A 144,179-nucleotide genomic window follows, 5' to 3' on the forward strand; every position below is an offset into this window, starting at 1 on the left:
GTTAGAGCACCAGGCCATGAGTTACATAATGGGTAAAAGAACAGAGTTAAGTGACGAACTAAAAAAATGTAATTTTATCTCTTGGTTTGCAAGGGTATTCTCTGCGTAACACTGGACGCAAAGTAAATAAACCGCATTCCACAATACACTATGTGTTGAACAAATTCAGATATAGAGAAACCACAAAGAATTTGCCAAGAAAAGCAAAAGAAAAAATACTGAATAGGCAAGATGAATGTTATATTGTGAAACAAGTAAAACAGAATCAACAATTAAGTGCGCTTAAGATCCACGTAATGTTGGAAGGAAGTACCAAGAAGAAAATGTCAAGGTAGACAATTCGTAGAATATTGTGGAAATTGACACCGAGGTGTCGTTTTATTTCATCTTCCCCCACTAACGTTTTAGTTCTGGGCTAATCGCCATTGAAATTTGTGTCTTATAACTCTGATTGTCCTCAAACTATATTCCTTTCTTTCCCTTACTACTACAAGTTTTGTTTAATTAACAACTTCTCTGAACAGTGTGCTCATAGTCTTGGTTTGAACTTACGAAAAGAAAGTTCCTTGTTTGTGCTGCACTCTCTATGGAGAATTTGTACTGTGATGCTCCGCCCACCAACCAATAAGAGTTTTCCGTGTTGAGAGCTCATTATTACCCATCCTGCCCAGGGAGAGCGGCCATTAAGGTGTTGTGAGTTGTAGGAGATGCATCATCTGTGTACCGTGTCTCATCTGGGAGCGGATTTCGGCCTGCGTAATGGATTACGGGTAAAGAACTTTTGTGAGAGGGCTCTTTCTCTCGCCCTCAGTATGTTTGATGTGATCTACATCTTTTTCGTGGGAGCGTCCCCAGACTGTATGGATTTTTATTTTCCTTAAGATTTTATCACCATTTATGTGAGTAGTAAAATGGCGCTATGGCATCATCTCAACATTGCTGAATTAATTCTGGACCTTAGTGAACAGGAACCTCTTTCGGCTTGCATCTGGTTGGAAACCTTATGGTATAGTGTGGCGTGTTGAACTCCTTATAGCATTCCGTCTGTTTTTCTCGGCTATAAAAAAAACCGAATGTGTCTAAAGTATCATTCGTTGTAAACATAATTTCACATATTGAGGTATCCATGCTATTAATCGCGTACTGTAAGTGCACTTAAACTTGGGGTAAAGCTGACTTATTATATAAATTATATTTAAAAAATTGAAGATCATGTAATATTTTATTTTTGATCACTATCAAATCACCCCACTAGGTAAAGTTTTGAACCACTTGGGTTCTAACCAAGAGGACGGGAAAGTAATTTAATTCTCTCTGTCCTTAATTTTCTTTCTTGTTCTTTCCTTGATTTTTCACTTGTAAAATTATGTTTTTGTCCTTTGTAGTTATGGCCATTGTTACCGTTATTACTTTCGGTATGGCTTTTGTTTATGGCGTGTGTGCGTTGCCATGGCGATAGGTAATGATTGTTTTGTTGATTTTTTTTAAAGATGATGATGTTTCTGCTTTCTCGGAGACTAGCTATCTCGTGTGACGATTCTATTTAATTGGATTATTTCCCCTTGCTCTTATGGAATTTTGAGCTCGTATATGAGCCATTAATTTTTAAATATTTAGGTTCTTATTCTCTCTGTGTGAAATAGTCGTTGGGATAATTATGATCTGGACTGCCGGTAGCTGTTCCTGTTGGAGAGAACTCCGTGGTTAAGGAAGTAATATTTTAAAGAAAAATTATAAGCAAAATAATTTTTTTGTTTTGCCTATTCCTCTGGTATGTTGAGGCCTCCAAGATATTAGTTTAAGTTGTGACTAGTCCATTTTCCTTTTTTGCATGGGTCGACCACGATTTGTAATGTTAACCTTTCCTTTGGTATTTTAACTTAATTTATGATTGTTTCTCCTTTAATTTTCCTGGGTGGATGTTTTCCCTGTCACAATTTTCAGATTTAATTTAATAAATCTTGTTACATTTCTTTCAAGGAAAGACATGTTGTTGTTCTTTTTAAAAGTTAGTATTTTGTTACCAGGTACTGATATTATTTATCCACGGGTTTAACTGAGACACCTTTCCATCATTTCAGGTAAGTTTTTCTTCTTGTTTATTCTGGTGGTGTTTTGGGGGTGTCTGATTGCGCTTCCAGTTTTCCTTTATGAACTAGCTCATTTGTGTACCAGCTAGTTTGTTTTCCTTTTTTTACTGCCGTTATCGTAGTAGTTATGTGTTTGACTGCGTGACAAGTCAGAAAAATGATTATCAAGGTAGACGACCACGGAAAAGGCCTTTTATTAATACAAAAAATCGACAAGCCAGAATGAAATTTTGTAGAAAGTATGAAAACAAGAATTATATCTGGAACAAAGTTATTTGGTCAGATGAGACCAAAATATCTCTATACGGTTCAGATGGAAACAGTTATGTATGGAGAAAAGTAAATACAGCCAATAAACTTGCAAATACGCTACCCACCGTAAAACATGGAGGTGGATCAATTACGGTTTGGGGGTGCATGTCGTCTTGTGGAGCGGGAAATATTGAAATCATCAATGGCATCATGGACAGATGGGGTTATTTAAACATTTTAAAAAAACAATGTCAAAGAGAGTGCAGTAAAAATGGGGTTGGGCTCTCGCTACATCTTTCAGCAAGACAATGACCCCAAGCACACAGCTGATATTTGCAAGCAGTGGCTGATATGGAACGTACCAACACAACTACAAACTCCTGCCCAATTTCCTGACTTGAACCCCACAGAACATTCGTGTGTCGATCTTAAAAGAAGGGTTCATGTAAAGAAACTTCAATCATTTCAGCAGTTAAGAAGTATTGTTAACGAAGAATGGGGTAAAACCGACCCAGAAAGATATGAAAAACTGGTCCATTCCATGCAGCGAAGGTGCAAGGCAGTTCTGAAGGCCAGAGGATACTCATCGGGGTATTAAATCCAAGGAAACAAGTGTTTTTTGGGTGAAATTTTAGTTTTCTTCTGTAAGTGTACAATCAAGATTGTTGCACGATGAAAGGCCCGGTTTTGGTACATTGCTTCTATTTGTGTTAAATTGTAAGATCACAGATCTGTTTTCTATTATTTAAATTGTTTATTAGTGTATCTATTACGATATGGGCAATAAAAAACAATACATTAGTTGTATACAAAATTTAACCGTTATTTCGTTGCAATAAGTTGATGTACAAACAAGACTGTTATGCACTGTATCTTCTCAATCTTTCATCAAATAATAGTCTGGTTTAGTCCGATTCGATAAGTAACAGCACTTCCAACAGATTTTAAAATGTGAAAATGCGTTAAATTTCGTCACATGTTGAGCAGGTAGAACATCAACTATCAAATACATGACATATAATACGATAAGAAATAAAATATTGCCATGCAACCCAAAATAATTAATCTATTTCCTGATGAAACAAATATTTATATCAAATGGCATAGGAAAATATACATCATATTGAAATCTTTATGGAATTATATTAAATTACTAAAACGTACGTGTCAAGAGACTTAATTACGTGATGAACCAGCCCAAAGCTTAGCCTCCTTATTGGCATATTTTCTCAGCGCTAGTTCCTTACTCTTTGCATTAAAATGCCATATCCTAATAAATGTCCTGGTCCTTATGTAGAGACAATTTTTTTAAAATAATAATAATAATGTTATTTGCTTTACGTCCCACTAACAACTTTTAGGGTTTTCAGAGATGCCGAGGTGCCGGAATTTTGTCCCTCGGGAGTTCTTTAACATGCCAGTAAATCTACTGACACGAGGCTGACGTATTTGAGCACCTTCAAATACCACCGGACTGAGCCAGGAACGAACCTGCCAAGTTGGGGTCAACCGTCTGAGCCACTCAGCCTGGCAAATTATTTTTGTCATGGAATACTGGAAATTTTGACTTAATAATAGAAATAAGAGTTTTCATTATGTTTTTGCATCTGGATACAGTCTTACCGTCAAACACACCGAATGAAATTTTGAACTGGGCTATGTTTTTTAACCACTCATGACTGGGATGTCTGAGGTCCCCTTTTGAAATAACCGAGATCCAGTAACAGGTCTTTTCTCGTATGACATTTTTGTCTCTTTCTTCGTATTTACTGTATATCGGATCACGGATACTCTATTATTTCATGAGCTTTGAAATATATTCAGAAATATGAGTTACTAGCTCATAATAATGTTATTGGAATTTACATTCCACTAACTATGTATTTGAGCACCTTTCACCACCGGACTGAGACAGGATCGAACCTGCCAAGTTGGGCTAAGAAGGCCAGCGTTCTACCATTTGAGTTGCTACTCAGCCCGGCTATTAGCACATAACAATAATTATAGAAAATATGATTTTCATTCAGTCATTTATATCTGACACCTTTTTACCGTACGAGCTGTAATAATGGAGATATTCAAGAGTTTATTACAAAGTGTTTCAACAATCAAGCATTACTGACGGGGAAGCGTTGTTATGCCATCACAGTAGCAAACTAACTGGCTATGATGGTTGTTGTAATAGATAAGAAAAATGTTCCACCGATCAATACATACATACATTTATAAATGTATGTATGTATGTATGTATTTATAAATGTATTGATCGGTGGAACATTTTTCTTATCTATTACATTGAATCCAATCAATACGGAATATGAAACTTATAAATAATAATATGATGGTTGTTGTCGTTTTGTCGTTATTGTCTTTATAATACGCAAAATAATAATAATGTTATTTGTGTTACATCTCACTAACAACATTTAAGGTTTTCTGAGACTCGAGGTGCCGTAATTTTGTCCCACAGGAGTTCTTTTACATGCCAACAATTTGTAGCGCCACATACGTTTCTATAATATGTTGACTGCATTTTAATCAGTACAGTGGTTCTACTTCAGATACTGACAACACGAACACTGTTCACATAGTGAACCACTATAAAATTATTGTGTACCCATGATCCGATATACAGTAAATACGTAGAAAGAGACAAAATGTCGGTCGGTAAGTAACTTGCTTTCTTGGCTTACGCTGTGTGAACCATCAACGATAGACCCCAGGTGTAAGCGTACAAAATGTAGACCATACAAACCTCTACAACAAGAAAGTCTGTGATGGCACATACCTATTTCCAACCGGCTGCCCTCTAGAAGCGATTTTATGCCACAGTCCGCAGTAAAAAATATAACTCCTTAAAATTAAATAAATATTTCTATATTATCCTCAAGTTCCTCATGAAAAACATATCAGATGTAAGGCTTTTCAGGTGTTTGCTCTATTAACCAGCGTTTCATCTTAGGTCTGATACTAGACTCATCAGAGTGGAATATATGCAGGTGAACTTATCAGAAGCCCTTATAAGAGGCACAGTCTGATAACTGCATAAGGGGGATAAATCTCCACAATGGAATTATTGCCTGCCTAGCAATTCTGAATGGAAAATTCTAAATTCCCATGGAGGCAATTAGATATTTTTCACCAATAGAGCATGTCAAAAACATATCAGATGTAAGGCTTTTCAGGCATTTGCTCTATTAACCAGCGTTTCATCTTAGGTCTGACACTAGACTCATCAGAGTGGGATATGTCAGACCCTACCCACTGACGCTGGGGTGTATGCAGGTGAACTTATCAGAAGCCCTTATAAGAGGCACAGACTGATAACTGCATACAGGAGATAAATCTCCACAATGGAATTATTGCCCGCCTAGCAATTCCGAATGGAAAATTCTAAATTCCCATGGAGGGAATTAGATATTTTTCACCAACAGAGCATGTCAAAAACATATCAGATAGAAGGCTTTTCAGGCGTTTGCTCTATTAACCAGCGTTTCATCTTAGGTCTGACACTAGACTCATCAGAGTGGGATGTGTCAGACCCTACCCACTGATGCTGGGGTGTATGCAGGTGAACTTATCAGAAGCCCTTATAAGAGGCACAGTTTGATAACTACACACGGGAGATAAATCTCCACAATGGAGTTATTGCCCGCCTAGCAATTCCGATTGGAAAATTCTAAATTGGAAACACCTGGTTTAGGAAGAACAACAGTCAGAAGATTACAAGGTATGGTTGGGGAGACAGACGAACAAAGATCATGATTGATTATATAATTATCGAGAAGGAACACTGAACGAACCTTTTAGAAGTTACAGCCATGCCTGAAGAAGCCTTTGGTGGAGATCATAGAGTTGTGATAGGAAAATTGAAAGTGGGAAAGATTGAAAAACCCCCATTAAGAAGAGAGAAAAAAATTAAAGTATGGAAGTTGAAGGAGAAAAGCATGCAAGAAGAATTTTAAAAGGAAATAATAGCCTTGGCACCCAGGACGGAGGTTGGGAACATTGAAGATGAATGGAAAAGATTTAAGGAAGCACTGGTTGGATGTGGAGAAAAGGTCTGTGGTTGAACATCAGGAAATGTGACAAAGAGACACATTGGTGGAATGATAGGGTAAAGAGTAAAGTGAAGGAAAAGAAAATGGTATGGAAAGCATGGAAAACATCCTAATTTTCAAGAAAGGCGATAAGAAAGTATTGAAGAACTACAGGGGAATTACTCTGATATCCCATGTTGCTAAGATAATGGAGAGAATACTGGAAAGTAGGATAAGGTTGAGGGTTGAAAATCAGATACAGGAAAATCAGTTTGGTTTCAGAAGTGGAAGGTCAACAATAGAGGCCATTTTCATTGAGACAACTAATGGAGTATATGGTGATGACATTCATTGACATTGAAAAAGCATATGCCAGTGTCCTCAGGACTCAAGTCTGGGACAGTCTGGTGCAAAAAGAAATTGGACAGGGATTAATGGAAATGATCATGTCAATGTACAAGGAATGTTGTAGTTGCATGCAAATACAAGTTGGCAGGACAAGTTGGTTCAAAATCACTAGTGGGAAGTGTTCCATCACCAATCCTGGTTACAATAGTAATGGATGACATCATGAGGACAGCAAAAGCAGCATATCGAGGAAGAGAAATGAACATCATGTTATTTGCAGATGATATTGTGATTTGGGGAGAAGACGACATGAAGGTTCAAGAACAGTTGGATGTGGCGAATGGGAAGATTGAAGAATGTGGATTGAAAATAAGTGTAGAAAAGAGTAAAACTCTTGTTATGACTAGAAGGGAGAAGGAAGGGAAAAGTCCGATTAGACTTGCAGACAAGCCCCTGGAAGTAGTGGAAACGTTCAAATACCTGGGGAGTTAATTAATGGAGAATGCTCAACTGGAAGCTGAAATTAGTAATAGGATTCAAGTTGGAAGCTGTTTCTATCATAGTGTAAGAAACATGTTATGGGACAAAGATGTGCCAATGGAAGCAAAGGACACTATGTACAAGATGTATTACATACCCATAATAACTTATGGAGCAGAAACTTGGACAATGACAAAGAAGGATGGGAGTCGAATACAGGGAGCCGAAATGATGTTCTTGAGGAGTATGGTACAGAAGAGTAGAAGAGATAAAATAAGGAATGAGAAAATCTGGAAAGAAAGAGTGGAAAAAATGAATGATAAAATAGAGAATAGCCGATTAAGATGGTCTGGGCACATGAAGCGAATGAGTGATGGAAGAATGCCAAAAAAGGTGATGGGAATGCAAATGCAAGGAAGGAGAGGTTGCAGACGACCACAATTGAGATGGAAGGACACAATCCAATGCAGTTTTAGAGAAAGAAACCTGGACTAGGACAGTGTTGGAGGCAGAGTGGAGGAAGGACCAAAGAAAGTGAAGAGGAACCATATTTTCCCCTACCTGACTAGAGCTGGATAATGGGAAATGATGATGATGACAACAAATTAAGTGTATTGAACCTTCACTTTTGATTGTGATTAATTGTCAACACAGATCCAGAATGAAATTTGTCACAGGGTTTCCGTGGAACACAGAGCTGTAAGAAGGTGCGGGCGTGAATGGGTGGACAGAGAAAAGATCAAATCTTAACCCTTTCGCACTCAGCGCGCCGATCTATTGGCGCGAGAGGTTATGGCGTGAAAGCTCACAGCGCCGATACATCGGCTCTGTACTATTTAGGGATTTTCATCATTTGCGTGGCTGTTAAATCGTAACAGTTGATCGTGACGGTACCTTAAAACGTTGATTTTGCGTTTTACTCTACAGATATATCCACCAGCCCTACAAAATATTTTTATTTTCGACAAATGAAATCTGTTGACCGTGAATGTTTTATGTTGTGGTTATTTGAAGTTGTTATTGCGTGGATATGTTTTGGTTGGCTTATGAATACAACAATTTGATCTTGATATGAGTTTAGTTAAGAGTATATTTCGTTTCTTTGGTATATCGTGTATTCGCTGTACTTTGCAAACTATAATTTTACTCCACTTCATAACTCCGTTGTTGCACACGCTTGCGTCATCTTTTTATCGTAATGGCTAGGCCATATTCAAGGCCGATATCCTTGAATTTTCAGATTATTTAGACAGTAATAATGACCTCCTTTTGCCGAAAGTGATTCGCATTATGTGGGAAATGACACAGTCACAGCTGCTCACCGTGCATCAGACCACGAGGACCTAACATCGATGACCGTTACATGTACAGTGAATAACTATGTGCCATGTTTCATGAGTGAATTGCAGCACAAACATCATATTGTTATCAAATCATTCAGAATTAAATGTTCTTTCCTTCACGTCTAAGAGTAAAGAAGGAAGACGCAATAATGTCTGATTTTTCAGTCATTGAAAATAAACAATTATTTTTAAAAATTTATTTTCAAAATTAAATTTTTTTTTTTTAGGCTTTACCAATAACAATACGTCCTAGGTATATTCATTTCTGAAATGCTCATAGTTTCCTGTATGAGTGTGATTTATTTTATTTTAATGTGTGTTAAACTCTTTACGTGTTGATTTTTTGTAATTTGGTTTGGAAAATGACAGAAATTAGTCTGAGTGTCTTTGAGCAAACTCCTGCATATAGGCTGAGTCCCAAAGGGTTAATTTAAAACCCTAAAATTTGGAATTTTTATTTCTTTCCTTTTTTTTCCCCCCTTCTCTGAATTTAAGGCTTGATGACAACACCAAATAAAAATTGGATAGACCAGGTGAGCTCATAAGCTCTTGTAACAATAATAATTTACAGAGTGAGCTTGAAGCTCCAAATTTTACAAAATGTTCAAAAGAGCACCACTGCTCCATTGCATCACTTCTCTAGGAGACTGCTCTCAAAAACTTCTTACAAATAACTTTCTCCAAGACACAATTTTACACAACAGATTTACTGTCTAACGCACTTGACAGTCTAAGTTACACTTAAATGGAAATAGTTAAACTTTAACAGAGGAAATAAGTGCCCTTTCTACATGGCCTTAGTGAAAAAAAGAAAAGATTTAATATATCAGCCGTAAACTAAAATGTTACGAGGTGAACACTTGCACTTGACAATGCTTAAAACCCTGTATGGGCTTATGGCCCGAAGTTACAGAGGCTAAGCCTATACTACAGAGGTGACTAGATGAAGAGAAAGAATTAAATACCAAAAAGAAGAGATAAATTTTAAAGTTTACAAAATCATAGTCACCCCAATACCAAGTTGAATGAGAATTACAAGAGGATTAATATTTATTCCCTAAGTTAGAATGAGGTCCTTAGACTTGTTTGAAAAGTTACATTGGAAAGTTGATATATTTACACTACAAAAGAATTTTGAAACCTTCCACTCAAATCAGCTTTCTTATAAAAATATGTCTGCCATTACCTTGAGCTGGTGGGCCTTCATATGACGGGCGAGGTTTGCCCGCTTCCTCCGCTAAGAACACACTCTAAACCTCTTGACTGGAGCGATGGAAAAGACAACATGGCCAAAAAGGTCCCAGCTTTTATAGCGGAGAGGAAGGTTCCAGAACTCTCTGGGCTGCAGCCCTGTACACAGCCTTAATTTCTATTGGCTAATTTAATAAATATCCAAAATTGGTGACTGGTGGAAAATTTACATGAAGAAGGAAGAGATAGCAGTGCTAGTAACCTAAGAACACAAAAAAACAATCTATAAATGCTTCAGTATATCAAACTAATAAATACAAAATTCTCTTGAAAATTAATTGTTCATCCTCTCAGTAGGGGGCGCACCTAAGTCGACAGTAGAGACATCTCAAGATAAAGTTCAAAACTTCTTCAGGTAGACACTTCACTGATCATATTACAGAAGGCCTTCTAAAAGGCACTCAGTTTGAATGTACGGAGTGGTTGTACCTCCGGTACAAAATTTATTACTTATCGGGAGTAAACATAAATGTGAATTTTTCTTCTTCGTATTTTCTTGGATCCCGTAAAACTACTACTTTCTTCTCTTGTATTACTGGCCGATGGAAGTTGGCCACTTAAGACTTACGACCATTTTGATAAAAGCAGGTGGAGTCCTGTGACACAACGACGCAGAGAGCGCAGACTCGAGAAGTTTTATGAGATTCTTGAAATTTTGCTGCTGGCCTCAGGACTCTCGAGCGAGAATTCCCACTCCTACCAGCGGCTGGAATCTACGTTGGATGATTAGAATTTTTTTTTTAAAGTAGCAACTGTGGAGTTTATATGAAATTTGATATCATGACCACAGCCACAGGACCTCCAGAAACTCAAACCAAAGAGACATTACTTTTCATTTCTAAAATCTCACAAGCAGTGGTTGAAACATGAACCACAACCATCTTGATATTCTGCTGTTTGCCCCCTGCCACATCCTATAGTCCGTCTTAGGTAACCTCACTTGAGGCCAAGACAAAACATGACAATAGAACTTACTTTGGGAGGGGGTGATACTAAGGTACTGGTACCGTATATTAGTCAGCAGCTCTAAACACTGTGCACGATTCTTGATGTTGAAGGACATTCAAGTGGGCCTATGTAAGGCAAATATTTGAATATGCACACCCGTACAATTTTATTTATTTATTTACAGAGTTTACGCCCACATTGGAGCACTTAAATCAGACTACAACAAATTTGTCTTCCTTTTCTTCTCCCAAAAAGTCTTGAGTCTGGTTGACCTGGCTGCCCTCTCCGCATCCGTTATAACATATTGTTTCCTTTGTACAGTGGTCAGAGGAAGCCTGATGCATTTATTCTTCAAAATACTTTTCTCACCTCTGTTTTCTATGGTTTGCATGGTAATATTCAACTCCTCCAAATCACTTTGAACTTCTTTAAACCAATTGTTTTTTGATTTACTATTCCAAAAATAATTAAATAATTGTTTTAAAACTCTGTTATCACTTAGTCGAAATATATGACAAAAAAAAAAAAGGCAATTCTTCTTTTTCTCATCGTGTCTGTGATGGACTCGCTTTCCCGATAGTTAACCTCATTCGGCAACAATCTCCACTGTCCATCCACCTGATGTTTCTTGTTTATGATCGTCCTGAGTATCCTTCGATCAACTTGTTGTAAGCGTTCTACCCGTACAATTAATTGTATATAAAATATTTGTGTCCATAAAAAAGTATGTGTACGTATGTTGACATGTCTTGTGAGATATAATTTTATTCAATGTCTATCTTTCCATGTTCTTGGAATTGTTCTGACATCCGTTACTGCATGAAGTAACGTCGTCGTATTATACGATATAAACTATCATAATGTGTATGCTGATAAATGTTGTCAAAACATGCTACCTAAGTTCTGAGTTATTAATCAACCATACACAGTGTTTACAGCTGCTGACTAAATATAACTGTTACCGTGGTTTGGGTGGATCAGCGGAGGTGAAAGAAGGTGCCGGGATGAATGGGTCTAACTACCAAATCAAAGTTAATTTTAAAACTTTAACAAAGGTTATATTTTCTGAGTTCCAACAATTAATAACAACAAAAATCTAACAATTTTTGATTAGGTGAAGAAACAAGACTAGGAAGGATCCAAGATTTCATAATTTTAACACCCTTGGGCTACAAGCCCCTAGTTTTTACAAGTTTGAGCTCCTAGCTCCGCATTACCAAATACAAATTTGTTCAAAGGGCAGAAATCCCCTAAAACATGGAGCACCAACTCCGTCATTTACAATATCAGGCCTCCTGGAGGCACTTTTACAACACATAAAAGAGCTGACCTGCTCTCAGATTTTCAAGCCTATTAAAGGCCATACCAGACTTTACAATTAATTGCCATCAAGGCACAACTTACAAACATGACACGGAGGTATCTTGTACCCAACCTACTGGACCTTAGCAGAAAAAGAACAGGTTAAGAAACTGGCCCGAAAAAACCAAAAGGAATGGAGGCGAGTATTTGCACTCCTACACATGCATTCTTAAAACCTAAAAGGCACTAGGCCGATAACACAAGGGGCTATTCCCAACCTATGCAGGTGACCCATATAAGAAGGAAATTTAAACATTACGGAAGAGAAAAATTCAGTTACCAAAACGCAGTCACTTCAAACCAAAATGAAGGGGAGCTCGAAAGGGTAAATCACTCTCTATCCCCGAATTACAGTTACAAATTTAATTAAGTTTTTACATAAGCCGACAGAAAATTACATATTTAGGAAATTAGGTTACATTGTAAAGGTTTCAGACCGTTCCCACGGGTTAAACTGCTGAGCTAGCAAGAAATAAAGATGTTAAACGGCCATTACCTTACTGAAGACCTGCTGCCTGATGAAAGAGGCGCTACCCGCCTCCTGCTTTACGTCCACACTCTTAGTTAGATGTTAATCGAGTGGCCGAGAGACAAGAAAATCCGCATTTTACAAACCCTCGGGGAAAATTCGAGACCTTTCATGAATAATCAAGAGACACCCCCAGGTTTTTATTGGCTACATTAAACAGTTACACACAAAATCGAAGAAGAAATACGGCATTGGCGGAAAATTAATTACAGAAATTATTGATTGGCTAACTTCAAAACTGGTGAAAGGAAAAGCTCAATATTGCCAACCCACAAAAGAATGAACAAAATTTAGTAAAGAAAAAACTTACGAGTACAAAATTTCTTCAAAAAAGTTCCTTCACTTCACACCAGGGTGCATGATCATAGTTTTTCGGCAGTGACATCTATGAGAGAATGTCCAAACTTCTTGATAAATAGTAAACAAAAACAAGTTGAAATTCACACAGTGACATCTTCAGATGAAAGGTTTAAGTAGGTCCAGTTTCAAGTTCACTGTTTCTCCTGTAGAGGAGTACTTTAAGGCGGAAGATTTAAATGTGCGGCATAGAGGTGTACCACCTGGTACAATAACAAAAAATGTAATATAAGGTAGCAGTATCTTGGTATGATCATAAAACAAAGCATCTAAACCAAATAAATCCTATACCCCTATGTGTAAATGTTTCAGTAAAAAAAAAAAAAAAAAAAAAAAAAAAAAAAAAAAAAAAAAAAAAAAAACCTACGAACATTCGAGATTGGCTTTTTTCGCCATCACAAGGCTAATATTACGTAGGGTATTTTGCAAAGTGCATTGTTAAAGCCGTTCTTCGCTATGATGATCTCAATAATAAACTAGTGCTAGAACTGAGTGGCCTAGCCCGTCGACACGTATTTACGGAATGAAGAGGGCCCATGGTTGAATACTCGCGTACTTCGTCCACCAAGCCGTACATCTACTACACACCACTCGCCACACAATGAAGGGATAAATGCAAATGACATTCTTACAGCAAATAAACTCTGGGACAGGATTGAAGTCCGGGAATGGATATGGAATACAGCAACAACATATTTATCGAAATACATATAACTTTATTTAAATAAAATGTTTCCAGTTCAACATAAAGGAGGAATACCTTCTTTAAATTATTGCATGTATTTAACAGAAAGTAGAAAGGAAGAAAAAGAGAAAAACATCATGAAAAATTCAAGTAAGCCATTTCTATTACAGCTGTGAAGGTCAGGGCGCGGGAGGTAAATGTTTCCACTATCTGTAAAAAGCAAACAATTAAGCTTGGCTGTTGATATCGTGATCATTAGGAAGGGGAAATGAAACCACGTCTCAAGAAGAGTCGTCACGCAGTACATACTGTGATGTCTCGATCAACTTGACGAATCTGGAGACGGTTTGATCTTGTGTTCACAGTAAACAGCGTAGCCATACAAGTAAGTGCTAAGAGGTTTGATTAACCGCATACAACCCGAGGTGGATGGGAGAGAGAATCTGTCATTTCATCTGAGCTTTGAAAGATCTGTGTCCCATTAATGAATGTAATATTGTTAGCACACATTTATGGCTATGAAGACAAAGTAGCATTTCACACAAGTTATTCCAATATAATTGGTCCGTTATTGGAAATTATTCATTTCACATCTAACACATTCTTGGTTGCCAGCATTTCACCCCCCGTGTGCCAATTTGGGCTAATCAATTGGTAACTGGCACACCTACTAAGACACATGACTGGTACAGGTAGTGGAGGCTACGCCTCAGGCTGTGCCAATGCACTGTGAGAGGCCATCAATTCCTATAGTGCATTGGCATTCAGGACAAATATTTCAAGTTCCGTATGGGAATCAAAATTTATATCATTTCCTTCACAGAAGTCTCAGAAAATTTCAAACTACAGCTTTCATAAACAAACAACGGAATACGTAATTCAAAGGAATGTCGACACTTTAAAGTTATTTATTTGCAAATAATATTTCATTTCCTTTTTAAGGAGTTAAACTAGGTTTTGTTCTTTTCATTTCTTTTTGCAGATGAATAGTCCAAGTAGAAGGTTCAATATACAATACTCTGAAGGCAAGAAATTCTGAAAAGGTTCTGCACACATCTTAGGCGAGATTAACTGAAAATATGATCCTTTGAAATAATTCAAGTCCCATGCTTTGAGAAAGAAAAGTTTACAACACACTGTGATTCACAGAGAGTGCAGCACTATTCACCTTCTGTGGTTCTTGAGACTTCTCATTCTGAGCGCAAAGAATTTCCATCCCTAGCGACCAATGCGACAGGATGGCTCTGAACTATACAGATGACAAATTTAATTTCAAAAATCTCACATGCACTGGGCACTATTTGTAACGCTGGTACTAAGTGCGCAGAGTGGTTAGCTCTTTGTCCCCAGGCCATGTGTCTTTCTAGAAGTCTCGACTTTCTCACAAGGAATCTAAACCCTGTCCTCGTTAGCGAACTGCCTTGGCTACACAGCCTTCTATAGAAATTAAACTAACAATGTATAAGACATCTTTCATTTGTCTATTCACAGTTCAGAAAGCTATACAGTGGCAGTCTATAAAATACTGGCTTCTAAAAAGTCAATATGACTAGAACAGAAACAAGAGATTCAAGTAATCTTCAGTAACAGAGAAACATATCGATTCTGTTAATCTAAAACCTCGTATCTCCAGAAATCAACATTTTTTTAGGAAGGATTATTGATAGACTATAATTTCAATGAGAATTGAAAAAAAAAAAAAAACCATAATAACATGCATAGAAAACTTTATTGCGATGGAAATAATTAAAAACTGAAAATATCATGGACAATGGATATACTAAGCATTCAATATACTCAAAAATCTTAATTTAGATTGACGCTGGAGTTACGAGAGTTTGGAGTAACAGCAACGATATAATTCTTGAATCAACTGCCACTGTAAAGATAATTTATTTCAAAAATATAATAAAAAATACACAACTAAGTACATTCTGGTATACACACGCACATAGAAAACAAGATAAACAATAGGTACATATGCTTTTAAACAAAATGTCAACATAGTTGTAGGGCTCGCACTAGTAACATAGAAAAGTATCGTCTAAGCAGTAATTTTTTTACTTTTCTGTAAATGTTTTGTTAATAGAGCATAAAAATATTTCTTAGATAATATTCTGATGGAATACACATTCTGTGATGCAAATTCCTAATATGATATCTCCAGTTTACAACCTTCATAACGGATCACAGAACAACTTAAGAGGGGTGGCCTTTTACCAGGCACAAGATAGAACCACATTCAGTTCGCAGCAGCTGAAACCTCCAGAGCACAAAATGTCAGTGGACTTCAAGAACTAACCCAATAGTTCAAAGTCTTCATCAGAATCATCAAACTGACGATCGATATCTTCAAGAGCTGAAATACATAGAAAGAAACAATTTCAGTGGTCTGCAGTATATTTCCACTGTTTGATTCTTCAGTCTGTTGAAACTAATTTGATTAAATAAATTTTAGAAAGTATCTAAAAAAGAAAATATTTAACAACCAATTATAAGTGAAAAATAAACAACATTAAAATAGAATAACATGCTCAGTCTTGAAAGAACATCATACTTTAAATGAACTGATTAATATTAGTAAGAAGTGTCCGACTCGTTGGCTGAATGGTCAGCGTACTGGCCTTCGGTTCAGAGGGTCCCGGGTTCGATTCCCAGCCGGATCGGGGATTTTAACCTTCATTGGTTAATTCCAATGGCTCGGGGGGCTGGTGTTCGTGCTGTCCCCGACATCCCTGAAACTCACACACCACACACAACACTGTCCTCCACCACAATACCACGCAGTTCCCTACACATGGCAGATGCCGTCCACCCTCATTGGAGGATCTGCCTTACAAGGGCTGCACCCGGCTAGAAATAGCCACATAAAATTATTATTATTATAGTAAGAAGTATTAAAACGTTAAAATCTGTGTCCACTCTTCAAATAACTGTTAAAATGTTACATTAACCCGAGAACTGTAGACCCTCTTTCTGAGAGACGATGTCGTTTTTCCGCCGTAAATTTATAACTGGACACCAGATGGCACTAATATAGATACCAGCTGAATACTAATAATTTTTTCTTCACTTCTGAAAGTCTTTGAAAAACAAGTAACAGTCTAGAGAAGTTTATTTAGCTGTAGAAATGAAAGTACTTTCATATGTTCTTAGAATCAAGATGGCAGTCCGCTTTGTTGACGATTCTAAAATCAACGGTTGATTTTCGAAGATCTTAGTGACAGTACTGATGGTGACAGTGATTATTTTGTTAATTTTGATGAGGAAATGTTTCCTGAAAGGACAGCGAAGTACAAGGTGCCTCAGAAGTAATGGGAAATTCCGATAACCAGAATGATGTTCAAGTCGGCGTAAGTTACCTTATTACTGGCAGTACATCAATATTTGAAGAAACCAGTGAAGGGATAAGTGTGAACTGTTGATATTTTTGTAGATTGTTATAAGGACTTTGATCACAACACAGGAAAAAAAGGAATTGACCTAAGAAAATTAAAATAAGCTGTAGGTTTGAAATTTGTGAAAAAAAACCTCAAAATCCATTTTGAGAAAAAAACATGTTTTACTTAGCATTCAAAATGAAAAGTGAAGAACTGTAGGGAAATATGTAAGAACATACTTGTGGTTTTCAGAATATCATATTTTAGGAATAAATTACCTGCGAGAAATTATTTTCTTTGAGCAAAATATTTCAACAATTCCCTTCGTTCAAAAAAATTATAATTGTATTTTACGATAGAACATGCAACAATATTTTGTATTATTTTTGAATACTTCATGTAGAATAGTCCTGCAGCTTTCTATTGATGTATAACATAGACTTATTAGGATGAATATGAGATTATAGGCACGATTTTATTTTCATGGTGTATACTGAGGAAAGTAATTGCAGCAGTTCTAGGGTTAATGAAGCACTCACTCATGTGGTTCCTCTCTCCTCAATGGTCCACCTAGGAGTGCAATGTACTGTCACTGGCATTGCACTAGCTGGGTACTTTACCGTAACTTCCCATTATGTCATCGGCCTTTACATAATTGTAATAATTAAAGTCTATTAATACTGTTGTTGCTGTTATTATTATTATTATTATTATTATTATTATTATTATTTTGTGCGTATGGACCCAATGGATCACGCAAAGCTGTAACGATTCTGTTTTCTGAGTTGCCAAACAGCTCTCACCCTTTCTCCGTGGATCCTTTTTCGTCTTCTGTCCACTTTGCTCCAGTCTTCTTTTTCACTTCGTTCTCTGGTTGCACTTTCCATCCATTAATTTTTTTCCTGTAGAGGTTTCTGTCCGCGGTGTCAGTTGAGTCCATATGGGCTTTTTCCAGACCCTTCTTTACTTCCAGTACCCATGGAATATTTTTTAGATGTTCTATGTAGGTGAGTATCTTGTGTGTCAGTCTACTTGCCGGCAGTCTGCGAACGTGCCCATAAAATTTCAGACGTCTTTTGCGGATGTCTGCTGCAATGTTGGAAAGCTCTTCTGTCACTTTGCGTGACCTCAGTCTATATCCATCTTCTGTTTTTCGGGGGCCGAGAATTTTCCTCAGGATTCTTCTTTCTTCTTTTAAAATGTTTTCTAGGTCACCTTTCCCGTTTAGTGTAAGGGTCTCACTGGCATATAAGACTTCAGGCTTGATTACTGTATTATAGTGTCTGATCTTTGCATGGCGGGACAAGCACTTTTTATTGTATATGTTGTGAACCCTACCGTAGGCTTTCCGAAATTTTTGTAGGCGAGTTTTCTGGGCAGCCTTCTCGCCTCCCGTTGGTTCAAGTATTTCTCCCAAGTACTTGAAGTGTGGTACTCGGCTGATTTGCCCATATGTCGTGTTCAAATTTTGGATGTCAAGTTTTAAACAGAAGAACTTGGTCTTTTCGAAGGAAATTTGTAGACCAACCTTTCGAGCACATTCACTAAGAGTTTCAATTTGTTTAACGGCTGTGACTACATCATCTGTCAGTATGGCAAGGTCATCTGCAAGAGCGAGACATGATATCTCAATACCGTCTTTAGGTCGTCCTAGTCGTATGGGGCGCCAGTATCCCATGTCTTTCAATGCCTTCTCCCACTCGCGGATAACTTTGTCTAGAACGAGGTTGAAAAGAAGCGGAGATAAGCCGTCACGTTGTTGGACGCCAGTTTCACCATTAAAACCTCTACAGGAAAAAAATTAATGGATGGAAAGTGCAACCAGAAATCTCCCCCATGAATTTAACTTTGGAGATAGTGTCAGTGAGTGTTACCTTGATGAGGTTGAGGGTCTTGGAATCAAGCCCCAATTCCTCAAGAATAACAAAGAGAGACTGTTGTTGATGTTATTATTATTATTATTATTATTATTATTATTATTAGTATTATTATGTAACTGTACGACAGTTTGAACTCTTGATTTAGTAAATCAAACTTCACAATTTAATTAATTTTATTAATGGTGACTGTCTCAATAATATCAGGTATGGATGCAGTTGCCTTTGTGATTCCTTGGAAGGCCTACAACAAATGGTTAAGATATCAGAAGTAAGTAAAAATCAATGTGAAAGAGACAAAATTTATAGTTATTAGTAAACAAAACATTTTCCTAAATGGTACAGAAATTGAGAGACTGAATTCAGATTGGGACCAATCAGTCAAAATGAAATGTAGAATATAAAAGGCACAAAATGCCTTGGTCAAGATTAGTTCTGTTCTGAAAAGTCACTATTCGAACATCACTCATACTAAACACTGATTGGTGAAATTGGTATTCACAGTCTTGCTATATGGTGTAGAAACATGGACACTAACTGCAACCACTACAAAAAAATCAGAAGTGATTGAGATGTGGGTCTACAGGCGAAAATTAAGAATCTCCTCGACAGACGACACGACAAGTCATGAAGTACTGCGACTCAGGAAGACAGAGAGATTATTAACCTTTTCGCTGCTAATATTGTGAGCGACTATCCGAACCCTCGGTGCTGAATTATTTTTTAAAAATAAAATTCCTCAAAATACATGAAAAATATGAAAATTGTGCAAGATATTTCGCATGAACTGGCATATAATTCCAGAACGGCTTTCATTTTTAATTTTTTCACAAAAATTAACAACAGAAAAAATCAGGGTTGTCCATGTGAGCCAAAATACACTATCCTATAAAAAATTATATATTCCATTTGCACAAGTGCTAAATTCTCACCAAATTAGACAACGCTCTTTCAACAATTACGAATGTGAGACAATTTAGCTATTTTTCAAATCAGGGTTGTCCATAATAGTCAAAGTACTCCCTGGTCATCGCCTTGAATAGATCGGTTATGACTAATTATTTCATAATAAAAAGCAATCAAGGAACATTTCACTGTTACAGTAATGTAACAAAAATTAAATTTAAGTCAGGGTTGGCCAAAATAGGAAATGTAGTGAAAACACCAAGTTCTAAAATATCAACTCACCTAATTTACACCAAACTGTTTCATAATTTACAACAGACACTCCAATGTGCCCGTCTTCAAAACTTCACTAATGTGTGGTATATTTCGAAGCAGGGGTGAACACAGAGGGCCACGTCACATTTGATGCACATGTACCGGGTTTCTCGCCTCTTCTTTTCGCCAGTTGTTGTGTTGGAGCAGACATGGCAGCATCTTGTAGGAAATTTCTTCTTTGGAGTAGGCTGTACAGGGGATGGGAAATGTCTCTCCGTTAGTCTGAGTGGTTGGTCACCAGATGTAGGATGTCCTCTTTTACTGGTTTGTCTAGACACGTGGTACTTCTGGATGAGTTCCCTTATGAGCTGTAGCTGGAAATCTGCTAGTGATATGTTCTGTCCAGTTTTGACATTGAAGAGGGCATGAGAATTTAGAACAGTGATGTCCAGCTGGTGGTAAAAGAACTGTCGGTACCATTTCATTGACTTCCGCATACACTCTATAGAGTGGCCGGTCAACAGGACCCATATACTTATTATAGTCAACAATACAATGGGGTTTCTCTACAGGCAGTCTTGTCTGTCTGTCCGTCTTCCCTGTAGGTATCATTTTGTCTGTATGTCGCGTGGTCAGCATACAAACTTCCCTACGATCGAACCACCTGATGGCAATCATGTTCTCTGTTGCTTTTGATTCAGTTTGTCCTTTCTTCAATTTTGAAGTAAATTTCGGCATACCCCTAATGTTTCTCCTGACGGTACCACATGTGTTGGTTTGGTTTTTGTGTAGGTGATCGTACAGTTGTGGACTTGAATACCAGTTATCTATCCACAATGTATGTCCTTTCTGCAAGTACCTTTCAATTAGCGTCAAGACAACTGCACCTGATACCCCAAACTCACGTTCAGGAATTATTTCTGTAGTTGACCCTGCATAAACAATAAAATCCAGCACGTAACCGGTCTCTCAATCGCAGATAACAAATGTCTTTATTCCAAATCTGTGCCTCTTAGATGGGATAAACTGAATGAATGAAAGCCTGCCTTTGAAAAGCGTCAAACTTTCATCAATGCAAATGTTTTCAAACGGGGTGAACGTTTTGCTGAACTGTTTTCTGAGATGGTCAATTGCAGGCTTCATTTTATATAGCTGACTGTTGTTGTCATTGAAATGTAACAACCGCAAAAATAGGAGATGCCTGTGTCTAGACATGAAATCCGAGAACTGCGGGGTCATTATTAGAGGATCAGTTGACCAGTATTCAAGAATTGTAAGTTTCTTCATTCTTGCCATAAGCATTGTCATGGCGAAAAAGACGTACAGTTCTTCAGGTGTAGTTTCCCTCCATTTCTGTAGCCGTGAACTTGGAGACGGTGGCATTGTTTGCGCAACAAATACAAAGTACTTGTTTGTTTCAACTGCTATATGCTCCATAATTTCTCGTGAAAAGAAGCACTGAAATACATCTAAAACTGCTGGTTCATCATGAATCACACCGAATGATATATCCAATGAACTGTCATCAAAACTGTGTATTACAGGACTAAACATATTACCCATGCGCCATTGAATTAAATCAGGTTCGAAACAAATTCTTTTCCTGGTTTGTGGAGCTGGTACTTGAGGCTCAGCACTATCACTGTCATCACTGTCACTACCCAAATCACTGATATCTGAGTCCTCACCTTCCGATTCAAGGGTATTTACAGCTTCTATAAGTTCGAACTCGGAAAGAACGCGCCGTCCGCTACTTGAAGCCATTTTTACAAACCCTGGATACAGGTGCTTTGCGGAACTGCCAACCTAGGTTGCGCGCTGAGCTGAGGGCATTATTTCAGATATTTGACCGTAGATAGCGTTAAAATGCAGTCTTCGTTTTGACTGATGGCCCATTATACTGCTAAAAGATGTAGCTTGCTGCCTCTCAAGTTTGAAAAGCAAAGTAAACTCCCAAGGTATATATTTCCTGTTCAGAACTTTAGCTGTAGTTACCCACGAGATATCTCGGGCGCAGCAAGGACGTGGCGCATTACCACGCTCGAGATATCTCTGGCGTAGCAGTGTAAAGGTTAAAACTGAGAGAAAAAAAACGAAGTCAGACATCCTCAGAGGTTTGGACTTCTTCAGTTAATACTTACAGCCTGGTAAATACAAGAAAAGTTCTGGATCATTGGCGCGAGAGAGAGAGAGCACTGCGACTTGGGAAGGGGACAGCAATAATACAGCGCAGTAAAGTAACAGGATGTGCATCAATCACAGATAAAACTCATCATCATCATCATCATCATCATTTCCCAACTCCAGTTTCCCAGGTGCGGTGTACAAGCACTCGCCATCTCCTTCTGTCTCCATACATCTTCTGATCCAGTACATCCTCCCATTTGTATCCTATCTCCTCCACATCTGATCTTACAGTCTCTATCCAACGTTTTCTTGGTCTTCCCTGTGGTCTTCTTCCTACGAGATTAAGGTCAAAATATTTTCTGGCAGGTCTTTCCCTGTTCATTCTCATTATGTGCCCATACCACTGAAGTCTGCGTTTCTTTATGACACTGATAATAGGAACCTCAATACCAGCTACTTTCCTATTCACTTCATTTCTGATCTTGTCCTTTCTGGTTGTTTGGTTCATGGTTCTAATGAATCTCATTTCAGTTGCTTGGATTCTGCTGAAGTCTTTGTTTAGTAGGGTACATGTCTCTAAACCGTACGTGAGGATTGATACGAAGTAAGTGTGGTACATGATTGTTTTCGCTTTCTGTGGTATTTTGCAGTTCCAGAGGAGATTCCTGACTTGACTGTTGTAGAAGTTTGATGCTTTCTGTGTCCTGCTGAGTATTTCCTGCCTAACAGTGTTGTCTTTCGATATTGTGCTTCTGAGGTACTTGATTCTATTTTTGCTCCTTCCAGAAATATATTTGAGCTTGTTCCTTCCCTGTTGATGGTCATTTCCACTGTCTTTGTTTTGCTCATCTTCAGTCCAAAATTTTTAAATGTGTTGTTCCATTCGTTAAGTTTCTTCTGAACTTCAGCTTCTGTCTCTCCCCATAAAAGCACATCATCAGCAAATACCAGGGCGTTTGGTTCACTGTCCATTTTCTTGATAGATTTGATGACCTTGTCCATTATTATTACGAACAGGAGTGGTGACAGAGCACTTCGTTGTTGGACACCCCTCTTTGTTTCAAACCATTTTGATCGTCCGTTGCATACCTGGACACAGCTGTAGCACTTCTGGTATAGCATCTCGACTATGTCAATTAAGTACTTTGGCACCTTTAGGTCTTCCAGACATTCCCATAACAGATAAAACTATCGTACATTAAATAACAACATGGCAGCTCGAATAGCTGTAGTGACCTGCAATCATTTAAACAGATTTCCGTGAACTGCTGTGAAAGGTTATGTCACTCGCGTAGGGATTGACGTAAGACACAAGGAATGTTCACCAAATACTTCAACGAGAGAAATGTTGTTTAAGCTGTTTGCACCAATGTCACTGACACAGTAGGTTCTACTCAATGCGTAATAGGATAAAACTCATAACAGCAGGTAAATAAAACATCAAATAAATATTTTACACAAACAAACTGTAATGGTTCAATCAGTTACCCTGAATGTTAGTTTTTCTTCTGTTAACTAACTGACTAATTGATTAATTAATTAAAGAAGGGAAATGAAACCCGTAAGTATGGATCAAATATATAACAAAATACTCGTACGTCCTTACCTTTAAAAAGCCATATGTTTCAGGGTGGATTTTTTTTCTAATCGTTTAACATCCCATTAACACATCAAAGGTTTTTGCCGATGCAAGGATGGGAAAGGGTTAGGAATGGGAAGGTAGTGGCTGTGGTCTTAATTAAGTTACAGCCCCAGCATTTGCCTGGTGTGAAATGGGAAAAACAGGAATCCATTTTCAGGCCTGGGATCCTGAATGCAAGCTCAAAGCTACGCAATCCTAACCGCATGGCCAACTGGTTTGGTGGGTGGAAATGTAAATGAGAATGCTCATGAATTGGGTGACAACTGAATTGCTGTTACTGGAGTCATTTTCATCAGATCCAGTACTGCTATCTGAATTACTGTCACTTTTAGGAATTTTCAGCAATAGATGGGTCTGGAACCATTTCATGAAGTTTTGGCTATTCATCTTATCATGATAGTCCCCTGATTTTGTCTTTGACCTGAACATTAACAGTGCCCCAGGAACAAAACCTTCCATTCTGCCAGATCAAACAATAATCAACCTTCACCCCCCCCCCCTACATCGCCTGTGTTGTCTTTCTCAGGGTATAAAATTCCTGCATTCTCCGAATAATACACTTGCTCACGTCATCCGGTACAATGCGTTTCTTATTACCAGGGATTCCACTCTCCTGGGCCACTTTAAGCTCCTTCCTGAATCTATCTCTCTGTCAGTCCGTCCATCCGTCTGTTCCTTATACAAATCCATACCGTTTCACCAATCTGAACTCAACTTTGTATACACTTCACATTTTAGTACCCAGCAGGTAACCCCATCTACAAGAAATTTTAACAGCCCTCTCCATTCCATTGAGTTAGGACCTTTGGCACATTAACATGGGCTAATATAGGCAAAATATTGGATTTGTTGTACAAGGACAAGACAGAGCTCATTTCTAAGCCTCATGACGTAAAGATCAAAACTCGGTAAGGCTCTATGGGTGCCAAAAACCACGTTTTAAGGGCCTAAAAGCAACCGTTATGGAGATATTGGCATCACACTACTCTGCTATAGGAATCGGATGAAGAAATGACCAATCATCAGCTCAAGGATTCTACAGTAGAATACGGTGGAACCTTGATTGTCTGTTTTTGGAGGAACCATGGAAAGAAACATACAACACGGGAAAACGGAAAATCTGGAAACAAATGGAAACCATCAACAATTTGGCAAAAGTCACAAAAATGAAATAATTATTATCTTACAAACATTCCTAAACCAAAGTACAGGCCTAACGGGTCTTCACTTATTGAGCGATCGCTGCTCAGACACAAAGGCCTGCAGGTTACGAGGTGGCGCATGGTCAGTGTGATGAATCCTCTCGGCTGTAATTCCTGGCTCTTTAGACCAGGGTTGCTGGCATCTCACCATTAGATAGCTCCTCAATCGTAGGCTGAGTGGACCTGGAACCAGCCCTCATATCCAGGTAAAAATGCCTGTCCTAGCAGGGATTCGAACCCGAGCCCTCTGGGTGAAAGGTAGGCAAGTTAGACCGCAGGGCCAGCTTCAAACATTACCATACACAAGTTAAAAAATCTCTATACCTAACATTTAGTTTTACAAGGAGACCATGGAGCTCTTAGCTGAGTCCTGGCATTGTTTCCAATTACTTGTGTCAGGCTCCTCGTTTTGATGTATCCTATTCGACCTCCTTTGGCCAATTTTTCTTCTTTTCAGACCCCGACGGTATTAGATTTATGAGGCATTCATTGCCCTTATATTTCTTTTCAAAGCGTCAGATCCTTTCCATTTTTTCCCTCTGATTAGTGTTATATAGTGGATGGTTGCCCAGTGAAGTCCAATATATCAAGTATGACAATTTTTTTTCTGTCCCTTGAAAATTCCTGTATTAAACTGTGTATTACCTTCAGTTACAGCGAGAAACTTATCACTGATGCATTTGTCATTATGAGCTATTAAGTGTGCGTTATTTTTCCATTATGAATATTTATGCACTCCAGCGATTATACTGAATGCGATCGATCATCTTCAGTATAGTTTTCTTGCCATATGCACTAGCGAGCTCTCTCATCAACATTCAAACTTGAAGGCAGTGTCAGAGTCGATTAGTAATACTCGTTGATTGTTGTTCTGTAAACACAATTAAAAATAAATGCGTAATTAACGTTGCCAAATAAACAATCACTGAATTTTAACGCTATGTACTGAAATTAAATAAGAATGTCATAAACAGCTCAAAATATGGCGCATAGTGGTAAGGTTTTTTTTTTGTTGCTTTACGCCGCACCGACACAGATAGCTCTTATGTGACGATGGGATAGGGAAGGCCTAGGAGTTGGAAGGAAGCGGCCGTGGCCTTAATTAAGGTACAACCCCAGCATTTGCCTGGTGTGAAAATGGGAAACCACGGAAAACCATCTTGAAAGCTGCCAACAGTGGGATTCGAACCCACTATCTCCCAGATGCAAGGTCACAGCCGCACACTCCTAACCGCACGGCCAACTCGCCCGGTAGTGGTTAGTTTATTCAGTACAACCTCGCTGGGAAGTATTACCGATTACATGAAGTAAAATTATCTAACAGGGATATATGTCGTGTATGTAAGGCATAAAAATGAAATGGCGTATGGCTTTTAGTGCCGGGAGTGTCCGAAGACATGTTCGGCTCGCCAGGTGCAGGTCTTTTTATTTGACTCCCGTAGGCGACCTGTGCATCGTGATGAGGACAACACATACACCCAGCCCCAGTGCCAGCGAAATTAACCAATGATGGTTAAAATTCCCGATCCTGCTGGGAATCGAACCCAGGACCCCTGTGACCAAAGGCCAGCACGCTAACCATTTAGCTATGGAGCCGGACTGTACAGGCATAGTACAAGATATATAGGCTATCCACCCTTTCTAAAGATAACATAAGAGTATCAAAAGGCGTTAAAAAGACGAGAGAACAATACCAAAACTTCTTCCAATGCGGCTTATTAAATAACAATAGTGTTTTTAAAGTTGTGTAAAACACCAGACAGCAAATATAAAAACATCTGCATTGGGCCCATAAAAGTATCACCGCATTATTGCAGATCACACTCTTTCTAAACCAAATGTTAGCTCATCTTCATCATCATCATCATTGTACAGTTCCAGTTTCCCGGGTACTGTTAATGAGCCTCTTCCACTTTCTGTCCATATACAACTTGTCATGGAGAACATCATCCACTGTCCATCCTCTGGTAACTAGATCAACCATGATCATGCCCATCTGTTGGGTTTTAGGTCTTCCTGCAGGTCTTTTTCCCTCCACCTATCTTTTCACATTTATTCTGGCTGTTCTTGTAGGCTCCATCCTCATCACATGCCTGTACCACCGTAGCCTGGATGTGCCGATTCGGTCTAATAGGGACGTCTTTATTCCGGCTTCTTTCCTCACCCCTTAATTTCTTAACTTGTCCATCTTGGTCTTCTGGATGGTGGAACTAAGAAATTTTATCCCTGATGCTTGCAGTCTTGATGAATCTCTCTTGGAGAGGGTGCATGCTTCAATACCATAGGTCAATATTGGTACCAAATAGCTGTTAAACATAATTAGTTTGGCCGGTTTCAGAATCATGTTCTTACTTGTTGGTAGAATTCTGATCCCTTTTGCACTATGTTTGTAATTTCCTTTCTGACCAAATTAACACTGGAGATTACACTTCCAAGGTAAGGAAAACTATCCATACGCTCTAGCTGGTGGTCTCCAAGTTTTACACTTGCTGGACGCCCTTCTCTGTTGACTGCCATCACCACTGTCTTGGTCTCGCTGATGTTGAGGTTATATTCCCGAAACTGGGATTTCCATACATTGAGTCTGGTCTGTACTTCCTGTTCCGTTTCACCCCAAATCATGCGATATCATCAGCAAAGGACACTGCATTCAGTTCACCTAACTTTTCATTGACGTTCTGAAGCCTTTTATTTCGGAGCAGTGGGTTATTAAACATTATTTTCTGGTCACCTCTTAGACAATGAATTGTACGTTACACTCGACCATGTGCAACTGCAAGGAATAACTTTGGCCGCCATTTTGAATACTTGGACCGATTAATCGAGCTGAAACTCATTTGGGACAAATATTTCAGGTTTCCTATGGGAATCAACATCTACCGTATTTACGCGAATAATCCCCGCATATTAAAAAAAAAAATTTGAGGCACGAAATTGGGGTGTGGGTTTTATTTGCATCAAGGCTGCCAACACGCTCCTGGCTCACCTAGTTTTCGATGCGGAGTGTACAGTTATGCTTTGTGCAACCGTAGATGGATGAAAACTGTCCCCATATGTCATTTTTAAATGGAAAACAATATTCAGACTTTTAATTCTAAACCGACTTTACATTTTAAAAAATAGTACCGTATTTTACAGAGTAATTTAAATTCAAAATTTCTCCGTGTCACGATAGAACGCGTCTTCCGGAACATGCAGGGGTAGCTCTCCACACTTTCACTCACTTCGGTGTGTCTATAGTGTGTTTCATAGTTGAAAATAGAGTGAAATCGTAATTCTTTTGTATTCAGCGTTTTAAGGAACTCCACAATATCACGTAGCAGGCAGAACGCGGAAAAGCAGAATCCACGAAAACTGGCGAGGGATGGCATTTCTGAATTACAAGATGGCTGTTAATTCGAAATCACATAATTGGAAGTCCAATTTCTGTATTACAAAGACTTCGAATTAACAAAGTTTTACTAACAAACATCAGATTTCGCCGATGTGTCTATTTCAAGTGTTTACATTGCACGAAAAGAGTCAGCCACCACCGGTCGTGTTACTATCCAGTAAAAAGTCGCGCAGCAGCACGGCATATCGAAAAGGCAGTGGCAACACAAAGTGAGACAGCTGGAAATTGGCTTATACTGATATCAACTTTTCTTCAGCCAAGAAAGAAATGGAAAAGCTTAAGATCAAGAACTCCTAACTGGGATAGTACAGAAAACATAAGCAACTCTAATTGAATCGGTGTGTTGAAATGTGTACATATTCCAAAATCCCTACTTTTCAGGAGAAAGGAAAAACTGTTTCATAGCTAAAAGAAAGGTTTGATCAAAATAGTTTAATTAGGCATTTATACATCATATATATGCGTATTCAACTACTAAGTATGAAAATCATATTACGTACGGTCTTCAAGTTATACAATTTTTTATGTCCAGGAATATGTCCGTTTTTATACTCAAATTTGAGAAAGATCTTGGTAGAGGCAGATAATCTTATAAATAAAGTTGTTCGTGTCCGTTTGTCTGTTTGTTTGTTCCACCATCACGTCAAAACGGCTGGACAGATCTCAACCAAACTTCATATTTAGAGTATACTCACCCCGGGGAAGGTTTCGATATGCATATCATTTTAAAATCTTTGAAAAGACGGGGGTTTTATAGGAAAACCACAATGGTTTTATTTTCTCTTATACTATTATAGGCAAAATAACGAATTTGTCATATAAGGACGAGACAAAGCTCAATTTAATCCTCTTGACGCAAAGAACAAAACTCGGTAAGCCTTATGGGCCCGAAAACCATGTTTTAAGGCCCTAAAACCAACCGTTACGGAGATATTGGCACCACACTACCCCTGCTCTAGGAATCGGATAAAGAAATGAACTGCCGTAACCATGGCAACGTCAGCTCCAGGATTCTAGAGCAGTGAGATTATGTATGTACGTTTGAGCATAGCTGCCAACCAAAATTGGTACAAATAAGACTTAATATCTGGAAAAAATATACTGTTGTGTAAGGCACTCATAGGACTCCTTTAGACGGGGATGGAAAGGGGGTGAAGTACGAGTATATAAAAATATTACTATATATAGAAATGGAAGTGTGTGTATAAATGACATCTCCTCCTAAACCACTGGAGCAATTTCAACCAAACTTGGTACACGTATTACTATCGGGAGACGATCACTGTGGGGGGTAAGCCATCCCTAGCGCCCTTAAGGGAGAGGGTCAGGGGGAGGGGTAGTTACAATAATAATCGAGAATAGTGTCGAATTCATAGTTTTCGGGATCACTGAGTTGAAAAGTAATACTCTAGAATTTTTTAAAGTCCCCCTTTTAGGTGGGGAGCAAAGGGGGTTGAGATATAGAAATAATTAAAAACAGTTTCGAATCCATAGATTTCAGGGTCTCTGAGATGAATAGTATTACTCCGGATTTTTTGCGAGTCCAAGTGGGGAGCGAAGGGGGTGAGATATAAAATTAATCGAAAAACTACATATAAAAATATTATCTTCTTCTTCTTACTATATATAAAAATTGATGTATGTGGGTGTGTGGGTGTGTAAATGACACATCTCCTCCTAAACCACTGGAGCAATTTCACCAAACTTGGTACACTTATCAATTAGTATCAGGAGACAAACCGCGTGAGAGTAAGACACCCCTAGCACCCTTATGGGCAGGGGGCGAGGGGGGTGGTATAAAAATAATCTAGAATATTATCGAATCCATAGTTTTCGTGGTAGCTGAAATAATTAGTGACACCCCGATTTTTTAAAAATTCATGTTCAGTCCCCTTTGGGGTGTGGGTGAGGGAGAGCGAGATATAAAAATAATCAAAAACAGTGTCGAATCTACAGTTTTCTGGGTCAATGAGATGAATGGAGACAATCCAGATTTTATATCTCTTAGTGGTGGAGGGCAGGAGGGGGACAGTCTCATTGACAGTTGAAATCCTGTACATCGTATCTATAGTGCGACGGCTAAATACATATAGTTATCACTTATTAATTTTTGACAGGATCAAATACTTCCCAGTCGATTCGAGCTTCCATAAGGACGAAGTTTTACTCGAAAACTAAATAATCTAAAACTTCAAATCAAACACATCTAAATAATTTTAAAACTACATAATAGATCATAACATATCAATCTGCAAGTCAAAAAGGAATTCTATAAAAATTCACATCACATATAACTAACTGGTAATGCAAATCTTAAAGGTAAATATTCAGAAACTATCCGGGCAACGCCGGGTACTACAGCTAGTGTATAATAAACTCGTAATTAAGCAGTAACACATTATTACACAAAAATTCGCCCAACCATCATTTCTTTTATTGTCATTCCGTCTCTTTAAAAGTGCTTTACTTTACAAAGATGTCCAGCCTCCATAAGGTCTATGTCTTCTATGTTTAAAATATCCTGAAGATGATCAACGTTATCGTCCATTCCTTCAAAGTTGAATGGATAAGTCGAATATTTCACCACGATTATATTACTGCAGACAGTAAATACCACGAAAACAAACTGCTCACTCGTTTCTTTTTCCGCTACTCGCTGCTATACAACGCTTATACAAGGGTCCTGGTCTGTTAAAGCAATTCAATGAATAACTATAACAGATGTGTACACAGGTGGTTTATACACGGTTTATTAGTAACAAATTTCACATAAATGGACTATAAACCTTGTATAAAAGTTATACACCATTTATTAGTAAGAGGGTAAAAAGAGATCATGTGTGAGAAGTGTTTTAGACGAACACTGGAATGCGCCAGTGTATATGTTTCAAGTGTTTACATTGCACGAAAAAATTATCCACCACTAAGTAAAAACAGACAGCGTGTGAAGTGTTTTAGACATAGTGTGTGAAGAATTTTATGTAATTTAGGAGAGGATTCTAGTGATGCAAGAGACAACGAATCTTCCCATCTACAGGAAATTGAGCCTAATGCAAGTTCAGATTAATGAAATACCTGTCACGTAAGTAGGCCTACTTGCTCATTTTCATGGTGAACATATTTCATAGCAGTGATAATGTATTTTTATCATCTCACGCAAAGCAGCTATATCCATAAATTTACATGTTCATGTTTGTGTAAAGACCACGTGGACCTTGCGGAGTGATACAAAATGTTTGTTTATGCCTACGTTACTCTTTCGATGGAAGGAATTTTAGTTGATTTAATTTTTTTTCAAAATGAGCCATCCTAAAATGAGGGTGCGGGCATTATTTGACAGTGGGGATTATTCAGGTAAATACGGCCGGGCAGGCATCAATTTTTGAAAATGAGAGAAATTCTCTCATAGTGCACTGGCACGGCCGGTAGCTCCAAGTAGGCTACGCAGTGGCCTCCATGGTATGCAGTAGCCATCCATCTAAGTAGGTGTGCTATTTACTAACTGATGAGCCCAACTTAGCACACTGGGGCGAAATGCTAGCAACCAGGAATAAGTTAGCTGGAAAATTAATACAGTAGAACCTCGATAATTCGCAATCGGTTAATTCAAAACTCCACCTAATTCAAAGAAGTTCTCGTTCCCAGAAACATTAGGTACGGTTCTGCATGCTATTTAAATTGTTTAATTCGAAATACAGTTAATTCGTAATTCGAAGTACAATGTCGGTCCCATTACCGAAATTCAGACTTTTAATTTGAAACTGGCTTTACATTTTAAAACAAAAGTATGTTACAGAGAAATTTAAAATAAAAATGTATCCGCGTCATGATAAAATGCGTCTTCCAGAAAGTACAAGGGTGGCTTTCTGCACTTTCACTTCGGTGTGTTTACAGTGTGCTTCATATTTGCTAGGTTTGAGTGAAATCATACTTCTTTTGTAGTGAGCGTTTTGATGAACACAACAATATCAAGTAGCAGGAAGTGTGCAGAGAAGAATAATCCGCGAACACTGGCGATGCCGACAGTTGAGGAAAAAGCATGGCTCATATAATCAATTCGTATGCACCGAACAATATTGTCAGTGCCAATGAGACTGTAATCTTTTAATGTCGAGCCAAAACGGACTTATAGTTCTAAAAGAGAGAAGTGCCAGCTGGGAAATCGCACAAGGGTGCGGGTCATTGTACTGTGTTGCAATGCATACGGAAATGACAAACTTTGTCCCCTCGTTATATGAAAGTTTGATAAGCCACGATGTTGTAAAGGCATCGGGCACATTCCGTGCAATTACAAGGCATCTAAAAAATGAAACAGTTCAGTAATCCAAAAGTTCCGTGGTTCAAATCCCAGTCACTCCATGTGAGATTTGTGCTGGACAAAGAAGAGGCACCGGGCGAGTTGGCCGTGCGCGTAGAGGCGCGCGGCTGTGAGCTTGCATCCGGGAGATAGTAGGTTCGAATCCCACTATCGGCAGCCCTGAAGATGGTTTTCCGTGGTTTCCCATTTCCACACCAGGCAAATGCTGGGGCTGTACCTTAATTAAGGCCACGGCCGCTTCCTTCCAACTCCTAGGCCTTTCCTATCCCATCGTCGCCATAAGACCTGTCTGTGTCGGTGCGACGTAAAGCCCATAGAAAAAAAAAAAAAAAAAAAAAAAGAAGAGGCAGGACAGGTTTTTCTCTGGGTACTCCGGTTTTCCCTGTCATCTTTTATTCCAGCAACACTCTCCACTATCATTTCATCTGTCAGTCATTAATCATTGCCCCGGAGGAGTGCGACAGGCTTCGGCAGCCGGCACAATTTCTATCCTCGCCGCTAGATGGGGCTTCATTCCATTCCCGACCCGGTCGAATGACTGGAAACAGGCTGTGGATTTTCATTTTCACAGTAATCCAAAAAATGAAGCATTTGCACAGGGGAGCCAGCATAATCTGTCCTCGTCTTTGAATCGTGTGTTTTCTTTCTTTCGATGCGTGAGGTTATGTTTGTCACTGATTTATCTAAGTGCATTATTTGAACACTGTAAATGCACCTTGTTGGATACATTTCGGAAATAGTTTTTGTCCATGGCATTTGAAAGGTTTAAACTGTGAATTTTTTTTTCTATTGGCTTTACGTCGCACTGACACAGATAGGTCTTATGGCGACGATGGGACAGGAAAGGGCTAGACTGGGAAGGAAGCGGCCATGGCCTTAATTAAGGTACAGCCCCAGCATTTGCCTGGTGTGAAAATGGGAAACCACGGAAAACCATCTTCAGGGCTGCCGACAGTGGGGTTTGAACCCACTATCTCCCGAATACTGGCCACACTTAAGCGACTGCAGCTATCGAGGATGGAAGATGGAAGCTCGGTAAACTGTGAATCAAGGTGATTGCATGCGTTAATGGGTCTTAGAATACTTCGTGACGCGGCAAGGGTTGGCATTTCTGAATTAAGAGAGAAGTGCCATGGCGGGAAGTCGTACAAGGATAGAGTGATTGTACTGAGTTGTAATACAGATGGAAGCGAGAGACTTTCTCCCCTCGTCATAGGAAAGTTTGATTAGCCACAATGTTTTAAGGGCATCGGTTACTTTCCGTGCAAGTACACGCATATAAATGCATACAGTACAGTATTCCAATGAATAAAATACTTGCACAGGGGAGCCAGCATAAATTTCTCCTTGACTTCGAATCGTGCTTTTTTTTTCTTTCGTTGCGTGAGGTTATGTTTGTAAGTGAGTTATCCAAGTGCATTATTTGAATACTGTAAATACACCTTGTTGGATACATTTTGGGAACAGGTCTTATTCCATGGCATTTGAAAGGTTTGAACTGTGAAAAATGAAAACCTACAACCTGTTTTCCAGTCCTTGGCCGGGTCAGGGATGTAATGAATGAAACATATATAGGCTGTTATTACAGTGGGGTCGCCACTCCCAAGGTGATTTATTAATGACTGATAAATGCTATGAAATGATAATGGATAGTGTTGCTGGAATGAAAGATGACAGGGAAAACCGGAGTACCCGGAGAAAAACCTGTCCCGCCTCTTCTTTGTCCAGCACAAATCTTACATTTGAGTGACCGGGATTTGAACCACGGTATCCAGTGGTGAGAGGCCGACGAGCTGCCGTGTGAGCCACGGAGGCTCAACTGTGAATCAAAGTTAATTGTGTGCAGTAACGGACCTTAGAATATTTTGCAACGCGGCAGGTTTTGACACTTCTGAATTATAAGTTGACGGTTAATTCAAAATAACGTAATTCAAAGTCCGATTTTTGAGTCCCAACGACTTTGAATTAACAAGCTTTTACTGTAATGTCCAAAAAAGGGCAGCTTTCTGGACTGTGCAAACTATTGAGCAATTTGTCTTTCCAGTGTGGCCAGAAAAATATACTCTTGCATACTGGAGAGGAGGCTGAGACAAGAAGTAGAGGAAAAGTTGGAAGAAGAACAGTGTGCTTTCAGGCCAAGTCGAAAAACACACTACCATATAAACACTAAGAACCGTTATAGAGAAACAACTTAGCCAAGGGAAGGATGTTTGTCAACCTAAAGACCGCATTTGACTCGGTCCCCAGGGAACAGCTTTGGGAAGCACTTGAATACAAAAAGGTAACCAAGACTCTCTTATGCCGCATTAGGAGCATGTACAATAGAGTCCAAGGAGTGGTGAGAATAGCTGGTGAATGCTCTACGGAATTTGAAATGGCGAAGGGAGTAAAACAGGGTGAGAGCTTGAGCCCTCTTCTCTTTGTGACCTTCATGAACCACGTCATTAAGCAGTGTAAAAGAAGAACTAAAAGAATTAAGGTTGGCAACTGGAACATGAGACCAATATATGTCCAATCCTTGGTCTATGCAGAAGACATTCTGATTTTGGCTGGGAAAGAGGAGGATCTCCAACAAGCTCTTACCGAATGGGATTATGCCTTCCAGGACCATGGAATGGAAGTGAATGAGAGCAAAACCAAGGTCATGCAGTTCATCAAAGGAGAAAAAGTACAGCTTCAGATCAAGTGGAACAATGAGGATATTGAGCAAGTAGAACAAATTGAGTATCTGGGCACCATTTTCAGAGAGGATGGAAAATCAGAAGCAGAAATAAACAACAGAATTAGAAAAGCTAATCAAGTTTACTATGGTATACACAACCAATCATAGGAAAGAAAGAAATTATTAGAAACATAAAAATGCGGGTATATCATGCCGTGTACCTGCCAACTCTCCTGTATGGTGCAGAGAGTTGAACAATGCATAAAAAACTGGAGAGAGACGTTTGGTTGCTGCTGAGATGAGATATTCGTATATGGATAAGAAAGAAATTTCACCTTATCAATGCTGTTTATTGTAAATATAGACTTACATCAGTACGGGTTTCGACCCTATTAGGTCATCATTAGCTGACAAATCATGATATTACATATGATTGTGAAAACTTAACCTAAGCTTAAAACTAATATTTAAACCTCAAAACAATTTTACTTTCACGGATTTACAAATGAAATGACAACATACATCCCCATTAGACATCCGGATATGCTAATGGATGACAACATCTTTGTAGATAAGTAATACAAACCAGACGGATTGCATGGGAGGAGTACCATCTTGGGACTGATCAGAGGGTGAGGGAAGACCCTGGGTGAGGTTCAGAGAATGGCGCACGACAGAAGAAACTTTAGTAAACGACTGAAATGTCCCGACGCCTAACGGCACAAAGGGAAATAATAATAATAAGAAGAAAATTTTTGTTCTGACGTTGTTGTTGTTGTTGTTGTGTGCTTCACTGAAAACTATTCCATTTATGGTGGTGCACAGTAGTTCTGACCGGGTGGCTTACTCGTGTTGAGAGCGATTTAAATCTGATTTCGAAGCAAGCGTGCAGGACCATCAAATCTGAAGCGACTGGGTTGAGAGCGTAATGTTCAAGCACAGCAGCAAAATGGTTAAACATAAGCCCATCTTATATGGTTCTGCTGCCAGCCCCGTGGTGTGGAGGCAGCGCACCAGGCCAGGCCAGGACCTGGACCTGAGGGCTGATTCTAGTTCCACTCAGCCAACACAATTACAAATGAGGAGTTATCTGACAGTGAGATGGCGGCCCCAGTCTAGAAAGCTGAGAGGATTTGTCCTGCTGATCACACGTCACCTCAAAATCTGCAGGTCTTCGGGCTGAACAGTGGTCGTGTGGTAGGTAAAAGACCCTTCAGGGCCGATAGTGCCAAGGGATTTAATTTTTATATATGGTTCTCCTATGGTAGTAAAACATTTTCCATACATACTATGTAGTGTTAATTTTTTTTTTTTTGTCCATTTTGAAAATCTAGGATTTCTACCAGAGAAACATACAAGACTTCAATGTTACCAAATGTGAAGGAGAATTACCAAGACATGCAGTGGCTCCTTGAATCTCCTCCACACTATCCTCTGAAGGTGACCAATGATGGGGTCGCTCGTAACATATCTCAAATAAAGGCTGCTTTTCTTGCTCAATGAGGCTTTCTTGTATTTGTTGGCATAATAAATCAAAGTCGTCTTCATTTCTGCACAGGAAACACTGTAATGATATAAGAAGAAAAATGATTCAAATTTATAATTTACCCTGCATTAGTTCCACAATCTGCCCCATGCAGAATTTGTTCCGCAGAGTACTTGTTGACACCATAATTTAAACTAAATTCAAAATAAACATTCAAGGGTATGCTGAAAAAAAAATGGGGGTATGAATCAAGAAAAGTAAATTTTACAGGAGATGGGGAAAGCTTAATATTTTCAAACGCATTGTGGCTGTGAACTGATTATTTTAACCATGATGGTTCAATTTTGTTTGTATTGACTTACTTTGAATCTATGAAAACACTTTCTGCCTTGTCATTACTTAACATTTTACTATGTTACCTCCTGTACATGTTTTGAGAGCTCAACAGCGGCTCCCTTCCTCAGTGGTACAAAACATCAACAAAAATCCTTAAACTTGCTATTATAATCTATGTCTTAATTCTACCCTATAGTCTTCACTGTTCAATTTAAACATCCCTAGTATTACTAAAGTCCCGTCTTATTCTCATTTTCCAAATTTGTTCTATCTTGAGGTCACTGAACATTTGTACAATAATGTCATCAATAAGATTTATACATAATATTCTGAAATTGTTAACACATCCCTTTTCTGGGTCTAAACTGTTCAATTATTTATCCCTACTATGTCATTTAGTAAAAAACCTTACAAAATTAAAATTCACAAAAATGAATAAAATCCTATTAAATGCTAAAATATTGAAAGGCTGTCCACTCTGTTCTTGAAAATCCTGTTCCCTATTTTACACCTAAAAAGAAAAACATACTTAATTTTCTTAATCTGCATTTCAAATGTCTTATTTGTATAGTTTATTCCAAAATTGTCAATTGACTTACTGCTAAGGTTGTAAGATCTTTCATATAATACAGCAATTTCTCCTACTAATCACGTTCGACCACATGAGCCATAACGGTCAAGTTTCTTTAAAATAAACAAACATCAAAACAACTTTAGAGACATTTTAACGAAAATGACGACAACTCAGATGACTAGTGAAAATTTTATTACTTGGTCCTATATACTGTTTTCCACAAGTTTGGCACTTCAATCAATCAATCAATCAATCAATCAATCAATCAATCAATCAATCAATCAATCAATCAATCAATCAATCAATCAATCACCAGTGATCTGCATTTAGGGCAGTCGCCCAGGTGGCAGATTTCCTATCTGTTGTTTTCCTAGCCTTTTCTTAAATGATTGCAAATAAATTGGAAATTTATTGAACATCTCCCTTGGTAAGTTATTCCAATCCCTTAACTCCCCTTCCTATAAATGAAATGGTTAGTTAGCGTGCTGGCCTTTGATCACAGGGGTCCCGGGTTCGATTCCCGGCATGGTTGGGAATTTCTTACTTTACAAGTGAAAACTATTTAATATAAAAACATATTAAATATATTTTGGGGCATACAGTAGAAGTCCGCTATAGCGAGTACGGCATATAACGAGAACTCCGTTATAGCGACGGCTTTTCTCTGTCCCTTCAAAATTCCTATATTAACCTGCATATTGTCCTTCGGTTACAGCGAGAACCCTATCACTGGCGCATCCGTTATTACGAGCGATTAAGCGCGCGCGATTTTTTCCGTTACCAATATTTATGCACCCCAGCGATGGTATTGCATGTGATTGATTACCTTCGGCATCGTTTCCTCGCTATGTGCACTAGCGATTTCTCTCGTCGACATTCGAAGGCGATGTCAGTGTCGATTAGCAATATCCGTCGACATCTGTTCCGTAAAGAAAACTCGAAATGAAAGAACATATTTTCATAATAAATGCGTGAATAACGTGTCCAATAACGGTTGTTAACTCGTTAAAAATTAAGGCTGACTAAACGACCGCTTAATTTTGAGGCTAAATACTGCAATTAAGTAAGAATGGGATACACCTCGAGATATGGCAGAGTGCTTAATTGATTTCATATGTTAGTTTGTATTTTGTCGCGTCTGGTTAAATTCCAGAAAGGCTATTATGAAAATTTATAGCGAGAAAGGTATAATTTCTCTACCGGCACTTGAAGTGTGTTTTCGTCATACGTATCGTATGGTTAAGTTAGGATACGTGACGCTGTTTGAATAAGAAAACTGAAACGTTTGCAACAAAATGCGATCGATCATCTTCGGTACAGTACAGTTTTCTCACTTTGTGCATTTGCAAGCTCTCTTGTTGACATTCAAAGGTGATGTTGGAATTGATTAGTAATACCCATCGACTCCTGTTCTCTAAAGAAAATTCGAAATGAAAGAGAATAACACGTTTTCGTAATAAATACGTAAATAACATGGCCGATAGCAGTTGTTAACTCGTAAAAATAAACACTGAATAAACGATATCTTAATTTTAATGTTATATACAGAAATTACGTAAGAATGTCATATACCTCAAGACATGGCAGAGTGCATCACTGATTTCAGAGGATATTTCATATCTTCTCGCATCTAGTTACGCCTATTTACATGTAAATTTTTCACAAGGAGGTTATTTCTCCACACGCGTTTCAAATATGTTTTCATGATAGGCTACATATACGGTTAGGTTAGGTGACGCTGTTTGAAGAAGAAACCTGAGGTGTTTTCCACAGAGATCTCTGGAGTGATACCGTATTTCCCCGAATCCAAGACTTTTTTTTCCCTCAGAATCTCATGCGAAAACTCAAGGGTTGTTGCATTCGCGGCGTAACAGTAAGTTAATGGATACCTCTGGCAACTACCGCGGTAACCACGCTGCTTCTTTTCACACGCGCACAGAACTCATTGACGACCACTTCTTTACTACACATCGCTACCGGTTGTACAGCGTACAGTGTGTGTGTTTCTCAAATCTGCAGAATGGCATCAAAACATGCGACCCTTTGAATTCTTAGAAAATCCATGGCTACTCAGTGGCAGAGTCATAACGCGTCTATTGCACTTGACGCTTAGTAAAATTAAGGTTTATAGACAGGAGGAATATTTTCGTGGTGAATAGTCGTATTGTAAAGATACGTGGAAAAAGTATTGCCGGCAAATTTTCAACGGGTTCTAGTCGATATTATTATGCCAATTTTAAGTTAATGTTTATTAAACATTCGGAAATGTAGAATAATTGTGCAGCCGCAAGAAAATACGGCATAGGCCTAACTAAAGCCAATATTTGGCGTTAGCGTGACGACAAAGTGCTAAAAAAATGCGTACTGCAAAAAAAATGCATTCAGTGGTCCACAACAAGGACGCTTTAAAGAAGTCGATGATGAAATAGGTATGTGCACGAAAAACGCAAGGGCGGTTGACCATACCGCGGCGCAATAAACTTGTTCGTTGACTTTCAACGTTCGCGATTAGGCCTATACATCGCTAACCGTTGAATTTGGTCGTACCCGACATGCGAGACGTTCGTGTAGCGGTAGCCGGTTATATCTGACGCTGAGTAAAAGTAACAGTTTTATAGACAGCAAGAATAATTTCCTGATGGATCACTGTATTGTAGACACGCATGGAATAGATATTGCCGGAAAATTTTCAACGAGTTCTCTTCGGTGTTATGATGCCAATGTTAAGTTAATGGTCCCTAAACCCGCGGAAATAAAGATAATTGTTCAGCCGCAAAAAAAAAAAAAAACAAAAAACAAAACGGCGTGACGAAAGTCAGTGTTCGGTGTCTAAAAATGCGTAGGCCTGTACGATTTTACAAACTTGTTTTTGAGCCTGATTAAAATTTTTTGAAGGAAAAAGTGGGGTTCATCTTGGATTCGGAGAAATACAGAACTATATTCTTTTCAGAATGAAATTAAACACACACTTTCATGTAGTATCGGATTACGAAAAATAACAAACAACTAAGCCGTAGTGTGGATGTCATCTGCGGAAACGCAAGTTTTGAACAAACTGATTGCTGTTTAATACCGATTTCAAAGTGCATGAAGTGTTTTCCGACTTTTATACAAAAATCGGATATAACGACAATCTGTTATAGCGAGTAAATTTTTCGCTGTTATGAATTCTCGCTATAACGGACTTCTACTGTATTTCATCTCTCTCTGAGACTTCATCAGCCATAAAACCATGTGGTAGATTACAAAACTCATTGATTAGAAATTGAAAAAAATGGAGAACCCAGTGCCTTTTTAAGGACTATTTGAGATACGTAAAAGACATATTTTATTTGGGAGCATAATATTATTTGCGTTAAATTCCAATATTTCAATAATTCCAATAATTTGTAAAAGCCACCTATAATTGGAGCGTGTCTCTGTTGGTGGCACATTTATTAATTAAATTAAATTGAATTAAATTAAAGGTTCAACCGCCCAAAGCGGTTGGCCTTTCAGGTTGGTCGGGTTATTTCCCGCCGCCCAACATTCAACGTTGAGATACTAGCTGTACGGTCTACTCCATATATCATAACAGATTCTGTGGTCTAGGTAACACCGGATATGTAGTGTGAAGTTCCTATATGAATCGTGCTTTCTATGGCAATTATGTTGAATCGGACAAGATGGCTGACACTTAGGGCAAGAGACTATAGATAGATATAATAAACTGCCGTTCTATCTAGTGTTATCTATGGAATGATTGTGGGAAATCCAATATGGCTGTCACTTAGGGCGTAAAACTTTCACAAATATAACCCTAATAACAGCAAATAGAGATCGTAAAACTACTAAATAACACCAACACTAGGTCACTGCTGTAAGTAAATGATCCAAGCAAATATGTAAACAAGTTGCCATACCTATTTGTATTAACAGGAAGTCGAAAATTCAGATATGTCTTGTTATTCCAGACCTTATATTTGATGTTATCTTGGGATCTGACTGGCTAAGTTTATACTCAGCTCGGTTAGATTACAATGAGGCGATGGTATATTTAAGGTGGGGTAATGAGGATATTAAAAGTCAGGTGGGATGCCGAAGTTCAGACGAAAGTGGAGGTTTGTGACATGTGGTGTGTCAATGAGGTTTGAAAAGATAAAGAAGAAAGAGCAAATTTTAAGTTATGTGAAGTATGGTTAGAGAACCAAGATGATGCTTTGAGAGAAGCGGTAGATAGTAGCAATTTGGAAGAAGGTCAGAGGGACCAACTGTTGTATGTGTTGAGAAAACACAAGGAGGTATTTTCATTGAAACCTGGTATAACACTTGTATGAACACTCATTTTCAGTGCTGGATCAAAGTATATTCGCTGGACCGAGATATCCGATACCACATAAATATGCCAAAGCAGTAGACAATCAAATAGAAGCCATGTTAGAGGATGGTATTATTGAAGTTTTGAAAGTCAGTGTGTAGAGAAATTGAATGCAAAAAGGCCCAGGAATATAAAAGAATTGAGATCATACATTGGAGTATGTAACTTTTTTAGAAGATTTGTATTAAGATTTTCCTACTTATTAGAGCCGTTTAGAGATTTGCTGAAAGCTGGCAATAAGTGGAAGCAGGCAGAAAACTATGAGAATTTGATTAAAGCGGCTGAGAAGCGTAGCAAACAGCAGAAACGTCAGGTGTTAGACGAATTTCAGGTAGTTCTGTTCTGTTACGTGTTCCCATGCTCTCATCCAGTGAAGAGAAGGTGACGAAGAAATTCTTTTTGTTGTATCAGGGTCCATTCCAGATTCATTGTCAGGTTGGTCCTTGTGCATAAAGATTGAAAAATGGTGATCGTGTCATGTTGGGCACTTAATATTCGCTCTCTGAGACGATATATTTCTGAGAATTAACCGTAATGTCTCCAAGGTGTTGTTTTGATAACACTAAATGTACTTCAGTTAGCAAACGTGAATTCATCTATAGGTTGTGAACCTAGGCCTGACACTATTGTAGATTTTTTTTTTTTTTTTTTTTGTTTGTTAAAAATGAAGCCATGTTTTCCAGTGTTGACTTAGTTAAATGTAGCAAAGGCTTTTCAGTCTGTCAAACACATAGCAAATATAATGTAAATTAAAACACTAAGAGCATATCATAAAACACACACTAACATACAAAGAATGACATGTTTCGTTCTACAAGAACATCCTCAGATTCTATCAAATCACTTAAAATAAGCTTATATATGTACAGTATTGTTTACGTAGCGTAAACTTGTCAAAGATAGAGAGAAAAGTGATAACATGAAACAGTAATGACAAAAAATAAATTATATACAATTATAATATAGTATTTATATAATATTTATATAATATTTATTTATATTTATATAATATTTACATTATATTTGCTATGTGTTTGACAGACTGAAAAGCCTTTGCTACATTTAACTATTGTAGAAGCCATGAATAACTTGGGAATTATTTATTGTAACTGCAGAAGGAAATTAATGCAATAATTTTCTAAGTACAGTGGAACCTCAATTCTCCATTTTCCGAGGGACCACGGAAAAAAAACATACAACACGGGAAAACGGAAAATCCGGGAATGAATGAACCAACAACAACTTGGCTAAACATCACAAAAATGAAATATGTATACTTATAAACCTGCAAACACCCCTAAACCAAACCAAACTACAGCCCCAATGGGCCTTCTGCCTACCAAGCAACCGCCATCGGTCTGAAGGCCTGCAGATTACGAGGTGACACATGGTCAGTGTGACGAATCCTCTCGGCCGTTATTCCGGGCTCTCTAGACTGGGGTCGCCATCTCACCATTCAATAGCTCCTCAATTAAAGGTAATCGTAGAATGAGTAAACCTGGAACCAGCCCTCATAGCGAGGTAAAAATGCCTGACCTGGCCAGTAATTGAACCCGGGCCCTCAGGGTGAGAGGCAGGCAAGTTAGACAGCGAGGCCAGCATCAAACATTAATTACCGGTATGCGAGTTAAAAATCTCGAAACTACATTCAGTTTTACCAGAGAAACTTTGTCAGTTTCCTCTGAAAACTTCTTTCAGTTCAGCAACTTTGATCAGCCAGAGCCAAACTCTTCGAAAAATCTAATATAGTACCCATAACGGCAAGCCAAACAACAATCAACCACAAGTAGTTTTTAATTTTTTATCTCTGATCTAATAAAATAAAACACATTAGATACAAAAGCGCCCAACATGATGGCGAAATCCCCTTTTTTACCTTCCATTGTAATTTGGTCACCGGTATACTGTTCGTAGTCAGTTTATGGAAATCGTGCACCGCGTAAATTAGGCCTACATCGGCTTTTCTAGGTTATGTTGAACTCGAGAATATGGTTTCGAATGTACATATCGATTTTCAAGTTTTCAATTGCATTAAATTCAATTCTGCCCGTCACTAATTACAATGAAATTGGAAAGAGAAAAAATATCATTAACACTTCCGAAATTACGATTATTGGTGACCTTGAGCTCAGATGGAAAGTGCGCTCGCTGTACAAGTCCGGTATGAGTGCAAAATGATACAAAGCTTTAAATGAAACGTACGCAAATAAAACGACTGCGGTTTTCACAACATTTTAACACAAAAACGTGAAATTCCCAGTCTTATATTAGGACGAAAACAGTAATAGGCAATCTCTAAACCTCCCATGGCTTTATGTATGTAAGGTGCAACATCTGTTCTGGTCTCGATAACATAATTGTGTACGATAATATTAAAATACTACGGTAAATTTGTGTTACTTAACCCATATATGCCCGCAACTTTTGTTTTTGAATGAAGTGCTCATTTTCACATTTGTTGCTTCTTTTAGTGATATTAGGTTAATGGCAACACTGATTTTTTTGTTTCTATTAGTGTTACAGTCTGATTGGCCATGGGTCGAAAACGACCCTGTGGGCATATAAACTACCTTTTCCTAAATTGTTGTCATTACATATCTTACAGTTATTTACTAATACAGACAACCATTATTGTGTGAAATGTTATTGTTCTGTTTATTACAATTATACACAAATATTATTACACAGATAATTATGAGTTCAAGTACAATGGTGAATTACAACACATTCAGAAAAATATTGCAGCACTAGAAAGTTACAAGCACTGTGCATCTTACACTGAAGTCTCAGTCTTCATGAAAAGCTATGCATGAAACTTTGAGAAACATTTATCATGTAACGCGACATTGCATCTCTTGCATGCTTTCGTGGTTTTCCTTTTGCACGAAACACATCTTTTACGTTTCTGACCCACAGTAATCATATGACCATCACTTTTGCGTGCGATTTCTGGGACATTCTTTATGACATTCCTTGATCGGGTAGATGGGCCGGGTTGTGTTCGCGCAACTCCATATTTCAGAAGAAGTGTTTTAGCTAGTTCCCTACGAAATGATAGAAGATCATTGGTTCTTCCAAGGGAACGAGCGAGAAGGTAGGCATTGTTCACATAAACATCTAGCAGCCAAAATACAATTGGTGTGTACCATTTCTTTCCCCTAATTCCAACCCGGTACACAACAACATTGCTATCCATTTGATCCACTCCGCGCATATAACCATTGTACTGATGAAAACTGAATGTCTGAGGAATGGCAATTCCTTTCTTCTGTGCTGAAGAGTACCTTTGCGTGGGTCAAATAGGATGAACTCCGTACTCACTTGACAGGAGAGTAACAACGTTGTTATCATGCCACCTAATTGCATTGATACCGTGTTTCTTGTTTATCATGGTGTCAAATGCTCCTCTAGGCTCCTTGCCCATAACATCAATTCCCTTTAGTGGACAGTGTCCTGTACGGTCCTTTCTAACAGTTCCTGTTGCTTTACACCTTTTGTTTGAAGCAATGACCTTCACCAGCGGGAGGTTGTATAGCCACATCAATAGTTGAAACCTCTTGTTTGGAAGATAACCTTTCAAGTTCTTCTAAAATCTCAAAAGTTATAAGACTGTTTGGGAAACTAGGAAACATGAGAAGAAGAACTCTTAACTTTTAGTACCGAGTCTGTAATAGATTCCCGTGATAATTCCCTCTCCCCAAATATAAAAACGTTGCAATAATAACGGAAAGAAACTAAGCTATATCATTGAGCAATAATGCAATTATGATCATATTTGATGAAATGCATGAAAGGTTCCTTATATGCCCACAGGGTCGAAAACGACCCATATCAAATATCTCGTTTTATTATACGACCATATAGAAAAATTAAAAAGCTTGTGTCGTGTAGTCGTAAACTATATTCTTTACTCTAAGTAACTGCACAAGAGCCAAGCTAAAATAATAAACAGCAAAATTGTCAACTTACATTTTCTGCCGCACTGCATCAATACTATGCTGAAGGATGTAACACAGCAATCTGTTTGCAGTTACAAGGCAAACAGTACAGCTTCAAATCAATAATCACACATTCACAATAATAGCCAACATGCTGACAAATACATAATCATGATTTTAAGTCGAAAACGAATGCATGGGGATAAATGATGGCAAATGACTATTGTGGGTCGTTTTCGACCCTGTGGGCATATATGGGTTAAGAAGGAGCAGTTTCGATTCCTGCCTGAAAGCCCAGTGACTATACAGTGCCCTGAGGGAAATGCCAAAAACCTGTTCGGCAGTACACTCGAAAAAATTTAAAAAAAAATAAACATATAACCCTGGACGTAATTTAGACATTTTGCAAGTACGAACATTTGACGAAATTCGTTTCGTGTTCAAGTACAGCTGTCGAAGAAATACGCTCTGTCTCCTTCCAATTGTTGTGGGCACACACTGCTTTATGATTTCCACAGATTCTCTAAACAATGCCACCGGAAAGCGACGCAAAGATAGTCCCTTATGCAAGTTCGCTGCCGATCACTTTTTCAGTACAGTACTTCCTCAAATTACCGGGTACCGCAATGACGAGACGTTAACACCAAGATCCGTAAGTATGCTGTAGCTGTCCTTTCGCGAGATATAGTTTCTTGAAAAATGCGTGATCAAGGATTTAGCGTTGATGGGACTGAAATTTCTGGACTGTTGATCCAGGAAATTGTTTCTTCGAGGAACAGATAATATGGGATTTTTACAACGTGATTTAATTAGGATGCTCGCGGGACCACGTAATTTGAAAGAATAATACGGGAAAACGTAGTTTCCGGGAATGTATAATCGAAGTTCTACTGTAGAATTTTGTGTGTGCGATGAAAACAAGAAATTGCTTGCTGCCATCTAAGAGAAGTAAGCCACAGTGATGACGTGTGTGTGGTGTATATAATTATAATAACCTAGAACTGCAGAACACTTTGATGGTGAAGTGCAAAGATAGTGTTATTTACCTGTTGTAATGTTGTAAAATATTGTGTGTGTTGTTGACAAACTTTTGGAAGAAAATCGGCAGGAATTATTACAAGTGTTATATGGTATCATTGGAACAGACACTCTACAGTGAGATACAAGATTTGATTATGTATGTTTTTATTAAGTGTTTAGAAAGAGGCAATGATGTATGTGTCAGCCATATTTGGGTAGTGTGTTATTTTCACATATGTTATATTTGTAAATAACAGGAGGGCGTATGTAACTGTCCAGGGTTCTCCAACCATACTAATTTATTGCACAGTCCTATTACGTGATATCACTCGATATTAAGATTATCCGTCATTGGAAGTTATTCATTAACACATATTAATTTAACTTCAATCAATTGTAAATAAGGCTTTTGGAATCATATTGTATATATTAGAACATCATTTTTATTTAAATTATAGATAGGAATTCATTATGTACTGTGAATATGGTCAATATGTTGAGACAGAGTTTGTATCATTTCATCCCATACTTGTGTACACAGAAAAGTTATTCTTGAAGCAGGGAAGTAATGATGAGTCACTGGGTTTAACTCATGAGTACTGTATTATACAGCGACCCGTGTGCAAGGCTAGCAAGCTAGGAGACTACTTCGTCGCCACGCCTACTGGTTACTTGTGAAGAATGAAGAGAGGGAAGATATGATATGAGATCAATGAATCTGATGCTACGTTGTAAAGAGATTCGGCATGGAGCTGTTACCAGAGTGGGGAGAGCTCGGGTATATTATCTTATGCGGGGCAATCCTCAACACACAACTATTTAATTAATTGGGAACAGTGAGTGGTCGCTTCGAGACATAATCATTTTCAGGACAGTGAGTTGTTATCTCAAGACACAGTACGTAGCTGCTGTGATGCTATCGGGTCAGGGTGAGACGAAACAAGCATACGGCTTGTGATATATTCTATAATTATTCTGGACGAAGAACTACATTAGTTCAAGTCCAAGGTACTTGGTACAAGTCTGTATTGTATCAGTAGAATAGCTAAGTTGGTTTGAGATTTCTGATAATATGGAAAAATTCACAACACTGAATTTTCTCCTCATACGATCAATGGTGATCAGTTTTCACAAGTATAGGGCCAATGTCTAATTTAAAGACTAGGCAATTAGGGAGTGATAGTCAAGATAGCCCACACCATATCGCAGAAGGATGTCCATGGAGCCAGTCTGCAACGAGAAAAGGGGAACGAGTAACCATGGAATACAGATGACCTCAACGAAAGCTACAAATTGGTGAGCCTCAATCACAAGTAACAACTCTCATTATTATTATATAATTATCCTTGATATCTATGCCTAGAGCCTCAACCAGACAATGCAAGCAACAGTAAATTACAGTAATGTTAAATTCTTAATTCCCTCCAAGCTAAAAGGTACTTTTCTGACTCATCTCATTTTTTTTTTTTTTTGTTTAATAAATTCATTTGACCAGATATTGCGTTAATTTTCTTTCACAAAGCGATACTTAATGGTTAATTATTTAAAATCCTACCCCTGTGATTTCAGTATAAGTCTCTATGCTAGTAAGTATAAATTTTGTTGTACAGTTTTGTTTAAAACTGTAAAGCTGGCACCCAAACAACATTACATAGAGAAATGGGAAACCATGGAGTGATAACTGATTCTATTTGCGTGGCAATTTGCGGGCAAGTCACATATAGTTTATATTTATTTTCATGTGTCCCCAGCTATTAACTTTCGTCTCCTTTAGTGTGAAGTTTAGGAGAGCGAACAGTTAGAGTACACAGAAAGGATATGTTTACTCCAGTGACTATAAAAAATGATTCTTTACATTCTGGGAGTCATAAGAGGGGTGCCTATTTCAGTATGGTTTATCGAGCCTTCAATTTACCTTGATCTCATACAGAAGGAGAAAAAGAATGACGAAACATACAGAAGATAGCCATTATGAATGGGTTCAGTGTTAATACCATTAATAAAATTATTAGTAAAGTAAAAAGAAATTACAACATAAGATTAACACCAGAGAATCCCAAGAGTTCAAAATACGCAAATTTTAATTTTACAATTTTAGCCCTAGTTGTATGATTGGTATCGCCATTTAAAATGTTGTGGTGATCAACAATGGATCGCCATGTTTCCTTCAACGTCTAAAGAAAGTCTTATGTATAGACTCAAAACGAGAATATAGACACACGCAAGACGCATACATTCATTTCTATGAAATGTTTTATAGCCATTATTTCAAAGAATTTAACATGTACTGTGTATTTTAATGTGTGATTTTAACTTGTACTCTGTATTTTGAAGTGTTCAATGTATTTGTGATTTAGATTTAAGCTTAAGTTAGTTTCCACAAACATATTCTAGTCCTAAAAAGATAACTCTACACCTAAGAACCTGGACTGTTTACACAACCATTTTATACTCAACATACCCAATTTCAACACTTAGACGTGATGTTTCCCCATGGATTCTCCCTTTACAAAGGCATACTAACTAATGTTTGACACAAAGGTATTTATGTACAACTGATGATGACTGAAGTCGAAACCGGTCCTGTAAGTTAATTCTTACAATAATAAAATTGTATTGATAAGGTGGAACCTTTTCTTATCTATACATAAGTGAACTATCAATACAGAAATGAAACTAGTAAATCAAGATAAAGAAAGTCTTGCGAGAATTGAACATTCAAGAGATGGAATGGCCAGCAGTGAGTCCCGATCTTAATCCCATCGAGCATGTGTGGGATAGGCTTGACAGAAGTGTTCGTGGGCGTCCTGTTCCATCACAGACTCTAAAATCATTATAAATTATTCAAGAAACATGACTGCAGATTATGAGGTGTCGTGTAGTCAGCAGGACTAATCCTCTTGGCCGTTATTCTTGGCTTTCTAGACTGGAATGTACGAATTAATTATGAAAAATCAATTGAGGAAACACTGTTTTGACCCGCTGTAATGCCCGAGGTCGCGAACAAACTTCTGAATGCAATCTGCGACCTTTAGCCCCAGTTGTATGATTGGTATCGCCATTTAAAATGTTGTGGTGATGAACAATGGATTGCCATATTTCTTTCAACATCTAAAGAAAGTCTTGCGAGAACTGAACATTCAAGAGACGGAATGGCCAGCAGTGAGTCCCGATCTTAATCCCATCGAGCATGTGTGGGATAGGCTTGACAGAAGTGTTCGGTGGCGTCCTGTTCCATCACAGACTCTCCAAGACCTCGAACAGGCTCTCATTGAAGAATGGCACCCGATACCGCAACGTCACCTCCATCGACTTATATGGAGCATGCCACATACATTAGGTGCCAAGCTGTGATAAATGCTCGTGGAGGACATACACCATACTGACGCTCTCCAACTGTGATAAAAATCCACCCTGGAGGACTGTTATCACTTAGTTTTCGCCCCTATTTGGACATTTCTGTTTGTGTTCTGAAAATGAACGTGAATCCATCGATGTTCTTTTGTATATTTCAATGATAAAAAGTAAAGGTTTAGATTGGTAATATACCTGGCTGTGAGGTATTGTTTTGTGGGGCATGGCATATGTTCAAAAACATGTTCCCCTAATTTTTTTTAACTGTATAACTTGGAGTCAAGAAATGAAGTGGGCTTTATACTTCATAAAGATATTGATGTTTGTAGCCAGACTGAATTTGTCAGCGATAGAATAATTAAAGTGTCAGTAAATTGGAATGGAGACAAATATATAATCCAGGTCTATGCTCCACAATCAGGATGTTCAAATGAAGAAAAAGAAGCCTTCCTGTCCAACTTGGAAGAACATATGGATTGTGAAAATTTGGTAGTAATGGGAGATTTTAATGCTCAGGTTGGATCCGACAGACTGGGCTAGGAATCCTTCCAGGGTCCTCATGGAATGGGGAATAGGACGACAGAGGACGAACATTTTCTAGATCTTTGTACGAGGAAGCGTATGATTGTAAGTAACACCTGGTTCAAGAAAAGGGACACGCATAAGATCACAAGATTTAGTTGGGACAAACAATATGGAACTGTGATTGATTATATACTCGCCAATCAAGAAGTTTGGAAGATTGTAAATTCCTAGGGAAAATTTGGATGGAGATCACAGGTTGTTGGTTGCAGATATCACAAAGAGAAGACCGCCACAAGTCTACGATAAAAGAACACCAAAAGTAAAAACCTGGAGACTTTCTGAACCGAGGGTGTTTGTTTTTGATTTTGAAGTAAAGGAACTTGGTGCCTTCTATACTTTATTGCATTTGATATGTCTTAATGATGCGATATCACAACTTGATGACGGACATGACTGTTGCATGCATAACCATTTTCAACAATACAAAATCATTTGACCAATCGGAAATAGGCTTAGAAAGTGCCAACTTCAATTAATGAAATAATTTTACAAAAATGAAAAGTCTCTTCATAACATCTTGCCCCCCTTGAAAGGAGTTCTTTCAACTGAACATATGCATTAATACAAAACTCTATACATACATATTTTTATCATTAAAAGAAAATAATATTGAAATTATATCTTTGATGAAAAATAACACAAAGTTAAAGATATCACAGGAAATCTTGAATTCAGTTCTCCTTGTCATCCCCTTCAATGGGAAGAGGGCATATTTTCCACCAGCCGTCCGAACGGTGACAACCCTCACCTCACCATCTTGTCCGGGGTGAACTTGAACTATCCTACCTCTAGGCCACTCTAGAGGAGGGATGTTGTCCTCAATTAATAGCACCAAAGAATCAACATCAATACGTCGATTGGTATCATGCCACTTGACGCGTTTTTGCAATTCCTGCAAGTATTCTCGCTGCCATCTCTGCCACAACCGCTGCCGAATTTTCTGCAAGTGCTGCCAACGTGACAAGCGGTTATCGGGTTCTCTCAACAAATCCCTTTGCACGGGTTGCACAATCGAGTCACTTAGAAGAAAATGTGCTGGTGTTAAGACTTCTAAATCATTTGGATCATTTGGCAAGGGAGTAAGGGGACGTGAATTTAATACAGCCTGTATATCGCAAAGAATAGTGTAGGTTTCTTCGAAAGTTAGCACACGTCCCTGTGTTTCAGTCAGCAAATGTCTTTTCATCATCTTTACAGCTGCTTCCCACAATCCCCCAAAGTGGGGTGACCGGGGAGGAATGAAACTCCACTGTATCTGCTGCTGAGTGAGTGAGGAGGTAATGGTCGTTGACCCCTTTTCCAAAAAGGACTGGATATCTTGCAGTGCGTTGGCTGCTCCAATGAAATTCTTCCCATTATCAGAGAAAAGCTGCTTGCACAAACCTCTTCTCGCCGTAAAGCGTTGCATTGCAGCTAAGAAAGCTTCGGTCGTTAGCTCCGACACTAACTCCAAATGCACTGCCTTGGTACTGAAGCATGTAAATACAGCCACATAGCTCTTGTAAGTATGAATGCGGCCTCTTCTGTAGCTTTCTCTTACAGATATTGGACCTGCATAGTCCACTCCCTTGGCAACAAAGGGTCGAACAACTAATGTAACCCTTTCTTTTGGTAAATCTGCCATGCGTACCTCTGGAACTGTAGGATGGTAACAAAAGCACTTCAGACACCTCTTGACAATCCTTTTCGCTTCTCTTCTGCCACTGATAGGCCAATATCGTTGTCGAGTTGCATGTAGCAGTTGCTCTGGGGGACAATGCTTCAGACGACGATGTTCATTTTCCATGATCATTCTGGTGATGTGATGATTTGCTGGTAGAAATACAGGATGTCTCTGTTCTGATGTTAGCTCCAAAAAATGAAGCCTTCCTCCAACCCTAATCAATCCGTCACTATCCAGAAATGGACTGAGTGACTTTAGAGAACTCTTCTTTGGGAGGTCTTGATTATTAATTAAGCAATGTAGTACTTGAGGGAATGCTTCAAATTGTGTCCATTTGACAACCTGTTTCTCTGCTTTACAATTTTTTTGTATTTCTAGTGAACCCTTTTTCCTTTCTGGTGGTTTGAGTTTGCAATTATAAATGAATCTTTGACAATATGCTACTATACGGCATAATTTTGGAAATACGAGAATTTATTCAGTAGAATGCTGGTTGATGTTGCTGTCAATGTAACTGCTGTGACCTTCAGCTCTGGTAGTTCTGTTTCAAATTCTTCTGAATGCTCTGGTTGTTAACGTTGTGTGCGAAGCCAAGGAGGTCCACTCCACCACAGCTTTTTATCTTCGAGTTCTGCTGAAGTAATTCCACTTGAGAGAAGATCAGCTGGATTTTCAGTCGAAGGAACATGCTTCCAGGTGGTTGCATCAGTGGCTTCTTGAATCTTTGCAATCCTGTTTGCCACAAATGTCTTCAGCAGCCTTGGCTCAGTGTTGATCCATCCCAAAACAATTGTACTGTCACTCCATAATCTGATCTGACCAATTTTTTCTTTCAAAGCACTCACTGTTGTTTTGACAAGTTGTGCAAGAAGAAGGGCTGCCTCCAATTCGAGTCTTGGCAACAAAATGATTTTTAAAGGAGCTACTTTCGTCTGCGCACAAAGTAAATTGGAAATGTAGAGACCACTTTGCGTTTGACAAACTGCATAAATGCATGCTCCAAAAGCCTTCTCTGAAGCATCACTAAATCTAAACAAATCAAAAGAGCCAGAGCAATTCCCAGGATTTATGTTTCTCATAATTCTGATGTTGTTCAGCCTTTCTAATGACGCATAATACTCGTTCCAAATCTGAAGGTGCTCTCGAGACAATGGCTGATCCCATTCAAATCCATCTATCCATAAGTGTTGCATCAACATCTTCCCTTTGATCAGTACTGGACCCACGAGTCCTAGTGGATCAAAAATCTGTGCGATTTTGGAGGCGACTTCTCTTTTGGATCTTGGTGATTGCTTTGCCACCTCAACTTTAACTTAAGGCAATCTTGTGCTGAGTCCCAGAGGAGTCCAAGAGTCTTACTAGCTTCACCTTTGTCTAAAACCAGTAAAGTCCCTTCGTCGCTTTTGCTCTCCAAATCCTGCAAGATCTCTTTGCTGTTGGACCTCCGTTTCCTCAAATGCATTCCACCAATCTTGAGTATATTTTGTATTTGCCGCCGTAGCCCGATCACGTCTTCTAGAATGTCTCCTCCACTTAAGCAGTCATCCATATAAAAATCATCGCGAATAGCCTTTGCTGCTGCTGGAAATTCATTTTCATGAAGAGTAGCCAATTCATTTAGGCACCTCATGGCATGGTAAGGTGCTGATGCTGTTCCGTATGTTACTGTATTAAACTGATAAATCCTCACAGGGGCAGAAGATTCCTCTTTCCACAATATCTGCTGTAATGATCGATCTTCAGGATGGATGAGGATTTGCCGGAACATCTTTTCCACATCTGCCATCATGACATACTTATGGCTGCGAAATCTAAGTACAATGTGAAAAAGATCTCGCTGTAAATTAGGTTCTGTCATTGAGTGATGTCCCGAGTGATGTTTTTGCCGAGGCATCAAATACCACTCTGACCTTTGTGGTGTCACTATCTGGACGTACCACTGGTTGATGGGGTATAAAGTATGAATTTGGTACATCTTGATTTTGGTTTGTTTCAATCAAGCTCATATGTCCTAGTTTTTCATATTCATTCATGAAATCTGCATAAGCTGTCTTGAGTTCAGGGTGTCTGCTTAATCTCTTGACTAATGATTCTAGTCTGTTTAATGCGTGTTTTCTTGATTCTCCGAGGATGACATCTGGCTTGATAGGGAGCCTTACGATGAATCTACCTGTCGTATCTCTCGAAACGGTGTCCGTGAACTGTCTTTCACATATTCTTTCTTTTGATGTGTAATGTTGAATCTCCGGAATTGCTTCTTGTTTCCAAAATTTCTCCATCTGATCTGATAATTGTTGATTGCTAATTTTCATGCATGTTGTTGTTGATCCTTGTTTGTTCTCAAAAACTTCACCACCTATAATCCAGCCTAATCGGGTGTTTTGCAGAGCTGGTTGTCCTTCAGCTTCATTCTTGGGTGGACCTATGACTATTTTCCAATAAAGTCCTGCACCAATTAACATGTCGATGTCTCCAGGCTTGTTGAATGTTGGGTCTGCCAAGCAAATGTCCTTTGGAATAATAATCTTGTCCTTCTTGATCTCCAACTGTGGCAATCGTCCTGTTATAGTTGGCAAAACTAGAAATTCTGCTTCCACCTCAAATCCGTCATTCCTTGAAGCGAGGTGTACTCTCGTAATTCTTTTTGTTTCCACTTTGGAACAGTCTACTCCAATGATCTGTGTGTTTGTCATGACATTCGGTAAACCAAGTTTCTTATAAAGACCTTCCTTTATTAGATTCGACTGAGATCCCGGATCCAGTAAGGCTCGGCATGTCATTCTTCTTCCGTGAACATCTTTCACATCAATTAAAGCTGTTGACAAAAGTATTTGTGATGTTATTCCTTTCGCCAAGCTCACATTGAGTGAAGCAGGTGAATGCTGAGATTTGACACACAGGTTTATGGGCACTTTATTTTCTTTAACATTTTGTTTCTGTTTGTCATCTTCCTCAGCATGTAAAAGTGTGTTGTGAAGAAGTCCACATTTCTTGCATTTTGATCCTCTGCAATTTCTTGCAATATGTCCTGGTTTCAAACAGTTATGACACTGTCCTTTTTCTCGAAGCAGTTTTCTTCTGTTTTCAACTGATCGTTTAATTAATTCTTCACATGTAAAAATGGGGTGACTTCCACCACACAGATTACAGCTTGCCTGAGACGTCGTCATAACAACTTTCTTGCTAGGTTGTTTGTCCTTCGGATTTGCCTTCGTGTTCAATGCCTTGGTTTTGTTGTGATTTAACAGTCTATATGATTGGGAACGTTCAGTTAAAAATTTCAAGAAATCATCCAACGTTGGCATCTTTTCTGGAGTGTTGCCTTTCACCTTTTCCTGCCAGTCTCTTTGCAATGAAATCCAGCTGCTTCTTTGCTAGATGAATAACCAATGTATCCCAATATTGTACTGGTTGCTTCATTGCTTTTAATGAAGCCATGTGAGTTTAAATATGAAATTGTAATTGCCTGAATGATTCAGATTTGTTCTCTTTAAAAACTGTAGGAAACTTGAAAAGTTCATCTAGATGTGTCTCGATTATCATCAATTGATTATCATATGTATCTACAAGCAAGTTCCACGCACTAGTGTAGTTTTCTCCTGAAATGGTAAAACCTTAATGACTTTGCATGCCTCACTCTGCAGAAGACCGATCAGGTACTGATATTTTTTAATATTTGTTAGTTGAGTATCATTATGAATGGTTGACTCAAAACTGTTCTTAAAAAGCAACCATTTTGTGAATTCGCCATTGAATTCCGGTCATTTAACTTCTGGTAATTTATGTATTCTGTTATGACTTTGTGGAACTTCCTGTTGATGAACGGCGTTGTTTACTGCCGTGTTCATTTGAGCTAGTAAATTATTTTGAACATCTTCTGCTTAATCTATTATCGTTTGCAGTTGTGTAACTGCGCGGAAATAAATAGATTCAAAAAGCTCTCGCTCTCCCTCACATTCCTCTTGAAACTGTAGTGCAGCTGTTTCATCAGTGATCTCTGTTTCCTCAATTTTAATTTGTACTTCTTCAAAAGAATTCCATAGCTCTTCACATTTTTTAATTCTAACCTTCGCCTCTGATTTTGACATGTCAGCTGTAATTGACTTTATTATTCTTGTTAACGTGCCCTTTACTCGACCACGCGATTGTTTCAATTTCGTTAGTTGCGACATACTGAAATTAAGGTTATGCTGTGAAAGTTCGAATGGATTGCGTGAAGGTTATGTATAAGTTCAAAGGAATCGTGTTGCTGAATTGAGGTTATATGACAAAGGAATTTGGATCTTTTTTATTTATAACAACAGGAGGATCAGTGGAGTTCAATTATTATTTTCTTATTATTATTATGTTGATCAATGCATGTTTATGTTACGAAAAAGTGTGCTAAGGGAAAGAGAAAGAGGCTAGAATCTAAGAGTACCGTATGTATAGCAAGGATGGTGTATATGTCAAAGAGACTCACGCTCTCACGGAGATTCTTGCATTGAGCGGTGAGAAGAATCTAAATCTTGAAATCTTGTCTTTACTTCTTTGGATGTACGTAACATCGAATCGTACTTGCCTGATTACTGATTTATGCTGCAATCCGTTGAAGTTGTTGGCCTCAGCGGTCTGATTTTCGTTATGAACGAGAATGCAATATCCGTGAATGATTCCACGAATTCGAGATGTGTTGTATTTTTACTCAGATGCTTAACCTCAATTGCGACGCATTGTTTTCACTTCTGCATTTCACATTTCATGATCTTGCTTGTTTTGAACATCTCAGGTTATCGAGAGCCGTGCTGTTGGGCGCCAATGTTTGTTTTTGATTTTGAAGTAAAGGAACTTGGTGCCTTCTATACTTTATTGCATTTGGTATGTCTTAATGATGCGATATCACAACTTGATGACAGACATGACTGTTGCATGCATAACCATTTTCAACAATACAAAATCATTTGACCAATCGGAAATAGGCTTAGAAAGTGCCAACTTAAATTAATGAAATAATTTTACAAAAATGAAAAGTCTCTTCATAACAGAGGGTGAAGGAAATGTTTCGAGAAAATGTTTGGAAGATGTTACCAAAAGAAGATCAGAGATCTGCAAATGAGGAATGGGATAACCTGAGGAGAGTATTGATGAAGACAGCTGAGAGAGTACAGAGATGCCAACTTTCAAGAAAGGCAATTCGTAATGCAGCTGTTAGGGCATGGGGGAGGGGGTAGTCTTTTTTTCCGAGATGTTAGAAACTTACATATCATTGAAAAATCAATGAACAACACACAATTCAACCAGATATAACATATTCGAAGACTGGCATATAAAGAGTGATTCTTAGCTGCTAAAGTAACAGGTGATCTGCAGTAGATATCCGAGTGGAGGTTAAAGGATCATTTCTTTTGTTGAGTACTGTACTTGCTCCCTTAGCAGCTTGTAGTTTCTGTTTGGTAAACGTACACTGGTGACATGCTTTTTCTTTTGAAATCATGTGCATCCTCTGCACTAACAGAGCACTTCACAGTTCGGTGTTCATATTAGCATGGAATTCAGTCTTGTTCTTCCTCATCATGCGCATCTAAAAAATCGCGGCTGCACACACTACAAAACACGTGTGAATGAAATTTTGAGTATTTCTCCCTAAATTTTTGAACTATTTTTGGTTTATTACTAGGGTCACTAGTCACGGTAACGTCATCACACGTATTTTCCTGCAGAAGAAATCGCTTCATTATTTCAAACCTTTCGCAATTTTGTAACAGACGATTAGCATATATCCTAGAAGAGAAATATATGTACAAAACAAAGACTAAAGAACTTGCATGCTTGCATGGAAGTCTGATCATGTGACAAACAAAGACAACAACTCAGCAAGATATACCACTTCACAGGTGGCTATTTTTCCAGTACTGGAAGCACACACAGCGTTCGGCGCAAGAAAACTCAAAATATTCTTAAACGAGGGAGAAGATAGGGGTATAAATGATTACTGAGAAATCCGAAAATAATATTCTGAGAATTCACGCTGTAATGACATTCCCTGTGTATCCTATTGAACACTTCATACACTTAGATCATAATTTGTAGTGTGTGATCTGTAAAGGCGTAATTATGATGGGTAATGCGTAATTATTATGATTGAATTGCATTAGTTGGCATCTCTGGAGAGTATGTGGAAGGCAGAGCCAAATAAGAAAATCCAAAGAAACAGCATGGTGGAATAAGGATGTAAAAGCAGCTGTTAAAGCTAGAAATGGCGCAAGAAGAGCTTTGTACTGTGCCAGAGTGCGACGAAATCCAAGTGAAATCGAGGATAAACTATCATTTTGCAGAGAAAAAAGATTAGAGGTCAAAAGAACAGTTGATATTGAGAAACAGAAATGCAAAGAAGACCTAGCCAACAGAATTGGGCAAGACAAACACACGAAGCTCCTGTATAGCACTGTTAAAAAACAAAAGAAATTATGACAGTACTATCAACAGAGTAGAGCTTCCAAACGGAGAGGTAACTAGAAATGAAAATGAAATATTACAGGAGTTCAATAGCTATTTCAATCACTTACTGAACTGTAACACAACTGACGACACACAAGATGACCCTCTAAACACTGTAAATTATAGTGTAGAAAGTTTGACCTGGCTGGAAGTGGAGACAGCAAGTCTGCAGGATTGGATGAGTTCAGTGTGGACATGATCAAAGCACTTGGAGAACCTGGAATACAATGGTTGTACAGAGTACTAAATAAAATTTGGGAAGAACATGAAATCCCCAGAGTGGGGACAAGGAGTGATTATTCCACTATTTAAGAAAGGTGACCAAAAGAAGTGTAACAACTATAGAGGTGTAACCCTTCTATCTCATGGGTTAAAAATATATGAGACCATCGTGGAGAGAAAAATCAAAAAATTTGTTTGAACCTAAACTTGAGGATCAACGCTAGACCTAGTTTTTTCGACTAGAATGCTCTTTGAAAAATACTGGGATACGAATGAAATGATTAGTGGTATTCTTGGATGTAAGTTTGACGGACATCCAAGATGTTGCACGCTCTTCAAACAATACTCTCATTCCCATTCTTCCGCTGTGGAGTCTTGCTGATCAGGATGATAATGGTGGTGATGATTTTTTTTTGGAACAATTTTAATTTGGGCTCAGCAATGCGACGATATGAGTAAATTCAGAAGTGTGACACTCGACATATCTGGGTGGGAATGATTTTTGTTAGGCAGAGCTCGATGTATACTCAATGTGTACACCATAGAAATGTACGAAACTTACTATAACTGATATTTTTAAAACCCTGACTCGTGCCCTTTTTTGACCATATTCTTGAATCTAACCCTGGTACATAAGCACCAATGTGGAGTTTCTGGGCAGTGATGGTTCCTCCTGTTATCAGTCACTACTGATGTGCATTTGGCAGATTCCCTACCTGTTGTTTTCCTACCCTTTTCTTAAATCATTGCAAAAAAATTGGAAATTTATTAAACATCTCCCTTGGTAAGTTATTCCAATCCCTAACTTCCTATGATGGTGAACCCAGGTAAATATTCATAAACTGTCTCTTAAATTTAAGATTCATAATCTATTCTTATGCTACTCATCATTTTTATTGACAGAACCACAGTTATACTTACCTGGATGCTTAAGCAAGGCTTATTGAAGTGTAAGTGGTATAGACAGAGAATAAACATACCGCTGCCACAGAAGGATCCATGTGTAAGATGTGACTTCGACTTGCAAACTCGCAATGATATGACTCGTCAACTGTTTTCTCATGTTCGTGTTGCTTGTCTTCAACAAGACCAGCTGGCTGGGTTGTGTGTGGGTCCAAGTAGATCACTTCATCACCTGCAGGAGAAAATATCTTATACAAGCAGGCTTCATTGTGAACACCCATAGGGACATTTGAATTTCAAGAAACAACAAAACCAAAACTCACCAACTCATTAACAAACTGGTCATTAACGTTATAAGGGAGTAAATTAGGTCTTATGGCGATGATGGGATAGGAAAGGCCAAGGAGCGGGAAGGAAGCAGCTGTGGCCTTACTTAAGATACAGCCCCAGCATTTGCCAGGTGTGAAAATGGAAAACCACATTCATGGCTGCCGACAGTGGGGTTCGAAGCTACTATCTCCCCAATGCTAGCTCACAGCTACACGCCCCTAACCACATGGACAACTCACTTTCCAGCTGCATGGGTTGGGTAGTGTAGCAAGGCCCTCCAGACTGTTCATGCATTATCTTACGTACATCAACACCCTTGTCTGTACACTATTCACTGTTTCATTGGTTGACCTCTTGTTCTAGGAAATTCATTCTTAGGACTCCCTCTTTGACCATCCTCGTGGGTCTGTACCACACTACCATTCTGTCTATTCTGCATTACAATATCTCAACTCAAACATCACTTTTTAATCTCCTAGTTTTCCCAAGACAAATTCTCAGGAATTTCATCTATGATGCTTCTTCCTGTCCCAGTCGTTGCACAATGTCGGCATAAGTACTATCTCTTTCTTCTTTCCACAAAAGTGATAGAATCCTGCTACCTGTGTCTCGTGACAGCACACTTCCCAAGTGCAGTTTTCCTCTTCCCTGTGTATTTTTCCGAATCATGTTCTTCTCCACATTAATCTCATTCCAGCCTGGTTGTAGGCACTTAACCAGTCCTCAACTCTCTCCCCAGATCACTAAATCATCTGAAAACTTCAGTTTCAATTCACTTTTTGCAGCACCCCACCCTGAACTCTGCAGCTCTGTACAACCACAATCAAACCCTGAATTTCATCTTAGGAACTGGGAAGCTAACAGTGGAGTGGGAAAGAAGGCGACTGAAGCATCGCTTGTTTGACCAAAGTACCTTGAAGTCATTGTGGACCTGGCCCTAACATACAGTGCACAAATACTGGACAAAAGGTCTCAGCTTGGAACATTATCCTTCGTAAACTTTGCTCGACCAAGCAGAACGCACATCCAACAGTACTGAGGACATCTCCTTGGCTCTCAAGTTTCTGCGTGAAAGAATGCACAAGCCCTGTGTGGTTCAATTTGGCCCATACAAAGCAGGTGGATGTAGCGGAGTAGTTACAGGATGCCTGAGAAACTGTACTGCCTGGCTGGGATCGCTCTCCCTGCTATTCGGAGGGAAGTGAGGGACAAAGGCAGAGAACAACAATTTTAACCGAAAACAACCGTCACAAATTAACTGCCAATGTATAACAGTGCAGGATCTAAGAAAAAGCAAAGTGTAACACACTGTGGCCAAGCAGTGAGAACAAGATGAGGGAAAGAATACCTTGTTCTGAACATTGCACCCAGCACTTTAATAGCGCATGTTGTAGCAGCTGACTGCACCATTTTCTCCTCAGAAGCAGCTAATCAAACCCCAGGCTCACTGCTGGGAACTTGCTTTGCGAAGTGGGGCAAGGGGAGTGAATCTGCATATTTCTAATGTTTGTCAAAGGATTTCTGGCAGCTGGAAGAAACACCTTCTAACAGAAGAAATGTGCAGGAAGCATTTCTTGTGAACACAAAGTCATCATGACCATGGAATGCTGAAAGTTCTCGTCTCTGATGAGAATCACTCTGAAGTGACCTGAAGGACTGGGACTCTTAGTTCCAATAATTGCAAATATAAAGATGGGAACTTCCCACCTAATCAATACATTTATTCCTTAAGGTGTCAACACAGATAATGAAGCTAACAGATACTCTTAGTACCAGTCAATGGGATGATAAAATTGACTAGTGCTTCTGGAAAAGAGACATGTTGGTGAACTGCACAAGAGGTTTCCAAATGGTGACAGAATTTTGCAGTGAGATTAAGCTCCTTGCCATGAAATTGAAAACTGTTCTTCAGTGAGAACAATATTTGTGACTTAGAGTGGCCAGGGAACTCATGTGAGAATAAAAATACAAGGAGACTTAAAACTTGGCTGTTCTACAAAAATAGGCATAACAGAGTCTCTACTTACATTGTGGTTTAATGCTTATGAACTTAAAAATATGTGCTCAAAGCTTGTGGAATCAATGCCAAATTGTGTAAAGCAACTTACAGAACAGAAAGGAGGACATATTACGAAAGATTAAAGTTAAGTATTAGATGCAAAAAAAAAAAAAAAAAGTATATTATATTATTGTCATGTTCCAATTAATTCCACATGGGACTGTATGGTGTGGAAACTTTGGTCATCAACTTATTGGACTGTATTTCTTTGAGGGCCATTGAACAGGCACACACTACATGGCAGTTTCTACGCCATGAACTGAACAATGTTTAATGATGTGGTTTCAACACAACGGAGCACTACCACATTGGGCATTAGCCGTCCGTAACCATCTGAAAGAGAAACATACAGGGAAATGGGTAAGAAGAGGAGGACATGTCTCTTGGCCAATTAGGTCATTAGACTTTTTCCTGTGCGGGCATCTGAAACATTCAAGAGCCAGAAAAATCCCAAACGCCTTTGACAACTCATTATTGTAGATAAATGAGATAATCCACCTAATCAATATACTGTAATATCAAATTAGTACTTCAATTTATTTTAATCTTGGTATTACTTTCAGCCTATCTACAATAATTATATTGTCATCAATACAGAACATGAACTTTGATTTGACAACTCATCGCAGATCAGTAACTCCGGCTATGCTTGAGTACCCATACAGCGGTGTGCCGAGATGTGACTTTGATCACTTGCTAACTGTTAGTGTAGTTCGGTCTCCCTCATCCCACTAACTACTCCACCTTCGTCCAACTCCGATGACGTATCGGCCATACTTCGGGCCAACGTTAATTCACTGAAATGTGCGTGAATGAGGGTATTTCACAAAGGGTCATGGCCTACCCGAAGGCCTGCAGATTACAATGTGCCATGTGATCAGCTGTTTTTCTTAGCTTTCTAGACAGAGACCGCTATCTCACCGTCAGATAGCTCCTCAACTGAGTGGACCTTGTGAATGGGCAGACACACTATACTGCCCCACAGCACAAAGCATGTAGATTACAGCAACTCATGTGATAGTTTTTTGTTTTTTTACAAGTTCCTTTATGTCGTACCAACACAGATAAGTCTTATGGCGATGATGGGACAGGAAAGGGCTAAGAGTGGGAAGGAAGGAGCCGTGGCCTTAATAAAGGTACAGCCCCAGCATTTGCTTGGCGTGAAAATGGGAAACCACAGACCACCATCTTCAGGGCTGCCAACAGTGGGGTTCAAACGCACTATCTCCTGAATACTGAAAACTGGCCGCACTTAAGCGACCGCAGCTATCGAGCTGGGTCTGTAAATAATTTTAACACGGTTACGATGTCCACTCTGTGTTTCACAGGGTATTCATTAACATATCAGATCAATTAGAGAGTGCACTCATGGTTTTTATTATTTAATGATATTATGGCATAACAGCTTCCTATTTTTGTGTAGGTCGTGAATACAAAGATATCTGGTTTACTGTGCCAGATGTTTTCAAGATGTACATAAAACTGTGGTTTGCATAAAACAATATTGGTAGGGGCAGGTGATTCACCCGGTAAATAAAACTTACCATAAATATCAAAGACATTAGAATATAATCAGCAAATTAAAATTCTAAAAATAAGAAAATATGTTAATGGGTTAACATTACTCACCTACAATGCCAATGAAATATAAAGCATGATTTGGTTTCCCACCAATAACTCCCAGCGACTGCTTGAAACTGAAACATGTCTGCAAGGAAAATGATAACATTTATAACCAAGAGACAAAGTAGTATGGAAAGAGGACAATTACAGTGAAATACACAGATCAAATCAATAACAATGTTGACTGGCTGAAAAAATCTTATGCTACAGAATCCATATACCAGCTATGGAGTCTGTATTCGCAATGGAGCTGAAGCTACTGTCCATGCTATGCGTGTCTCCACATCAGTGCCCAAAAGCTTTTGTTAAATTAGATTTTTGTATTGCTTTCAACGACTTTCTGTTGGCAGTGAAGAATGAGTTTCCTTCCATCTATCCGTATGTCTATCAGTGCTACTCCTAGCCTTGTGACCTCCTTGGAGAAGAAAATTATATTGTCTCAATGTGGAGTTCAACAAGGAGACCCACTCCATCCTGCTCTTTTCGCAGTTACTCTTCAGTCGATTGTAAACTCCATTAATACTGAGCTTTTTGGATGATGGTACCATTGCTGATGAACTTGACTTCGTCCTTTCATCCCTGGACAACATTCCCACAAAAGCTTCAAACATCGGTCTACATCTTAATTTTTCGAAGTGCAAAGTGAGTTTTCTTGCCATTCATCGGGACCAAGCTGAGAAACTGTACGAGAAATTTAATGCTTCTGCCCCTGGAATTCGTCTTTTAACAACATCTCATACTTATGTACTTGGTGCAGTGCTATTCCCTGAAGCTCTGTGCGAGATATTGGCTGAAAAGACGTCGAAACTGAAGTTGTTTATTTCATGCCTTTCCATGGTTTTGGCACATTAAACCTTCTTCTTGCTTCGTGCTTCATTTTCAATCCTGCGAACGATGTACTTCCTGCGCTGTTCTCCGCCTTGGCGGGAGACCCCATTACTGGAGGAATTCCATTCATGTGTTATAAACTGGCCTTGAAACCATCCTCAATTCCTTCCTGAGAGGCAATGCCTGATAACAGGCTCTCTTCCCATTGGTTTTGGTGGCCTTGGCATTCAACATGCTGTGGAATATCTTATGTAAACGCAACCAAATTTTATTCCCAAGGTGACACTCAAAGTCCATGAACATTCCAGTGAGAACATGCACACTGGATATTACAGACTAAATAACCCAAACCAACCAATGTCATCACAAATTTTAAAGCATAACAATTATGTTTGTATCAAATGTATAGTAATTGTAAACTCACTCTTTTCTAGACAGAGCAATTGTATGCAAGTTAAATGTTTTTATATATATAGTACATGTAAACACAATTCACTAGTCATCACATCAGCCGGATGTTTCTACAGAACATATAATACAGATATAAATGTATTTCAGTTAAAATAATTCATGTCAGCTTAACCATTTTAAGTATTTTACTATTAAACAAAACCCAGGATCCTGGCTATTTTGATCTTAGGTAGTAGGAACAGCAGCTGAAGATGCCTAAAAATAGGGAAAACATGTCGCGCTTAAGACACAACAACAATGTAAAAATATATACGTAAATCACTAAAAAACATAATATATTGAAAAGGTGGACCCTCAAAAAAAACAAAAAAAACAACAACATTCTTTTAGAAAGGTATTTGAAGGCGACGTCCGAGTCTATTAGTAATAGCTGTTGACTGCTGTTCTCTACAGAAAATTTGAAAGGATAACAAGTTTTTGTAATAATACGTAAATAAAGTGACCGATAGCAGTTCTTAACTCGTTAGAAATAAAAGCTGAAGTAAACGATCGCTTAATTTTAATGTTATATATTGAAATTAAGTAAGAATAAGATACACCTCAAGACATGGCAGAGTACGTCACTGATTTCAGAGGACAGTTTGTTTTCTCACGTTCTACTAAATTTTGGAGAGGCTATTCCCATGTAAATTTTTAGTGAGGAGGTTATCGTTTCTCTACATGCACTTGAAAAATGGTTTCATGGGTTAGGTGATGCCGTTTGAAGAAGAAAACTGAAACTTTGTGACAGACGCCTCTGGAGTGATACTATAAGTTTTTCAGAATGGAATTAACCCCTTAACTGGGTACTAAATTCTCCACATGCGTAACATGTCGTGGGTACTTTTTCCCCCACTTTGTGATATTTAAATATTTCCTTCATAAATGTGTACACAATTAGTTTAATCTAATATGATAGTAATTATTATTCTTCAATAATGTGATACTAACATTATGTACATTATTTACATTGTTATGAATCCAAATGTGTTACTAACATTATTTACATTGTTCTGAATCAGGATGATTATAGGTTTTGTAGATTGTTATCTGTGTGATATAGGCGGAAACAAGGTGTTACACACAAAGCCTTTTCACAGTCGGTACACCAGTATGATGTTTCCTTTCTCTTCCCTTGGGACCAACACACAATACACCTTCGGAGAGATAGCCGATCTACTTTACGTTTGGAAGCCATGCTTCGCGACATAAATGGCTGCGCAGGAACTTCGTGCAAGGCGCCAAAATAAATGCATTTCACGATGCTGTGACAGCTCTAAAAAACAATACACAGCGTGATCTCGTGGAAAACATATCAACTAATGCGATAGATTCCATGGACACGCCGTATGCCTTCACCGTCAAGATACATACGCGATAAATTTTACGATCGACTAATGCCGTCATACCCACTGTAGAAGCCCAGCGCGAAAACGTCTTAAGACGTCATACCCACTTAAGGGGTTAAACATTACACCTTCACGTAGTACCAGATTTCAAAAGATAACAAACAAATAAGCTGTAGTGTGGACATCATCCATGAAAATGCAAGTTTTGAACAAACTGATTGCCGTTTCATACCTATTTTAATGTGTATGAGGTTTTTCCCAACTTTTAGGAAAAATCGGATATAAGGACAATCCGCTACAGCGAGTAAATTTTTCGCCATTATTAATTCCCGCTATAATGGACTTGTACTGTACATTAAAGAATTCAGTATGAAAGGATGCCAATAAAGAATGTGGAGATATTAACATTTGCATTCAATACCGAGAACAGTCTTTTACTGATGATGCTAACATGAAAAACAAAATAGATACCACATATAAATGATAAACAATATCAAAACAAACTACATGGAGATAATTCTAAAACTGATGGTGATAAAATGCAATCCTTGTCCTCACCTTCAATCCTTTAACATAGACTGGGTTGATCTCGTTTAGTCCCAACCGAAGAGGAACAACGAGAACCAGAGGCTTCCACTCATTTGGAGTCGAGTTGGTGTCTCCCCTGGACTCTGTGCTCGAAGATTCCTCTGCTGGAGTTTTGGCATGACAAAGCCTTCCTATTGATATAATCTTGTTTACATCAGTATTCTCTTACATAAAACTTCTAGAATAGATTAAGAGTACATACATATGTAAAGATCAATGTAAAAATAGCTTTAAGCTGATATTAATCAATTTCATTTTTACAGGGCACACCAACTGAACAATGAAGATTATCAAAAACATATACAGTATAAAGAGACAGAAACATGGAAAGAACCACGTAATAGCAGGGATAGTGTCATTCTGTCATGACACCACTAATGAAGGGAAACAAAGAAAAATCACGCTAATCAACGTGTACTCCCCAGTACTTTTCTAAAGCTTTCAGCCAAATCAGGTTTTCATAGTCTGGGGTGCTATTTGAGAATCCAACCAGCCTGAGCATTAAAGATATAAAAACATCTCAACATCGGATGCTGAGAAGTGCTTTTCAATGCTCAAAGGGATGGACAATTTTCTTACAAACACTAGATAGAAGAAAGGTCCGAGTGCCCTTGGGATGTTACCACATGAAGAGTCATTCGTGTGCAAAACTGACAATATTACAAAAATAATAGACTTAGGCCTATGCGCCAATAATCAGAAATTACAGATGAATTTTCAAGACTGTTCTTATTACTCCAGATGAAGGTCTTGGAATAGGTACTTGTGGCGAGAATAATGATTTTATTTTAAATGTTGGTGAATTGGTTACAGCTTTTCGTGCTTGTTAGCTCCACCAAGAGTAGCTGTTACTGCATAATGGGAGGAATATACTGAAACGTCAGTATGGGAAAATGGAGCAAAAGATAGAAAAGGACAAATACAAAAGGAGGAGGACAATCTTCAAACAGATAGGATCTAAGTTTTTAGCCCCCAACTAGCACATTCCTGCTTCCTAGGACGGACATCAATACTTATCAATTGTGTTCCTTTTTAGATTCCTATCCTTCTATATACAACTTGATTTGACAGTTGCTTCATCCTATCCATTGCCTGTTCGGATCCTTTTCTCCTTCTGAGTTTATCCTGTGTTCCCAGTATTTATCTTCATCTCTTCCATTTCATCTGTTTACTTACCTTACACTTCCTACATCAAGATCTGTATAGAAGGCCCCTCAATGAGTGTGATGAAGCTGGGGGGTGGAAATGACCTCAGCACAGTCTAAGAAATGGCTGTAGAAAAGCTAGACTGATGGCTAGTTAAAGACGTAAGATTATAAAAAACCGAACCTCATGGCGCAACAGCCCCGAAGGACCATGGCCTACAAAGTGACCGCTGCTCAGCCCGAAGGCTTACAGATTACGAGGTGTCATGCGGTCAGCACGATGGATAATCTCGGCCGTTATTCTTGGCTTTCTAGACCGGGGCCGCTATCTCACCATCAGATAGCTCCTCAATTGTAATTACATAGGCTGAGTGGACCTCGAACCAGCCCTCAGATGCAGGTAAAAATCCCTGACCTAGTCGGGAATCGAACCCGGAGTCTTCGGGTAACAGACAGGCACACTAGCCCTACACCACGGGACCAGCCACGTTTATTGACGTTCACATACAATTATCCTTGTCCTTTTTGTCCCTGAGTCCTCTTCCTATAACCTGTCATAGTGTTTATCTTAGTATGTGTCTTTTTTTTTTTCTTTTTTCAATTTCCTTTACATCGCATGACACAGATAGGTCTTATGGCGCCGATAGGATAGGAAAGGGCTAGCAGTGGGAAGGAAGTGGCCATGGCCTTAATTAAGGTATCGCAAAATTTGCCTAGTGTGAAAATGGGAAACCACAGAAAACCATCTTCAGGGCTGCCGACAGTGAGGTTCGAACCCACTATCTCCCGAATGCAACCTTACAGCTGCGTGACCCTAACCACACGGCCACTTGCTCCATGTTCCTTTCTCTTTGCGTATGACTGGACATATTAATCGTAGTTTATCTTACCCAATGGAGGGCAGGAAGATATCAACACATCTTATAATCCACTAGTTTGTTCTTGTAAAAGCAAGGGACAACACAAATGTACTCTCCTTTGTTTAATTCACAAACTAGGAATGTATTATCTCTCTTCATTGTCATGAACGGAACTGTAGAAGGTGGGAAGAAGCTCCTTACAATATACAGTCCCAGGCCATATCATTAGACGCACCTGACGTTTGTTTATTTAACAATTAATTTGTTTCTGGGGTCTGGTTATGTAAACTGGCTCACCTATCATCGTTTAATGGGTTGAACATTGTAAAAATGTAATGAGCTCTTTTGTTGTGCAGTATCATTCCTGTGAGGACTAGTTGGCTGAATGGTCAGCGTACTGGCCTTCGGTTCAGAGGGTCCCGGGTTCGATTCCCGGCCGGGTCGGGGATTTTAACCTTAATTGGTTGATTCCAATGGCCCGGGGGCTGGCCGTATGTGTTGTCTTCATCATCATCACGACGTGCAGGTCGCCTACAGGCGTCAAATAGAAAGACCTGCACCTGGCGAGCCGAACCCGTCCTGGGATTTCCCGGCACTAAAAGCCATACGACATTTCATTTTATTCCTGTGAGAGCTGATTATTGTTGAACAGGTACCAGTCTTGAGACCAGTGAGTGCATTAGTAACATCTAGGGGCCGAATTCATAGGCAGCACTTACAAGCTAGGTTTCATTTCATTCACAGAATGCTTCTGTGCACATAGAAGAGATGGAAAATGCTGCAGAAATGTATTGTGACCAGCAATTTAAAGAGGTTTTGTTTTAATAAAGTAACAGTTATGAGTATTCTTGTTCCTTTGGTTGAGAGAGTGAACATAACCGCTAGGGGACTCACTATCTCACCATTAATGAGATTTTATGCCACCTCTTACTTTGAGGGTGTTATTATTATTATTATTATTACTATTATTATTAGTATTATTTTGCTTAACACATTGGAACATGTTACAAGCTGGTAAGTTATCAAGACTGTAAGCCTAAAGAATAGTAAAGAACAATCCTGACTTATCAGAAAGATGAACGTGTTACAGTACCACAATTTTTTATAGGTGCTGATTTTATCATGTTAGTCAACCAACCATTTGTCGGATTGTATCACAAGTTCCTGAAATCATGGCATCGCATATTAAAATATAATATTTCCATTTTATTGGGGAAGTAATTACTACAATGTAAGAGCTGTGGATATATTTGTCAAATCATTAAGAGTGTTATAAGGCTAAATATTTTACATTTGGAGGAAATTTTTTATAGGTTTGACTATTTAGATAACTATAAACATATTAAGAAGAAAATTAGACTCTGTGCATTTTCGTGGTTCACATTATCCACAAGTTAACCATTCATATTCTGCTGAGAAACTGAGACGGTTCTTGCAGGTGCCGTCTCTCCAGCTCACTGTATTGTTATCCTTAAGTAATAAACAAATACAATATAGACAATCTTGTAATATAAAAAAAGGCAACAAATGTTGTGCGATGCCCTTCAATAAACAAAACACAATAGATCATCCCACCATTCAGCAGCCAGAACTATACGATCCACGAAGCATGGGCATAATATACAGTGTTGCCACATCTCCAGTTAATAATTACTGTATTAATGTGTGTGCTCTTTAAATGTGGTCTATGAAATGTAAATCCTTATAAGTGAATACTTACTGTAAGTGAACCCTTATTACTTAAGGGCTCGACTTATGTATAAGTGCTGTCTATGAATTTGGCCCTTAGTATTGTTGGTTTCCTAGATCTGTGGCCTCTAATGATAAAGTTTTCTGATTACTGAGAGATGCAATATGATACAAAAAACAATGCGTAAAGTAAGTGATTTGACTGCGAAAGATTGCACTGATTGGCACCAGTATGTATTCAAATCGGGAGATTTCTCAAAGATTGTGTATATCTGAATCATCCGTGGAGTATGTAAAGAAGAAAATTGATTTTGGTGAGGAATTACTTCCTCAAAGGAAGGACAGGTGTGGCAGAAGACCAATATTTTCAGCGCGGTCCGAGCGCTCCTTGAAGAAGAACCAGTTTGCTTCTACAAAAGAAATTAAAATGAAACTGGATCACAGTAGCATCATTGCATCTGAAAGAACTGTAAGGTGCAAACTTTCACACATGAAAGTTAAGGATCACAGGCCTGCCCAAAAGCCAAAATTAACTGCTGCTGTGATGTCAAAAAATGTCTTGCATGGGCAAGGGAGCACAAGCATCGAGTTTGGACTCCTGGAAATCGGTAAGTATTATGAAAGTATCATACTATTTGCCTACAAACAGTAGTGATAAACGTAATTTCTGAGTTCAAGGCCATTCTTAAATAAAACTTAATGGCTTTTTCATTTTGTTCCATCTTGTTCTTGTTTCACTGAACTCTTTTAAAACTTGAAGGCTTGATTTCTTATCAGTCCAGCTCCTCCACTGCCTCTAGACGAGCTCCCTCCCATACAGTCCAGAAGCCCTCCTTGTTTCAAAGCTCATGAATCTGGTAGTTAAAAGTCTTTCTTTATTCTTTCATTTGTTTCAGAAGAACATCTTTTGTCTTCAGTGATAATGCTTCCCAAGAAACGTGTTCTTTTTTTTATATTTTCCCAGGTTCTCGGGGTACTCTTGTTCACTATTAGAACCTTTGTTTTCTGAGCACTGAAAACACAAGAAAAATTTCCAACATTTTGGAAGCAGATTTACATGTTAGGCTTTACAACCTATGATTTGCAGCTGACATTGCATTGTTTGCTAATGACTTTGCACTGGAATGTCATTCAGTAGGCCTGGGCATTAACCAATCCCAAACCAAAACTTGTTTCCGACAGCCAATGTACGGATCAAAGACACACTGCTAGAAATACGTCTACCTTGCCCAGCTGACATTACATTTACATAAGCACTGAATAAAAGATTCAGTGTTTGAAAAAACAGCCACATTAAAAAAAAAAAGGGCATCTGCAGAAGCTAAACAATCACATTAAAAATGTTCCCAGTGTAATAGTGTGTGTAAAATTTATTACAGACTTTTCAGATAACATATTATTAAATTAATAGTTTGCTAAATAATTCATCATAATATTGAATATGAAGCTATACTTATTTGTGTGTTGTGATGTGTGCTGTGAGATTTTATATATTTGGCCTACGTCAGGTAATTTCTGGATCATTTAAAAAATCATATTAAATTTTTATCATAAAAATTTGTAGGACACCTGTACTGTACGTGTCGATTTTTCTGGGACCTGCACAATATACAAGCTTCGAGAAGTTTCCTAGGACAAGATAATAAGTGTCCAATTAAACATTTAAATTTGATTGGTTTAAATAAATCGAAAGATAATTCCTGTGCAATCAATGGTCATTAATTTTGCTGTCCTGCTGCACCACACAGCATGGGCTACCTTTGGGAAGCTTCATTTTCTTTCTTCGGGATCACGCAGAGCGGATGTGTTGTCGGGGAGCTCTGGGCTTCTCTCCGGGTAAGGAAATATTAAATTTCCTAAAGTAATTAAATTTATTTTATTTCAAGTTTTAATTTGTCACAGGAGTTTACCTGTCAATCTGTCTATCAGAAATCAATTGTATTTTTACATTCATCTTCATGTTGGCATGAGGCAAGCTTTTTTCTAACAGTTTTGTAATTTAAATTAAATGTTCTCACATCTGCTTCATTTTTCTATGACCTGTATTTTATTGTTTTGTGAAGGTGGTCGCTTTACATTTTCAACTTATAATTTTCTTTGAACATCAACACACTCTGCGCAGTGAACCCATTTTCGACCACATCTAAAGTTTAAAAGTATTTTGCATGAAGACTAGTATCGGCAAGATTGTAAGACTGCAATTTCATTTCATCATGGTTTGCACAGTGAAAACTCGTTAAGACGTTTTTGCAGGGGACAAGGAAAAGAAACGTGTTAAGCGAGAAAACATACTGATGTATATACGAATAAAAACTATCCAACAGCAATATGGAAACACTAGATACGATTTTTTCCGACGTGAGAGCATTTTATGTTGTGAATCCGTGGGTACAATGTAAACTATAGGCCTATCTACCATTTCTAAAGACGAAAGTATTAAAAGGTATGAAAAACACGAGAACAAATATGAAAACCTTTTCTGCTGGGGATTATAAAATAAGTACCGGTACACTGAAAAGTGTGAAAGAAATATGAACACGTGCACAGGGGCCAACAAAAATATTGAAATATTATTGCAGATCACACTCTTGAGTCACACTCTTAGACGATGAATTGAAGGTTACACTCGAGCATCTGCAACTGCGAGGAGAGAGGAATGACTTTGGCCGCCATTCTGAATCAAACAAAACTTCGACCAACTTGACTGATCGAGTTAAAACTCGAAGGTGAGAGTTTTAACATTCACTACTTCTGCGCGCTTATGCCAGTCAACTTTCTGACAGATTTTAATTTTGTCTTCATTATTAAGGAATTTTACAACATTTTCAGTATCCATAAATCGCCTATCACACAACAAATATGCACCGCACTAGCCAATTTCAGACGATTATGTTCCTAATTCAGATATGGGCTACAGTATCATGCGACAAATGTTAGCTATACACCACTGAACACAAAATACATTTCCGTCTTCTGCATGGAATGCGAAATACAAGCACAAGCATAAACAGGCTCACTCTGCTATTCTGCAATCTCACTGCTAACCGGGAAGCAAAACTGAACATTCTTGAGGTTAATGGCTTGCTCCCCAAAAGTGCAACTTATCCTTTGAAGTTGAGGGAGGCCTTTTCCCATATCACGCAACTGTGGCGAGGGCTCTTACCCGAGTTGGAAATCACGTTTCTTTTAGAAGGAATGACGAATACAGAAACATTTTTGAGGTCGAGGAAAAATGTGATCATATTAACCGGTAATAGCGAAAATTCATGACATGACAAGTGAGGTACTTTTTGTATAGATTTAATACGATGAGAATCGGGACTTCGAATTTACGACGTGCTAAACGGGAAAACCTGTTAATGAGGAACGCACTAACGAGGTTTCACTGTATTTCTATTTTGTGTTCATGCTACTGCTGGTGTTCCTCATTTCCTTTTCTTTGATGTTTTTTAAATAATAAATAGGTATTAACTAAATTATTCTTTGGTTGAAGTTTTGGCAACAAAAGTTATACGATCCATAACCTCATAGGGTTCCTTCTGCTCTCCACATCCTGCTGTTAGTTGCCGTGTATTTTACTTTGTTTAAGGTGGATGTTGCAATGTGTTTTAATGATTCTAAATTATTTTCATGTTTCAAATTTCTTTCCTGTATAACTGTTGTGTTAAGTGCTCAACAACTGCTACATGTGTTACCAACATTGTAAAATTTAATCTATCATTTTTACTTTTACTGCTGACTAACTCATTACCTATTATTACTAGCCCAAGTCAAGGCTTAGAAGTCGAGGTCTCACCAACACATGCTAGAGAGACATCCATGGTTCCTCCACATGGGTCATACGGTGGTTCAGGTGAAGTGGGGCTGGTGATTGAGGTGAAGGCTCACTGTGGGGTGCTGGAACCAACACATCACTTCGCTCTACGTACCCTAAACGAGTCGCGGGTTGGGAAAGGGGCGATCCCAACCTAGGGGGAAAGACATGGCTGTGAACTCAGTCATGATAATGCCAAGTGGAGACCACGTGCGTAGGCCTACTGAAGGGGGAACAAACCTGGCTAGGTTCGGGCCAGGGGTGGACCGCTGGATGGACGACTGAGGAGCGTGGTCTCAGCTACCGAGAGCCTGAGTTGCGGGAGGACAATGTCTGGCTGTATGCCTCACCACGGATGGAGAGAACGATGCTCAGGACCCTAGAAGGGGCAAAAACCATATGATTGATTGAAATATGGATGCTTATAAAGAACCAATTTCAAAAACTTTGACATCAAGGGAAGCCAAGGAAGCTCCAGTAGAGCAGATCCGGGAGCAAGCCCAAGATGAAAAAATGGAGACATAAGTCCCAATTGGACAGGTTGTTGCCGACTCAAAACAAGAAATGGCAACAGAAGCTCCAGTAGAGCAGACTCCTGTCAAAATCAATCAGCACAATACCAAACTTTTAACACAAGAGTGGAGAGTGCTGAATGCCACTTCAATCGACAAGACAGGAAGGACAGTCATTTTAGCCCTTGGTGAAAGAGACTTTAAAAAGCTCAAAAAGAGAAGCCTTAAAGCTAAGCTTGGACTTGAGCAGATCAAGTTTCAAGTCATCAGGGGAAAAACAAAACCCAATGATGATAAAGATGGAGCTGAAGGTCCTTCAGACCAATCTTCAGCATAAAAAAGCAGCTGTAGTCAATTTCGCCAGGAAGTTCAAGTCCAAGCCTATTGACGTGGCCCTTATTCCAGAGCCACGGGTAGTCAAGGGTAGAGTAGCAGGACTGGTGAAATCTGGACGTAAGCTGATGTACGATACAACATTGAAAATACCCAGAACATGTCTTTTTGTGAACAGGAAATTAAAACGTCTTATGTTGCAGGAACACTGTTCACGGGACTTAACCATGGCCAAGATTAAACTTGGAAATTGGGAGTGACTCAGATAAATAACCGTAGGCTCTGCATACCTCCCATATGACTCGACTAATCTGCCCCCATCAGAAGTTGAGAACCTAATTTGCAACACAAAGAGGAAAGGCAAACACTATTCCTTGGAGCACATGCAAATTCACACCACACGGCATGGGACAGCATGAACTGCAATGCAAGAGGTGAGTCTTTACTGGAGTTTATTACTGGAACTGAGTTGACGATACCAAACCTAGGAAACAAGCCTAAATTTATAAATAAAAATCGTAGGAAAGTAATAGACATTACAGTAAGCACTACGCATATTGCCTTAAAGACTGGAAGGTGCTGGAGGAACCATCATTGGCAGACCACCAGCACATCCAATTTGAAACAGATGCAAGACTATGTGGGATTGAGATGTACAGAGACTCAAAAAGAACTAAATGGGACAGATACAGAGAAGTTCTAGAGAAGGCTGTACAAAAAATTGCAACTAATGTGAGAGGACAGAAAGAATTGGATGAGGCAGTGGAACTATTAGAAGAGGTCATTACAGACTCATTCCATGACAACTGCCCTCTCAAAGAAAAGAAAAACACCAAAAAAGTAAGGGGGTGGAACAAAACAAACTAGCCAAAATGAAAAAAGAGGTTAGGATGTTGTATAGAATAGCATCTAGAAATGGTATGTGGGACGTTTATCATAGGAAAATCACTGAGTATAACCTAGAGATATGGAAAGCAAAAAGAAATCTTGGAGACTGCTCTGTGAGAAAATGGAATCACATACTGAAACAGCAAGGCTCCATAAGGTTCTGAAAGCAACCCATATAAATCAAGTGGAGACACTGGAGAAACCAGATAGGTCATTTAGTCAGGCAGGGAGGGACACGCTGGAGATACTAATGGTGTGTCACTTTCCTGAGACTGAGGAGATGACAGAAGAAGAAACGGTTGGAACAGAGACCGGAGCTCGAAGAGCAGACTGGAACTGTGCCAACAGAATAATAAAACATAACCATGTAAAATGGGCAATCGACACGTTTCATCCTATAAAGACTCCAGGGCCTCATGAGATACTTCCGATACTCCTACAAGAAGGACGGGAGATACTCGTCAATGCCCTGACGGACCATTTCAGAGCTAGTCTAGTGTTAGGGTACGTGTCGGTATCATGGTCTGAAGCTAAAGCAGTATTCATATCTAATTCTTGAAGGGCAAACTAAGCCCAAGCCAAAGCATACGTTTAACCTCCTTCATGCTGAAAGCAATGGAGAAAATTCTGGATAAATATATCACAAGAACGGTGCAACTGAACTCAACGTTACATGAAAATCAGTTTGCATTTAGACCTGGCAGATCCACTGAAGTAGCACTTCACCAGCTGGTTTGTAAACTAGAGAAAAGCCTAGAATATAAAGAAATTGCAATGGCAGCATTTCTAGATATAGAAGGAACCTTCAGGCATACAACCTATGACTCAATGATCAAAGCATTGGAAAAGAGCAAGGTGAGTAAAACTGTCATCAAATGGATTAAATCCATGTTAGATGAAAGGAAGATAAAAGCAACCCTGTTTGAAGAAATGCTGACGGTTAGGGCCACCCTAAGCTGTGCTCAGGGAGGAGTTCTTTCTCCTCTGCTGTGGAACCTCGTGGTGAACAAAATCGTAGCTATGCTCAATGAACAAGGTTTTTATACACAAGGATACGCAGATGACCTAGTGATTGTAGTATGATACCAATATAAATGGTCTGTAATTGGACATTATAAATTTTCCAGCTAACTCATTCCTGATTGCCAGCGTTTCGCCCTCATGTGCTAGGTTGGGCTCATCAGTTGGTACCTAGCACACCTACCAAAATTGTTAGCTGGTAAATTTATTATGTCCAATTATGGACCCTTGATATTGGTATTATAAATTTACTCATTCGGGACAAATATTTCAGATTCCCTATGGGAATCAACATCTATATCATTGTAGTACGAGGTAAGGTGATGAGTATTATCCAGGACCTCATGCAAAGATCACATAACCGTGTGGAGAACTGGTGTCGGGAAGAACTATCAGTCAATCCGAACAACATAACTCTGGTCCCTTTTACAAGAAGGAGAAAATTAGAGGGAAAGAGATCACTGAAGCTGTTTGGGCAAGATATATATATGGAAGAACAGACACAGCACCTAGGTGTAGTGTTAGATAAAATTCTAACCTGGAATCCACATATAGAAAGGAACATAACCCAGGCCAAGAACTTGCTGTATGCATGTAAGAGCTGTCAGGAAGACATGGGGCCTAAGACCATCACTGGTAATGTGGATATATACAATGATCGTAAGACCGTTGATGGCCTATGCTGCAATCATCTGGTGGCAGAAAGTAAGCCAAGGAAAAGTCAGTAGTAGATCGGATAGCCTACAGAGAATGGCATGCATAGCCATAATTGGGGCTATGAGAACTACGCCGACAGAAGCCTTGAATACTTTAATAGACCTCCCATCAATATGCAATTTCATAAAAGGACAGGTTAGAATGAGTTCATATACTGTATATTGGCACAATCAGAGTGCGCAAAGACCCAATCTAGGACACTAAAATTAACAGAGCAATAACAGAGGAAGTTCTACACATGCCTTCTGATCATATGATACCGAAGTACAACCGTCTGAGACCCAGATAATAAAAATAGAAGACTGGGATATCAACAAATGGAATACTGAAAAAGAAGATATAGTGTGGTGGACTGATGGCTCAAAGACTGGGGATGGCACGGGAGGAGGGATCAACGGGGAAGACCTGAGAGATCAATCCAGATGAGCCTGGGCAGACACACTACAGTCTTTCAAATGAAAGTGATAGCTATCACAACATGTCTTGAAGAAAATCTGAAGATGAACTATAGGAATAAGAACATTTTCATTTTTTCGGACAGCCAAGTGGCTTTTAAGGCACTAGAAGCAGTCCAGATAACATCCAGAATTGACTGGTATTGCCATTCACTTCTCCTGAAGTTCTCAAAGTACAACATTGTCAAAATAATATGGGTACCAGGGCATGCAGATATAGAAGGAAATGAAAAGGCAGATAAATTGGCCAGGAAAGGGGCAGAAACACATTCTGTAGGCCCAGAACTTGTATGCGGGATTTCCTATGGACAAGTCCGACACTACATAGGAAAATGGGTACAAAAGAAACAAATGGAAAACTGGAAAAATACTCCAGGATGCAGGCTTGCAAAGGAACTGATAAAAGGACCAAACAAGAAGCATACTAAAGAACTGTTGAAACTCAGCAGAGAAAATATAAGATGGGTAGTAGGACTGTTGATAGGACACTGCCATCTGAAAAACAGTGACACAGAATTGGAGTAATAAGAGACAACATATGTAGGAAATGCAATGAAGCAGAGGAATCAGCTGAACACATACTTTTCGAAGGTGAGACGCTGGGTAGAATCAGACTCTCCACTCTAGGACTACCAGGTGAAGAGAGAGAAAATCCAAGAAGACCCAATAAGAACAATCTGCAGCTTTGTGAAGGTAGCAGGTATATCTAGGTGGGAATGAAGGAAAAACACGGTAGCAAAAGATCTTAGAAGTTGACGCTAATTAGGAACTAATATTTAGAGGTCCCATGAAGAAAAGAAGAACTCATTACCTCATTCCTACTATTTTACATTATTACAGGCACTGAATAAAAGTATCAGTATTTAAAAAAACAGCTATACTTGTAGAAATCAGTTTAGTAGTGATGCACAAGTGTGAAAAGATTGGGAAACACTGCTATAACAAACTCTAACCTCTTCCTACTTCAAAATTTGGATTAATCTTCTTGCTGAGGAAAATTTCATTCTATATATATCTAGAGTGATTAAAGTAGAAACCTCAATATCTGAACTTAATCACAGTAAACTTAACTCTGTAAAAACACACAAAAAAAAAACACCTAAAGAGGCCTAACATTAATTTAATGCCTCATTTTATATCAACTATTTTTCTAAGGAAATGCTTATTAACAGAGTGTGCAAAACTTGATCTGGAAGAGTGAAGTATCAAGAAAGTGTAAAGTGGTGATGTACAAGATGTATGTATTGCCCGGAACTCTGACGAAAATACAGGCCAGTGATATGAACTATGAAAGGGCAGAGTAAGAAATGAGGATGTCAGCAATGAAACAGAACAAAGAGAAATAAACTGAGATGGTACTACTCACAGGTAATGAAATTCGCACATGTATTAGAGACCTACTGTGTTTCGCACATTGCGGTGCCATTGACAGGCAATGCAAACCTATGGTGTTCATCACCTAAGTGTACTAACCACAGGGACTCGTACTATCCCGTGGTTTCCTCATATAGTGGGTACTAATCATAGGCAAGCCAGAACCATGGGTTCCATCATCCCACGGTGTTGCTCATATAGTACTACTAATCACAGGTACTGTAAAAGCCGTCGTGCTCTCGTTTGCTACTAATCACAAACCTATTTCGTACCCAACACAGTGGTACTATGCGCAAGGAAACACGACCCATGGTATTCCACGCATGTTGGTACTAATCACAAGGAGTTTCATGGTTCTAATATAATCATCCCTTGGTCACCCCTTTTAGTCACCTCTTACGACAGGCAGGGGATACCGTGGGTGTATTCTTCGTCTGCGTCCCCTACTCACAGGGGGGTAGCTGGAAAAGGGCAACTAATTATGATGTTCTTTTTATAATAAATTAAAACTATTTTAAGCACTACGATTGTAAAAACATGAGTTGACAAGAAAGAAATATGTTCTAGTTAGTCTGACCCATGGAAAAGCATATTCAAAAACCAAAACACATCAGTGAAGAGGACACAGCATTATCATCCAGGCCTGAATATAAGACATTTTGAAATGACATCTATTATTTATTACAATTTGTTTTACGTCATACCGACACAGATAGGTCTTATGACGACGATGGGATAGGAAACGGCTAGGAGTGGCCTTAATTAGGGAACAGCCCCAGCATTTGCCTGGCATGAAAATGGGACACCACAGAAAACCATCTTCGGGGCTGCCGACAGTGGGGTTCGAACCCACTATCTCCCGAATGCAAGTTGACAGCTGCGCGACCCTAACCACACGGCCACTTGTTCGGTGACATGACATCTAAAAAATTAGGCTCCATACATTTAAACCTACGTGTAACAAAATCATCCTCTCACATTACGGTTTATAATTACAGATTTAATGCTTGTGTGGCTCTAGATTTGAAAGAAAATAACTGTTAAATATGAGAGGTGGAGGGCAATTTAAAAGGCAACAATCTTGATGTATATAATTTGGTCTGCGGTTAATAACTTTGAAACCAAAAGACATACGATGGTGGTTAAGATGTCCAAGGGTATAGCATCTGACGTCTTACATTTGCGTAATGAAGTGTGTCAAAGTGCAACAGAAGAACGCAGGAAAGAAGATGCCCAATTTCTAGTTGGATATTAGTGATTTTACTTTAAACGTAAATTCCGTCTCATGACTCTTTTGAACCCGAGACGATGGTACCTAAGATCCTTAGAAATCAAAGCGATGTGGGGTCGATAATTTCTTAATTTGCTTCATCTCAACTTCCGACTCATGATGTGTACATCACTGAATAGAGAATCTTAAGACCCAACATAACATACCACCATGGTACACTTAGGACAAGTTACATAGTGCACAAAAGTTTGAAAATTACCAAATCATTGGAAGCTCACGTTCAAGCTATGTAATTAGCTGTCCATGCCTAGCCTCTAGCGACCCCTTGTATCATATATGATACACTGGGAATTTATTTTCTCTGGCGCTTCGTATGCATGTTGGGAAGGTTGCACCCATTGTATCACATTCGTTACACTCTACGCTATTCAACCGTCGCTTGTTTTTCATTGCTCGCTGTCCCGGTAGATGGCAGGGGAGGTTGTAATCAAGTGTAGATTGAACCATAACAACAATGCTGCATAATAAACACGGTAAGTTACGTTATTGCGTACTTTATAACATAAGATTGTTTGCTAATTGTGCTCCAAGTCTGGAGATCATATTTTTATCATAGTAACAAATTTTTCAATAAAATTTCAATGTGTAACACCAAGATATATCTTATGTATCATATATGATACATTGGGTTTCTATAACTACTTTTCAAGCAGTTTTCTCGTGGGTTGTCTGCGATTTAGCATTTAGATTTTTATTCTCGGAATCGTCATCTTTTTGGCTTTAATGCAATAGAACGGTGAGGTGAATACATATCAAATATGTAAGCCCATACAGACGTATTAAAAATAAAAATAGATCAATATTTTAAGGTAATGTTTCACATGATCTTCCGATTTCTTTTGTTAGGGCTGGATAATGATGAGATTTTTGAGATGTTGGATGGCGTAGATCCAAACAATTCAGATATTGAAATTGAAGATGAGGATGTTGAGGCTGATATTCAAGCTCCAGCAGTTAGTACTGGCGTTCTGGAAGAAGGAGCTTCTGATGATGATGATGATGCTAATGATGGAATAGTTTCCAATGGTGACGTTTCTGCCAGAAGGGATCCTACTCAGCGATGGCGCCACAAAACAGAGTGAGTAATTTTGTCAACTGGTCCATTTAATAAATAATCAACCCAGATAAAAGCCAATTTCCACAGATTATCTCATTGTGTGTTGTAGTTCAAACAGTAAAAAGTATCTTGTTACTAATTTTATGGTTTGTTTTTCTTTTCAGGTTTCTGGGGCCACCTCATCATGCCCCTTTCATGGCCAAGTGAAGATGAAACAGTATGTGAAAGGAAAACCCCAACCTGTTGGGTTAAAAAACTTTGTTATGACAAGTACCAGTGGCCTTCCCTTAGATTTTACCTTGTACGAAGGAGGTTGAAGGGAAATTGTGTCGGAAAAGGTTCCTCTCCTAGAGAAAATGGACATTGGATGAAGGGTTGTACTTAAACTCTTGGACTCTCTTCCTTCTGGTTCAACCATTTTTATGGACAGATATTTATTATCTGTGATTCTCTTTGATGCATTGTTTACCCACAGGTCCATTTTAGCTTGTGGTACAATCATGCTAAACAGGATTCCAAAATCTGTGACACTGAAACGAGATGGTGATATGAGGCGCGAAGGGAGAGGTGGAAGTGACCAAGTTGTAAGAGCAGATGAAAAGATGGTTATAGTAAATTAATTTCAACAGACTACGGTGTTGCTCCCATTGAAGACTGTAGGCGTTGGTCAAAGAAAGATGATCAGTACATACGTATTCCTCGACCATTCCTAGTCAAAATGTACAACAACATCGTGGGAGGTGTTGATCTCTTGGATAGAATCCTCAGCAGGTATGCTATGAGAAACAGGACTAATAAGTGGACAATTAGAACAATCCACCATTTTTCGATTTTGTGTTGGCAGCCGCTTGGATTGAGTATCGAATGGCTGCTATGCAAAATAAGTGGCTAAGGAAAGACATTCTAACCTATTTCTCATTCAAGCTATGTATTGCAGAGCATCTCATCTACTCTCATATCACTAGGAATAGTGTAGAAAGTGAAAGTGAAGACGAAGATGACGAATTAGCAGAAGAACAAAGAAAACGAACCCCAACACAGCCACTTCCACCATTGGCAAAAAGATCAAGAAATGCCATGCATTTACCAGAAAAGATGAATCAACAGAAGTCAAGATCAAGTTGTAGAGCTCCCGGATGATCTGCACTAACATATGTCAGATGCATAGATTGTAACGTGTTTCTATGTTTCACTTCCCAAAGGAACTGCTTCCATGATTTCTATACCACAAGAGGGAGTTGCCTGTTGGATGGGTATGGAAAAGCAACCCTAAAATTCATTCTTTCAATGTCTAATAGTTCTAACAAGTAGGAAGCTATGAAAGAGCTTATTTTAACCTGTATTATCATGTAAATAAATTTTCTTACAATAAATGTTTGTTCTTGATACAGACCCACTGTATCATATATGATACATCCCCTCCTGCCACTGTGGAAACCCTGAAAAATTTTTTTAAGTGAAAGTACCATTTTCAAGCCTGAAAGAGTAAAATTAATTCAGAGAATCATATTTCACGAAACAAATTTGACCTTGGGTCTCTAGAGGCTAGCCAGATAATAAAACTGTATTGAACCGATTACCAAATGTGTCTTTCATTTCACCCAAAGTCAGTTTAGGTCAGCCAATGTCCAAAAAAATCCACAAAGACAGTTCCTCATTTGTCCAACCCCTACTCTCTTTTCTTTTTTTTTACATTAAAATATACTTTTGAAAACCATTGGTCTTATCTGCACAGCCTAGTATTGAAAAAGACATATTTCTGTGAAGGTCTATTTGTATAATTCCCCATCTTTACTAGGAGTTACCACATGCATCACAGCTGAACTAAAAAAATGAAATGGCGTATGGCTTTTCGTGCTGAATGTCCGAGGACATAAAGAAATAAATGAACTGGATTAAAGCCACTATATATATATTTATTAATAATAAAGCCAAGCTTTCAGCCAAATTGCATTGGCCTTCATCAGGGCATGTGAAGTTTTGCCTCCGACAGTGAGCAAAGAAATTCTCCCAAGGAACATGGAAGTCATGCCCGTACTATCCACGGCCTACCCGCACTAACTGGACTCAAGGATCGTGGCGCTGTGCTGTGGTGGTTGGGAGGGAAGTTACTGATGCACCGCCCTCTGTCAACAGTTTGAGTGCGTCCCGCTGTGCCATGGTGGTGTTATGCATGTATTTCTGCAGTACAGGTCTCCATGTATTTGATAACTTGAAGCCGTCTTCCCTGTTGATGTTATTTGGGCGCAGCTCTATCTCTATGGCTTCCCTCACAAGACGAGCATAGAAGTCTTTTACAGGCGCGATGACCTTCGCCTGGTCAAAGAGGATTTCATGGTTTGTACTGTAGAAATGTTCTGCTATGGCAAACTGGCTTATAGCGTTCTCCGTGGAGGATGAAAGAGCGACATTCTTTACCGATCTGATGTGCTCTTTCACCCTGGTGCTAACAAGCCTTTTTGTCATGCCAACATATGAACAACCACAACCACATGGAATTTCATATACGCCCGGTGTTTCAAGACGTGGCTTCTCTTTGCCTGGTCGAAACAGGGATTTGAACTTCCGGTCTGCGGTGAAAACTGGAATTATATTGTACTTCTTAAGAGTGCGCCCTATTCTGTCAGTTATACCTGCCACGTAAGGAAGGAATACTTTTTTCTTTTTGCTGTAGTCCTGGTTGGTGCTATTCAAGTTAAGCTCCTTGATCTTCACAGCTTGTGTTATGTCTCCAGATGTATAGCCGTTTTTCTTCATGGATGTTGTCAGTTCTCTCATTGCACTCGAGCAGTTATCATCATCTGCAACATTATTCAGCCTAGTATATAACGTTCGAAGGAGAGCTGCTTTTTGGGAAGGGTGGTGATGTGAAGACTTATGAAGGTATCTTTCAGAATGTGTAGGTTTCTTGTACATTGCATGGCCTAGTGTACCATCGTTCTTCTTGTATACTAACACATCAAGAAAAGGTAATTTGCCTTCATTTTCTACTTCCATTGTGAACTTGATCTTGCTGTTAATGGAATTTAGGTGCTCTAAAAATTCATTTAAAGTTTCCCTTCCATGTGGCCAGACCGAAAATGTATCATCCACGTAACGATAGAAGCACTTAGGTTTCAATGGCGCTGTTGTTAATGCAGTAGACTCAAAGTGTTCCATAAAATTATTAGCAGCCACTGGTGACAAAGGTGAACCCATTGCTGCTCATTCTGTCTGTTCGTAATAATCCCCTTTGTAGTAGAAGTAAGTGGATTTTAAACAAACTGCTGTCAGATTGGTCAAGTCCTCAGACAGGTATTCTCCGATGTAAGCAAGTGTTTCTTCTACAGGTATATTAGTGAAAAGTGACGTAACATCACAGCTTACCAGGATGTCACCTTCGTCCACCCGTAGTTCACGTAACTTCTGCAAGAAATGTTTCGAATCTTTAATGTGATGTTCTGTCTTCCCTGTTTCTGGCTGTAGCAGTGATGAAATATAGCGGGCTAACTCATGGGTCGCAGAACCAATGGCACTCACGACTGGTCTTAGTGGTTACATAAAATCAGCTTCATGGTCCGTATCGCACTTCAATAGATTCACAATTAAGTATTTATTTATTTTCCATTGTATCGACTAGGTGGAAAATAAATAAATACTTAATTGTGAATCTGGTCTTAGTGGCACGCCATCCTTGTGTACTTTTGGGATGCCATAAATGACTGGAGGTACCGGGTCTGAATTTAGTAAGGACTTCTGCAAGTGTTCTGGAAGTGTTGAGCTCTTCACTAGTCGAGTGACTTGTGTATTCATTTTCTTAGTGGGATTCCTAACTTTTTTATACGTTTCTTCTTCCAGTAGGTTGTTCATTTTTGTTTCGTAATCAGTTGTATTCATGATGACTGAAACATTACCTTCGTCAGCTGGAATTACAATTATACTCTTGTCTTTGCGAAACACATTAGCTTCTTTAAGTTCACCTTTGGTCAGGTTTTGACGTGGTGGCTTCGCTTTTCTAAGCACATAAGAAACATCGACGGATTTCTTCCGCTTTATTTAACGGTAAATCTCTGATGGCACACTCTATCCCACAGACAATCTTCTCTACTGGGATTCTTCTCGGCGCCACAGCGAAGTTAAAACCTTTCTTTAGCACTGATATTGAGTTCTGGTTCAGTACTTTATCAGACAGATTTACTATGACCTTGTTACAATCTAATTCCGGTGGTTTGCGTTGGACCATTTTCTGAAATTTCCTTTCTTGATTGTCTCTACTATACTCTTTTACACGTTCAGCCTGCTCATACGTTATTCTGTCTATCAAGGCCCAACGTTCAGTTTGAAAGTTAATGCTAATCTCCACGAATAAAATGTGTAAATTTATTGTACTTATCCAAATCCCTCCTAGTTTGTTGAATTTGATTTTGCAGCAAACGTCTGCTGGCTTCCGCCAGAATCTTCTTGGCTCCAGTTGTTTTCATACGATGTTTAATCTTGATCCGTGAGGGCATCATGTCACTGTCACGGCATCTCTTCAAGAAGGCTAGTCTGGTGATTGACTTAGATATTTTCTTTCTCAACTCACCGAACTTTCTAACCTTCAAGTATATATCCTCTCCATAGAGGTTACTAATTAATGAACGTAAGTTTTTGTGGCTCATTGTATTAACATAAAGAAATAAATGAACTGGATTAAAGCCACTATATATATATTTATTAATATTATTATTATATACTAGGGTGAATAATGTTGCAGACGATGATAACTGCTTGAGTGCAATGAGAGAACTGACAACATCCATGATGAAAAACGGCTATACATCTGGAGACATAACACGAGCTGTGAAGATCAAGGAGCCTAACTTGAACAGCACCAACCAGGACTACAGCAAAAAGAAAAAAGTATTCCTTCCTTACGTGGCAGGTATAACGGACAGAATAGGGCGCACTCTTAAGAAGTACAATATAATTCCAGTTTTCACCGCGGACCGGAAGCTCAAATCCCTGTTTCGACCAGGCAAAGAGAAGCCACGCCTTGAAACACTGAGCGTATATGAAATTCCATGTGGTTGTGGTTGTTCATATGTTGGCATGACAAAAAGGCTTGTTAGCACCAGGGTGAAAGAGCGCATCAGATCGGTAAAGAATGTCGCTCTTTCATCCTCCACGGAGAACGCTATAAGCCAGTCTGCCATAGCAGAACATTTCTACAGTACAAACCATGAAATCCTCTTTGACCAGGCGAAGGTCATTGCGCCTGTAAAAGACTTCTATGCTCGTCTTGTGAGGGAAGCCATAGAGATAAAGCTGCGCCCAAATAACATCAACAGGGAAGACGGCTTCAATTTATCAAATACATGGAGACCTGTACTGCAGAAATACATGCATAACACCACCATGGCACAGCGGGACGCACTCAAACTGTCGACAGAGGGCGGTGCATCAGTAACTTCCCTCCCAACCACCACAGCACAGCGCCACGATCCTTGAGTCCAGTTAGTGGGGGTAGGCCGTGGATAGTACGGGCATGACTTCCATGTTCCATGGGAGAATTTCTTTGCTCACTGTCGGAGGCAAAACTTCACATGCCCTGATGAAGGTCAATGCAATTTGGCTGAAAGCTTGGCTTTATTATAAATATATATATAGTGGCTTTAATCCAGTTCATTTATTTCTTTATGTCCGAGGACATGTTCGGCTACCAGGTGCAGGTCTTCTGATTTGACACCCGTAGGCAACCTGTGTGTCGTGATGAGGACGAAATTATGATGAAGACAACACACACACCCAGCCTGTGTGCCAGCGAAATTAACCAATGATGATTAACCCTTTCGCTTTCAAGCTCTCAGCTGATGGATGTGTGAAAACTGACAGCCATATTTAGCACACTATGCATACACTTCTTTTAAAATTGCATTGAAGGCACACCAATGAAGATATCAACATGAAAGTTGGCAAACTTATAGAATATACATCATTTAGTATCACTGCATGTAAGTCATTTCCCTAAACCGAAAGCGTTTAATGTTAAAAAATAATAAATATAGAAGCAAAGTTATAAATTTCAGATATTGAAAGTTTGGTAGTAATTCTAGGAAATAGTATTCACAATCCGAGTTTGTTATTCATGTCAGTAGGAAGGCTATATTATTATTTACTGTCATGGTAAATATCATGATTCTATGTCTATTACATCCAAGGATAGATTAAAATGTTTAAAGTGATGTAACACTGAAAAATGTCAGCCATTTTTGCATAAAACACACATTTCTTAAATCTAATATAAAAGACTCACCAATGAAGATATTACCATGCAATTCGGACTGAGAAACATCACCATCACTTGAATAATTGTCAAGATATTCAGTGATATCATCGTCAGCTAAATGAACACTCTTCGCCATGTCGCGTGCAATAAATAACTAGGCCTAACCTAAATGAACTATATCTTACACTTCACTGTCATTATGCACCTAATTACCTAAGAAAACTATTTCAATAATGAACTAACAAGTAAACTAAATATATTGCCTACGATACAGCCTAATTTCACTACATAATCACGAATGAAAATAGAGAGAAATGAAAGCAAGTTTGCCGCCAACCACGATGTAAATAAGACACGGAACTCCAGTGAGCACGTTTCAGACCTCAAGAATAACGATAAATACGGTTAGCCGGCAGTTCCCGCGGAGTATAACGTGAGATAAAACTGTACTCTTCTTATTCCGTGCAAAAAAAAATGCTATTTGGCGCGTAAATAATGAAATAATTATAATAAAGGCGGGTAACGACGGATCATTACCCTGACAGTTTTCGCAGGACCCGTGGGTACCGATAGATCGTTACCTTGAAAGCCAAAGGGTTAAAATTCCTGACCCTTCCGGGAATCGAACCCAGGACCTTTGTGATGAGAGGCCAGCACGCTAACCATTTAGCCATGGAGCCAGACACAGCTGAGCTGAAGGTCATGAATAAACCCAAACTTCTCAAGCTTTTTGTGGCTTATGATCTATTATTGCTTGGCTTTTTTGTGTTCAAAGAATTCAGTTTTGGTTACTATTTAAGTAGAGGTGGATTCTGTGGAAAGGAGAAAGTCTTCATCAATTTAGGAGAAGGAAGAATGTATGATATAATCTTCGAATTACAGGTTTTAAATGAGTTAAAATGTACTAATAATGTACAGGATGCAAAGAAGTTTGGTTTTTCTGAGTGTAACATTCAATGTTTGTTGAAAGACAAAGAAATGTTTAAAACTGCAATACATCTAGTAAAGCATTTAGAGGCCATCAGACAGAAGATTTACTGAAATTCTGCACCAGTAAATTGGTTACCTATCAATGTTATGTAATAAAACTGAGGAAAACCCTGAATTAAAATAAAATGTTTCTTCTTAACCTCAATTTAAGGCATATAAAATGACCTTAGTCAAGAGAGCTTTAATGTGTTCTGATTACATACATTCTTCAATTATTTTTTTAATAAGTACCTCACAAAAATTTAGAGTTGTGTTATATGTGACGCTATCTTATATTTGGCCCAAAATGGTATTCTGACAGAATACAGCACATTTCTAATAGAAAACAAAGAACTAACTAGGATACTTACTGATGTCATTTATCACGACTGTGTTGTCGAGAGCAACATGTACCACAAGATCACTCCATTCATCATAAACAGCCAATTTTCTGCAAAATCAAAGCATTATGAATACTAAATTTCTAAGGTACCAAGATAATGATTTTATCAATGAGTACACTTGGTTCTGTTACCTAAGAACTTGTGCTACAGTGTTTGGACCAAACCACTGACCCACATCTTTGCCTTCCGATGCTCCCATCAGTGCGATTTGGTGGATTGAATATGGAGCAGTGCGTCGATCTTCAAACATGTGAAGAATTTGTAGGTATATTTTATTTTTAGTGTCAGGTGTCCATATCCATTCTCGACCTGTTAAAAAAAATCATCAACTATATGTCGCCAAAACAGATCTCGCTCAAATACAGTAGAACCTCGATAATTCGAAATCAGTTATTCCAAAATCCCGCCTAATTCAAAGAAGCTCTTGTTCCCAGAAACATGAGATACAGTTTTGCGTGTTATTTAAATTGTTTAATTCGAAATACGGATAATTCGTATTTCGAAGTAAAATGTCGGCCCCATTACCGAAATTCAGACTTTTAATTTGAAACAATAGTATGTTACAGAGTAATTTCAACTCGAAATTTATCCGCGTCATAATAGAACGCATGTTCCGGAACGTGGAGGGGTAGCTTTCCGCACTTACACTCACTTCGGTGCATCTACATTGCGGCTTCATGATTGCTAAGTTGAATGAAATCGGAATTATTTGTATTCAACATTTTAAAGAACGCCGTAATATCACGCAACAGGCAGTGTGCGGAAAAACATAATCCGCGAACACTGGCGATGCCGACAGTTGACGAAAAAGCATGGCAAATATAATAAATTCGTAGGCACCGAACAACATTGTCATTGCCGATGAAACTGAATTGCTTTCTTTTAATGCGAGCCCAAACGGTCTTATGGTTTCAAAGGAGAAAGTGCCAGCCGGAGAATCGTACAAGGGTGGGGGATGGGGGTCATTGTAATGCGTTGCAATGTGCATGGAAGCGAGAAACTTTATCCCCTCGTCATAGGAAAGTTCGATAAGCCAGAATGTTTTAAGGGCGTTGGGTACTTTCCATGCCAATACAAAGCATCTAAATGCACACAGTACAGAAATCCAAAAAATAATGCATTTGCACAGGGAAGCCAGCATAATTTATCCTCGTCTTTGAATTGTGTGAATTTTTTTCTTTCGTTGCGCGAGGTTATATTTTCAGTGATTTATCCAAGTGCATTATTTGAACATTGTAAATGCACCTTGTTGGACACATTCCGGAAATAGTTTCTTCCATGGCATTTGAAAGGTTTAAACTGTGAATTGAGGTGATTGCATGTATTAATGGGTCTTAGGATACTTTGTGACACAGCAAGTGTCTACATTTCTGAAGTACGAGGGAAGTACCATAGCGGGAAATCGTACAAGGATAGAGTCATAGGAAAGTTCAATTTTAACGGCATCGGGTACTTTCTGTGTAAATACAAGGCATCTAAAATGCATACAGTATAGTAATCCAATAAATAAAGCACTTGCACATGGGAGCCAGCATAGATTTCTTTTCGTCTTTGAATCGTGCTTTTTTTTCTTTCTTTCGTTGCGTGAGGTTATGTTTGCCAGTGAGATATCCAAGTGCATTATTTGAATACTGCAAATGCACCTTCTTGGATACATTTTTGAAATAGTTCTTTTTTCATGGCATTGGAAACGTATAAATTGTGAATCAAGGTTAACTGCATACAGTAACGGGCCTTGGAATATTTTGTAACGCGGCGAGGGTTGGTACTTCTGAATTACGAATTGGCGGTTAATTCGAAACATGTAATTCAAAGTCCAATTTTTGAGTCCCAACGACTTCAAATTAACAAGGTTTTACTGTACATACATCTTTGTCCAGGGAACACCTGAGTCGGGCTGTAGATCACTGCACCTCACTAGAGACACAAGATATGCAAACTTCCTCTTGAAACTATAATCACCATCACATGCGCGTCACATCTGGAGTACTCCTCAAGGTCTAGTTCAATGTTACCTCACATATAAGCCTATACTGTAAATAAAAATCTAATTTGCAGAGCTGAGACTTAATGAAAAGTATTAACTGGACAACAGAGGGGCTATCAGGACCAGACTTTGTAACCGAAATCTCATACGAGAAGAATAAACAGTTATGTTTATGTGTCATAGATCTAGAGAAGGCATACAGCAGATTACCATGGGGAAATACGTTGGCCATTCTGAGGGATTATGGGATCAGGGGTAGGCTATTACATGCAATTAAAGGGATTTATATTGACAATCTGGCTGCAATGACAATTAATGGTACAATGAATTCTTGGTTCAAAGCACTAGTTACAGGTGCCAGACTTGAAAATGGTTTCCCATTTTCACACCAGACAAATGGTGGGGCTGAACTTAAATTACGGCCACGGCTGATTCCTTTTCAGTCCTTGCCCTTTTTTGACTCTGTAGTCACTGAAAATCTATCCGAGTTATATCCATCCCATAAAAACAAAAAACCCCTTCACCTTTGCCATTCATAGATCATTTACAGAAAGTAAAAGTGATAGAGAAGAATTCAGGTTTGATTTCGTGTTGCACTAACTTCAAATATTCTGATAAGGGGTTGGCACATTTGATAAGAGTGCAAAATGTTCAGGATAAGAAACACAGACAATCTGAAACAGTATTATTGGAATGTACAACAAAAAGTATGGTTCATTCAAGATTTACAAATGTAGGCTAAATTTCTTATAGAAATGCATCCTTAAATGAGACCTTTAAAATCTCATTTACTTTGAACAAGCCAGAATAAAGTATGATAAGATGGTATTGCCTTGCTTGTAGAATCAAACATGATACTCACCAAGATGAAGCATTATCAGGGCTTGAGCCAACACCATCTGGCCACACCTCAGCATACAGCCCCATCCCTTATCCGTCGTGAGACCAGTGTCCCCAATTTGTACAAAATTCTTTCGATATGTAAACCATAATTTGGAACGAATATCTCTTCGGATTATTTCTACACCTGTAAAAAAAATGTTAAATTTTTTTTTACATCCATCAGAACCAGAAAGGCAATAAATTTGTATCATTCTAGAACAGAACAAAATAAGTGACAAACAAGTTGAAATAGAAACACAGTGAAAATTATGTAATAATAACAGTGCCCACAGCTCTGCTCACGTTACTTTCAGAATTATTTTTTTTTGCTAGGGGCTTTACGTCGCACCAACACAGACAGGTCTTATGGCGACGATGGGATAGGAAAGGCCTAGGAGTTGGAAGGAAGCGGCCGTGGCCTTAATTAAGGTACAGCCCCAGCATTTGCCTGGTGTGAAAATGGGAAACCACGGAAAACCATTTTCAGGGCTGCCGATAGTGGGATTCGAACCTACTATCTCCCGGATGCAAGCTCACAGCCGCGCGCCTCTACGCGCACGGCCAACTCGCCCGGTGCTTTCAGAATTAGACGTGAACACTGTTGGTAAGAACTGTAAACAGTCTAATAGTAACTTACCTGTGCCAAATTTTATTCCACCTCTCAGCTTCTAAATCAATTAACATGTAACCTCCCCCACCAACCATGGCACTACAGTCCTTGAAGGGCCTTGGCCTACCAAGCGACCGCTGCTCATCCCGAAAGCCTGCAGATAACGAGGTGTCATGTGGTCAGCATGACTAATCCTCTCGGCCGTTATTCTTGGCTTTCTAGACTGGGGCCGCTATCTCACTGTCAGATAGCTCCACAATTCTAATCACGTAGGCTGAGTGGACCTCGAACCAGCCCTCAGGTCCAGGTAAAAAACCCTGACCTGGCCGGGAATCAAACCTGGGGCCTCTGGGTAAGAGGCAGGCACGCTACCCCTACACCACAGGGCCGGCCAATTAACATATAGCCAGGGAATATTACGTGTCACCATCTGTTACTGTTCTCTGAATATACAACTGTTCTGCTTAATAATCCACTTCACAGTCTGTGCATGTTATGTGCAGAATGACAACTAAACAAACCAATTATTGTGTAGAACACAAATCAATTGCAATTTAGTAGATGGTGAAGGGCGTGGCACCAGGGAGTGTTTTATGTTGGTCTCCTTAAGCTGGTCTTTATAATGTCTCAAAGGGTCTAGAGCCAGAGCAAAATTCACTACACAGGATTTGGTGAGGGAGGCTTTGTTGGATATGCCCTGTCCATCTGAGTCGTTGACTAATGATGGAGGATGCAATGGAGGTTTAGGAAGAGATTCGCTGCCTCACAAATAATGGGAACAGTCGCCATATTGACATTATCGCGATTAATCTGTCTGAAGCTGAAAGGGAAATGAATGATGCAATAATTAGATTCAGAATTTTGGAAATGTATCCACTGGAAGTTTACAAGGAGAAGAAAGCTATTTATGAGCCCAAAATACCATACCGTGTGGATAAATATACCTTAAATACCATCACACAAAGATTAGCGAGGACGCCACAAACTGACGAGCAAATTCCAAATAACATTATAGTCAGTAAAGGACTAAGGAGCTATTGTCTACACAGTCTTCAACAACAAAATAGCATGAAGTCTAAAATATTGTTATTCTGTTTCTCAAGGGCAAGTCCAACCTTGGGCCAGACTGCCAAATTTCCAATAAATTTAATTCTAAAGTCTGCAAGTATGATCTTTTTTTTTTTTTATTTTTTTTTTAAGAACTAATACAGTGGAACCTTGAATTGTGAGCATAATTCGTTCCGGCAACATGCTTGTAATCCAAAGCGCTCGTATATCAAAGCAAGTTTTCCCATAAGAAACAATTGAACCATGGATGATTCGTCCACAACACAAAAAAAAATATTCGCATTCCATTTCTAAAACAAAATATAATGTAAAAATAAATTAAAGTGTACTTTTCATTGCAATAGAATCATTGTTGGTGTGAGGGAGACCAGAGATGACATGAGAAGTGTTACTGTGTAGTACGAATTTCACTAACGGAATCACTGCTATCTGTTGGCTCACTGGAATTGTTTTCTTTTCGTGCAACTTTAACAAGGAACCTGTCCAATGACTGTAGCTTTTTCCTCTTTTTGAGGATTTCATGAAAATGCGACTTTGCATTGTCACTGAACTGATTCATCACTCGCACTGCTACAGCCTTATTCGGGTGGTGTTTTTCTACAAAATTTTGCACCGTTTTCAACATTTTGCACTTATCCCGAATCTCAGTTGAAGTGAGAGATTCCATTGACTTTTCCTCCTCCTCTTCCCTGGACGAAATCTCCATAACTTCCTCCTGTTGTTCGCAATGCAGGTCCGTCAGTTCGTTGGTGGTCAGTTACTGGCAGCTCTTGAATGCCCAGGTCATTCACCCCCAGCCCCATAGACTTCCCTAAGGACACAATTTCATCGACAACCGGCAGCTCATTGTCACCAACAATCCCCTCAAAGTCACGTCCCAGGCAGTTCACGATGGGGAAATGATTTCTCCCAAACTCTCGGAGGATAAGGTTTGTTTCTTCGGTCACTTCGAAGCATCGCTGAAATAGTGCTTTGGTGTATAGCTTCTTGAAGTTTGAAATGACTTGCTGATCCATAGGCTGGAGTAGTGGAGTAGTGTTGGGAGGAAGGAACTTAACCTTAACGAACTTGAATTCCTCCACTAAGTCGTCTTCAAGGCCTGGAGAATGAACAGGAGCATTGTCCATAACAAGCAAGACTTTGAGCGGCAGATTATGTTCTGAAAGGTATTTCTTCACTACAGGACCAAAGACCTCGTTCATCCATTCAACAAACGAACAGGAGAGGGGAAAACGTAGGCACACGTGACGCTCGTATTGCGGAACCTCACTCGCTTATGAAGTTACATTTTATTTAAAACGTTTGCTCATCTTGCAAAACACTCGTAGACCAAGTTACTCGCATTCCGAGGTTTCACTGTAGTTTACTTTGGTATCAGATAAGGCACGAGCCAAAACACGTATGTATGTTCAGTCTTCAGCCCTAAGACTGGTTGGATCCTCAACAGCTGTCATAGATGGCCTAGGCATTACTGAAGAGGAGTACTAGGGAAATGTGGAGCGAGGTACTTTCCCGTTGCTTTCCTCACCGAGCCAGAAGTTGCTATTACATATCAGTCTGCCAAGCCCACTGAAATGCATGCACCAACTGACCCTATGAGCAACATTTTCACACCATTCATAGCAGGGACTGGCTGCATAAGAAATGGTATTACTAGCATCGCTCATACCTCAATTGGGCCAATGACCTTCGATGTTAGGCCCCTTTAAACAACAAGCATCATCATCATACCTCAGTCACTTTCATATTGTCAAAGCCAAGGATAAGACAGAGACAGATCAATGAAAGTAACAAAATTGCTCTAGCCCATACCCGAAGACATAGTGCACTGTAAACACTTAAGTCCTGCCAGCAAAGGCATGAGCCAAAACACAGAGAAGCATATTTTTGATTTGTTTACATGCTTGCCAACAAATTTCTTTGTAAGTACAATTGTTAAAATCAGGCATTATACAACTTGAATAACAGTGTTTTACAGTAAATTGCTAGGATTTCAAGCATATAATTTTTGTAAGTTTCATAGTTAAATATCTTTTCACAGAACTATGATGTTCATTTCCTATCATTTTACATAGACTTCTTACTGCGAGTGTTATATATTTTCTATTTATTTCTGTAAGTAACAGCCATACGATGAGTGATAACTTGTACTACTAGAGGAACTGAACCGATAAGTTGTACATTTGTGGAAAGTACTTCACCATGACGGGAATAAATATCCATATAGTGAGATGTCACAACCTCTAAGAAGAGACAGCTACAAGGGATGTTGATAAAGTGACAAATAATAGCTCTATAAAGAACTTTACAAGTACATCTCGTTCAATAATTAGTCACAGTTGTCCGTTATGTGGTTTATGCTTCAAAACCGAGCATGAGTCAACTCTTCACCAATCAAAGAGGCAAACAAAAAGAAAATTGAAAATATTTTAAAAACTACTATTGATAACCTTCAATCAGTGACAAAATTTCAAAAACACACACAGATCAGAGCTTCAAGAAACAGTGAATATATGGCACAAAGAATGTTGTAACTACTGAATTATAACAGGATGTCACTGTTAAGTTCCCAAAATTACGTTCTTTACCATGGCTCATTTTCATCGTAGAATAAATACAACAATATACAAATATGTCACAGATGATGTAGCAAGTGTCACTGCGCGACATCCTCCCTATCCTGGTCTATCTCCAAAAGAAAGACCAGTTGCGCTGGCCGAGTAATGAGTGTGTTGTCAAACTGCCGCAGGACAACCGTTCTTGGGCGCCTGTCTCTCCCTGGGCACTACTCTTCCACATGTGGCGGGGTCTGATGTTTCTTGAAGAAGGACGAAGTCTCCTATCTCGGACAAATGCATTTCGGTCTTCGGACTTTTAACCTCACGGTGACATCTCAGTTGAAGCAGATACTCCTTCTTCCAGTGTCCTGGAAAGTTCCCCGAGACCTTTAGTTGTGTTCTATATTATTTTACTCTATTGTGAGAAGTAGTGATGAACTGACTCTTTTGAATGACTCAATCCCTTCTTAGAGCTGGTCGTTCAAATACGAGTCAACTCGTTTATGAACAAACGGTCTGCATCATCAACAATGACTCCAAAAAAGAGCTAGCTCATATCATCTAGCCAACAGCATGCTTCAGATAACTTAATCACGTCACATACAGATTCCAGACAGAATAAAACTATGCTTTTTCCATTTACTGGGCAGTATATTCAGTATTCTGGACAGTGACTGTTGTTCGTGCTTAGTTTAGAATAGTTAATCTCACCTAAGCTACTGGATCCCTCGTAGATTATAAGTGAACTATAGCTCACTGAAATGTTGTTTATTTCATTTTATTGTTTCTAGCCAATAGCATACTTCGGATAATCATGTGACATACAGATGCCACCTTTTTTTATAGGCTCTAGCCTCTGTGTCATGGTCTTGGCCTCCATAAGGCTTGCGTGCCAATACATTTTCCCACGCACCTATGGGAGTAACGGAGTCCCGCTCCCATTTGACAGGCGAGGGACTCCTTGGAAACAACTTGGCGAATGAAATGGAATTCGATGGGGAGCTATCAATATTAATGGGGCTTATGGAAGAAAGAAGGTAGAACTGGCTGAGTCAGCAAAGAGGATGCATCTGGATGTGCTAGGAGTAAGTGATATTCGGGTAGGGGGAGATAACGAGGAAGAGATAGGAGATTATAAAGGGTACTTGACGGGTTAGAAAGGGAAGGGCAGAGTCTGGGGTAGGGCTCTTTATCAGGAATACCATTGCATGAGCGAATGATGTGGGTAGATTTGTCAGAATTGTCTCCGTGTATTCACCATGTGAGGGTGCAGATGACGAAGAAGTTGACAAGTTTTATGAAGCATTGAGTGACATCGTGGTCAGGGTCAACAGCAAGGATAGAATAGTGCTCATGGGCGATTTCAATGCGAGAGTTGGGAATAGAACTGAAGGATACGAAAGGGTGATTGGTAAATGTGGGGAAGTCAAATAAATATTAAAGTTTATTTATTCCACCTGTTCAATACGTAAAAAAGATAATGAATTAAATAAAATTATAGGGACATGTTTCGCCCTTTAATTATGGGCATCTTCAGCCTTAATCTCAAACTGAAAGTTGATTAATCTGGTACCTGATTGTAAGTAACTTACATTTCCTTACATTCATATGTAAGTTAATTACAATCAGGTACCTGATTAATCAACTTTCAGTTTGAGATTAATGCTGAAGATGCCCATAATTAAAGGGCGAAACATGTCCTATAATTTTAATTCATTATCTTTTTTATTTATTGAACAGGTGGAATAAATAAACTTTAATATTTATTTGACTTCATTGTACATTTCAATACGGACCTAAATATGAGAATTATAACATGCAAATGTGGGGAAGATATGAAAGCTAATGGGAATGGGAAGCGTTTGCTGGACCTCTGTGCTAGTATGGGTTTAGCAGTTACGAGTACATTCTTCAAGTATAAGGCTATTCACCGCTACACATGGGAGGCTAGGGGTACCAGATCCATAATATACTATATCTTAACCGACTTCGAATTCAGGAAATCTGTTAGGAACATACGAGTTTTCCGGGGATTTTTCGATGATACAGACCACTATCTGATCTGTAGTGAACTAAGTATCTCTAGGCCTAGGGTAGAGAAAGTGGTATGAATGATGTACTGATGATAGCTTCCTCCCAGGTAAAACATTCTGGAGATAAAATAATCCTCCATTCGGATCTCCAGGTGGGGATTACACGAGAGGAAGCAATCGTCAGGAAGATGAATACTAACATTCTGCAAGTCAGAGCGTAGAATGTTAGAAGTTTGAATAGTTATGGTAGGTTAGAGAGTCTGAAAAGGAAGATGGAGAGACTAAAGTTAGATGCAGCTGGTAAAAGTGCAGTACGTTGGCAGGAAGAACAGGATTTTTGATCAGGTGACTACAAAATGATCAATATAAAATCAAGCAGGGGAAATGAAGGAGTTGGTTTAATACTGAAAAAGACAATAGGGGAGGGGGTAAGCTACTACGAGCAGCATAGTCAAAGGATTATTGTTGTCAAGATAGGCACCAAGCCAATGATCACCACAATAGTGCAGGTCTATATGCATACTAGTTCAGCGAATGATGAAGAAATTGGAAGAATATATGAAGAGAAAGGAGATTTAATACAATATGTAAATGGTGACGAGAATCTAACTGTGATGGGAGACTCGAATGCAGTGGTAGGCCAAGGAAGAGAAGGTAATGCAGGAGAATTCGAATTGGGACAAAGGAATGAAAGAGGAAATCAGCTGTTTGAATTGTGCACTGGTAATAATTTTGTCCTTGCTAATACTTGGTTGAAACACCACAAACGTTGGCTGTATACGTTGACGAGACCCGGAGACACTGGAAGGTATCCAGTAGACTTCTTATGCTCAGGCGGAGATTGCAAGACTTTCCCAGGAGCAGACATGGACTCTGACCACAACTTGTTGGTCAAGAAATGCCACCTGAAGTTGAAGTAATGCAAGGAGATTGGATCCTACACAAGTTGAAAGAAAAGAGTGTGAGGGATTGTTTCAAGGAACATGTTACACAAATACTAAATGAAAAGGTTGAAGGAAACACAACAGAGGAAGAATGGACAGTTGTGAAGAGTAAGACAGTAGGGCTACTGAAGTAAAGTTACGAAGAAAAGAAAGATCAACTAAGAATCCATGAATAATTCACAGAGATACTAGACCTGACTGACCAATGACGAAAGTACAAAAATGCAAAAAATTAGGAGGGCAAAAAAGAATATAGGCGATTAAAGAATAGGTGGATAGAAAGTGCAGAAAAGCTAAGGAAGATTGGCTGAACGAGAAGTACAAGGATGTTGGAGGTTGTAGGAATCTGCTTTACGTCACACCATCTTATGGCCTGGTGCGGAAATGGGAAACCACACAAAACCATATTCAGGGCTGCTGACAGTGGGATTTGAACCCACTATCTCGCAAATGCAAGTTGAACAGGAAAATCAAGGAAACCTTTGAAGAAAGGAAAACCAGGTATAAGAATATTAAGAGCTCAGATGGAAAACCACTTCTAGGAAAAAAGACAAGACAGAACAATGACAGGAACATATCCAACAGTTGTATCAAGATAAAGTAGATGATACAGTTCTGGGACAAGAAGAGGCTGTTGATGCTGATGACATGGGGGACCCAATTTTAAGGTCAGAATTCGACAAGAGCTCTGAGAGACCTAAACAGGAACAAGCCACCTGGAATTGATGACATACCCTCAGAATTACTGACTGCCTTAAGAGAAACCAGCATGGTGAGGTTATTTAATTTAGTGTGTAAAGTATATGATACAGGAGAAGTGCCATCCGATTTTTGGCAGAACACTGTTATACCTATTCCCAAGAAAACCGATGCCGACAAGTATGAAATCTACTGCATCATTAGTTTATTATCTCATGCCTGTAAAATTTTAACCTTATTATCTCATGCCTGTAAAATTTTAACCTGTGTTATTTATTATTTATTTAGCGTATGGCCCATACAATCAAGTTTAGTACATAAATAAATTATATACATATTTACATAAAAAAAAAAAAAACAATGAACAAGAAAAGACTCCTTACAACTGAATGTCAAGATCATTGATCCACTGTATTGCTTCTGGAGTTGCCATCAAAAAATCCACTTTGCTGCCTGTGTATGCCCGCGCTTCACACTCCCTGACAATATGGTGTATGGTTTGTCGTGCAGCTCCGCAGTCACACGCGGGTGTCGGCAACTTGTTCCATTTAAACAGCATGTCTCTGCATTTGCCATGGCCTGTTCTTATTCTGTTCAGAGCAGACCATGTTTTACGTGGTAGCTGGAATCCATTTGGAAGTTTGGCATTCGAGAACATACTGTGCAGGTGGATCTCCGTTGCTGCTTTCCACCATCTTTTCCACTCTGTAGTTGGGTTGTAGCCTCTAGCAACCATGTCTAAGGCGTTACGTAAAGTTGGATGGCGTGAACGTAATCTGTTTTGGTTTATAGTTCATAGATCTTCATGTACAGGTAGATTGAGGTTCCTTAAGATTTTATTAAATTCCTTGATGAGAGCGGTGGATCTGCGTAAATCAGATGGCATTATTCCAGATAATAGCGGGAGCCAACGAGTTGGCATAGATCGAATTGTACCAGTTATTATGCACATGGTGGAATTCAATTCAGTATCAATAAGTCTTGTGTGACGACTGTTCATCCATACTGGAGCACAGTACTCAGCACTTGAATACACCAAGCCTAAAGCTGAAGACCGTAAAACGCTTGTCGAAGAACCCCAGGTAGTTCCACAAAGCTTATGAATGATGCTGTTACGTGTTTTCAGTTTCTGTGCAGTGTTCAGCAGATGTTGCTTGTAGGTTAGTGTTCGATCCAAGGTTACTCCAAGATATTTTGGGTTCCAGTTGTGGTGAAGTATCCTGCCACAGAAACTCACGTTCAATTTAGTATTTGCTAAGTGATTGTTTACATGGAAACCAGACACCTTCGTTTTATTGGTGCTGGGCTTGAGTCTCCAGTTCCTGAAGTAAGTTTCCAAAATGGAAGGCATAAGTAGATAGAAACAGTTGAGAGGATAGCTTTTACTCGCTCTAGTAGAGAAGCTTGGAGTCTTCTCAGAAAATTAGGAGGAAGCCCACCAGTATGCAGAGAACAGGCTGAAGTTACATCAGATCAAATTGCCTCTCACATCATTGCAACGTCATGAGTTCAAGGTGACAAGAAACACACCAAATATATTAGACGACAACTTCAAGTCTTGAAGCCAACAGCATCTCAGTCTTCAGAATATGCAAATCCCTTCACAGTATCCGAGATTGATACAACACTGAAAGTTCTAAAACCATTTAAAGCTCCTGGCTTCGATGGAATTCATCCCGAGTTCTTGATCAATCTGGGACAAAATGCGAAGAAATGGCTGGCAACATTTTTAACAGACATTTTACTAACTGGACACTTGCCATTGGAGTTCAAAAAGGTTAAGATAATTGCAATATTAAAACCTGGCAAACCCAACAACAAGCCAGAAAATTATCGCCCCATAGCTCTCCTTAGCTGTTGCTACAAACATTTTGAAAGACTCATATTTAACAGGATAAGTAGTGCCATTTTACAGCACATTCCCATGGATCAGGCAAGCTTCAGACCAGATTGCAGCTGTTGTGATCAAGTTTTGGCACTTACAACATTCATAGAAATGGGGTTCCAAAGAAAAGTTGAAAAAAAAGCTGTTGTTTTTGTTGATCTCACTGCTGCATTTGATACCGTGTGGAGGGAAGGTATGGTCTATAAACTTCTCCGGGTCATACCATGCAGAAAGATACCAAGACTTATTAATAATATGCTGAGTGATAGGAGGCTTCAGGTTATCATCGGGAACAATGTGAGCAAGGAGAGGAAGCTTAAAAATGGTTTGCCTCAAGGATCAGTCCTATTGCCACTCTTGTTCAGTTTAACCCGCGTTATTTATAGAAGAGTGGAAAGACAAGTTGAAACTAACTTGGGAGAAGATCAGTTTGGCTTCAGAAGAAATGTAGGAACACATGAAGCAATCCTGACTTTACATCTGATCTTAGAGGCTGGAATTAAGGTCAAGCCCACGTACATGGCATTCGTATATCCAGAAAAGGCATTCGATAATCTTGATTGGACCAAGCTATTTAAGATTCTGAAGGTGATCGGGATCAGATACTGAGAAAGAATTATTATTTACAATCTCTATAAAAATCAGTCTGCAGTCATAAGAATTGAAGGTTTTGAAAAAGAAGCAGCAATCCAGAAAGGAGTGGGGCAAGGCTGCAGTTTGTCCCCCCCTTTCCAATGTTTATATAGAACAGGCAGTAAAAGATATCAAACAGGAATTTGGAAAGGGAATCTTAGTCCGAGGAGAGGAGATCAAAACCCTAAGATTTACATATGATATTGGTTTTTTATCTGAGACTGCAGAAGATCTGGAGAAATTGCTGAGTGGTATGGACAGTCTTGGTGAAGGATTACACGATGAAAATAAATAAGCCCAAAACAAAAGTACTGGAGTGCAGTGGAACAAAGTCAGGTGATGCAGGAAATATTTGATTAGGAAACAAGTAGATGAATATCGTTACTTGGGAAGTACAATAACTAGAGACCTGAAAAAATAGAGTCGAATTAGCAAAATAAAAAATAGCAGTTGTATACTCACACTAAGCAACACACAGTAATGCTCGGTGAGAACCCATTCTTCACTATTGCAACAAGATTGGAAAGAGTGCCGGATTCAACTACACACCCTCTAATAATAACAATGTCGTCACAAGTCAGCAATCTTAATAGTTAAACAATCTTTTAACTCAAAATAAAATCTCCACTAATAATAAAAAATGACAATCTAATATCACCAACTAGTGAATAAGTTCGCTCAGGTTCTGGAAACCAATTACTCATAACTACATTCAATATGGAAGTATGTAACCAGGTTTTATAATGTGTCATACAAACACAAACGAGTCAGTAGATCTTTTAACAAGTGTTCAGGAATACAGTGTTAGCCTTGGACATTCAAAATCAAAGCTGGAGACATGGACACAATGGTTAATTAAATTTTAGAAAGGTTTTTATATAAAAGATTTTATTAATTACATCATCCGTCTCAATCATACTTTTAGATGTTTTCAATGTGTTTATGTTTTATGAAGGTTATGCCAAAAGCTTTTAGCAGCGTGTAAACCGAAATTCTGAGGACAATGGGATTATTTTCATTTGAAAGAGTGATGTTTTTCGACCTTGGAACATGCGCGCACAACCCCTCCTAGCAGTAGTTCCTCCACAGTGAGGGAAGAAAGCACAGGCAGTGCTGAGTCAGACACGGTGCAAGATGGATCTGTCGCCCCGCAATTTTCGAGCAATGATTTTTTTATGATTATAAAAAGAAATTAAGTGCCGAAGAATGCCATTCTTCATTGCTGCGCGTTTTTGGTGAGGCTGCCCCTTCTAAAGCCACAGTTGGAAATTGGTTTTGCGAGTTTTCAAGGGGTTGGCAGTCAATTGAAGATGAACCTCGTCCCGGTCGCCCAGCAACAGCTGTGAGTCAAGAAAACATTGTTGCTATGAGGGAAATGATCAAAGCAGATCCACATCTTACATTTTGTGACATTGAAGGGACCTGAAATATTGGGTCAAGAGCAGCGCAGACCATCGTTCACGATTATTTGTGCCTTACCAAGAGATGTGCCCGTTGGGTGCCACATTCCCTGACAGAAAGCCAAAAGGAGGAGAGAGTGGACTGGTGTCATTTCATGCTAGAAAAATTCAATGGAGGGCAGTTCGAAGATACCTACAATATCGTCACAGGTGATGAAACATGGGTCTACCATTATAACCCTGAAACGAAGAGACAAGTCTTCTATGTGATGCTTTCCAGGGGAGGAAACTCCCACAAAAGTTCAACAAAGTCGGAGCTCCGGAAAGATGGTGGCAACTTTTTTTACGAAAATGGGGCATCTCATCTCTGTGACATGGAACACACGTCGTACAGTCAATGCTGAATGGTATGTGAATGACTGTCTTCCCAAAGTCCTGGCCACTTAGAGGTCACAGCACCCAAAGTCCAAGAGTGGCACCTTCTGCTGCATCACGACAATGCATCTGCACACAGGGCTGCCAGAACAATGGACTTTTTGGAAAGGGAAAAGTGCGAGTGTTACCTCATCCCCCCTATTCACCTGACCTGGCCCCATGTGACTTCTTTCTGTTCCCTAAGACCAAGGAAAAAATACGTGGGCAGCGGTTTTCGTCAGATGAAGAGGCCATTGCAGTGTACGAGAGTGCACTAAGTGACATCCCGAAAGAAGCTTGGACTGAAACGTTTTCTAAGTGGTTTCAGAGAATGGAAAAATGTATACATGCTAATGGAGAGTATTTTGAAAAGTTGTAATTGTTGTTTCGCAAATATAAATTTTTTTCTCCACTCTGCTAAAAACTTTAGGCATAGCCCTCGTAAACTGTGAAACAAGAATACTTACAAGAATTTTTAACTTTGTAACATATATTATTTTGATAAGGTATATAAGGTTCCTGATTATAGACCAAAAAGATACAAGATAAGGCTGATGATGCCCATGCAAGGGCAAAACATGTCCCTATAAGACTCTATGACAATATATGAATCTTATCTACAAGAGTTGTGTTTAGTATTGAAAAGGTGGTTAATAATAAATATTGTAACACTTCTGACTTAAGTCTAGTTCAGTACAGACCAAACATGAGAATAACGGGGTACGCGAAAGGAGCCTCCATGAAGACTGCTATTATACAATTATAATACGATGAGTAGCAATCGGGCGTACCCTGGGCAACGTCAGACTATATTACGAAATGTGCTGACGGCAGATCCTTTCAAATCCAGAAGCAATTGTCGAGATTATCAATTCTCTTTTTCAAGACTAACTTTGTACACTGTATCAGTAAATATAGAAGGAATATCTGGTCCAAAATAGGAACTCCTCCATAATCTGTGTCAAGAATTCCAGTGTGATGCTCGTGTTGCCATGATTCTTGTAGAGAGGAGGATTTGCTCAAGGCACAAGGAAATACAGTCACAGTTGCTCGCTTCTGCACAAAGACTGCTTGTTACCATCTTGGCATATATGTGTATAATTCTTTCTGTTTATTGTTACTAAATTGTAATGTAAAAGCCAAAACAAAAAAGTTCCATTGTATGCTTCTGACTCTAGTAAATAAATGAGAATAACTACATGTAATAAGTGGTATGTTCCGAGGTCTCAGTGGAGAGGTGGCGAGGAATGACATTAGTAGACGAATAAGTTTGAGCGGTGTCTTTAAAAGTAGGAAAGATCACAATATAAATATAAAGTTGGAATTCAAGAGGACAAATTGGGGCAAATATTTGTTTATAGGAAGGGGAGTTAGGAATTGGAATAACTTACCAAGGGGGAAGCCCAATAAATTTCTAATTTCTTTAAAATCATTTAAAAAAAGGCTAGGAAAACAACAGACAGCAAATCTGCCACCTGGGTGACTGCTCTAAATGCAGATCAATGGTGACTGATTGATTGATCTCCATAACAGCTGGTAATATTCAGACATCTCAACAACTGCAACTCACTCAGTATACTCACAAACTAACAGCTGCTAGTGTCCCTGAAATGTTAGTTGCTTTGAAAGAATATGATTATAGCACCATTTACCAGAATGCACTAAGATTTTGCATTTGCACAGTAGTTTCAAATTTCGATTAGTTTTTAGATAGAATCTCGTATGAAACCACTTCACTCAATACAAGAGCTCCTTACGGAACAAGGCTAAACAGTTCATGCAAAGAATCATGTCAAAGGAGTATGGTATACTTACTATGTGGGGCAAGATATGCCTTTCCTAAAATCCAAATAGTCTCTTTAGTTTGTGGAATATCATCTGGTTCTATTACCCCTTCATGGCTTAAATAAGCCTCTAGCATCATATCCATCTTGAGTACAGGATGTACTTTAGCTGGTTTCAACTTCAATCTCCATGTGTAGACAGCTGACCTGTTTGCAAAGGAGAAAGAAATAAGGATTACAAAAACAAAGAATATACAACAGTAGGACTACACGAACAGGGCCAGATTATGGATTTTTATTTTGCTCGTGGTTTTACGTTCCACTAATACATCAAAGGTTTTTGGTGACGCAAGGATGGGAAAGTAGCAGCCATGGCCTTAATTAATGAACAGAGGAACCATAGAAAACCATCTTCAAGGCTATCAACAATGAGGTTCAAACCCACTATCTCCCGGATGCAAGCTCACAGCCGCGCGCCCCTAACAGCATGGCCAACTCGCCTGGTTATCACAACTCTATTTCTGTCTGAACAGCACCTCCTTCTTAATCTCTTTATTTCCGTTATAGTATAGTGAGTCTTCCTGCCACCTGTAATGGTACATACCTGTTTTTACGCTCCTCAGCAAATGCTTGAAAGCAATTCAAAATGCTGTTTACATTCTTATTTACCATTTCCCACTGACTGTAATTTATTTATTATTATTATTTATTTAATCTGTTTACCCTCCAGGGTTGGTTTTCCTGCCAGACTTAGCGAGAGATCCCACCTCTACCACTTCAGGACAGTGTCCCAGAACGTGAGACATTTGGTCGGGGTAAGAACTTGGGAGGAGGACCAGCACCTTGCCCATGGAGCCTCACCTCCTATTCTGAACAGGGGCCTTGCGGGGATGAGAAGATTGGAAGGAAGCGGCTGTATGAGGATGGCTGAGGTGGGAATTTTTTTTTTTTGCTAGGGGCTTTACGTCGCACCAACACAGATAGGTCTTATTTAATTTATTTTCCGGGTTGAACCGTGTTGTACTTGTACGCATATCACGTACAGTTTGCCGACGTTTCGAATACATTGCAGTATTCTTTGTCAAGGCGACTGAAATACCCCTACTCGATCCGAGGTAATCAGTCTCGCTGGCAGAAATTACACTACTAGAGTGGCCTTGGTCTTGGCCTTTTATATCCTAGCCTATCTGGCTGACGTAAGCCCTGGCTGTCTCGCGAGGCTTCTGGAAAGTTTATGTCACAGCCAGGTAGTGGGGGCTTGCCCGCGCTGTTATGTAATGGGGTTGCGGCCATTACATAACAGCGCGGGCAAGCCCCCACTACCTGGCTGTGACATAAACTTTCCAGAAGCCTCGCGAGACAGCCAGGGCTTACGTCAGCCAGATAGGCTAGGATATAAAAGGCCAAGACCAAGGCCACTCTAGTAGTGTAATTTCTGCCAGCGAGACTGATTACCTCGGATCGAGTAGGGGTATTTCAGTCGCCTTGACAAAGAATACTGCAATGTATTCGAAACGTCGGCAAACTGTACGTGATATGCGTACAAGTACAACACGGTTCAACCCGGAAAATAAATTAAATAATTCTTCACACCGTGGAAGCTTTACTTCTAAGACAGATAGGTCTTATGGCGACGATGGGATAGGAAAGGCCTAGGAGTTGGAAGGAAGCGGCCATGGCCTTAATTAAGGTACAGCCCCAGCATTTGCCTGGTGTGAAAATAGGAAACCACGGAAAACCATTTTCAGGGCTGCCGATAGTGGGATTCGAACCTACTATCTCCCGGATGCAAGCTCACAGCCGCGCGCCTCTACGCGCACGGCCAACTCGCCCGGTGAGGTGGGAATCAAACCCCGCTCTACTCACTTGACCTACCGAGGTTGAGTGTACCTTGTTCGAGCCTTCATACCACTTTTCAAATTTTATGGCAGAACTGGGAATCAAACGTGGGCTTTGGCCTGATTGTAATAACTTTGTATCAATGCTCTTATCCCAGTCTTATCAACCATATGATTCTGCCTAACAGTCCTACTTTTACAACCTTCCTTTCTATCGCACTTATTTTTTGACTGCGACAAAAATAGCTTTGTGATCACTTATACCATCTAGCACTTCAGTATCTCTATTCATAAAATAACATTATACAATTTCCCTACTGAGCTAACTGGTTTTATCAGCATCACATCTAAAATATTCCTCCCCCTAGTTGGTTCCATCACATTTTGATTCAGTTGTCCTAACCATTTGTTGGAGATGCTCCAACCTTCCCAGTTAACATCTGTTAAATTGAGATCACCTGCTACAATCAGGTTCATTTGTGTGTCGAATCACACAGAATCTTATCAAATAATTCAGTGTCAGCATCAGCTCCCAGGTCTGTACATCCTAAAAACATCAAGTTGTTGTTATCTTTAGAGATGAAACTTACATCTAGAATTTCAGGTTTCTAATCATTAACTTTTTCATAGCTTACATATTCTTTTACCAGTATGAATATTTCTCCTCCTATTGAATCTATCCTCTCTTTTCAATAAATACTTCAGTTCCATAAAAAAGTTCTGCATCCACAATATCACTTCATAGCTGTGACTCAAATCCTATTAAAATATTTGGTAATAACATCTATTAAATTACTTAATTCTATTCTTTTTCTTACAATACTTAAAGACTTTATGTCATCCTTATTTGACTTCCAGCTCCCTGTACTCTCATCACTGCTCCCTACACCACTTGTTTCCCTGAACATACCTCCCAATAACCCTTTTAAACAAACCACCTAACTTATGTGTACTCCTGCAGTTCATCAGAATGCCATCTGAGCACAGAAGCCACCATTACAATCTACAAATCTCATTCACAGTTTTCCACACACCCATTATCATTTAAATTCCCAATCACCCTCCAGTCAGTATCCCTCCTAACACAGTATCTTAAAGATAACGATCTCTGTTCCCTTAAACTTGCCCCATGCTGCCATAATCAGATCTCAGAAATCCCTAACTATGTTGGTAATTATTCCTGCTTGCCTTATGTTGTTGGTACCAATGTAAAATACTACCACCTTTTTCCTACCCTCCTTCTTACTTTCTACTTTCCTCAACATCTGCCTTAACCTAATTTGTGGAAAACACATGACCCTGGTTTCCTTTTCTTCACATACATTTGCTACATGCCTAACAATGGAGTCTCCCATGACCAGAGCCTCAACCCTACCCAACTCATTAGAACCCTCCCATCCTTATCTTCCCTGATGGCCGCATTAGGGAACATCTTCCTCCTTCCTTTTCTCCCTCTCCTGATTCTGTCCCACTTCCTTCCTATCCGCTACTCTACATTTCCCTTTTATCTTTCCCCTCCTCTGTACCACTTCCCTGTTCCTCTTTTTCCCCTCTTCTGTTCTACATGCAGTGACTCGCACTGACTCCTCACCTATCTACATTACTGTCCTCCATTGGAATTATCTCCCTAAAACTCCCTACGTCTTCCCTCATACTCCCTAACACTGGGTCACACCCACCGTCCCCTATATCTGCATTCATGAGCAATTCTTTAATCTTCATGGAAATATGAAATATTATTAAAAAAAATCAATAAAAATAAAATAACATATTCTGAAAATTAAAAAGTCAAAGGAAAGAAATATTGTACATTACACAAGGTCTCCACGACAATAAAGCAAGCAAAACACTAACTCTACGGTATTACTAATAATAGGAGTAACAGAGTCAAACTATACAAATGTACTTTAAACAAAACATTAGATTATTATTTTAACTTACTACCCTCTATCAGAACTGAAAACTGCCACTAAGTTAATGCTGAAATAACTTACTGCAAGGATTTCACACCACTAACACTAGCAAGATACTTTCTAATAAAATAACTACACAACAATTCCAAACTGCACTTAGGCTTATCCCAATTTTTACACGTTAACTAAAACAATAACACAAGTTAAAACTGAATACTTAAAACTCTGACGATCATTATTATTTTTCTACTACACGCTAACAGGAATTGAAACTGCCCTTGATTCCTGAAATATTGAAACTACAAGAGAAGATGTCTAAACCATTTCTCAAAACTATGCTATCTTGTTGGTGCAATACCATATATTCCCTTTAAGTATTTTTATTTGCTTTAACTAAATTTACAGTGCTACCGATGTCATGTTGCTTATTTAAAGAAATTGTTTCCTTCATGATAGGTGCAATGGCTCTTAAAGTGGTGCACGAAATATCATCTCCAGTACCTATACGAATGTCAATGTAGAAAAATAGGAAGGTTTAACTCCGATTAATGACCTATCTTTAAAAATATCCTATCAACTATACAAATTTAAACAAAAAATGAAATATTCCCCCAATCAGAATATGAAACACCTACATAACCCGTTCTGTGAGTCATTATGTTGGTTGTGTTATTCATAAATGAAGAAACATCCGTTCCAAGTATACCAAGACACTTTCCTGGTGAATACAGACATACCTCAGTCACACAATTCACTACGGAACTCGTGGCAGCTGGCACAATATCAAGGCCTTGCACTACATACTTCATGGCAGCTGGCAGTCCCAAGGCCCTGCGCTACTTACCTCATGGCAGTTCGCACAATTTCAAGGCCCAGCACTACATACATCATGGCAGCTGATATCATTACTACAGCAGAAAAATCACCAGTTTCAGGAAGTACCGTGTTAAGACCGATAAAGTAAAGTTAAAATGAGTTGTGCCTTGAAGCTCTATTGTTAAAAACTTACGGAGTTACCTTCGCTATATAAAAATATACAAATTTATATACTCCCATGTCTGCGTACGGCCCATTCTAGGGAAATAGAGCTCATAGAGCTTCAAGGGAAACAACTAAATCGCAAAGAACAACTGCAGTTTCGCCCAGATACCTCGGAACCATGGTTGTCATTCTTTTACAGCATTTACTGCATGTGACTAGTACTCTGTCATTCTTCACAGTGCTGTTTTATATAGAAAGATTCTACTTGCAAACCAAACGCAATACTTGGGGACCAGCTAATACAGAATAGGAGTGTATTTCGAGTTGATGTCTTCATGACTGTACTAAGTCGCTTCGTTGTTCAAACTACCAATTCATTGAAACTGTGTGTCAGTCAGGGAGGTCAAAAGTGATAGTAATTTTTGTTTTAAGAGGAAGTACAACTAGGTAATTATCCTTAGAGGGAGGCCAAAACACTGCATTGAATGTAGTTGGCAAATTGCAGATATGGAATATGGGATGACCGACTCTTACTTCTTGAAAACAGCTCCCTCTGTGGATCAGTGGCAGTGTGTCAGCCTGCAGATCTCAAACTCAACAGAGGTAGGCTAGTCAGATTTTTTAAATGCACTCCGTGCTATACGTACATTCATTCAGTCTAACGTTCGTGGTTTAACTTTGCAAATGGGTGCCATGTATGTTTTTAGTGTAATTGCTTTCAATGTGTGGCAGTTCTACATTATGACCAAATAATAATAATAATAATAATAATAATAATAATAATAATAATATTCTAGATAAAAATTTGTTTAGATAAGTTTTGGAGGGTTCATATTTATACCATTTAGTCGACTTAAAATGTAATACAGAATTCAAACTAAACCCAACCTGCAGTTGTTAAAAAAGTGACTTCTTCATTAGCCTTCCCCCATGGATGACGTGTCTTACAGTGATTCACAAGAAGCAAGAACACAATACTATACCATAGATAACATATGGCAACAGAAATGAAAGACGATAGCTACAGTACTGAAATGATTTCCAGGGTAATGACATTTTTCTATTTATTATACTTCTTTCCTTATTTTAAATAGCTTACATTTAATCAAATACAGATGCTGTACAATATCAGTGCGTTATTATGTGCAATAATGATTAACCGAGCACGGTACTTAATGATCTTCGTACATCAAACAATAATATAACTGGACTCCTCGAGTGTTATCAACGGCAATTTACGTACACATAAAAATAAATAGTCAAGGTTAGGTGTTATTACACATACATACTTCTAAATTCATCTTCTGCGTACCTAGAAAAGATGAGGAATTCCTTCAAACTTGTGATTCATAGTAAACGATTATAAGTCTAGACTACGCTGTCACTTTCCAAACTCAATCAAACATACTTCATTTTGGCACTGTCATATTCCGCGAACAAAGCTAACACACCATGTTTATACAGCAATGTCAAACGCTTTCAAGCCAAAGACTACTCTCCGGCAAAGACTTTTATAATTCAGTAAATTCTCGTTACAAAGATGAATTATGCAAAAAATGTATTTGGTGCTCCACAACTACGATATAAACAGATAAACAATACTTTGTGCCTAATAAATGACTTGCTAAAGTTTCGCGTAACGTTCATTCCGACTTCTAGCATTTCGATACATATATTCAAATATACAATCTTCATTTTAACTCATCTTACGTTGGCAATGTACCAGCTGTGCAAATAAACAACAAATGACATGAGCTGAGCATTTACTTTGGATTCTTCTTCTTCTTGGTTAGTTGTTGGACATCGTCAAATACGGTAGAGACAATACACGATTTCGCCTTGCTAAAATGGGAGACAATTCGATGGTGGCGCTCCTAGTGACTTGACCTGAACAAATCGCGCTAAATTCAAATATCAATGGAAATGTATATACGGAAATGGATAAATAAATTACGTCTAGAAAGAAAGTGGTATTGAGATATTAACTTCGAAGTTGCTAAAGCAATTCTGGATAAATGAATGAGGAATTATTTAAAAGGTTATTATTCAAAGACTTAAATTAGACATATAAACAAGGTGTGAAATGGCTTGACCTTACATTTATGCATTACTTTTTTAGCTTTAACATACCTGCCTGAAATCTTACGGTTGGATTTGTCTTTTATCCTCATTTAAAAACAATGTATCATAACATTAAGACATTTGTCAATAAAAGTATCGGCACATTCCTTACACATATGATGCAATGAATTAACATTTAATAGCTGGACAATTTTTCTCTTAACATGAAGCCTACTAACAGAAAGAAAATCTATAAAATCCCGGCTTTAATCTGAGAAGAGGGATAAAAGAAAGAAAAGTTTGAAAATGTTGTCGATAGTGGTGCTTTGAGGAATATTTACGTACAATTAGAGTAAAAATGTAACATACCCTTGGCTGTACAGTCGAGGATTTTTAAAGTCGCTGGCCTGGAAATGATCTGAACAGATCTTATAATTCTTTTACAAGCGTAACGTCCCTTCTTTCTTGTACACCTAATCCAAATCGCTTCTGTGACATTTCAAAACCCACAGATCACACCTACAACAACACATCGGTATTGAAGGTTAACTGCTGCACTATACAATAAAATATGCGTATTATATTTTAAGCCCGTTAAAGCATGGGTCGAGCAGGTCAGAAGATTATGAAGTACTATAAAAATCTCTGTTACTGGAAGAATATATATGCAAACACAATATTACTTACATGTTCTTGTCACGAGGGAACCTGAAGAACGAGCGCGCATTTTTCTCTACTTCGTAATTACTGCAGCCAAACACAGCACATACCTTTCCCCTCATGTTGAGAGGAGATATCAAGGAATGACACACGCTACTATTTAATTATGTCAACTCACTGAAAACGCATAAATAACACCAAAAACTTCACACAAAAATACACGTGCTCTTATGACAGAATCAGTACCGTTCAGGTCTATCCGCTAGAGTGACCTCCAATAGTTGTCCCTCGATATCTCGCTCACTGTCGTGTTCTGTTCTGTTCGTGAAGTTGATTTGGGCTCGTTATTTCACCCAGACACAATACTGTATTATATTTGTACTAGTTCTACACGCGCACACAATTTCAATAAAGTAGTACACCAATGCAGTTTACAATGTTTTCTGAGTACGACGTACTTGAAGATTGAGGGAAGTAGACCATGCAGCGGACTCACAAAATGGGTTCAAAGCACTTGAAGTAGTTCAAGAAAAGACGTATCACCTAGACAACTGAGAGTGAGGAAATACGTATACAAGACTAGGAGATATAGGAAAAGCACAGGGACACAAGGTATACTAATCTTCACGCTAGAGAGGCCGTCTCAGCGACTTCTACAAAACATACACACCGGGCCAACATATAAGGGATAAGCAGGAGAGGGCAGTGGAACGAGTGTGAGGGAGGGCGGGAGGCAAATGAGAATATGATGAAATATGTAAGTAGTGTCAATGTATTGTGGGAAAGTGGGGTTAGAGTTGTAAATTAGAGTGATCTAAGAACGGATTTAAGATACGTATGATTGTGGGAGAGGGCTTGTATACGAGACATGCAATTGACGAGGGGAGTGGATAATTGTATTGTATTAAGCTGGAGTACAGGCATCGGCGAGGAGAGTTGTACAATGGGCATTGAAAAAAGAGATGATTGATATCAGCATCTACAGATCCACAATGACATAGGGGACGTGGTTGTAAGCAAAATCGAAATTTATATAGAGGTGTAAGGGAATGATTAAAGCGAAGACGTATGATATTGATGTCCCCCTGTGGGTGGGGGTGGTAGAATAACACCCACGGTATCCCCTGCCTGTCGTAAGAGGCGACTAAAAGGGCCCCCGGGGCTCTGAACTTTGGAGCGTGGGTTGGCGACCACGGGGCCCTCAGCCGAGTTCTGGCATTGCTTCCACTTACTTGTGCCAGGCTCCTCACTTTCATCTATCCTATCCGACCTCTCTTGGTCAACTCTTGTTCTTTTCCGACCCCGATGCTATTAGGTTTGCGAGGGCTAGGGAGTCTTTCATTTTCACGCCCTTCGTGGCCCTTCTCTTTCTTTGGCCGATATCTTCATTTTTCGAAGTGTCGGACCCCTTCCATATTTTCCCACTGATTAGTGTTATATAGAGGATGATTGCCTAGTTGTACTTCCTCTTAAAACAATAATCACCACCACCACCACCACCTATGATATTGATGATATGACGACGAGTGTAGGTGGCGTGTTGATACCAGAAAGTAGTAGGTAGTATGGGTTGGAGACTATGATAGAATTTGCCCTTCTGACATGCAGATGTTGTCCATGTGTTTTGCCATATTTGTCGTTGTTGTGATTTGAGGAGAGATATGAAATCTGTGGCTGGAACAGAAAATGTAGCTGGGGTTCTAGACAAGAGGGAAGCCTCTTTCGCTAAGCGATCGGCTCGTTCATTGCCTGGTATGTTCTTATGTGCAGGTATCCAAATGAGGGTTATTTGGACACCTAACTGGTGTAAATTGAAGAGGATGTGTTTGACATTATACCAGTTCAGTGTAAACTTGTTAGATTTTAGTGTTTGGAGCACGGAGAGAGAGTCAGTGAATATATTAGCAGATTGTATGGATCAATGTTTGATGTACAGTAATGTTTGTCGTATGGCTAGGAGTTCAGCCGAAAAAATAGAAAAGTGGGACGATAAGTGAAACAATTCAGCATACTGAGTCTGTTCGTAATAAAAAGCAGCGCCGACACCACAAGAATTTTTCGATCCATCAGTATAAAAATTGGGACAGGCATTAGTGGATGAAATGCGAACTTTTTTAGAATGTAGAGGAAAAAATGAAAGCCGGTAAGGGAGCATAGCAAAAGAAGATTCTTTAGAATGAATAATAGTAGGAGTATATTGAATCACGTCGTATGCCACAGAATAGTATGGTAGCACATGACTACGAATAATAGTAGATTTAAAAGGGGAGACAGACCCAAATGCCCAAATTAAGGCAGGGGCTCGGCAAGGATGTGTGATAGGTGTTGAGAATGATTGAGCGAGTAATTGTATTTTGGGTAGAAGGTTATTGGAGAGCACGTGAAGTCGTTTGAGGAGATACTTAGATGCTAGAAATCTGCGTCGAAGGAGAAGAGGAGGGTCACCAGTTTCAACTAATAAGGCATTAGTAGGTGTGGTAGACAACGGACCAAAACAAACTCGTAGTGCTTGATTTTGAATTGTGTTGAGGGATTGAAGGGCAGATGGTGATGCAAGATCAATTATATGTGCACAGTAGTCGAAACGAGCACGGATGGTGGAGCAGTAGACTAATTTTGCTGTAGCAGGATCAGCTCCCCACGAACGACGGGTAATGGCTTTTAGGAGGTTAATATACGTGGCAGTACAGTTGCGTAGGTGTTGTATATGTTGGAAAAATTGTAATTTACGGTCAAGGATAATGCCAAGATATTTATGGTGCGAACGTATGGGAATTTCATAAGTATCGAACAGTAAAGGCTCGGAGTTGTAAACCCGCTCGGTAGTAAAGATTACTGCAGAGCATTTATCGGGTGATAAAGAGAACCCATGAGTGTATAACCAGGACTGAACTTGAATGAGCAGTCGTGTTATGCATTTGCGAGCAACATCTACGTCTTTATGGGAAAAGTAGAGAACTATGTCGTCGGCATACATAAGAATTCGGGCAGATTGGAGGGCAAGTTGCTCGAGGCTGGATAAATATAAAGCAAACAGTATTCCACTGAAGATATCACCTTGAGGGACGCCGACAGTAGCTTGACGAGGGGATGGCGTAGTGAGAGGAGGTTTGAAGATTAGAGTGCGAGACGTTAACAGATGACGTAGAAGAGTTATGAAAGTAGTTGGGATGCCTTTCTGTGATAACACATCCCGCAACATATTCAGGGGGACGGAATCAAAGGCACCTCCTATATCGAGGAAGACAGCAATAGTGTGTTCTTTTCGAGATTTAGCTAATAAGATGTCTATTATAAGCATATTGATCGCATCCTGAGCATTTCGACCTTTACAGTAAGCATACTGATACTTGGGAAGGAGGGAATAATATTCTAAGTACCAGAGAAACCTTTGGAGCATGAGTTTAAGAAATAGTTTGCGTATACAAGATGGCAAAATTATTCCCCTAATATTGTGAGGGGAGTTCATTGGACGTCGAGGCTTTGGAACCGGGACTAGGAAAAAAGTGTTCCACTCGGGAGGAGGAGTCGTAGTATGTAACACAAAATTAAAGTACTGAACAAGCACGTGTAGGGCTTTGGTCGGCAACTGTTGTAACATAGCATAAGAGATATAATCAGGACCGGGAGTGGATGATTTGCAGGAGTTAAGAACGGACGTGAGCTCAGGGAGAGTGATGGGACGAGAAAGGACTGAACACTGACGAGTGGAAGCAGAGATAGCTGGAGTATAAGGTGGAAGTGCATGATCTGGAGTGAGGGACCTTAGAAAGTCATTCAGAATAGTCGGCGGGATTTGAGGGCGTGGGACGTGAGTGGAAGCCCGGGTGAGAGCACGGATAGCATTCCATAATTGAGATGCAGAAATATGGTTATGGAAAGAGGATATAAAAGTTTTCCAGGCCTGTCGTCGTTTTTGATTGAATACACGTCGGATATGAGCAAGATGATGTTTGAGGCGAAAGTAGTGTGAAGGCGTTAGAGTTTTACGATAAATTTTGAAGAGTCTCTTGCGTTTAAGGATTAATTGGTGACATTCACTGTCCCACCACTTTAATTTAGAGGCACCAGTTGTCATGGAGTTTGATGGTGGTGTAAAAGGATGGTATAGGTCCAGATACTGTGTTATTATTTTGAGAAGTGAGTGATAGGATAATTCTGTTACAGGGAAGGTCTCCAATTGGGTCACCATGTAGGAGTTAAAGCACGAAGCATTGAACTGTTTCATGGAACGTAGCGGAGCGATATAATGGTCGTTAAGTGGGTTTTTAGTAATATACCCGTGGCCATAAGTAATGAGATAGGAAAGTGATCACTTGTATGAGTGTCACTGAGGACCCGCCACGTGGTTATAGAGGCAATAGAGTTGCGGCAAAGTGATAGATCGACTGCACTAGGCAACGAACCAGGTGGAGTGAGCCTGGTAGGGGAACCATCGTTCAGAAGCAAGAGATTATGTTGAGTTACAGCATGTAAGAACTGTGTGCCTTTGGAGGTGTTGAGCGGGGCTCCCCACTGAGTATGATGAGTATTGACATCTCCCAAAAACAACAGTTGGGTATCAGGTGGAAACTGATTAAAAAATTTGAACTATTGGGCAAAAGAGATGTAGTTATCAGGGGGATTATACAAGTTTATAACATATGTGTTCTGATATATAAGACCTAGGGAATAGGTATTTGGTATTATGTATTGTAGATGGAATGGAGTGTACGATAACGAAGTATGTATCATAAGTGCGACACCATCAAATCCTGGTCCGTCATGGCGTTCGATAGAATATCCTGGAAAATAAAAGTTAGTTGTGTGAGAAAACCAAGTTTCTTGCAAAGCGACTATATGAGGAGATGTTTCGTGCATGAGAATTTTGAATTCGTATTGTTTATTTTGTAGGCTCCTAGCATTCCATTGAAGGATGCGTACTACCATTATTAAAGATAAGGTGTAAACTGTCGCGAAGTTGACTAATAACTGATAAGATATTGGGGTGATCTCCAATTAGTTGAGTAAGCTGCAGGAGAAGATTGAGAACACACTGTTGAACATGTTCTCGCTGTGGGAGTGTAGTAGCTGTTTGGGGATGCTGTGCGGGTTGCAGAGGCATTGACGGGCTCGATGTTGAGGGAGTTGGCTGACTGGGTTGAATGGGGTATTGATAACTCAGAGATTGAGAGGGGCGAGAGGATGTAGTGGATTGCACTAGCTATAGATACCCAGCTCTATCATATCCGGGAGAAGGCTTAGGTGGCAAATCCTTAACAATCACTTGTGTGAATTTGCGTTTGCGATGGCCGTCTGGTATTGGAGAAGGATGTTGAGAGGGTAGAGGAGGAAATTGTTGAATGTCATTATACTCAGAATAAGTAGGTGGAAATAGTCGAGCAGAAGCTTCTGAGAAGGAGATGTTATCAGTGCACATGAGTTTTTTGATTTCCACTTGCTTCTGATGAACAGCACAATCTGATGAACCCGTTTCGTGTTCCCGATTGCAATGTACACATAATTTGACACTAGCAAGGCAGTCTGAGGTAGGATGATTCAAACCACAGTTGCGACAACGAAAGTTAGTGGACTGGCAATTGCGTATGGTGTGTCCATAACGCTGGCATTTGGAACAAATAATGGGGTAAAATATAAAGGGATTGACTTCTAACATTACATGATAGATTGAAACATATTTGGGCAACGTTTTGGAGCAAAAAATAATCTTTACGGAGCCGGTAGGTAGATATACTGCCTGACCATCTTGGAGGGATTTACGGCGTAGGCGATGAACAGAATGAACTTTGACGTCACTCGTAAGTAAAGTAAGAATATCGGATTCAGTTAGATCTTTCTCAACACCGCGTATAATGCCTACGCGGAAGATATTGGAGTGAGGAATAAAGGCATGCAACTTGTGTGTATCAAGGAACTTATTCTGCAAAAAGTCATTAGCATGATTAGGAGAGTGAAAGTTTACCTGAATCCTGTTACGGCCTTTATACTGGATGGATTTAACAGGAAAGTTCCTTTCATGGAGTAAACGCCTTATAGCCATAGGGTGTAGGTTGCCAATGTTATTACCTTGTTTGGATGAAACAAAAACACGATATGGTCCTGAGTGGTTTCATGGGTATAAATTACATGCACTAGTATTAGGAGGTTGAGCAGGAAGGGGAGGGTTAGTATTGCATTGGGTCGAAGTTTGCAACGAAGGGGTAGGAGTAGAACTATCATTGAAGTTTGTATCCATTTTCACTTCTTCTTCCCGTTCAACATTACTATTTGACGCGGGATGAAAGTCCCGAGTACCTCCACTATCAGAACTCATGCCACCACTTCACAATCACACGCAAGCTAGCACTCGAACGCAGGAGTAAGTTCTAGAAACTTCAGACACCGAACACGATACCTCGAACACTACGAACCGTACAGTACGATGTCGCGGAGGAGACTACCAAGACGCTACGTCCAGTCACTGGTTTGCGGGTTAATGATTGTCTAGGAGAGGAGCCAACATAAAAGAAATTAATACACTACAAAAGAGTAGGGTTGGCTATTTAAGGCAGCTAATCACAACAAGTAATGATGAAACTTAGGAAAATACAAATTTATTTAGGCTAACCTATCAGGGCATAACACAAAAACACTGGGATACAAGAGTTTCCTCTGTGGATCCGTGGTAGAGTGTTGGCCTCCAAATCCCAAGATAAAGATAGTGGTTTCAAACCCGGCAGAGGTAGTCGGATTTTTGAAGGGCGGAAAAAAGTCCATTCGACACTCCATGTCGTACGATGTCGGCATGTAAAAGATATCTGGTGATACATTTGGTATTTACCCGACAAAATTAATTAAATCTCAGCCAGAGACGCCCAAGAGAGATCCGGTTTACTCTGTCTGCCATCACACGGTAGCTGAGGCCATACGATTATTATTACTGGGACACAAGGTTCTAAGTCTTTACGTCTGTGTGGTCTATCACGACGTCTTACTACAAACAAACTAGACCGGACCACAAATAAGGGTTGGGATGTGAAAGAACATACCTAGAGAAAAGGAAAAGGTTATAACTGGATGTTACAGGTAACTAAAAAATTGAATATTAAGTCTACAACGCGAAAAGTCGGTTGGTACACTAAATACGAAACATTTAACGGCCGTTGGTAACCCGCGTTAAGAAGCTTAGCTATGAACAAATTGACTTGATGCGTCGCTCTAGCTAGCTCCTTACCGGCCTTTTCAATCGGGTCCACGCACTGTAATCGGAGTAGTTACACAGCTCGACACGTGGCGCTGGCGGCCGACCTATTTGCGGTAGAAATGCGTACTTCTTTATGGAAAATATATTGACTTTCATTGCCAATTGATCGTGATTTAGAGTTATGGAGAATGTTACATAGGTTAATACTGTTAAAATGATTAATCCGAAAGGTTACTTTCGTTGATGTTTGCCAAAATGATGTCGAGAAATGAAACTGCGGGGAGATGACTTTGTCCAGCTGACATTCTCATATTGACTCTGATTGCCGATGTATCTTAATTTAGTGAATAAAATAGTATGTTACATTGACTAATATTGTTAAAATTATTAATCCTAAAGGCTACTTTCATTGATATGTGCCAAAATAACGTCGTGAAGTGAAACTGCGTAGGATGGAGTAGTCCAACTGTCGTTCCTTAATTTTGAGGAATAACAGTACCGGTTATCGTTTTTATTATCATGGCATTTAGATACATAGCAGAACTTACCAAAATATTTTTGTCTTCTGCTGTTAATATTGAGAATAAGAATCTTTGTTCAATTAGAGTTTTAAAATTCTTCAAGCGCTGCTCTCAGGAACGGGGCTGGACAAAACATAAAGTCTTACTTTTCCCCCATATTCGTTGTACGCATAACACAAATACTTCGTATTTTGACTCAAACATGTTTAAATTTTAGTTTCGTATATATATAGTTTCAGATTACATTTCATTCATGCCTTTCACTAGAATATTAAATACCGGGCAAGTTGGACGTGCTAAAATCAGACAATACTATTTACTTGAAATGCAGTAGGGTGGAACAAGTTGGCCGCGCGGAGTGCAGCTGTGAGCTGTGAGCTTGCATCCGGGAGATAGTGGGTTCGAACCTCACTGTCAGCAGCGCTGAAGATGGTTTACCGTGGTTTCCCATTTTCACATCAGGCTGTACCTTAATTAGGACCACGGCCGCTTCCATCCCACTCCCAGGCCTTTCCTATCCCATCGTCGTCATAATACCTATCTGTGTCGGTGCGACGTAAAACAAATAGCGAAAAAAGAAGAAGAAGAAATTTAAATAAAAATCAGCGAGAGAAAAGTATTTTGAGTAAATAAATTGTAAACTGTTCTCTGCTCGATGATGATAATGACGCTTGTTGTCTAAAGGAACCTAACATCTAGGTCATCGGCCCCATTGCTCAGGTAACAACATTTCATACGTTGGCCTTACCGTCATAGCAGTAGTGATTCTTACTTGTCAGTGTTTAAATGTTAAAGTTCAGATTATCTTGGATAAACATGTGTTGTGTTGCTGTCATATAGCAAATACGACACCGCCTAAAGGATTATTCTATGAAAGAAAATTCATGGGTAAAAATACCGGATTGGCGTTGATTTGCTGCCACTCCCGGAGGCCCGGGTTCGATTCCTGGCCCTGCCACGAAATTTCAAAAGTGGTACGAAGGCTGGAACGGGGTCCACTCAGCCTTGGGAGATCAACTGTGTAGAGGGGAATATCGATTCCCACCTCAGACATCCTCGAAGTGGTTTTCAATAGTTTCCCACTTCTCCTCCAAGCAAATGCCGGGATTGTAACTAACTTACGACCACGGCTGTTTCTTTCCCTCTTCCTTGTCTATGCCTTCCAATCTTCCCACCCCCAACACAAGGCCCCTGTACAGCATATAAGTTGCGGCCACCTGGGCGAGGTACCGGTCACCCTTCCCAGTTGTATCACCGACCCGCAGTCTCACGCTCCAGGACACTACCCTTGAGGTGATAGAGGTGGGATCCCTCACTGTGTCCGAGAGAAAAGCCAACCCTGGAGGGGTGAACAGAGTAAGAAAGAAAGAAAGAGAGAAAGAAAGAAAGAAAGAAAGAAAGAAAGAAAGAAAAAGGTTTGTTACGGAGTTATCCGTGGTAGTTAGAGGTGAAAGAAGGTGCTGGGATGAATAGGTCTCAATCTACGAAATTAAAGTTAATTTAAAATTTTCAAGATCAAGAAATAACAAATATAACAGGTACTCAGTAGCCTAACAACAAATCGAGAATGTACAATTACAGAGTTACAGGATTTGGGCTCCGAGAGCCAGACACACAATTCTTGAGCAGTAAGCCCAACTTTACCCGTATACAAGATTCAACCAAGGGGCAGAAGACCCCAATCATGCTCAAGAGCACTTGCTCCCAATTACAGAGCAAAAGCCTCCTCGAGGCACACAGAAACAAATTTCTTTGGAAGAGCAACCCGCTCTCAAAGTTCCAGCCTATCAAAGGCCACACCAAACTCCACCTTCAAGTTGTCCTTTAAGGACATAAACACAGGGGTAAAAATACCCAACCTACTGAGGCCGATTTAGTAAATAAACAGGAAAATTACAAGGCCCCAAAATACAAACTTGAGTGGAGGCGAAACTTGCACTCCGAATATACTTTATTAAAACCTAATTTGGCCTTAGGCCGCTTATGCAAGGGTTAATCCCATACTAAAGAGTTGACTTATATAAGGAAACGATTTACCTTACATTAGAAGGAAAGAAACGGTTGTGAAAATAAGTTCACCTCAAAGCAATTTGAATGGGAGCTCGAGAGGGTTAAGCACTCTCTATCCCCATATGTAGTTACAGAGGCAGAATTTAGATCAAGAGTCTTTTACATTTTAGAGGAAGGTTACATAGTAAAAGGTTTCGAACCCGCCCCGAGAGTTAAACTGCTGAGCTAGCAAGAAAGAAGTTATTAAAAGGCCATTACCTTATTGATGTACCGCTGCCCGAATAAAGAGGCGCTACCCGCCCCCTGCTACATAATTTACACACTGATAGATGTTACTGAAGTGGCGCGGAGACCAGAAAATCAGCAGTTTATATAACCTCGCGGAACATTCGAGACCTTTCAAGAATGAGAACACCCGCCCACAAGCTTTTATTGGTTAACAACGAAAACCACTACACCAGATGAGGAAGAAACACATTATTGGTGGAAAATTAATTAGAGAAATTCGGGATTGGTTAAATTCAAAACAAGGGGAAAGAGCAGGGTTATACAGCCAACCTAAACAATGACTGAAAGAAATTTAACAAAGAACAAACTTATGAACACAAAATTTCTCCAAAAAACAGTTCTTTCACTTCGCACTGGGGTGCACAATTGTAGTCCTTCAGTAGTGCCATCTAGAAGAGAATGTTCACACTTCTTGCTACAGGGAAAACAAAAATACATCGAAAACGACACAGTTCAGAACACTTCGAAATTTACAAGTAGGGACATCTTCTGAGAAACTTGAGAATTAACACTATAGTTAAAGTTCAGGCTTCCTCCAGTAGAGGAGTTTCAACTGGCGCAATGTTTGAATTAGCGGAGCGGAGGTGTACCGCCCGGTACAAGGTTAATACCCGAAATAGAAACGGAAAACTAAGATTAGAGTGCTATCCGCTTTTAGCCACTCCGTAGTTTTGTCCTGGTCTACAGAGAATTCGTGAAATAATAGTGTTCTTTTGCTGTTTTTTTCCTGTTCTGAATACAAAAAAGGCACACAGCAATATATATCCGAATATTTCCTAACACAGTTAAAGAAAATCAAATCACCACATCATTAGAAAACGAATTAGTGCATAAATGAAAATCCTTGTTCAGGACGAAATTACAGCGAGAAATCACTTTGTTCTTGTTTCTATAACATTTCTGCTCGAAGTACGAAAAGGTACACAAATTCCAAGATTTGTAAATACAATTTTAAAAATATAATCACCACACTACACAATAAAATATAAACTAACTAAACGCATAACTATCGCATCTCAATATCAAGCCAAAAAGCACCTCATTGTGAACGCATTGCTGACATTTACGACAGCAAAACCATATAAATAAAACTCGAAATGCGGCAATTTGCGGTATACAGCTTCCTGTCAATGGGTAGCAGGCCAGCGCTCCAGCGGCATTACGGTGAAACTTTCCAATTACAGCTTTATGCTGGGCTTCACCGTTGCCTACGAGATATACAAGGCCGGGAAGTGGACCGATAGAAATGCGGGTCGCAAGTAGTTTTACGAACGTCCGCTAGAGGTCTCGACATCTTGCTATGCTGCTCGCGCGAAATACATTCAATTAATAGTACATGTTGGTTTCTAAAGACGTAAAAATCTACAAATAATGAAGTTAGGACCATCTAAATATGATTTTGAGTGGTTGGATGTAAAGTAAAGCACATTTAAGTGGTATTTGGAATTATTTTAGGCGAAGTCAAGTGCGATTATTAATAAAAAATAATACATTAAAAATGACTTACCGTGATCACTGCTCGTATAACTCACATTTTTAAGATCTTCCAACTTAAAGGCTTTGTCCTGAAGTTCTTTCGCAAGTCATGCGCATCTGTAATTAATTGTATGAGCTTCATTGTCGAGTATTGGTTTTAAAAGTTTTGTAATGAGAGTTGCAGTCAGTACTCTCTGATCACACTCGTCACATTTGAATGCCTCAATGAATTTTGGAACAAAAATAACGTGAAGTTTTTAAACTAAATTCGTATTTCCCAGGTAACGTAATGAGTGACGCGTAAAATTCAACATATTTTACAGGAAGTAAACAAATTCTTTTGAGGGGTAGTGTAATACTCCACGATCTTTCATCCTAATGAGGCACATCAATGGACTGTCAGTAGTGGCCGAGGATATCTGTCCCAAGCATGATTGACAGTTAGAATTTTCTTCCGCAACTCGTACGAGATAACCACATATCATAGCCAAGGAAGACAACTCCAGAGTGACAGGTTTTTCTGAACAGGTGTGGTGTCATTCTTAATATCAATAGCATCTAAGATGCGGTTAGGAGCGCGCAGCTGTGAGCTTGCATTGGGGAGATAGTGGGTTCGAATCCTACTGTTGGCAGCCCTGAAGATGGTTGTCCGTGGTTTTTCATTTTCACACCAGGCAAATTCTGTGGCTGTACCTTAATTAAGGCCACGGCCGATTCCTTCACACTCCTAACCCTTTCCTATCCCATCGTCGCCATAAGACTTATCTGTGTCGGTGCGACGTAAAACCAATAGCAAAAAACTTCCAGATATTTTAGGCCTATTAAAAATAGTACATCTGAAAGAAAATAGAATAATCGCGAATTGATTAGTTAGCTTACCTTCGAGCGTCTCATGAAGTATGCCTGTTTCCAGAACTGTTGCTGATCATGATTACGATCATAGTGTACTCTGGGCTTGATAGCCATTTCATCTATGATAAGTGATCCTAACGTTTCCTCCACGCATGTCAAATTCATGGCTTCGTAATGGAGGTTTCCTTCAATGAGGTGGTGGTGGTGGTGGTGGTGGTGGTGGTGATTATTGTTTAAGGGGAAGTACAACTGGGCAACCGTCCAATATAACACTAATCGGAGGGAAAAAATGAACGGATCCGACACTTCAAAAAGTGAAGATATCGGCCAAAGGAAGACAAGGACCAAGTGAAAATGAAAGGATCCCTAGGCCTGGGCAACCTAATACCGTGGGGGTTGAAAAAAACAAGAGTTGACCAAGAGGAGTCGGATAGGATAGATGAAAGTGAGGAGCCTAGCACAAGTAAGTGGAAGCAATGCCAGGATTCAGCTAAGGTTCCCGTGGTCGCTAACCCACGCTCCAAAGTTCAGAGCCTCTGGGGCCCCTTTTAGTCACCTCTTACGATAGGCTGTGGATAGCGTGGGTGTTATTCTACCGCCTCCACCCACAGGGGGATCTTTAATGAGGAGTGTTATTCTAGTTTTCTTCGATTCGAAAAGCCAGCATAGGCTTAATTGGTGTCTTTTGATGCGGTAGTCGGAAGCAGTGAAGTGATCTAATGAATCTGTAACCCTTAATCTGACGGCTCAATATTTAAAATGTAAATTACAGACCCTGGATGACGTCCCAGGCGACCAAAGCGAACCTAATTTGCCCCCTTACCCCCGTCCGGATGTAGCAATTATCCACTTCTCCTTTAAAACTGGATCGGCTGGAAATGATTGAAAACTCCAATTATTCTTTTTTTTTTTTTTACGAATTGGACTTACAGTACGATATACCATATTTTATAGAGTATATGAAATGTACTTCGAGTTCATTTGAACACTAACGGTAAGTGAAATCTATAAGTAAACGTATTAAAAACACTTTTCTCCATATGTTAATACACTACAGCACATGAAAACTATAGCAAGATTTCGAGACATCTGGCGGCGGTACTACGAACCTGGTTGTGGACGTTTTTTATGCTCAGAACTAGCGCACACTTCCCGGCCTTGTATATCTCGTAGGCAACGGCTTCACAAGCGATTGTCAAGGCCGGTATAAGGAGCGCAGCGAGGGATCCAGTTGGCCGTGATTTTGTGCACTATATTACTGCTATTATCAACAGATAGCGCAGAGACGCGACATCCGGCGCAGTGACGCATATCCGGCTATGCTTCCAGCTCCTCCCCCTTTCCCCTGCCCCACACAACCACCTACAAGGCCCCTCGCCGCCCCTTTCCCCCTGGCCCTCGCCCCCCCACCCAACCCAGGGGCGATAATAATGCAGTTCTACTACTTCCATGCCCAGTACATTGTAATTAATATATTTTTACTAGCTGATGTACCCGTGCTTCGCTACGGAATTCTTCATTGCATACAGAATTCTAGGTTAGGTAGAATACACTTTGTGAGCAAGATTGTATTAAATTGCATAGCACTAAACGTTACACAAGAAACGCGACGGGGAAGTCACCAAACGTCTTTTCTCATATGAAGATTGGGTTAGGGAATTTTCAATGTACCGGTAAAGGTAGGCCACTTGCTACCATCAGTCACAATCAGGTTGGAGAGTATTCCTTATAATGGTAGACACTCACACTCCTCCTGCCTTTTTACATCCTCAGAAATACAGTTAGTGGTGTTCCCAACTGAAATGAACATAGGTCATTACAATGACGTCAGTAGAAATGGCGCGATAAAAAGCAATGTTTTCATATGAAATAATTAAAAAATCACGCATATTCTCACTTATAACGAACTATTACGCTGGCGATCTAACCATCCAAAGTTCCAGAGCAGGAATGACCAAGCCGCAGACAGCCGAGATCCGTGAACACTCTTCGTCTTTTTTTCGGTGGGGGGTTGAATAGTGGAGAGTCTCAGGGCAAAAACCATGCCCTTTACTGATCTGTTTTCTAGGAGTACCCGATGAGTCAAAAATCTCATTTCACTACACTGGCCGCAGAAAAATCTGACTTGGAAGAAATTTTCCCTCGAAACCAGAGAAGAAAATCCCTCTTCACTGCTAATTTGGAATAAAATTGATGTAAAGTTTACAAAAGTGAAGAGGACGAAGCTTTTCTTAAGAAACGGCTCGTTTCAGGATTAAATTTTGAATTATTTAGTGAATTGTGGTGCTATAATTTGGAATAGGCCAAAATTGTAATTCTAGACCAGGTCATACTACCACTACTACTACTACTACTACTACTACTACTACTACTACTACTAAGTGAACCTCTGCCAAATGTTCACACTGCTCATTCAAAACAGCGCGTCAGTGTAGGGATCGAATAGCTGGAATACTATTATGAATCAGTGTGTTACGTACCAGCAGCACGGTATCAGAAAATGTATGAACCAGAGGAATGGCATGCTAAAGAAGAAAGTTTTCTAACTCCCCACCTATTATTGGAATTAATAATTGTATCTTCTGTATTGAGTGTCATTTAAAATTTGACATGATGAGAAAAATAGTTCGTAGTGTGTGTAGTATTTTTCATTATTATTCAGTATTATTCAATTGTTTTATTCGGAGATTGTGTTGCCAACCTTCTCACATCGAAACCGTGCTAAATTTATATTTACTCTGTGACTAAAACTGTGCTTCTTTTGTTTTTTGCTTGTGCTGAGTAATGGCGCGATGTGTTGTTGAGTGTAGAGTTGAGTTGAGACAGAATATTTTAATAATTTTTTTCTAATCAATTATATTATTGTGAGTTGTGCCCGAATTTATTTCTGATAGGTTATGGGCCCAGTGTGTCAGTAAGTCGTGAGTAAAAATGGCATCAGTTGCGGATACGCCGAAGATTGAGAGACTTGGGCCGAAAAACTATGTGGTGTGGTGCAAGCGAGTGAAGGCTTTCCTAATAAGAAAGAAATGCTGGACTGCCATCGATCCTGGTTATGATGATGATGAAGATTTAACTGCAGACGAAGAGGACCTAAATGCCACTGCACTTAGTTACTTGACGGAGTTAGTAGAGGACTGTTACTTGAATGATGTAACCAGACATGAACGAGCAAAGCATGCCTGGAACAGACTTAAAGCAATCCATTTCAAGATTTCTCCTTTTCAATTTGTGAGTACCATGGACGAACTGGCAAGCTGCATCAAAAAACATGATGAACCTGTTTTCTAATATCTGAATCGAGTTGAGCAATTAGTGGAAAAACTGAGAAACCATGGATCCAACATCAATGATCAAGACTTGGCGGCCTACATGCTGAGAGGTTTGAAGCAGGAAAATTACAAACACATTGCCCATGTGATGGAGTTAAATGAAGAAAAACTATCGTCAGAAAATGTGAAGAGTAAATTGCTGCTGGAAGAAGATAGACTAGAGAGAGAGAAGGATGAACGTGAGAAGAAAAATCAAGAATTGAGAAGCTATGTTATGAAGAACAAAGGAAAATTCCATGGTTTTGAGAAGAAACACAATTTTTCTGGTGAAAAAGTCAGCTCTTCTGATAGATCCTGTCACTGTTGTGGTCAACTTGGGCATTTTGCAAGAGAGTGTCCAAAAGTAAGAGAAGCCAAGTCAAGAGGAAATGTGATTTGTTACTCTTGCGGCAAGGAGGGACATACTTCGTTTAAGTGTAGAAACTCTGAAGCTAGTACAAGTGACAATAGGGGCTCAGACGGGAATGCCCATGACAACAATAAGCCACAGAGAGAATTCAAGAATAAAGTTGCCACTTATGAAGAGAAGAAAGAACCAGAGACAGAAGAAAAGAAGATTGGAAATACAGTAGCATTGTGAAAGTGAAATATGCTGTGCATTTGATGAGAGGACCTGAGGACAAAGAATGTAAACAGGACGAAAAGTCAAGTGATGCAAACACTTGGATTGTGGACAATGGTTGCAACCATCACATTACACCTCACCGTGAGTTGTTGAACAACTTTACAAGAAATGTGTCAGGTTCAGTGCAGGTGGGAAAGAAAAGTGTCGTATGTGATGTGAAAGGCAGTGGGTCCATAGTACTGAAAATAAGTGATCAGTGTGGTGGATGGACTTTGAAACTAACCAAAGTGCTGAGGCAACTTGAAAAAACTAATGTGCGTTTTGAGATAGACAATGGAAAGCTGACTGCTTATGACAAAGTGAATGGAGATGAAGAATTGATCAGTGCCTATGCAAGAGAAGAAGATGACATGTATATCATCAAATGTGATTGGTATGAACTAGAGAAATCTGACTGTGAAGATAGTGATGGTGAACAGGAATCTGTGTGTGCAGTTGCTTGCAAGATGGTAACAAGAGAAATATGGCATGGCCGTTTTGGGCATGCTGAAAATTTGCCTGACAGTGATTTGATTAGCAAACAGAAAGGTAGTGAGAAGTGTGAATTGTGCATGAAAGGCAAAGCTAAAAGGGCTCCTTTCCCAGATAGACTAGAAAAATCACCAGCTCCCTTAGAACTTGTTTACTCTGATGTTTGTTATGTAAAGCCTGAAACCTTGGGAGGGGGGAAATATTTCCTAACCTTGACAGATGACTATTCCAGATACAGTGAAGTGAGTGTGTTAAAGCACAAAAGTGAGGCTTCTGAAAAAATAATTACATTCAAGAAAAGAGCTGAGAATATTCAAGATAAAAAACTGAAAAGTGTTCAAACAGATGGGGGAGGAGAATATTGTAATAATGACTTGAAACAGTTCTTTGTTGACAATGGTATTGTTCACAGGCTGTCTTTACCAGGCGAACACCAGCAAATGGGAGTGGCAGAGAGGCTGAATCAACAGCTTCTGACTTTAGTTCGGTGCATGTTATTAAATGCAGGCATGCCTTTGAATTTTTGGGGTGAGGCGATATATACTGCCTGTTACATTAAGAATAGGTGTAAAGCATCTGCAATTAAAACAGTGTGCCCTATGAGTTGTGGTTTAACAAAAAATTGTCTGATGAGGAAATTTGTAGAATGAGAGTATTTGGATGTCGTGCCTGGGCATATGAGGATCATAACAAAGCTGAGAAATTAGAGTCTAGAGCAAAGGAATGTGTCTTTTTCGGCTATCCTGACAATAGAAGAGGTTATAGGCTGTGGGACTTGGAAAACAAGTGTGTTGTTTTGTCCAGAAATGTAGTATTTGAAGAAAGAGTGTTTCCCATGAAAACTAAGGAAGGACCTGCTATTGTGTTACCTGTTAAGTCATGTGAGAAACCATTGGTTGTAGATTTAAGTTTGTTTGACTCTGATAATGAATCTGACTTGGTACGCAGAACTGATGAGCAAGTAATAGATGAGCCAGAGATATGTCCTGAAATCAGTGTGAATAACATCAATACTGAAGTGCAGGGAGAACCCATAATTCCTGAACTACGTAGGTCACAGAGAATCAGAAACAGACAAGAGTGTGTGGATTGCATGGGATGTAATTTGCATGTTGTGTCTGCTGTAACTGACAGTTTACCAAAGAGTGCCAAGGAAGCTTTGACTGATCCTGAATGTGAAAAATGGAAATCAGCAATGGAGAAGGAACTAAGTAATTTTGAGAAAAATAAGTGTTGGGAATTGGTAGAGAGACCAAAGGGAAAGAATATTATTGGGACAAAATGGGTGTTCAGAATCAAAGAAGGACTTGATTGTAATGAGAACATTTACAGGGCTAGGCTTGTAGCTTTAGGTTATAAGCAGGTAGAAGGTGTTGATTATAATGATACTTACAGTCCTGTTTTGAGGCGTCAGACTGTCAGAATCTTGATTGCTCTTGCGGTTGTCAAAAGTTGGAATATTGAACATTATGATGTAGATGCGGCATTTCTAAAGAGTAACATTAAGGAGGAAGTGTTTGTGGAACAACCAAGTGGTTTTGAAAGAAAACCCAACTGTGTCTACAAGTTAAAGAAGAGCATGTATGGTTTACACCAAAGTTCAAAGGACTGGAACATTTGTTTTGATGGTGTTTTGAAGTCAGTCGGTCATAAAAGATCTGTTTGTGAACCATGTGTGTACTTCGGTAAAAATATACTAGTTGGAGTGTATGTTGATGATATGATAGCTATTGGTATTGTTGAAGTTTTGGAGTGGTTTAAGTCAGAGTTGTGTCGCTATCTAGACTTCAAGGATCTGGGGCAAATTAAGAGTTTTTTTATCAATGTCTATGACTGTAACCAAAGATGCGGTGTATGTTGATCAGTGCAAATACATTGATAATCTGATACACGAGTATAACCTAGAAAATGCCAAAGGATGTGTTGCTCCGTTGGATGTAGGAGACAAGAGGGTTTCAGGGGAGGCTGATAGTTGTAATCAGACTTTGTATCAAAAGGCTGTAGGCAACCTACTTTATATAGCCAACAATACAAGACCGGACATATCGTTTGCGGTCTGCAAGTTGAGCCAGTACTCTCAAAACCTTAGCGTAAAAGATTGGCAAAGAATAAAGAAGGTGTTTAGATATCTGAAGAAAACAAGAGGTGTGAAATTATGCTACAGAGCTAGTGATGATTCAATGAGTGTTTATTGTGATGCTGATTATGCTAACTCTGAGGACAGGAAATCTATTTCTGGATATGTGTGCAAATTTGCTGGTTGTCCAGTTATATGGTCTAGTAAGAAACAACAGATTGTTGCTACTTCAACTGTGGAGGCTGAGTTTGTATCAATGGTGATGTGCACAAAGGAAATGTTGTGGTTGCATAATTTTTTCAATGAATTTGATGATTGTAATTACGTTAAAGTGCCAATTCTAATTCTTTGTGATAATCAAGGTGCTATACATGTGAGCTCAACTCATGTTGTGTCTGAAAAAACTAAACATATGGATGTTCGCTATTTATTTGTAAAGGACATTGTGGCCAAGGGATTGGTTAAGTTTATGTATGTACCATCAGATGAAAACGTGGCAGACATTTTCACAAAGGCATTGTCAGGGGAGGGAACTTCTAAATTTAGGAAGTTGTTAGGACTTGTTGATTAGTGTCCACATGTTTATCTATGTATGTTGCTTATTTTTTCCTATTTGTGTTTGTGGTCAAATTTTGATGACAAGGGGAGGTATTGGAATTAATAATTTTATCTTCTGTATTGAGTGTCATTTAAAATTTGACATGATGAGAAAAATAGTTCGTAGTGTGTGTAGTATTTTTCATATCTGGTAGTGTTTTTGATTATTCAATTGTTTTATTCGGAGATTGTGTTGCCAACCTTCTCACATCGAAACCGTGCTAAATTTGTATTTACTCTGTGACTAAAACTGTGCTTCTTTTGTTTTTTGCTTGTGCTGAGTAATGGCGCGATGTGTTGTTGAGTGTAGAGTTGAGTTGAGACAGAATGTTTTAATAAATTTTTTCTAATCAATTATATTATTGTGAGTTGTGCCCGAATTTATTTCTGATACCTATTTCCCGCCAATATTCAGTCATGCTGTTATCCACAGAAGTGTTTCGGTCGTTTGACCGGGTCAGAAATGGAATGAATGAAGCACCAATCTAGTGGCGAGGATAGGAATTCTGCCGGCTCCCGAAGCCTTTCGCACTCCTCTGGGGCAATGATTAATGACTGACAAATGAAATGAAATCGTATTGGAGAGTGTTGCTGGAATTAAAGATGACAGGGAAAACCGGAGTACGCGAAGAAAAATCTGTCCCGCCTCCGCTTTGTCCAGCATAAATATCACATGGAGTGACCGGGATTGAACCACGGAACTCAGAGGTGAGAGGCCGGCGCACTGCCGCGTGAGGCACGGAGGCTCTTCAGTCATGCTGTTATACTCGGTACGCAGCAATAATGCCATCTATCGGATCTTAGTGGCAGCATTAAGAGACAAAGGACATCGCAACAAACAATGGTCAATGTAATGTTATTGTTGATCAATGTTATGCGCTTTCGATATTGTAGGCCTTCACATTTAGTTTTCTTCCGACTCTGATATACCACTGTTATCATAGTCGGTACGGTAAAACTGAATAAAACATAAATGATCGGAAACTGTATTCTCTATAACTTTTGTTATGTGGTAATTTCGATAGGCGCCTACCCCTAAACTACAATTTTATCCAGGGTCAATAAAATTCTTTATAGCTTGGACCGTAGTTACTTATTCCCAAACGCTATATACTGATATCATTAAATTCTGTTCACGCATTTTCTCGTGGCTCGGCGTTGATATGGACGTACCAACAAAGATAGAAATTCGTGAATTTCTCTGTTATCACAGCCGATACGGAAAAATGTAGACATAAAAGATCGGAAATTTCATTCTATGTAACTTCACTTAAGTAGTATTTATCGAAAAGACCACTAATAATATATATTTGAGAATTCAATTTTAGGCCTTCCCCTAAACTACCATTTCACTCAGCGTGAATGAAATTATTTATAGCCTAGATTGTAGTGGCTCATCCCCGGATTTTACATACCGATTTTCATCAAATTCTCTTCAGCCGTTTTCTCGTGATGCGTGTACATACATACAATACAGACAGATAGACAGACAGACAGACAGAAATTACGGAAAAGTAAAACGTGCATTTCCTTGTTACTGTGGACATAACCGATACTGAAATACCATTCTTTTCAAATTCTGAGCAATTTACAGACAAAACTCTTATTTTGTATAGATAGATTTCCAAGTCAAATCAAATCAAAATCTCTTTATTTGCAAATGAGGTGTCTACCTCGGTGGAAAAAGGTACACAAAAATACATTTTTGACAGGCACTAAATATTAAATTAACAAGAGAAGAAAATTTTCCTATAATACAATACAATTTACGCTAACAATTTTTTCTATTAAACACACAGCTCATCCTTCATAAATTTATATTGTTTACAAAATTCTACTTATAATATCTCCTGTACTACTTACAAATATAGTCAACTGATATACGGTATGTGGAATTACTTCAAATGATACTATACAACTGGTATAAGATTAAACTTTACATTGCATTTATTTACTTTTTTTAACCCATTCTAGAACCTAAGTAGCATAACGACCTGCTGCGTCTTAAGTTAGTGCACATAGGTCATGCTAAGATAGCAGCACAAACACATGGGAACGCTGTACACTCCAGCAGAATACATTTAGTACAACAATCGATACATGCATCATCGATAGGTAATGTGTACACGCTTTTAAACATCGTTATTCTTACTGCTGCTATGTTCACAAGATTTTTAAACATGGCTCTTGTTTGCGCCTTAAGTTCGTGCGTATAGGTCATGCTAAGATAGCAGCACACACACGTGCGAACGTTGTACATTCTAGCGGAATAAGTTTAGTACAACGATCGATGCATGCATCATTGATAACTGATGCTGAGGAGGAAGTCGCGTTTTGAGGTAGAGGAGGAGGAGGAGGAGGAGGAGGAGGAGGAGGAGGAGGAGGAGGAGGAGGAGGAGAAGCCCCTTAGCCCTTTATCCCTAGGAGGAGGAAGAGGAGAAGGACGCGGTCAGGAGGAGGAGGAGGGCGCGGATAGAGGAGGAGGAGGGCGCGGATAGAGGAGGAGGAGGAGGAGGAGGAAGAGTAATTTTAGCCTTTTGCCCTTCTAATAAGAGAGAACTCATAGGTCCTATTCTCTGTTATGTGTAGCACAATTATCTTTCGGTTCAGCATTTTACATAGTAGCCCTCTCCTGCACAAGCTACATGCTTGTAACCCATGCCAACAGATTGAAACAATATGTTTCCGAACCGATATTCATGTTACATGTTTATGCGATAACTTGTTCAGCTGCTAGGGACTTAAATGTAAGCAGTGTATTTCTTATAGCACTAGCGTTCTGTTTAATTTTATTTCCCGCATGAGCTACATGCTTGTAACCCATGCCAACAGATTGAAACAATACTCGTATGTTTCCGAACTGATATTTCATGTTACATGCTTATACGATAACTTGTTCGACTGCTAGGGGGCTTACATGTAACCAATGTATTTCTTATAGCACTAGACGTTCTGTTTAATTTCACTTTCCGTGTTTGCGATAACAGAACAAGGTTTGAATCTATGTTTTCCAATTACCGAGCGAGTTGGCTAAGCAGTATGGTTTTTGTTCTGTACTTTTTGATTATCGCACAAGACGAATGATAGGAGGCTAATCATTTGAAGTTGTACGTTTGATATATTCATATTAACGTTTACCGAGCGAGTTGGCTACGCAGTATGGTTTTTGTTCTGTACTTTTTGATTTTCACGCAAGACAAATGATGAAAGCATATCATTTGAAGTTGTAAGATTGATATATTCATATTATCGTTTACCGAGCGAGTTGCTTACGCAGTATGGTTTTTCTGTAGTTTTTTGTTTTAGCACAAGGCCAATTATAGAAGGCAAATCATTTGAAGTTGTACTTTTGTTGTATTCATATTATCGTTTACCGAGCAAGTTGGCTACGCAGTATGTGCACTGCCTTATGCATAAGATCGCGTTGTATGTTTGATAGAGATATGTCTTAACCGAGTGAGAAGAGGAGGAGGACGTTATAACAGTCGCTATCTTGCACAAGCTGTTGAGAATTCTAATCTCATTATATTTTCTGTTCGAATCCATCTTCTTAGAACAAAGGTATCCCCTGACATGATTCTGAACACATGTTGTAACGTCATCGTGTATCGTGTTCTATTCTAGTCTTGTTATGTTTTAATCTCTTATTTAGTGTTCTGAACACATCAATCGATGTTCTGATCACATGTTGAAGTTAACGACATCGAGTACAGTGTTCGATTCTAGTCTTGTTATGTTTCAATCACTTATTTTGTGATCTGCAAGTCTAAACATGCATAATGATGTTATCGCTGCAACACGTGCACACTCTTGCCTTCGCGATGCAGGTTTAAACTTGTTCGATAGAGATATAAAACTATGACTTAACAGAGGAGGAGGCGGAGGAGGCGCAGGAGGAGGCGGAGGAGGCGCAGGAGGAGGCGGAGGAAGAGGCGGTGGAGGAGGCGGAGGAAGATGCGGAGGAGGAGGCCTTAACAGCCTATGTATAGCCGCCATTGTTTAAAGATGGCCGTTGACAGCTGTCAAAAAAGCACGTAGAATTTTTCAAATTATCCGCCACCAAATTTCAAAGGTATGAGGTTTAGTGCAGTAAAGATAGCAGCACGATGCGTTGTTGTTTACAGATGGCAATGACAGCTGTCAAAACCACGTAGAATGTTTTCAAATTGCCTGCCAGCTCATTTCAAAGGTAGTAGCTAAAGATGGCAGCATGATGCTGTGTCGATTAAAGATGACCCCTGTCAAAAAGGCAAGTGGAACTTTTCAAATTGCCCTCCACCGCATGCATGAGGATCTTCATAAAAACAGCCGTCATCTTGCGCCGTAGCCTCTACGCTAGCTTTCTTCATAAGAGCATGTATATAGACACCATCTTGTGCAAGCATTCCTAGGGCATCTCATAAGAGCCTATGTATAGCAGCCATCGTTTGCGCGCACCCCTAGGCCGTCTCATAAGGAGCTGTGTATAGCCGACATCCTTTTGAATTAGATAGCTGCCATCTTGCGCAAGCGTCCCTAGGGAGTCTCATAAGAGCCTATGTGTAGCAGCCATCTTATGCAAGCGCCCTTAAGCCGTCTCATAAGAAGCTATGTATAGGGGCCATCTTGTAGAATTAGACAGCCGCCATCTTGCGCAATCATCTTTAGGGCGTCTCATAAGAGCAGCAGCCTCCTTGCGCAAGCGCCCTTGATCGTCTCTCAAGAGCAGCCACCATCTTGCGCAAGCAACCTTAAGCTGTCTCGTAAGGAGTTGTGTATAGCCGCCATCTTGTGCAGTTGGCGTTGGAACGGGCATCCGGCCGTAAATATGAGGTTAGGCTCCTCCGTGAGGTTAGGTGTGCTCTCTTATGCTATTCTCCATTGCCCTATAACTCAAATAACGTCTCAAGAATATCCATTGCCCTACTACACAAGATAGCGTCGGGAGGGGCATCCGGCCGTAAAACTGAGGTGAGGCTCTTCCATGAGGTTAGCCTTGCTGTCTTGTGCGTCACATGTTAGGTTAAGCCCCTCCAAGATAGCGGATGTGAGGTTAGGCTCGCTCTCTTAGGCGTCAGGAAGGGCATGCGGCTGTAAACTGAGGTTAGGCCCCTCCATGAGGTTAGACTAGCTCTCTTACGCGTTACAAGTTAGGTTAAGCTCCTCCAATATGGCGGATGTGAGGTTAGGCTCGCTCTCTTGGCCAGCATAGCAATGCGGTGGAGCCTTCTGTGGAGGGACCTGCGGTGGCGGAGCCGGTGGTGGCCTCTCCCGAGAGCGTGTGGAGGTGGAGGCGGTGGAAGCCTCTGCGGAGGGGATGTGGAGAAGTAGGAGGAGGCCTCTGAGGAGGGGCCTGCGGTGACGGTGGCCGCCGAATCACTGACTCATACTACTGTCATACCGTTGGCACTTACGGCAAAGAATAGGAACAAAAATAAACGGTTCAACCTCTATATAAACACTGTATAGGGAACAAGTTGAGGTAGTGCCTGACCAAAAAATACTACCTTACCTTAGCCCGTGGGTAGATATTCTGTACTACCTTGTTGTGTGACTCGACGGTTAAGGCGTTTAACAGATTTGACTGGGATTTCTGATTTTAAGTTTTTAAGAATCTCAGATTCAGTAAGTTTTTTCCACATCACGGATGATACCCACACGCATAATGTTGGAACTAAGCATAAATGCTTTAACTTGTAGTGAGAAGAGGATTAGTTAAGAAAGCATTGATTTGCACTGCATATGAAAATTCAATCTGAAGGCGATTACGTCCTTTGCGAGTAATGGATTTCGCACTTAAATTATTTTTATGAAATTTGCGCCCCAGAACTATCGGGTGCAAATGACTGATATTTTGTGGATTGCTAGATTCCACATATACAATATATGGTCCATAGTTAGTACTGGGATACATTTCAGTTTCAACAGGAGGAGTGGAACCAGAGCGGCTGGGGGGTCAGTAGATCCTTCCCTATTTGGAGAAGAAGAATGGGAGAATTGAGCGGAATCAGTTAGTGAGTTATCATTTTTCATACGGAGTTCTATTTCCTGTTCAACCTGTAGCTGTGAAGGATCAGGCGATTCGTCACCCCCACTATGCTCTGCTATATCATATCACACACACGACACGAAGAGTCAAAAGATAGTAATACACTATGTAGCACACACTGCACTACACTACACTCGACCGTACGTTACTCGCGACCGCACACACTATACGTTGCAACCGCTCAGGTCCGCTTCCAAGCAGCAAATAGTTCTCTTTGGACTTGAGTGCTTCCTACGAGACACAGACCCTTTCATTTCTTCTTCATATTTTCTTCTTTTCTTCTTGCCCTTCTTGGTTCTATTTGCTTTGCGCACTGGTCCAGTTACTAGCTTGATTTGCTAACATTATTGATACAGAGACACTCCAGGAGTTTTATAACCATTTAACACTAGATATAGTACTACCAGATTACCAATTAAGATAGACCAGGGAAATTGTAAACAGGAGGTACATGTAAACAAAAGCGATGGGAAATTTAAGGCTTTTGATAGAAAAATTTGGTTTGTAGGAATATTAGGGTGACCATGTTGGCTAACATGTCGGAGCATTTTGGCGCCAAATTTCAGCAAATGTTGGTTTGTGAGCAGCTACTTTGTGAATGTGTGCGAAGGAATTTGCTTTGCCTTCTAAGTAGACATGTATCACACATTTAGAAAAGATAATTTCTATGAGTTATGTCTTGTAATTATGTTATGTTTCTAAATCTTCAGAGATTTTCATAACAGGGTCATTGTAAACATGCTTTATGTGGCTCCAGTGTTAGGCCCCATTCACAATGCAAACGAAACCGTAAAGTTAACGACGTAACGTAACCGTAAAATTTAAAATTTGTGGTGTTCACAATGGAGGAACGTAAAGAGTTCACAGTAGCCAATCAAAACACTGCCATGATATTTAGCACGGAAGTCGGGTTTTAGGCTATCTCGCAGTTTTATATTTTAATATCTCGATGGTATCAAACAACATGGTAGCGGAATTAATATTAGTTCAAACATAAATTGCTTTGCTCCTGGGAGCTTGTAACTTTTTAATGGCTACTAATAAATAAAATCATGAATAAAATATCTAAATAAAAATATTGCTCAAAAACTTCATAAAATACTTGAAATAAATGAATAAAAATAGTTAATCGAAATGTCCGTAGTATGGGCGCTAGAGTTCACCAGAATGGATCCCTCGAATTTTGATAGAGCATGATAAACTTTATATCCCAGGGCGTGTACATAATGCTGCGTACTGGTACATCTGTTGCAGGCCTTACCTAACCTCCTGAAAACGACTAATTAGGTAGGAACTGCACCTAGGTTCATCAATAACACTGATTCTAAAATAGCTAACTATATTCTTAACAAATTCCGTGTATGAACACCTCATCAACATACAACATTATACATATAATACACACATAAAATATTGCTGGAAGACTCCATATTTACAACAACAATAATGAAAATCGTGGGAAAACGAAAGCGAGAACTAAGCTACCATTTGTAGATAGTCCGATGAACAATGTACATGTATGAAGATAAATACCCTTCACTGTCTCTATATCAGTTCGACTTACCGATTCTCATAATCGGCAGTTATCACATCACACAGATACTGTACCTTGTACTACTGTGTTCACATATTTAAACACTTGTTGTAAAGATATATACACACGTCTGTCGATCCTCAACATAAATTATGGAAAGTCTGAGATAGCTTTCACCAACATATAATGCTAGCCCGCCACAAGTGCTACAATACTTAATGCGCAAGCACTCTCCACAATCATCCACTTTCCACGAACATAACAACAAGACTACACTCCACGAACGTTTGAAGTCCAGTCCATTGCAGCCGTGTCACTCCAGTACCGTGTATCAGGACTACTTCCTTCTCGTACAGTATGTCAGTTGTGGTTCTCTTATACAGTGTCACTGGTTGTAGTTATCTTCCTTCTCGTTCCTTTACAATCACCCTGGTTGCCGCCGTATGATCAACTTTTATAGACATCAACATCCCCCTCCTCTCAGAGGATACGTCTGGATTGGTGCTTGCCAGCCAATCATGAGTGATCTCTAGTCAAGACCAAGCCATGAACTTCTCCTTCCTCCCAAGAGATAAACAAACTCTGGGGTTTACTACATGAGTCAACGAACTTCCCTAATACAACAACAAGCTCATCTCATCAGGCTGGGATATATACATGACTCATGGAATATCCCGACACAAGTACATCACAACAAACACTGGGGTAGCCACATGACTCAACCAAATTACCAGAGTTATTAAAGCAATGTTTTCCCACTCGTGCAAAACAAATTACTCATACCTACATATGTGGATATCTTCCAGCTTACCAATATAAATGGCAAAATATACAAATTAAATACTGATAATAATAATAATAATAATAATAATAATAATAATAATAATAATTGTTACGGAGTTTTGTGGATGTGCAGAGGTGAAAGAATGTGCTAGGATGCACAGGTCTCAATCTACGAAATTAAAGTTAATTTAAAATTTAACAAGGTTATATTTTCTTTTCAAGATTAAGAAATAACAAATATAACAGGTACTCGGAAGCCGAAACACAAATCGAGAATGTACAATTACAGAGTTACAGAATTTGGGCTCCGAGAGCCAGACACACAATTCTTGAGCTATAAGCCCAACCTTACGATATACAGGATTCAACAAAGGGGCAGAAGACCCCAATCATGCCCAGGAGCACTTGCTCCCAATTACACAGTAAAACCTCCTCGAGGCACGCAGAAACAGATTTTAAGAAAGAGCAACCCGCTCTTAAGTTCAAGCCTATCAAAGGCCACACCAAACTCCACGTTCAAGCTGTCCTCCAAGGACATATACACAGGGGTAAAAATACCCAACCTACTGAGGCCTATTCAGTGAAGAAACAGAAATATTACATGGCCTCCACAATACCAACTTGAGAGGAGACGAAACTGCACTCCAAATACGCCTTATTAAAACCTACTTGGCACTAGGCCTCTAATGCAAGGGCTAATCCCATACTAAAGAGGTGACTTATAGAAGGAGACAGTTTACATTACGTTAAGGAAGAAACGGTTGTGAAAATAAGTTCACCTCAATGCAATATGAGTGGGAGCTCGAGAGGGTTAAGCACTCTCTATCCCAATATGTAGTTTAAAAGATAGAATTGATACCAAGTGTCTTTACATTTTAGGGGAAAGTTACATGGTAAAAGGCTTCGGACCTGCCCCGAGAGTTAAACTGCTGAGCTAGCAAGAAAAGAAGTTATTAAAAGGCCATTACCTGGTGGTTGAACTGCTGCCCGAAGAAAGAGGCGTTTCCCGCCCCCTGCTACGTACTTTACACACTGATAGATGTTACTGAAGTGGCGCGGAGACCCGAAAATCAGCAGTTTATATACCCTCGTGGAAAGTTCGAGGCGTTTTAGGAATGAGAACACCCGCCCACAAGCCTTTTATTGGATAATGGCAGAAACTACTACACTAGACGAAGAAGAAACACCTTATTGGTGGAAAATTAATTACAGAAATTCCTTATTGGTCAAATTCAAAACTGGCGGAAAGAAAGGGTTAACATTGCCAACTTAAACAATGACTGAAAGAAATTTAATAAAGAACAAACTTATAAGTACTAAATTTCTTCAAAAAAAGGTTCCTTCACTTCGCACTAGGGTGCACCATTGTAGTTCTTCAGTAGTGTCCTCTAGAAGAGAATGTTCACACTTCTTGCTACAGATAAAACAAAAAATGAATCGAAACTGACATAGTTCAGAACACTTCAAAATTTATAGTAATGACATCTTCTGAGAAATCGTTGAATCAGTATGGAAGTTAAAGTTCAGGCTTCCTCCAGTATAGGAGTTTTAACTGGCGCAAAGTTTGAATTAGCGGCGTGGAGGTGTACCACCCGGTACAATAATAATAATAATAATAATAATACATCGAATACTGACAATAATATCTCTAACTTCTACATATAATTCGGGGGTGTGATATATATGT

At 39.3% G+C, this 144,179-nt stretch overlaps 1 protein-coding gene across 2 annotated transcripts; it reads right to left on the minus strand.

The window, feature by feature from the left end:
* Positions 1-15,253: 15,253 nt before the first annotated feature.
* On the minus strand, positions 15,254-113,707 carry Atg4a (Autophagy-related 4a). Of its 2 annotated transcripts, none has more exons than XM_068228562.1 (10): positions 113,284-113,707; positions 107,294-107,469; positions 93,215-93,379; positions 90,497-90,674; positions 90,333-90,412; positions 67,561-67,721; positions 64,382-64,460; positions 60,441-60,595; positions 36,841-37,012; positions 15,254-16,044 (listed from the first exon to the last, which is right to left on the minus strand). In XM_068228562.1, the coding sequence occupies exons 2-10, from the start codon at positions 107,406-107,408 to the stop codon at positions 15,983-15,985; spliced, it is 1,167 nt and encodes a 388-aa protein (XP_068084663.1). In that variant the 5' UTR covers positions 107,409-107,469; positions 113,284-113,707; the 3' UTR covers positions 15,254-15,982. The 2 variants fall into 2 exon arrangements, with proteins under 2 accessions (XP_068084663.1, XP_067007161.2); XM_067151060.2 differs by having other exon boundaries at positions 113,307-113,706.
* Positions 113,708-144,179: the final 30,472 nt, after the last annotated feature.

Source organism: Anabrus simplex, chromosome 7 (genome assembly GCF_040414725.1).
Source record: "Anabrus simplex isolate iqAnaSimp1 chromosome 7, ASM4041472v1, whole genome shotgun sequence".
NCBI lineage: Eukaryota > Metazoa > Arthropoda > Insecta > Orthoptera > Tettigoniidae > Anabrus > Anabrus simplex.

Coding starts and splice junctions, on each gene's coding strand:
- Atg4a (XM_068228562.1), bottom strand. CDS start 107,408: ATGGATATGATGCTAGAGGCTTATTTAAGCCATGAAGGGGTAATAGAA. Junction 67,722..90,332: donor AGTCGTGATAAATGACATCA/GTAAGTATCCTA, acceptor TTATATCAATAG/GAAGGCTTTGTCATGCCAAA. Junction 16,045..36,840: donor AGGAGCCACTGCATGTCTTG/GTAATTCTCCTT, acceptor TATGTATTTCAG/CTCTTGAAGATATCGATCGT.